The following is a 144179-nucleotide window of genomic DNA, read 5'->3' on the forward strand; positions in this document are numbered from 1 at the left end:
TTTTAGCATTAGTACTTACTGAACTCAATTCATTTTGCAATAATGTCTATTTTATGCCACTTTCAATTAAAAGTTATAAATAAAAAGTTCATATTTATTTGTGCTGAGTTATATTCCAGTATGTTTTCAAACTGCACAATTACAAAGATTCTAATCCTTCTATTGTCAGTGGGAGACTATATTCTGATGCCATTTCTAGGAGGCTGGGAACTAGAATTACTGGCAAAGGGTGGCTGTGCCAGACTCCTCATCTTGTCACGCAGCAGGACATACCTGATTAGATTTTTAGGTGTGCAAGTTACCATTGTTCATATTTTCTTCTCTGTCTCACATAAGAAGAATTTGGTTGACTGATTATGAGCAAAACTGGTATTATTTTCCAGATTTAAGGCAAAAGAAGTATTCTTTTACATTCAGCATGTAAGAGAAAATTAAAGCAGCCACTTTATCTGCAGCAATACCTGGATTATTCTCCTTCAAATCAATATCCCTCACAGGAGGACAAACCTCACAGCAAAGAGAAAAGATGGTATTTTTCTCCAGAAATAGCAGAGACCTACCTGATCAGTTCCAACAGCCCGTCCTGACAGAAAAATATCAAGTAGATCTCTCAGTGGACACAAAATTAAATAAATAATTTTTTTTAAAGTGTGGAATCTTAACATTTTCTTTTCCTTCCCCTACACATACATATTTACACATACTGATTTTAAAAGTACCTCATAAAACTTCCAGTTTCATATATATTTACAAAATTGATACATAGAATTTTATGTGATTTAAAAGAGGGCTTTCTGAGGACCCCTTTTGAAGAAGGAAAGGCTTCTGCAGTCCAAGTAGTGTTGCATGGGAAACAGATACTAGATTTCATAAGCGACTGAAGAAATGCTGCCCTGACATGATAACTGGATGCAGAATCTCTTCTCAGATCTCTCTCCACATTTTCCCAGTCTTTAAAAGGTGGTGATAACTCTTCCTTTGCTAGTATGTGCTTGGAGAGTCAGAGATAAAAACATCATCTAGATAATATCGGTTGTCAGCTAAGTCCCTCATCTTATTTCAGATTAAGTTTAAAAAGCATTGAAAGCTGATTAAAACTACTCAATCTTTAAGAATTTTATGGGGAGAAGGAAAACTTCATTATAAAACAAATTCATACAGCTGTTTATGTGACTCTTCCAATCGATATTGCTATACTAAATACAACAATCCTTTTTTTTATGTGTTTGTCATAAACCTGATAAAAAACATATGCAGAAATATCAGAGCTGTTTCAGTTTACCATGCCAGTTTACATAGCTGACTGCCATCCAGAGGCTGCAACTTTGAAAGGTTCTTATAATGACTATGTAGAGTTCATACATTAATAACACAGGCAGGATTTTAAGATTCCTAGATCAAATTTCATCTGAAATAAAAACCAAAACCAAACCCCAAACCCAAAAACCTACTACTAGAAAAATTTTATACTAGAAAAATATGTGGGTTTAGAATTATGTCTATTGACTCTGAAATGCTGCAAAGTTAAAATTTTCTGATTTGTATTTGAAAGTTAGTTCAGGTTAAACCGAGTTGTCAATCTGAATGGCATCAGATATTTCAAAAATTCTACTTCCATGTGCAGTTTTATTCTGAAATAAAATGTGCTGAAATAACTGTAGACAAAACGTAGACTCTTGTTTTCAGATGTCATCAAAATCGCCTACTCTGATGAGAAACAGTTCGTGCTATGATAACTGAGGTTTCAGCTACATCCAGACCTTGGCATGCATCTCTGCATGAATTTATACACTGAGTAAAATTCCCAACTGATTCAGGAGCAGCAGAAAAAATACCCTGACCTGAAGCATATGTCTGGGCAAAAGCTGAGAAAGTAAGAGTATTATCAGCAATCAGTCTGAACAGGCAGTCTACTGTGACTCGTAGGAGGAGACTGGCATTTGAAGATTATGCCTCTTGATTGATTCACAAGAGGAGGAATATTCATCTCGTAAAAGACACATTTTTTTTCCTGTATTCTGAATCAACACATCTGAATTTCGGTTGTACAATAAGGCAAATGGTGTAAAATTATTGTGTACAGAAGCAAACTTAAGTAGCAAAAGCTATACAAATATACTGGCTGTTAGTGGCATTCTGGTACCCCTTGGGAAAGAACATTTAGAAAAAATATGTTTTATTTTTATTGGGTCTCTTCACCATATCGATATATGTCTATGTTAATCCCTCTTTTATACTGAAAAACTAAGTTAGATATAGAAATTCACATTCTTGTATAAATAAAAAGTAGTGTACCAAACACAACTTGAATGCTTTAATGAAAACCGAAGGTGCTACTTATGATTAAATAACGGTAATATTTTAAACATTTGTACTATTCACTCAAGCTTTTCCTGAAGTCTCAGTAAGATGTCAAAAGTTCCCTAAATTTAAGTTGTGCTATACAACGATTATTTTATTGTTTGGACACTTGGTTTTCCTTAAAAAAATGCTATTTTTTTTAGTTCAGTGCATAACTGCATAATTAAGAAAGCCTGACTAAATAAACAGAACCAAAGAGTATGTTGTTTCACATCAGGCAAATTTATTAATGTGAGTTGATACACAGTCTACACTGAAACACCTAGGCATTTGATAACCAAATTCAGCAAAGAAATGCCCACTGAAAGGAGTATCAGACATATGGCCATACTACACGACATGGGCAGTTCCTCCTTGAACAATGTACCTATTGGCCTTTCTTCTTTGGTAAGAGTGCTGAGTGTGTCAGGTAGCAACATCACATAAGGAAGAACTGGTGATTGTGAAAAATATTATGACAAGTGGGAAAAGCAGTTTGACATGCAGGCAAATACTCTGATACAAACCTTTGAAATGAGCTGTTTTTACTGACAGTGATGCAAACTCATTGTCGTGGTTTAACCCCAGCCAGACAGCTTGTTCACTCACGCCCCCTCCTTCTTGCCCTCCCCCTACTCCTGGAAGGATGGAGAGGAGAATCAGAAAGAATGCAAGTCCCACAGGTTGAGATAAGAACAGTTTAGTAACTAAGGCATAACACAAATCACTACTGCTACCACCAATAATAGTAATGATAAAGGAAATAACAAGGGAAGAGAATACAGCACCTCAGCACCAGGCGACCGATAAGTCGCCCCCCCAGCCTAACCAAGCACCGACTGATACTTCCCCCAACCCTGCAGTCTACCAGCCCTTCCGGGTAAGTCCGTTACATCCTGGGCATGATGTGCTGTGGTATGGAATACCTCTTTGGTCAGTTTGGGTCAGGTGTCCTGTCTCTGCTTACTTCCGGCTTCCCCTCCTCCCTGGCAGAGCATGAAACTCACAAAGTCCTTGGCCAAACCAAAACATCGTTGTTACCAGCTCTGTTCCCAGGCCGAAAGTCAAAACACAGCACTGCACCAGCTACAAAGAAGGAGAAAAATGACTGCTACTGCTGAGCCCAGGACACTTACACTTGTACTTAGATTGGAAATCCTATGCGTGACCTATGTGCTCCTCAGCCAATAGAAAGTATTACTTTCATTATAAGATCTACTGGCCCGTTTAAAAAAATTTCACTTGTAGATAACATGGAATTTTAGTTCTGTGATCTCTGGAAAGGTAATGTATTTCTGTTGTTTTTCAGAATCTAAAACGAAGAGGGGAGGATGCATTTTAAGCGGCAAATTATAAACACAGGAAAATCAGCTGATTAATTAAACAAAAAAGATACATTGTTGTAAGGACAAGCAAATGCTCCACATTCTGAGATTTGCTCTGTACTTCTAAAAATAAAAACCCACTTTTTTATTTTCAGAAGGGATTGCTTATCTGCCCTCATGAACATGCATGTTGTTGATGCATGGATTTATCATCTGCCTCCACACTGTTTGAAAACCGCTCTTCAGTGGACCCCTATGAACTGCCAAATCCTACTCAGCCTTATTTCTGCAGCAACTTTGACAGAAATTGAAAGAATTTTGACTACACAATGGCATACTTTTTTTTTTTTTTTTTTTTTTTGCCTCCTCTCAGTAGCTCTGTTTTTTGTTATAGGAGAGGGAGTAGCTCTGAAATACTTTTAAATTCTGAACAGTTTGGCTAAAACAGAGTCATTGTTTGCTTCTTGTATTTTAATGGCAGCCTGTGTGAACCAAGGCTTTTGGCATTGGGTTTTGGGGGCTAGTTTTGTTCTGTGGCAGGGACTGACAAGCATAAAGTTTAAACTGGTTCTTTCTTACATTCTGTCATTGGGAAGTAGATCAAGAGCTCAGAATTTCGTATGTCCTTCACAAAGCTTTATCTGAAGGAGGGTATCCCAGTCAGTTCTGACATCACAGGACTTTTCCATTTGTGTATTTTAGAACTCATTTTGCTGGTACCCTGCACTGAGAGATGCAAGGAGAAAGGACAAGAATATTCAAGGCAGTAATAGCTTCTACGTCTCTGCCATCTTTGGATCAGACTTATTAGTCCACACTCAGGAAATTTTCACATACTGTTCTCACAGTCAGAATAATCATACCAGAGTTTAATTTTGCACAATATGTAACAAAAGATCTTGAAATCTCCAGTTAAGCTTCTCTAAACTTAGGCTAATTTAAAGCTATCAGGATGGCTGAAAGAAATTATTTAACTTTGATCTTAATTCTTGTACTTTTGGAATACTGAAAAAGAATATGAGTGCACTGATTCATTTTGAAGTAAGTAGTACCTGAAACATATGCATAGGCATTTTAAAATAAAATAAAACTCCAACAATTGCTTGACACTACTTAAAATTCTGTAACATTAAGCCTCAATAAAGGAAGCACTACTGATGTTTATCTATGGAACTTTTGTGACAACTGACCTACTTGCTCAGCAAAGTATTACAAATTTGCAATCTTTTAAGCCCATGTAACTTAAAAAATACTTCAGTCCCTCCTCAGTTCAGGTTTGGGGTACAGAAAGTCTCAAAACCTAAAATAGTCATATCTGAAACGATAAATCTTTCAAATGCACAGCTCTTTACCACCTAGGAAAGACCGCAGTTGGATCCGTAATGGTGATCACCCACACACATAATGCTGTCTCATTTTTCTTCAATTTAATTTTTAAAGAGAGCTTGAACTGTAACTCCAGGTAAAATCAATTTAATTGGGACAGAAGCTCAGCCAACAACGAAACCATTGGCAACTTACTCCATTATAACCCCTTCCTGATTAAATGTAGTTAGGGCTTTGTCAACGGTTTATTCCCTGTGGTAATTTAAACTGCCCCTCCTGGAACCCAACGCTGCCCTGTCACAGGGGTTCTGCACTCAGGTACTCTGGCACTCCGGGTTTAAACGGAGATCATTTCCTCTTGCTACAGCACCCCCGCTGTCGAGGTGCCGGGGCCCTCCCCTGAGGTTACCGGCTGGCAGGTACGTGAGGGCAGGCCCCAGGGGACGCGGCCGTCACCTGTCAGCAGGCGCGCACGGCCCCGCGCCCCTTTCTAGGCGGGGCCGAGGCGCCGCGCCGAACCCGCCCTAGCAACGGCAGCCCATCCGGCACCTTGTGAGCTTCCGCCGGGAGTGCGGTGGCGCCAGCGGCCGTCCTGCGCGGGGCGGGGTTGCTGCTCCCCGGTAGGCCCATCCAGCGGGCGCCGAATGTGGCCCGCCCAGAAACTCCTCCAGGGAGCAGTGGAGTGTGCCGCTAGAGCGCCCGCGCGGCAGGGCGCTTCAGTAGGCGCCGCGTACTCGTCTCTGTGGCCAGGCCTGCCCCTCCGGCTGCGCGTGGCACCGTCGGGAGCGGAGCGGCCGTGACGGGTCCATCATGATGAACAGCGGAGGGATTGGGGTGCCTCTGGGCTTCCCCCTGGGCCCCACGTCCGTCATCCAGGTCACGAACCTGTCCTCGGCAGTGACTAGTGAGCAGATGAGAACTCTCTTCGGCTTCCTAGGAGATATTGAGGAACTGCGCCTCTACCCACCGGAGTAAGTGGGGCGTGTGCCGGCCTCCAGAGAGATAGAGATTTGGAAGGAGGGAGAGGTCCTGAGGGGGGTGGTGTGGATGGATAAGGCGGAATGCCCTGGGCGCCATTTTGAGTGCGGGCAGCGCAGCCTTCTGCGGGAGGATGTAGGTCACGTGGTCCCACCGCTTTGTATGGCAGGAGCGGCAAGGGGACGGGAGGTTTAGCCCGTACCTAAGATGGCGGTGCCGCCAGAGGGAGGGAGCAGCTGCGGCATCCCTGGAGCGGCGGTGTTTGTGTGCAGCAGCCAGCGGCCCGCAGTGAGCCCGGCCTGTGTGGGGAGCCGGCACCGAAGCACAGCCGAAAGCCTGGCGAGAAGTGTGCCCGCGCCGCTTCCCGGCGCAGGTCGTTTTTTCTTAAAAAAAACCCTTTCTGCGGCCCACCGTTCTGTTCCGTCGACCTGAGTGAACGGTGGTGGGCGAGAGAGCCCCAGGCCCGATCCCCGCCCCGCTGGCCCAACCGGTGTGTGCCGGTGGGACAAACCAGTTCTTTTATTATTTATGTCAGTTCTTCTCCACATTCCTTCCCCCTTTCTCCTCTTCTCCCTCGCCCCCCCCCCCCCCCCCGTTTTTTTCTTTTATTTCCTCGGCCTCTTCGGAGGCCTTTCCGGGAAAACGCCGCTCGGAAAACGCCGCTCGAACAGAAGCCAGAATAGCTGTTCACAGGGGGTCGGAACCTGCTTTGCCTTGAAATAACCCTGACAAGGCGTGCAGAAAATTACAGTTAATAACGGACATTACACGTTTCTCCTCACTGTAGTTCTTATGTCAGCTGCGTGCGAGGGATGCACTCTGATGGGGGATTCTGAGGCTCACAAATTAACAATATTATTTCCCCAAGCAGATGATGATCAACAGGGGAGGAAACAAAGAGTTGGGTATCTTTTAATACGTTTGTTGTACTAGGAAGTGAGTGGCAAGCATGTTCTTTCAAAAACATCATCTTACAAAAATTAAATGGGAGTAGCAGAAAGGGGAGGGAGCCATTCACGTCCAGATACTTCAGTTTTAATACAAATAAGACGTGTAGGTGAACAAAATACTGATTTTTTAAAACTGACTTGCAGAAAATGTTGATATTTATCAATTGTAATATGTCACTACATTACATCTGAGTGGATTTGAATGATGACCATCCTGAAAATTTACATATGATTTAATATGTACATATGATTTAATATGTACATATGATTTAATATGTACATATAAAGTATAAGTAACAGGAATGCATTTATGTAAATTTAGGCTTAAAACAGCCTACAGAGTTTTAAACAATCCTTAGTAGGTCTCTGGTGATTTTTCACACAGTTTCTAGGGGTTTACACTGGTTTTATTCTATACTTGCTTCTTAATATGTTTGAGTTTTCTCCTGGCTGAATATATTTTTTGTTATAGATGGTGCTGTTATTTTCCAGTTAAATTGTAAGGCAAATAGATACTTTCTTTACATGCAAATAATTCATATGCAAATAATATTTGTGCCTGTGTATAAAATTTTGCAAGTGCAAAATATTAAAATCCAGTACCATAGTAGGCTTTGACATGGAAATGTCAAGGTTATAATTCTGTAAGCATCAGTTCTAAATTATTAATTTTTCAGAGATAAGATGCAGGTTTGTGATTACTTATTTTGCTCTTGGTTTTATTTATCGCTTTTATGTATAATTTTTATGTATAATTTTTAGAAATATTATTTTCCTTGCCTGATGGCTATGGGCATAGGAACTGACTTTCAAATTGCTACCTTGGAAAAATTATTTACAATAACGGCCTTATTTTGAAAGAGACATGCTTCCTGTTGACCTGCTGAGAACATATTTGAACAGTATTACCATAAATAAAAAGTTTCATTGACAAGTGCACAGGGAACAAAGGTGTCTCAAGCAAAAAGATGGTAAAATAGTTGTCTGGAATTTGTTAAAATTATTTTTTGCCACTGTTTTTTCCTTAGGTATTTAATGACCTAAGACCTAGATTAAAAAAGAAATACAATTATCTATTAATTCAGTTAAAAGGGAAATTTGGTTTTTTTTTACATTAGAATGAAAATCAGCCAGAATATTTTGTCATCTGATCTTAGCTTTAAAATTGATTCTGTAGGACATCCAAACTTTCAACGTATTCTAGGGCATTAATTTTGTTATCTTCATGGAACAACAGCGGAAACTTGCTTTTCAATCCAGTTTCTACATGGAAAACATAATTCAGTAAGTTGAATTAGTGAGCTGCAGGTCTCATGGATACAGACTACGAACTGAAAAACATTAATATGCTTTTTTAAATTTATGCTTAGGAATAAGAGGAAGGTGACTTAGCAGCTTTCAGTAATTTGAGAGTGTGTGTGTTACCTAAGTTGAAGCTTTCACTGAGGTTGGAACTCCCTTTGCTATTCTTTGCATAGAAATACATCGTTAAAAAAAATAAAGCCAACGATTCTTGTTTCAAGAATAATGAAAGATGTAGTATTAAAATGAGTGTTATCCTAACTTTCTGAATATATTAAGCAGTGAGCTGAAGGTGTTACATTACATTGTGTTGAAATGCAACCTGTTTTCTCTCTCTAATTCTGTAATGCAGATACTCAGCTCACACACAAAACAACTTACTTAGTCAAGCATGAGTTCTTGGAGCAGAGTGAAGTTGTGTTCTCTTCTGTATGCATTATTTCATAGAATCATAGAATAGGGTTGGAAAGGACCTTAAGGTCATCTAGTTCCAACCCCCCTGCCATGGGCAGGGACACCTCACACTAAACCATTTCACCCAAGGCTTCGTCCAGCCTGACCTTGAACACTGCTGGGGATGGGGCATTCACAGCTTGCTTGGGCAACCCATTCCAGTGCCTCATGACCCTCACAGTAAAGAATTTCTTATATCTAATCTAAACTTCCCCTGTTAAAGTTTGCACCCATTACCCCTTGTCCTATCACTACAGTCCCTAATGAAGAGTCCCTCCCCAGCATCCCTGTAGGCCCCCTTCAGATACTGGAAGGCTGCTATGAGGTCTCCACACAGCCTTCTCTTCTCCAGGCTGAACAGCCCCGACTTTCTCAGCCTGTCTTCATATGGGAGGTGCTCCAGTCCCCTGATCATCCTCGTGGCCCTCCTCTGGACTTGTTCCAACAGCTCCATGTCCTTTTTATGTTGAGGACACCAGAACTGCACACAATACTCCAAATGAGGTCTCACAAGAGCAGAGTAGAGGGGCAGGATCACCTCCTTCAACCTGCTGGTCATGCTCCTTTTGATCCAGCCCAGGATACGGTTGGCTTTCTGGGCTGCGAGCACACACTGCAGCTGGCTCATGTTAAGTTTCTCATGAACCAACACCCCCAAGTCCTTCTCCGCAGGGCTGCTCTGAATCTCTTCTCCGCCCAGCCTATAGCTGTGCCTGGGATTGCTCCGACCCAGGTGTAGGACCTTGCACATGGCATGGTTAAACTTCATAAGGTTGGCATCAGCCCACCTCACAAGTGTGTCAGGGTCCCTCTGGATGGCATTCCTTCCCTCCAGCGTATCAACCGAACCGCACAGCTTGGTGTCATCAGCAAACTTGCTGAGGGCACACTCAATCCCACTGTCCATGTCAGCGACAAAGATGTTGAACAAGACTGGTCCCAACACCGATCCCTGAGGGACACTACTTGTTACTGGACCCAGCGGGCAGGGTCACTCCAGTCGAGGGCCAGCTTCTCTGCCAGGCAGGAGGGTGGAAGCAGCTGTTCCTCCACCCCACAGGCATGTGTGAGCGTGGTTCGCAGCCTTGACTTGCCGTCCCATGCCTGGCAACTGTGAGCTGGGCTGTGAGGCATCTCAGAGGCACTGGGTGGGTGAGGTGGCTGCATGCACAGGTTGGGCGGTGGGCCCTGGTGGGAGCACGTATGGCCGCGGCAGGGCCTGTCGGCACGAGCCTGCGGTGCCGCCTCAAAATCCATTATTATGGATGGAGACAAGGCGCATGACAGAGTTGTGGTACATGTGGGCAGCCACCTTGAAGATGCTGTAACATTTTGGGTACAGAATATCAGTAGATGTGATGACCTCTTCAAATAAAGTTGTGAGCTGGCAGATGCTTGTCCTAAAGCTAATGCAGGTTTTGGCAAACCTGATTTTGGTAAGATACATGGTGGCTGTTTTTCTGAAGACAGATGTTGGTACAGGTGTATGGTACAGCAAGTGATCAGCAATGAAAAATGTCAGGTATTATACATAGACTATGGAAATTATGAGGTTCTGAATAGATCAGACATAGTGGAAATTCCACTGGATTTGCAGTGTCCGAGCATTGCCAAGAAGTACAGACTCCAGGGACGGCAGATAACGGCTGATCAGAATGTAAACATGTTTGATGAGGGGAAGAAGTTGTTGAGCAGCCTAGTTTTTGAAAAAGAAAGAAAAATACGTCACAAAGCCAAATTCGAAGATGGTGCCATTATTGCCCAGGCAGAACATGAAAAGATTGGAGAAGAGGTGGCCAAGGCAGGGTTTGATCAAAGATGCACATCTCCAGGGTACACTAAAGAGGCAGAAGAGAAAAAAGCAGATGTCATGCAAATGCAGAATCGAAAGATGAAGATTTCGGTTCTGCTGTGGTTAAACAGGTCTGATCACACGATGCACAGTTCCCCAAGAGGGCATGTTCAGCAAGGACCTGCTGGCACCAGGAACTGGAGTTTTCCTGGAGACTGGATGTTTGCCCCAAAGGAAAAGGTACTAGCTTTCACCTCAGTGCCAGACACCAGCTTGGCACATGTAAGACCAGATCAGAAGCTGCCTGAAGAGAAAGAAGTTCTGAGAAGGGAGAATCTGGATCTCTTGCAGAGGCAGAAGGAGCTAGAGTTGAAGGTTCAAAAGCTTAAATGTGAGCTTCAGAAAGAAAAGGAAGTGTCTAGGAAAACTACTGAAAGTTTTGAGAAGACCCTGCATACTTACATAGGAACAAAAATGGGAAGCTTGGCCGCTAAGGTGAAGGCACTGAAAGAAGTTAGGCATACAAATAAGAGCAGTCATTCTGGGGAGCAGCTGTTGGAAGCCATGAAGGTGGTTACAGAAGCATGTCTCACTGAAGAAGATTTGGACAGAGTATGACTTGGCTCAATAAAGGATTCAGTTATGCACAAATGTGGATGAAAGAGATGAATTGATCAGTAAGAGAGATGAGGTGCAGCAGAATTTGTATTCAGCAGTGAAAGAATTAATTTTGGAAATGGATCAGCTGCCTCTCTTGGAGCGCTCAAGAATGTTACAGAACTGTGCTTCTCTGGAGATGTATGATCAAGGTTCTGAAGCAGGTGACTCTGAGGAGGTATTTGAAGAGTTCTTGTAAGTGGAAGAGAAAACAGAAATTGATTTGTGTCAGAAATGATACAGACAGCTCTGCGAATTCTTGCTGACTGGTTCATGTATATAGAAAAGGGGTATTCATGTTACAGAATTTATTGTAGAAGTAATTTGTAATCCTGTTGCCTTTGCTGGGTATGCTTATTTCTAATGGATGTTAATTTCCAGTTCTGTGGATAATGGACTTTGTACAAAGACCTTTTTCTACAGCCTTGTCTGCAGCAGTCTTCTGGTGTTAATATTTTTTTAACATACTTTCCACATAGCTTTTGTGATCGAAATCCAGGAAATGCAGGGGGAGAAATACTATATAAAAAATTCACTTGTCAGAGGTGCCTCTATAGATGCTGAAATTCATAAGGATTATTCGTGGAGCCTGCAACTGCGTGGAATAGAATTATGCTTTTAAGCAAGTAATGAAAACAAAAAAAAACAACACCCAACACCCCCCTCCCCAAAGTTAAAAAAACCCTCCAACTAACACCACAAAACAAATAAATAATTTAAAACCCCCTACAAAACCTCAACCCATCAACCAAAAAATACCACAAACAAACCCAAACAAAGCCTGGGATATACTTTAGTTCTCAACAATCTGGACAACAGAATTTTCAGTGGAGCCTTGAGCCAAACCCTAATCAACAACAACAGTATCAAAACACCCTCTCCTCCCACAAATCCCCCTTCCACGCTCCCATTAACAAGCCAAACCAAACCAAACGCCCTGTGGCCATATAAAGAAGTATCTTCACAGTGAGGGAAGTCTGGCTGTTAAGAATATGTAAGATCAGAAGTTCTATGCAGACATTTTTGCTGAGAAAGTCACAGCTTGCTGCCACTTCTGCTGTTGGAAACTCTCAGAAGCCATTCTAGACAATTATTTCCTTCCTGAATGTGGAAACTTGAAACTGTGAAAATACTGGCCACTACAAGGAAAATAAAAGGGCAGAAGAAATGTAACAATAGAAACACAGAATCATAGAATAGTTAGGGTTGGAAAGGACCGTAAGATCATCTAGTTCCAGCCCCTCTGCCATGGGAAGGGACACCTCACACTGAACAATATGACCCAAGGCTCTGTCCAAGCTGGCCTTGAACAACACCAGCAGGAATGGAGCATTCACAGCTTCCTTGGCCAGCCTATTCCAGTGCCTCACCACCTTACAATAAAGAACTTCCTCCTTATATCCAATCTAAACTTCCCCTGTTTAAGTTTTAACCCATTACCATTGTCCTATCACTGCAGTCCGTAATGAAGAGTCCCTCCCCGGCTTCTTGTACTTCCAGAAAGTTGCCAAGTGTTTCTGTTACCGTTGAGGGAGGGTTAGGTGAACCAGTTTCTACAACTTATTTTTCATGGGTTACTGCTTTCCTAAAAGGCATGCGGTCTTTTCAAATCAAAACTGCTGATATTCCAGCAATATCTTATTTATTGCGTTTTCTCTTTGGAGATTTCACTGGACTTCCTTCATATGAAGAAACAAGCTGCATAGGTAAAGGTTGCAAGCCTTGACAAGGGAGTACATGTTTTAAGGCAAACTTCTTCGGTTTTGATCAAAATGACAGTGCTTATGTCTTCGACATCTCTGTTAGTAAAGCAGATCAGAACTTGTTTTCCAGCTAGATAATGAGCTTCTCTTCACTGTGCTATGTCAGACTAAGGTAGACGCTAAAAAAGAATTTGTAGTAATGGTGAGCACGCTACTTAGTGTTGTTTAGCAAGATTATGAAAGAAAATCAGCCTTGTTTGTTTGGGATTTTGGCTTTTCTGTAATTTGCCATTAAGAAGGAGGAGGTGCTATGCTATGCTTTTGTCAATGCTATAGTAAAGTAGGCAAATCAGTAAATTTCTATACTCTTGCCTTTTAGCCAATTATTGCAGGAGCTCTAAAACCTGTTTTTTTATTAAGGAGTAATAGTTAAAAATACAAACATAGAATTATTGAATGTGACTTAATTTTTTTTTTCTTTTTATCTTGCAGCAACGCACCTCTTGCTTTTTCCTCCAAAGTATGTTATATTAAGTTTCGTGAAGCATCGAGTGTTGGTGTGGCCCAGCATCTAACTAACACGGTTTTTATTGACAGAGCTTTGATAGTTGTGCCCTGCGCAGAAGGTTGGTATTTTAGACGTTTTCTGAAATGTTGTTCTTTGTCAAGTCTGCTAGTTGTTTTACGCTTTCCATGTAAGGAGGTGGTGCTCTATTGGTGTTTTATTTCATTGCTTTTTAAAAAAAAGTCTTGAAGAAGAATTTAAAATGGAACAGAGGTATGGAATTATATAGATTCAATTGCAATTTGGTATTAAAAAAGGTAATTAAGTTAGGATAATTCAATTTATTGCATATTTTGAGGGAAAAGAAGATAAATAATTTGCTTCAATATGGTTTGTGTTGGCAAGCTTATTCTCACACAGAGTTCTCACTGAAGTCAATGGAGCACTGAGAAGATTAGGCAATTTCCTGGCACCAGTAAATTGCAGTTTGGATTTTAATGTATCGCCTTTGATGTGGTGTTTTGTTGTTTGGTTTTTTTTGGGGGGGGTGGGTTTTTTTGTGTGTTTTTGTTTGTTTGTTTTGTTGTGGGTTTTTTTTTTGGTGGTGTGGGGTTTTTTTTTCTGTTTTTTTTATTTGCTTGTTTCTGAGATCCTAATTACTTTTCACTTTTTTTAGACTGAATACTGATTTTGTTTTGTAGACATGTAATATAAGCATTTAGCCATTTTAGATTGCTCTAATTAAAATACTTAGTATTCATATTGACACTTACTGTTTGAATATAAATGTTTACCTGCTCTTTCAATTAAAAAAGAATTTGATTTTCCTATCTTGTTATTGTGGAAAATATTACTTTGTGAGCCACAAAAAGGTTTTCTTGCGTATGCTGGTACTCCTTTTTTAGTTCTAGCGCTCTCTTAAAAAATGCAGTCATCTGTACAGAATGCTTCTACTGTGAAATGTTTTTAAAACTCTTAATAAAATAAAATGCTTGGTGAATACTAGATTTACGGTGTTCCTTTAACTAGCTTTGAGGTCATATCTTTACAGGTATGTTGAGTACAAGGTAATTTGTATTGTTTATATAATGTCCCAGATCAGATATGAAGCATGGTCCTATGGGAGGCATGTTGCTGGAGTTAGGCAGGGCACCATTGACTTCATTGGGATCATTGTGGAACTGAGCACCCTCTGTTTGGTTCTGGACTTTTTGACTCTTCAGAGTAGAAACATTCCAGCTGGTGGAGTGAACCTAACTTCACTTTGAACATGGTAGCTGTTTTGCCATGAACAGCAATATTAAGAATGATTGAACCATAAACCATTTCTGGACCATGGAAGTCCAGAAATACCTCCTATGAACATAACTTTTCTAACTGAAGGAGTCGGGGGTTGGTTCAATAAATACTGTTGACTTCTTGGAGTTTGTTAACAGTGGTCCCAGAGTACCATTTTCTGGCATGCTTGCCACGTCGTCTGGATAGTATGAGATACGGTGTTGCTGTTGTAATGGTCTGGGATGTTCCTAGCAAACTCTGATAAGTTTACAAGTAGTCTGTCTTAAGTACTTTCAGTAAAGGTTATATTAGCCTGCAATATACCGTCTGTTCTGGTAGTCTTCTTAATAGGGGCATATAGCATGTATATTTGTCTTTGTGAAGCTTAGATTATTTAGTTGCTTTCATATTTTATTTTCGGGGGCTTTTTGGTTTTGTTTTTTGAATTTGTTCTTAAACCACAAAGAGGATATTGCTGTATCCACTTGAAGCTCTGTAGAGGCTAATGGGGAACTAGAGTCATTATTACTAAAAAATTTTCCCTAAATAATAGACTACAAATTATTCAGAATCTTAGGTTTACATTTCATCGAAAAGACCTTAATTAACAGTGATTCAGTACTGCCAGAGAGGGATGATTGCCACATAATGAATGAACAACACTTCCTGGTGGTTTTCTTGTGATAAGATCACTGCCTGACATGATATGGCAGCAGGCAGGTAAAGCTATGTTTTCCTGTGTCTCTTGATAGTCGACAATGAATGGAAAGAGAATAAAATCAATGTTCTGGCTAATCTTGTTCCAGCCCCATTTTTAGCTGACTTATTAGACATTCCTGAGAAAATGTGTTATAGAATAATTGACACTGTTCAAAATGATTGTCGACCCCACAGAGATGTATGCATAATTAGGTGAACAAGTGATTGAGAGGTCAATTTTTTTTTTTTAATATCAAAATGGTGTTTCCATGTAACTTTATAACAGAATCACTAATTTTAAAGGTATGAATTTATATAGGTATAACTTTCTGAGGAATATACTGTGAGGAGTAAGTATGGCTTTGGAGAGCACAAAGTAAGATTTTCGATTCACTATGTATCATGTGATGAGTAATAGCCAGTGGAGTGCATCATGGGCTTTGAAAGTAGTGATTGTATTCTGCCAGGTGTTAAAATTATATCCTTGGCCAACGGTGCCAGTAATAAAACATTTAATGTGCCATATTGAGCATAGGGAAGAGGTAAAAGGGAACTCTGAAAACCTGGTTTTAAAACTCAGAATAAAATCTGAAATTTGAAGTGTATTTAAACGGTGAATCGAGGGAGCATTAGGAGGTAATCACTGTACAATGAAAACAATGTTAATTTTGTGATACTTAATAAACAATTTTGCAAAAATGCAGTTGTAAATGAAGTAACATTATTAAGCTGTCAAAATACGACTTATGTATGTGTGAATGGGTAGACTTTTCTTTAAACATTATTCTTTGAGAGCACAAAGGTTGAAAGATAAACAAAGATACCACCCTAATCATTCTAAATTTTATGTCCACATTATCTGGTAGATGGATTTTGACTATTAATTTGGTTTTGTATGTTTTCTCTGTGTGATATTTGTGCATTATTAGATGACTAGACTGGCCAAGGCAGACCTGTTACACTTGCCTGAGTTAGGCATTGTTTGCCATGCCACTAAACCTGCCGCCAAGTGAAATCTTCATGGGGGAAATGAGATCGAAGTCTGGCCTGCTGAAGATGGACGCCCTGTCTCTGTTTTTATTTTATTTTGATTTCTTTCCTTTGTTTCTTTTTATTTTGATTTTGTCCCTTTTTTTTTTCTTCTTTTGTTTTGTTTTGTTCTGTTCTGTTAAATCTCTTTCCCTTGTACTTGTGAACTGGTACTTCAGTTCTGTAAAAATGGTGTTTTGTAAAGGGTTCACAGTGTTTCATTTTGAAGTTGACCTGAAGCTGCTTATGAATGGTGGATGGTATACACAGAATTTAGAGCATGATTTATGTTGTGAATTACAGGTAAATTTGATTTTGAATACATTTAAGCATCTAAATTCAACAGATAAACACATTGTGTCAGGATCCAGGAACAGTGAAAAATAAATCCGTTTTAAAATTCACTCTCATATGTTCTACTTCATGAGTTTATCTTGGAATGGTTAAAACTCATACTTCTGGAGAAATTAACTTTACGAAGTAGAGTCATGATCTTCCTCTGCTGTTTTTCCCCTTAGCAGAGTAGTTTTAGGTTGCACAGTTTGTTTAGAAGAAGGCTTACTATTTGTGACTAATATGAACAGTTTAATTAGTTCTGAAATTGAACTTTCATGAATACTGAATGCAATGAAATACTTGTTTGCTTCTGATGAAACCTTGCTCCAGTGAGGTCAGTGGCAGTAAGATTTCATCCTTTTGTTTTTGTAATTTTCAGAAAAAAACTGTTTACCACTCATAAGTACAAATGCAGCCTGAAGTTTTGGTTGGAATGTGTTATGTGAGGCACATTGTCTTTCAACACTGTTATTTGTGGGAAGATTGAATCAGTTCTCTGTGTGTGTATGTATGTGTATATTGCACTTTAACATGCTACAGTGGTGGTGATTTCAAGAAGAGGTTTTTTTTTTTTTAAAGAAAGAAAGATAGCAAAAGTGTCTTCTTGGTCATCTCACAAACCCTGGCAGTTCATGCTGGAGTGATTGAGAAAGTTCTTGTCTGTAAATGATGTTCTTGTAAAATGGAAGTGGCGGACCAGGTGGTGTGTCTAGTCCTCAGGCATGGCTCTTCCCAGCCTGCTGCATAGGAGTTGGTTGGTTTCACTCTGATAATGCAGCAGGCTGTGCAGTGCAGCTGGAAAGAGCTTTGTTTAGTGATCTCTGTTGGATTTAGCTGTGGCAGTTGAGATAATTGCCAGTAGGTGTAATCTCTTTAATCACTGCTGCTAAATCCGATAAGGGTCATGAAGTGGATCACACAGAAATTACTTGTAAGTCTGCATTTTTCATTGATTAAAAATAGGAGGAAAATATCAATTTCTTTAATTACATTTAGAGTAGATTTGAACTGTAAGTATTTTTAAAACAAACTTATTTTAGAAGCAGTTTGGGGAGGGAGGGCAAAACTAGCCATGTAGTTTCAGTACAAAGAGTAGGAAATTAATTTCCTCTGAGCACTTGGAAGGGAATAAAAATACTATGAATAGTACTTGCTTAACACAGATACTTCAGTATTTAGCAAAATGGATTGCAGTATGGGCAAGGATGACTAGGGCTCTTGAGCACTTTGATACAGAAAAGTAACAATCATAACTAATATTTAGGACAGCTGTACATTTCCTAGGAAGCGTAAGGTGTCTCTAGGCAATGCAGAGCTAATTTGTATCTGCTTCCAGATTTCTATGCAAATGAAGAATCAATAAATAAATTACCATATAAACCGTATTTCCTAAACACGAGAACTTCCAGGAAACCTTTTTAAGGATGTATAGATGTGGCACATTTATTTTTTCTGTTTCCCTTATTAGAAAATAAATATCTTTACCTCATTTTCATTCAGCTTTTAAATACTTTGAGTTTAAAAACAAAACAGTTATTCTTAAACTAAAATGACCCAATTTGCTGTGTCATAACCCACATTTTGTTGTATCTTTGTGGACTTGTATTCCTTTATTATAAGTAAGTTCATGGAGATAAAACTCCAGAGTTTAAACCCTATAACAAGTGAGGTTATTTGGCCTCACATACTAACTTGTGGGTTTGTTTTATTGGTTGTTTTTTTAACTGTGTAGAGAACAGGGAAGTATATTTGCAAGATACTTCAGGTTTTCTTCCCCCCTCTGCCCCCCCCCCCCCGAGTTTAATTTCTACAGAATTTTTTAACAGTTTGACATGGTTTTAACATGTAGAGAAGGATCTTTTGAGAAGGCAATATCTTTGAATATTCAGGCAAATTTTCAGGGTTCTGTCTGTAAATACAGATGCTTTATCATTCTTGAATTAATAAACAAATCCTTAATTTGTGGCATGGAACTGACCACCTAGATTTTGGTACATTATGAAAGGCTGAAGTATTCTGGAAATAATGCTGCTAACTTTACAACTTAGATATGCATGCTGTAATGGTGCACTTAACCAAAAGTGATTACTTGAGCAACATGAGTAATGCCAATTACCTCTGTAAGATGAACAATATACTTAAAGCTTAGGCTTGTATTTAAGTAGCTGTCTGAACTTGGCTCACTGTCTGTTATGTGCCTAACTCAGTTCCTACTTAAAAGGGCTAAATGCCTAAACATCTCTTAAATTTATCTGATTAAGTATATATTGAATTGGCTGTAGGTAAGCACATACTTAAATTAGGCATATACTTATGTACATTACTGGACAAGGATCTAAATTAGAATGCAGACACACCACTTCAGGAGCCATTTCCACCATTGGATTTACTTGATCCATGTCTGTTGATCCTGTAGAAACCTGCATGAGTATCCAGTGAATTGCAAGATGCTAGTTGTTCAGGATAAGGTCTGGTTCATTTATCATTTGAAAGCGTTTAAATACTAAGATTTTCAGAAGAACTAGTATGTAATTCTATGCCTAATTTGCATGCACAGCTGCTGGAACTATATTCAAAAGCCTGTTAGTGAGCTACATAATAGGCAGGATGTACAGCAAAGTACCTAATACTCATGAGCAGTCAGGCAGATCATGTACACCTCTTGTTGCATGTCTAACTTCAAAATGAGATCTATAAAGAGTGCTGAACATTGTGATGATGACTCAGATTCATGCATGGGTTTTGGTTTTTGGGGTTTTTTGTTTGTTTTTTTTAAGCCCTGGAAATCGTTCTTGCACAGTTAATAATTAAGTGCTAATAATTTTCCTGTTTTTCTCCTTTTGATAGCAAAATCAAGTGGTTTGTTACATGTTAAGGAACAAGGTGCCTCAAAATTTAACATAAATGTAAATAGGAAGCATGAGAAAAAATGGGTACTGTTGTTTTTAATTTTCTATTCCACCCATGCTACATACACATTAAGTTTCATTTAGATTTGTTTTGTCTTTTGGTGACACTCAACTGTAACCCAGTCCTTGTTGCAGCTCTGTAGAACAGGTTTCCTTATTTTCATTTTTTTTAAAGTAGATGTTTTCTGTGGGGTCTATGGGAGCTTGTATGGCTAAAGCAGCATAGTATTTTGAAACTTGCCTTGTATTTTGCTTTCTGATAAGAATATTTATGTACTAATTTTTAAACCCTGAAGGTGGGGGTTTTACAGTTTAAATATACAGTTTGAACCAAAGCAGTAAAAGCCACTGGTGCAGTGTTTGTATATACCTTGGCTTTTAAAACAGTGTTTAAATAAAAGCATTGACTTTAATAAAGTACATACCGAAGGGCTTAGTTGGATAGCATATGTACAATTATGCCAGTAATTTTGAATAGATCATAGGTATCTAGTATAATCAGGACTTTCCTGTAGTTTTTAGTGTTTGATGTTTGTGCCAGTTTAAATCCCTTTGCATTTCAAATTTAATATGTACATATAATTGTAGTTGTAATTGTTTAACTATTAAATCTTGATTTTTGAAGATTTGGGGTCATTTAGCAGTCTGATTGTGTCCAGTGTTGAATGAAACTTCTGTTTAATTCAGATTAGCTGTTACGTAAACTTCTAGCATGACAGGGGCAGTATAACCTGGATGAAATAGTGGAAAATTGGTATTTTGGGAAAATACAGCTTGCTTACCTGATCAGTTGCAATTTTTTTCAATCTTAATAAATTTAAATCTTATTTATCAGAGGTTTGGGTAAACTGAGGTGAACTAGAATGTGAGACAGTATCAGCTGAGTTTTTTTCTGCCCTTCCCTCTTCCACCTCCAACTTCACATGTAATACATGTTGAGTGGAGTCACAGTAGTTTAGTAGTATTTTTTTATTGTTATTTTATTTTTACATCCAAAGTAGGTATCACCAGAGGAATTAAAAAATAAAAATCTCAGACAACAAAAACAAACACAAACACAAATTTCAGTTAGCACATACTTTGTTTTTTCTTTTTCTTTTTGTTTTACTGGTTTGGTTATTTGCCATTTCTGGGGATTAAACTTTAAAAAATGTTCTTCTTTTCTGTATCTGATGTTCTGTGTGCTATTAGTGATGCAGCCAACACGAACGGTTGTCATGTGTAAAACAACTTTCGATCACCGCGAAAACACCGCCCTGGGAAAGCGTCCATGCTTGATATCGTTTGGTTCATGAACATTAAGTTTCCAGTACAGGTGACCCATAGCTCAAAGTGTTAACTAATTGTATACATTATTCAGTTTTAAAAATAATCATTAATGAGATTGCTAGTCTTTGAAGTTTTGCTCACTTTTGTTTTTCCTAGTAGAGGCAGGGTAAAAGGAAAAACTTAAGTTCTTATTTGTTTCTTTGTAAGGATCTGGTAGATAGATTCATTGTTATTTATTACGTTTTTAAATACAAGGTTAGTTGTAAAATCATAGAAAGAGTAACATCTGTGTAGTGTTCAAACTCTGTGTAATGCTTTCATTTGCTTCTTCAGGTAAAATCCCAGACGAAGCCAAAGCCCTTTCCCTGTTGGCGCCTGCTCCTACTATGACAAGTCTGATGCCTGGTGCAGGGTTGCTTCCTATACCTACACCAACTCCTTTGACTACAGTAAGCAAAATTCAGCTGCTGTTTGATTTCTGGTTTCCTCTGTGCTCGGTAGCCTTTTCTGTATTCAGAGAACAAGAACTATCTGATCGATGGATCCCTTTTTGTGTCGTTTTTAAATTTTTGTCTTTCCCTAGACCCATTAATTTGGTTCAGTGGCAGTGCTGTCCACTTCCTAAAAATTTGTTAAAGTGTAGTTACATTGACACGGTTCTTTGGAGTATTAAAATGCTGCATTAGGAGCTTTAATTGTTATCTGTACAACAGGGCTTTTGACTCTTTTGCCTCACCATGTTTTCAATACAAAAAGCATAGGAGCTACCTGGTGCTACTTCTGCTTAGTTCCGTTTTGCCTCTGTCTTTCTTGACGTCAGCAGGCTTCTGTGGCCTATTCAGGGAAAAAAACAAGTTAAAATAGAGTAGTTTTCTCTTTCATTGCATTAAAAAAAAGATAAAATTGGTGCCTAGTTGAGAATTTCTCATTTTTATTAGAAAATTTGTTTGCTGGAAAGGCAGTTGCTTTTTGAGTGGAGAAAATAAAATTCAAACCAGGAGCTCGCAGACCAGCTTAGTAGTGGTTTTTAAGTGAAAGGGAGCTGTATTGCCCTTGTTCTCTAGGAAGTGACTGTGTTTGTAGGAAAGGAATTTAGGCTTAATATCCTTCAGATTTCAACTGTAATTTATTTTGCCTTTCATGATGTGTTGGTTGAAAAGGTACCTTATCTGTTCCTTCGATGGACTGATACCTATTCCTGAACAAATTGGTGCTGGGCACTGCAAATCGCCTATTTCCTATGCTGAACAAGGGCTCAGCAGTTCCTCATCTACTTTTACACTTGTTGAGGGGGAAAAAAAAAAAAGTGAAAAAAAAAATGAGCAGTGTCTGGAGGTGTCTCAATCAAATTGATTGACAGTTAGAAATTCAAGCCCGTTTGTTTTCTTACTGATGCAGTGCATTGCTAACCAGACCTCTTTAATAAGATGTTAACTAATAGTGCACAGAAAATTGTAACTATAGGAAACAATTTATGCATTTATTTTTACTCTTTAAAAAAAGTTCTCAGCTGGGACCTTAAAGTATTGCCTGTATTCATTAGATTTATTTTTACAGAAATTCACAAGACAAGCAAGTGTTAAAAGCAAGTGTTAATAAGTGAAGTATCTTCCACCAGTGCCTGGTTGCAAAGCATATTCAATTTTTGTGTTTTCCAGCTTGGTGTTTCACTTGGCACTTTGGGGGCTATACCAGCAGCAGCATTGGACCCTAACATTACGGCTCTGGGAGAAATACCACAGCCACCAATTATGGGGAATGTGGATCCATCCAAAATTGATGAAATCAGGAGAACAGTCTATGTTGGAAACTTGAATTCACAGGTAGCTGTTTTTTGTGTAATGGAAATACTAATGGAAAGTGTAGAATTGCAATTTATGAATTCTAATCTTATGTGTTAAAAAGTTTTTGTTGGTAACAGTAGGAATTAAAAGATAGTAATTTTTTTGGTTACTAGTGGTATTTTGAATTTTGAATGCTCCTGTGCCAATCAGATTAGATCAAACTGTGGAGCATTCTGGCAGGACATGAAAGAAATCACTCTGTAGCTGAATTGCAAAAGCATACTTACAATTCTGTGTGTTGATCAAATGTACAGCTGGGTTGTGTTAGCTGAGCAGTGCCTCTGAAATCGTGAGATCAACACTGTGCAATGGCTCAACTATAGCAAGATGGAATGGTGTGTCCAAGTGGAAGTTGATAAATTAGCATAAATACCTTTTGAGTTTCTATAACACGAAAGTTAGGTCTGTCAGAAATTTGGGGGTTGGTTTGGGCTTTTTTTTTTAGCAGTTGATTGAATTAATTGAAAAACAATTGGCTTTTGACTGATGACAGAGTAAGTATTTTATTTGGAGTTCTTTTTGACTGCTAAATTAGGTACTGGAGTGTGAAAGTACTGTTGATTGCAATAAAATAAAACAAGCTGGAAGCTAGTAGGAAAGCATATAAAAGCTAAGTCTTGTGATATTGTTTGGACTTTTTTTTTAATTGATCAAAATTCACAATCAGTATCTTGGACACAAGTGTGTAAGAAACTTCCTTATCAGTTATTTCAGATCATTTGCCTGAAAAGCACACAACCCTATGCAAATGCTTTTTAAACCTAGATGTAAGACTTCAGAGCTAGTGGTTGCACTATTTTGAATTGTAGTATATTCTTTAGATTAATGGAAGAAAAATACCAAATTCATGTTACCTGCGTAGTGATAGTGAGATATCTTTCCGAAATCTGTAGCTCTTAGATGGCCTGATATACTGGATAAGTGGTTTTCATTGTATATTTCACTTCAGCTGAGCTCTTTTGACTCTTTCTAGACTACAACAGCAGATCAGCTGCTTGAATTCTTTAAGCAAGTTGGAGAAGTCAAATTTGTGCGAATGGCAGGTGATGAGACGCAACCAACAAGATTTGCTTTTGTGGAGTTTGCAGACCAAAATTCTGTACCTCGAGCTCTTGCCTTTAACGGAGTTATGTTTGGAGACAGGCCACTGAAGTAAGAAATTAATCATCCGTATGACTGTTGAATGAGAGATTTCTTTCTTTGCTTCTACATTTATGACTTTGATGTACAGGAAACTGCTGTGATGAATATTTTTTTCAATATAAGGACCTATTAGCAAAATGGAACATTTTTATAAACTCCAAGTTCAAAGTTTTTCTCAGAAGAATATGAATGGCATAATTCTTTAGTACTAATTAAGATTTCTATATGATGTGTATGTAATTAGTAGGCCTTAACATAGAGATTTGATCTGAATTAAAGAAATAGATTCCTAGACTTCTAGTAGAAAATACTTTAACACAGAAATATTGTTCTGCATTTATTTAAACATGTTAAGATTTGAAAGCAATAAAAGACATTTCTGATTCTTAGAACAGACAAGCTTGAGGACACATCTGTAGCTTTGGTGAACTTTGAAGTTTTTAATTGTACTTGGAAGTTGAGGTGTTTTCTTAGTTGTTTTTTCATTTTCAAGTGTTTGAGATTTAAAGCTTTTACTTTTCCTAATTTAGAATAAATCACTCCAATAATGCAATAGTGAAGCCTCCTGAAATGACACCACAAGCTGCTGCCAAGGAACTGGAAGAAGTGATGAAGAGAGTCAGGGAAGCCCAGTCTTTCATATCTGCTGCTATTGAGCCAGGTAGGTATATTATGCTCCTTACCTAGCAGACACGTTTTGTGTGTACCTTGGCAAGTGCTTTTAAGAGCATTTTCAAACATGGGAAAAAAGGTACTTGAAGGTGAACAATTAAGTGTTGGCAAAAATTAAAAACAATCAAAATTGTGTTAGTGCAACAAAGCAGTGGAATGAAGCTATTTCATTGTGTCTTATTTTCAGATACATGCTCACTGAATGTTTTATAAAAATGCAAAGTTAATTCTAAATTAATAAGTAATGTTGTTTCTTCTTAAGTTCAAAGTTCTTACAAACTTGAAAATATTTTACATTTTGTTTTGTACTCCTCTAACATCCTTTAAGAACATAGCTTCATGGTCAGAGGAAGCTAGCAGGGCTCTGAAAGCAGTGACATTGTGCTTTCCTTGTCTGCAGCAAGTTAATTTTGTCCCCATGCTATGCTCTTTCAGGCTGGCTAAAGACTTTGCATCCTCATAGCAAATAACATCAGAGTAGGAATCTGGGATAGAACTTAACGTATTGTAAAGGACATTTTTCATTCAGATTGGTTTCTTAATCCGTGTTAATACTGAGATGCCAGGTCAGGAGGAAGGCATTGGTGGGTTGAGAGGTTAGACATTTTGTTGCTGATTTATGCTGATGTAAACTGATTGCAAAACCACAGCATAAAAAAAAATCTCAATTGTTAAACTTGCAGTTGAAATCCTCCTTTTTCATTAACGATATTTTGCCATTCTTCTTGCCAACAAACCCAGACATTGTCTTAACGTAAGTTAAATACTCTGGAGTCTTGAGGTATATTTTTTAGGGGGGGGTATGGTTGAGTATTAGGGTGTTTTTTTAGGGTTGGAAGAAAAGTGACTCTAATGTTTAATCAGTGTTAAGCAGACGAATAACAATCTTTTAGGAGTATGAGCCAAAATCTGGGGAGGTTACAGTAAAGGTTTCTATTGACTTCCTGTCTTTTGGATCACACATTTCACTCTGTTCTTTCCATTTCTTCGAAACAGTGTCTGAGGAATAAAACTTCAATATTTATTGTACAGTGGTTGAAAGATCCAAAAAAAAAGTACAGGAAGTGCTAATTACTATTTGCATTTTATGCTTGTTTTCAAAATTGTGTCCTCTAAATTCTTCTCAGGTTATTTTTAAAAACGTGTTGTGATCTTGTGCATTGTGGCAGCAACATAAATCCCATTCCTATAGAACTAGCTGTTTATAATTATCTGGTTTATGTGTACTGCTGCAGGATGGCTGCACTCAACGAGTATATGCAATGACTTTCTTGGATGTTTCTGAAGGATATTTGCAAAGAAGGAAGATGTGCAAAGAGTAGGCCCCTTGCACTATATGTGGTACATTCCACTTGTGCCAGATTGTTAACTGGGATCTTTAAATGTTCTGAGCTTACACTGCAAAGTGGTTTTTTCCTCTCAGAGTCTGGAAAGAGCAGTGAAAGAAAAGGCGGCCGATCTCGTTCCCATTCTCGTTCAGAATCCAGGTCTAGCTCAAAATCCCGATCTAGGAGGAAAAGATCACACTCAAAACACAGGTAGGTGTGGGTTTTATTTTGTACTTAAGAGATTTGAAAAATCATGGCAGTTGGGTGAAGTTCCCAATGACCAGAAAAAGGGAAATATAACCCCCATTTTCAAGAAGGGGAAAATGGATGACCCGGGCAATTACAGACCAGTCAGTCTCACCTCTGTGCCTGGCAAAATCTTGGAGCAGATTCTCCTGGAAGGCATGCTAAGGCAAATGACAATCAACAAGGTGCTTGGTGACAGCCAGCATGGCTTCACTAAGGGGAAATCCTGCCTGACCAATTTGGTGGCCTTTTATGATGGGGCTGTGGAATTGATGGACAGGGGTAGAGCAATTGATGTCGTATACCTGGACTTGTGCGAAGTGTCCAACGCTGTCCTGCACGACATCCTTGTCTCTAACTTAGAGAGACATCAGTTTGATAGATGGACCACTCGGTGGATAAAGAACTGGCTGGCTGGCCGCACGCAAAGAGTTGTGGTCAATGGCTCAATGTTCGGCTGGAGACCAGTTACGAGTTGTGTCCCTCAGGGATTGATGTTGGGACCGGTGTTGTTTAACATCTTCGTCGCTAACATGGACAGTGGGATTGAGTTTGCCCTCAGCAAATTTGCTGATGACACCAAGCTGTGTGGTTCAGTTGATATGCTGGAGGGAAGGAATGCCATCCAGAGGGACCTTGACATGCTTGTGAGATGGGCTGATGCAAACCTCATGAAGTTTAACCATGCCAAGTGCAAGGTCCTACACCTGGGTCAGAGCAATCCCAGGCACAGCTACAGGCTGAGCAGAGAAGAGATTCAGAGCAGCCCTGCGGAGAAGGACTTGGGGGTGTTGGTTCATGAGAAACTTAACATGAGCCGGCTGCAGCGTGCACTTGCAACCCAGAAAGCCAACCATATCCTGGGCTGCATCAAGAGGAGCGTGACCAGCAGGTCGAAGGAGGTGATCCTGCCCCTCTACTCTGCTCTTGTGAGACCTCACTTGGAGTATTGTGTGCAGTTCTGGTGTCCTCAGCATAAAAAGGACATGGATCTGTTGGAACAAGTGCAGAGGAGGGCCCCGAGAATGATCAGGGGACTGGAGTACCTCCCGTATGAAGATAGGCTGAGAAAGTTGGGGCTGTTCATCCTGGAGAAGAGAAGGCTGCATGGAGACCTCATAGCAGCCTTCCAGTATCTGAAGGGGGGCTATAGGGATGATGGGGAGGGACTCTTCATTAGGGACTGTAGTGAACAGGACAAGGGGTAATGGGTTAAAACTTAAACAGGGGAAGTTTAGATTGGATATAAGGAGGAAGTTCTTTACTGTGCGAGTGGTGAGGCACTGGAATGGGTTGCTCAAAGAAGTTGTGAACGCTTCATCCCTGGTGGTGCTCAAGGCCAGGTTAGACGAAACCTTGGGTGCAGTGGTTTAGTGTGAGGTGTCCCTGCCCATGGTAGAGGGGTTGTGATTCTATACTGAAGGTTTCTGAGGTGGTGATAGTTACTGATATTTTTTACTGGGTTATAAGAGAAGTACCCTTGCAGAAATTACTTACACTGAGCAGATTAGAGTAACCTGTAACTTTGTCTAAATGTTTTCTAAATGTTTTCAGGATTACTTTCAGTTAAAACATACTAGAAGGCATTTTCTGTGACATGTCTCATAACAACTTCTATGGTTTCGTGGTACATTTTCTGACAGGTAGCATATTACCATCTTGTGACCTGTATTTTAAAAGAAAATAGTAAAATTATTTTGCATATTGTACATTTGTTTTACTGTTAATACCCTGTCATGGTTTAAGCCCAGCTGGTAACTCAGAACCACACACTCACTCGCTCACTCCCCCCTCTTTCTCCACCCACTCATGCAGGGATGGGGAGGAGAATTGAAAAAATATAACTCCCACAGGTTGAGGTAAGAACAGTTCGGTACCTAAGGTATAACACAAACCCACTACTGCTACCAGCCATAATAATAATAAGGGAAGAGCAAGGGAAGAGCATACAACCACTCACCACCCGCCAACCAGTATCCAGCCCAACCTGAGCAGCAGTCTAGCCCTTCCAGGTAATTCCCCCCAGTTTATATACTGGGCATGACGTGCTGTGATGTGGAATACCCCTTTGTCTAGTTTGGGTCAGGTGTCCTGTCTCTGCGTCCTCCCGGCTTCTTCTCCTCCCTGGTAGAGCATGAGACTCAGAAAATCCTTGGTCAGAGTAAACATCACTTAGCAACAACTAAAACTGTCGGGTTTTATCAGTGTTGTTCCCAGGCTGAAAGTCAAAAACACACCCACTGCACCAGCTACAGCCTGAGCAGATAGGTGGCTAATTTTTCTAGTAGAAAGTCCCCGATGTCCTGAATGTCTAAATACTGATATAGTGAATGCAGTATTTTTATTTACTGTACTGTAACATAAAACTGTGGCTTTTTAAAGCAAGAAAAAGGCTTTACAGGTAGCTTTTCATTCTTCAGTTTTGGTTGCTTTGCTAAATTTGTTCAGTTCCAAACAGGCTTTGGAATGTGAGAGGAAATAAAATTCCTAGGTTATCATTAAGACTTGGTTTGGGTTTTTTTTAAATAATTTACCACTGTTACAGTGTGTTTTGAAAATACACTGAAAAAAGTACAGTCTGATACATTGAGGCTACTTAGTCACTAAGAGTAAACTATCCTCACCACAGATCTACTGTTTTATAAAACACTTTTAATCCCTGTGATATAAAATTGATTCACGGTCTTATTTTGGCTCAATCATAATTAATTTGCCATGTTGTTAGTTTGTGCTGATAAGGGAAGCAAAGCCATAGGTAAAAAAATGGGTGCTTCTCCTCGTGGGTTATATGTCTCTGTGTCTTGAGCTCCAGAAGACAGGTTGAACAGATACTTTTTTGTACCTTCATGTTCTTCAAGATTTATTGGCATTTCTGTCTTTGGTAGGTTAAACTTCATAGCACCATAACCTCTCAGGCAAAGCGTCTAATGATGTGGGGTTTTGAAACTTTATGTTTAAATTCAACATTTTATTTTGCTTTCCTAGGGAGTATGATCTTCAAAGAATAGGGAATATTTTGGAAAAAGCAATACAGGACTTCAGAAGTCTTAATTTCTTCATCAAATTTGTGACTGCATATATCAGAAGACTTTTAACTGAATTTTTTGTCAGTATCTGCACCTTATTTGCCTTACGTATTTATCATATAGTAAATGCTCATTCCTTCAGAATTCTTATGATGGAAATCCATGCTAACAAATCTTTTCAACTAAAAAGATAACATGACTAAATGTCTGAATCACAGTGTTTGTTCTTGAGGTTTGGTTTGGGGTTTTTTTTGGTTAGTTTGGGGTTTTTTAAAGTTAATTTAAGTTGAAAGTCTGAAGACCAAGGCAAAAAGAAACTAGTTAAAGTCATCTTTCTTGGGTGACCAAGACTGCAGTAAGTTACTAGGCCTGGAAAAGAAACAAAAGCTAGCTAATTTTTTTTTTTTCAAGCTCCTAGAAATTGTCTAAAGTAGATTTTATGCACTGTAATCTACTAAGGACAGATACTCTAATACAATATGAATTAATATTTTCCAGAATGTTCATAGAGGTTATTAGGAAACATGGGTATTACTTAAATGGTGCACTTGTTTCCAAGGAGTGCTTTTGCAACTGGTGACTCATGAAGTATAAGCAAAAATATTGGTACACAGTATATTACTGAGGTGTAACTGTTTTATAATTTTATGTAGTGAGGCAAGATTTATGGGTTTTTTCCTTTGTTGATTGACCTAATTTTCATGAAGTTTCAATATTAAACTATTTTTCTTCTGGTGTTGTTAATGTAGAAGTAGATCTGGCAACAGATCAGTCTCAAGACACAAGGACAGACGCAGATCCAGAAGTCCTGTGAAAAAACGTTCTAGATCTAGGGAAAGGCGGAAATCAAGAAGTCGCTCTCGTTCTCGGTGAGTTCCATTCCTACGAAATGATACTATTGCTCTTAGTACACAGTACAGAGTACTTGAAAAAAATCTAGCAGACCTTTCAGGTGATGGTAAAGGGTGGAATCTCTAAATGCTTTAGCCTCTCTGTAGGCTTTATCTGTGGGACAATATAATAGTGAATTTTAATGCAGCGTGTACTGGTTTTGGCTGGGATAAAATTGATTTTCTTCATAGTAGCTCATAGTATGCCTGTGGATGTTAAACTACCATACTAAGTTACCTAATCTTTGATAATATAGTCTACAATTACTGTAATATACAAACTGACTGAAAACAGCTAGCTTTAATTGCCAGACTTTAACCAGTGGATTGAGAATTTTCAGTAGCATGTGCAGCCCACAAAAAAGTCTTTATCTGTTGAGAAGGTTGGATTCAGGATGAACTTGATACCACATTCTGAGAACATGTATACATTTTTTGTGCGCAAGCCTTTATTGTTGCCTTTGGCTATCTTATTAGCCATATGGTGCTGTCGACACAAAGTCATGTGTCTGTTACAGCATATTTGCATTTCAGGATCTAATATATCTGTATTTCACCTAGTCTGTTAATTTTGAAGTCTGGTAGGCTAATTATTGAACTGAGAAATTCCAACAAGATAACATAATTTTCTGAGAGATGAAGTAGTGAATATTCACAAAACAAATGTCCCTATGAAAGTAGCTTCATGAATAGAAGACTTGGTACTTTTCTTTCTGTTTCATCTCTGTAATTCCCCTGATTGATTTAAAGGGAGCTTCATGCTTAGGTTATGCAGTTGCCTCTTATTTATTGAGGGAAGAATTTTTGTGGAAAAGAGAACTGCAGATCTTTGGGCATTAGTGGAAACAGGAATAAGTTACCTAACTAGCTGGTCCTTATTGGTGTATCCTTTGATTCTCTGATGCTCTTTGGAGCTTTTTTTGTGATACCTGCTTACTGGAAGGGGAAAGTTCAGTAAAATCTCTGTGATATATTAAGGGAAAGGCACTCCTTAGCTAATTGTGAGACTCTGTTACTGCAGCAATTGTGTGCTGTTTCATCTTTTAGATCTTACATTCTTTTTCTGAGACTTCTAAAGAAGTATTTTCCAAAACTTGGTGGGAAGCAAAATTGTCAGGTCACAGAGCACACAACAGCCTAGTATTTTATTAGCAGTTTTGAAGAAGAGACAGCCAAGCACTTCTTTTGTTGAAGAAAGGTAGGAGCTCTGCTTAGGACCTTTTGTGTGTGGAGGAGTCTCTTTACTAAACTTTAAAAATCCTAGACTAGGTACGAGTACCAGTAGACACAGCAACTTCTGTCAGTCCAGTTCTCTTGGACATGCAAAGGCCTGCTAATCAACTTCTCTTCTTATGCTTTCTCTCTCTGAAAAATTGTTCATTTTCATCTGTCTGAGGGGTAGGTCTAGGAATCATGAATCTGTGCTAAAAAAAAAAAAAAGATGGAGTATTGCACTTCCAAATAATGCTATACAGAAATGCAGTCTTCCAGCCAAAGCTGTGAGCTAATCAGTTTTTGTTTGCCTGGATGACAAGAACATCAGTTGTAATTTTCCTCACTCTTCTTTTTATGAACATGTATCATACTGCCTGTCCCAAAGAAACTGACTTTTTCTGTTGTTCTTGCTTCTGGTTTTAGTATATTACTGTATTAATTTTTCAACAACTTCTGAATTCCTAGTGACATTACAGATGACTGAATTGTCTTGAGTTTTGACCTTAACATTTGCCTTTTGAGGGAATTCGTTTGGTGAAATTTTATTCCTGTTAGTTTATTTCTGTGTATTAACTGGTGTTGGATTTCCAAGCAGTTCCAGGATATCTGTGTGAGAGAACACTGTAGGATAAAGACTTAACGTCGATCAGCTGTCATTAATCATGTGGGGCTTGTTAATCTGCAGTCCATTTTGTGTGGACACACTTTTAGTAAAGAGTGGATTTACAGACTTTAGAGTTTGTCTCCTGACAAAATGCAGAAAGTTTATGTATGTATAACATAACTGTGAGGTGAAGAGACATGTTCTCTCCAGGTGTAGTAACATTGCTCTGAAGATCACAGTTCGATTTGATTTTGGCCTCCCCTTCTCCAATTTGGTGTCCAAATTTTTTTTAGCTATATAACATTTCCCTCATGCTGAACAGGGCTGGAAATGTCAAATACTGAATTATTTTCAGCAGAGACTCATACTTTATCTTGAGCAGTTAATGTACACTAAAGAGTTGTAATTTTAATTGGAAGTTTAAGGATGAATTAATGTATTTGTGTTTGGCTTTTTACAGGGACAAGAAAAGAGACAAAGAAAAGGTCAAGGAAAAAGAAAAAGTCAAAGAGAAAGAGAGGGACAGAGACAAGGAGAAAGACCGAGACAAAGATAGAGAACGCGATAAAGAGAGAAACAGGGAGAGAGATAAAGAGAGAAACAAAGATCGGGAGCGAGTCAAAGACAAGGATAAGGACAAGGATAAGGAGAAAGATAAGGAGAAGGAAAAAGACAGGGAAGAAGTAGACCAGGACAAGGAAAAGGAAGATACTGAGAAAGAAGGAGAGAAGGACAGAGAGAAGATTAAGGACAAGGAGGGAGATAAGGAAAAAGAGAGAGACAGAGAGAAAGAAAAAGATGGGGATAAGGAGAAAGAGCGAGAAAAAGAGAGAGATGATAAAAAGAAGAAAGAGAAGAGATCCAGAACACCCCCAAGAAGCTATAGTTCCTCAAGAAGATCTCGTAGCTCAAGCAGGTTTGTTTAGAATTTTTTTTCATGCCTTTCTTGACTTGTCAGTTCAATAAGGCACCATCCTAGTTTTCATATATTAGTATCACCATGTCTTTTACTAATTTAATTTGTATTATTTGTTTTGTAGATTTTCCTGTAAAGTAAAATCTATGGCAAAGAGCTCTGTATGATGCCTGATAGAGCATAGTTTCTTGTTGGGCTGCTGGTGCTTGCCTTTCACACAACCATTTAGTATTGTCCTTGAGGACAGTAAGTAGAATGATTCTTGTGCCGTTTCTCTGCATTGAAGCCCCCAAAAGTTCTGATAAAGCAAAATCACACATAGTCTTTGTCCTGATGAAAATCTGAGTCACTGTTATGTAGTTCCTTGGTTTCTTACATACTGTACAGTGTTGATCTGTACATCTTGTGAACAGTTAGGTATTTGTCACTCTTCAGCTGGATGGCTGAACCAGCAGGAAGCAAGCATATCACTTGTCTGGCTAGCCATTTGGAATATTGGCATCTCACTTGGAAGATAAGCATATGTTGTTTTGCTGGTAGATGGCCAGGTACAAGTGAAAAGTAACATTCCTTAATGATGCTGATAGCAAACATGAAAACAATGTAGCTGTTGTTTTTGCCTCTGAAGGAGGCTGAAATGGGTGGAAGTCTGGATAAATTCAGTACAGCAAAAGGAGGCTGTGAGTTTGATACTAAGCTCTGTAAGTGGATCAACTCATGCGTAATCTAGAGTGTTGTGGCTAACTTAAGTTCAGAAGCTTTGGTGGAAAAAGTACTTTCTGAATACCTCAGGTATTGGGAGTTCAATAATATCACACATCAAATTTAGATACATTTTATTTGTTAACTTGAGAGAATGAAATGCTGGATGAAAAGTTCTACATACTATAATCATCTTAATGGACAAAAGCAAAATTCCCACAGTCCTCAAAATTCAGGAGTGCATGGCTCATACAAAGCAGTCCATGTTGTTTTTTGAGATTGATGAGCAAAATACTGTGCTGCCTTTGAGCATTTGCAGCTTCCTGTTTTGATGTATTTTTAGCATTATTTCATGGGTTGAAGACGTGCAGAGAGTAGAGGTATTTCTGCCAGCTATGAAAACATAACATTTTCTGTCTGTACATCTCAGAAGTTTTCAGTTAGGTAAGTGTAGAAAAAAGATTTAAGATTTTGACAACATGTAGTGACAATACGTAGCTTATATAAGAAACTCGGTGGAAGACATACTTAATGTCAAACAGCAAGTGTATGTAGCTGGATGCTGCCAAAAATTCATACTCTAGTTTGCAACAATAATGCTCCATTTAAGAATCTTGCTATTTAGGAGAGCAAAGGGTTCTAGTGTAAACCAGTGCATCTCTTCTAGTGGAATCACAGTGCAAAACTCTACTTTGATAAGAAGGTTTTTTTTTGGTTTGGTTTTGGTTTTTTTTAATAAGAGATGTTACTAAGCAAGGACAATGTTCTTTTGAATACAGAGGATGAGAGAAACACTTTTTCTTTTACATGGATTTATTACTCTTTCTTTGGACATAGCATTATCCTTAGAGTATCAGTACTGGATCCAGTACTCTTGAACAGTGGACAGTGCACCCTCAGCAAGTTTTCAGGCAGTACAGAACTGGGGGGAGAGGTTGGTACGCCAGAGGAATGTGTGCCATTCAGAGAAACATTGACAGGAAAAATGGGCTGACGCATCTCAGAGCAAAGAAAAGTCCAAATCCTGCACCTGGGCAGGCAAACTGTCACACCAGTACAGAATGGGGACTGACTGAAAGGCTGGCTAGTGGAAAAGGTCCTGGGGTTCCTGACTAGGTCAGCAGTATCTTCCCCTGCATTAGGCAGAGTGCTGTGAGCAGGGCAAGGAAGGTTAATTCTTCCTCTCAGCACTAGTGAGGCCACATCTGAACCCAGGATCTGAACAGTTCTGGGATCCCCAGTACGAGACACACAGATGTACTAGAGTGAGTCCAGTGGAAGGCCACGAAACTGGTAAAGGACTTGGAACATCTGTCATAGAAGGAGAGGCTGTGGGAGCTGGGATTGTCTAGTCTGGAGAAGAGAAGGCTGAGAGGACATCTTGTCAGTGCATATGGGTACCTGCTGTGGGAGTGTGAAGAAGACAGCCAGTGAGGGCCAGTGACAGGCTAAGAGACAGTAGGCACATGCTGACATGGGAAGTCAAGGCTTTCTTCCAGTGCTTGAATTGTGTGGGGTTTTTTTTGTTTTTTGTTTTTTTTTTCTAGGCAAACTGGACCCAGTCATGGTGAGAGATTGTAGAAGTCTCTTTGGAGATAGTAAAAATCTGACTCAATGTGGCCCTGAGTAACCTGCTGTAGTTGACCCTCTTTAGGTTGGTGGCAGGGAGGTTTGACTAGCTGGTCTCCAGGGCACTCTTCCAACCTCAGTAATTCTGTTGTTCTCTGAGAAGTAATTGTGAATAGGTTGGATTACAGAGTCACAGTTTGCATTTGGGGATATCTGTTTACTTTGGTGATTGATATTGCCTAGTTGAAATAGTAGTTGAAGTAGCTTTTCAGCTGCCTAAATTTATCAGTGCAGCACCGAGATGGGATTGCTAATCCTTTACTGCATGAATGTAAAATACTGGACAAATAGTCACCTTTTTGGAGAAGAGGTGAAAGTAGACTTGGATTTCCAGGGCCTTCTGAGAGCTAGGTGGCAACTGACCTTGCTTTATTGACAGACAGCATGCAGGTACTAGAAACTAGATGGCCGTTTGTGATTCCTAGCTGAAGGAAGTGGCACAGACCAGAGGAAGAGGAAGAGCTGACTCCTTTTCTAACAAATAGTTACAAGGTAGCAGAGAAGATAGTTAGGACTGTTAGGTCTGTTTATGACTAAGAGGCACAGAATCACTGTTACAGTATTCAAACTTGTTTTTTCTTAAGTTTTGCTGTGTTAGTATTTCTTAACATTGTTAAACAGGTGCACACGCATCTTTGTATAGACAAATGTGACAGAGATGGGAACAAATACTGTAAGACAGTTAAAGCTCTTCAACTTGAAATATGAAAAGCAGAAACTGAAAATTAGATTTCATGAATAAATGATTTCTATCATGAACACAAATGCTAAGGCACTTAGTTACTCACAGATATGTATGCTTTAGTTTATTTATCCCCGCTTTATTTAGTAGGGATGTACTCATTGTAGCCCAAGGGGGGAGCACTGTCAATGTAACGCATCAGTTTTCAGTATCCTCGTATTAAAACAGGTGGCGATAAATGTGAAGCTGTTAAGAATGTAATGCGTGTTAGTTGGTGAGGTGATTAGTGATTTTGTTATTTTCTCAATGATTCTGAGGCCAATTTGTATTTTTGTTTACCAAAGATCAAGTCAAACTGGAAGAGCTTGCTGAACAAAATAGTTACGAATTTTTGTCCTGTGCAGCTTGAGGAGGTCACGGTAGATGATATTGTCAGTGTATCAATCCAGATAGTGATACGAGGCATATCTTAATAAATCCTTTTGTGATGTACTTAATAACTGTTGATTTCTTGGACTTTCTAAATGTTGAAGATGTAAATACTCACCCCTAGTGGTGTGAATTGTAAAAGCTGGTATGTGTAAGAATAGCATATCTTGAAGTTAATTTTTAACTTCCCTGTTTTTCTTTGATGGCTCTACACATCTGCTTTTCCTGCTTGAGAAAGAGGTGATAGGAAAAAAATCCCATTACTTTGACAGAGGCAGGATCTATGTTTATGTTGAATGAAGCTTTACTGGATCAGGGTATTGCTTTATTTTAACATGCAAACATGTTAAAATATGTTTGCAACAAGTTATTTAATGTTATGTTCTATTCAGTATTGGACTCTATAATAACTTTGGCAAGCCTCATATATCATACATCTGTAAAACAGCTGATTAGTAAAATACTGTGAGCTCTTCAGTGTCTTGCAGAATGGTAACATTATGTTTGCTGAGCAAGGGCTGCTAGGAAAACAACAGATAGTGACTTCTTATTTTGATTTTGACAACATCTTGAGCTTCATTTTGCACAGTTTACTTCTAAACCAATAGGAATACTAGCTCCTGTATTTAGGAATTAAATTTCAGTCAGGTCAAACTGAAATTACAGTGATCTTCAGGTTGTAATGTTACATGCTGAAGTTTGCCGTGCTGAAGTTAAGCCTTTTGTCTTAATGTGGCTCTTCATTCAGTTTGATTCTTTTCCTGACTGAAGAATCTCTCACTTAATACAGGATTAGTGAATTAAGTGTGTTGTTGTCGTGAGAATAAACAAAAAACTAAAATCTGAAACGTACAACCTGTTTTTCCCACGTCTAGCCTTCCCTTTCCCACCATCTGAAACCAGATATTTTTTTTTCTTTCTACAGTTCACATATTATTGCTAATAATAAAATGTTAAATTCAGGGATATTTACTTATTTTTTTGTCTCGGATTATTTTAAGGGCTTTCTGTTTTTATCTGGTTCCTGGTTTTATTATTTTTATGCTTACTTTTTACTCTTTGATGATCTTGAATTTCTTGGTCCTGTAGAGGAAGGCGTAAAAGGAAGAGTAGAAGTCCCTCCAAGTCTCCTAAATCATCCAAAACAACCAAAAGAAAGTCTTCACGAACTCCTTCTCCAAGAAGGTTGGTTTCTTGTAAACGTAAAGATTAATGAGCAGTAAAGAATCAAGAATTTTTCAGTATTTTCATTGGTTAACTGCTTTTGTACTGACAATCTCAGACTCTTTCATTTGGACAGTATGATGAATTTGAGCTTTGGTATGCTTTCACCTGGAGAATTCCAGATCTGTCAACAATGCAGATTTGCTTCAAATCTGTAAAAGCCCTTCACTGGATACAGGTGGATTTGGTTTTCTCTTCGCAAGTACCGTGCATACCGAACACATGTATTCCTCAGCTTGTATCAGTCAAAAAATGCCCTTGTCTTTACAAAAGGGGTTTTGTTAAAGTTTTGAGGCTTTTTGTGAAAACCCATAGATGAAAATCTAGTTTGCAGGTTGTTGCTGTTTGATCAGATTCTAATACGAGTAAAAATTTTCTTAAACAGAAGCAAGAAAGAAAAAAAGAGAGAGAGGGATACAAATAACGAAAGAAGAGAAAGAGAGCGCTCCACCTCCAAGAAAAAAAGTAGTAAAGAAAAAGAGGGAAAGGAGAAATCTGACAAACGCACCAGTACCTTGAAGGTAAGCTATGTATGACCAAGTAATAAGCAGAATGAAGAGGTGCTAGTGGAGTCAGTATTGAAATTCGCCTTTTTCTTTTTCTTTCTTTTTGTCCTCCCTTTTTTATCCTGTTTTCCTTATCAAATTATTACAATTTCTGTTTGGCTTTTGCCAGTAAAAACCTACAGTTGGTGTGTTAATGGGCCAGTTTCATACGTCTCCATTTTTGAACTTTGCTGGACATAGCAGCTTGTATGAGTAGGTTATGGAACCACTTTTTTTTGTTTCTCTTTCTTGCTCCATATGTTAGGACCCGGCTGACTGCCTATCTGTATGAGCAGGCAGGATCCAGACTGTGTAACTAAGAAGTGTTCAGGAACAGCTTGGTTGTCAAGCTGGAAAGATTACTTTTCCAATAAACTTTAACTGTTCAATTCAGCCTCTTTCTGGTTCCTTTGCCCCAGTGTGCATGTTGGACTCCACAGGAGTACAGTTGAAGAACTGGGGAAGAGTGCTATGGGATTTTTCCTGCAAAACAGAAGATGGTGTGATTAAGGAAAGAAACGTCTTCAGCTTTTTTCAATCTTAGTATTTGAAAAGCAGCATGCCTTTAAGAGTAGTTTGTTGTACTCAGAATTATTCAGCTGTTATAAACAGCTGATTTGGGTGACTTTGCCCACATGCTTAAGTAATTATCCATGAACTTTGTTAAAATGCATTGGGTATCTGCCAAAAACAATGAAAGAAAAAAGCTTAATCCTGTTTTATTTAGGAAATACAGAGAAATCTTCATTTCTGGAGCTGTTTCTAATAGGTTCTGTGATGCTAATTTGTTCTTAATATTGATCATAAAGACAGATTATGGCATTGATTTCTTGAATGACTAGTTGTTATGAGTGCCTAACTTCATCCAGTTGGAGAAGAAGCTGACACCTTTACTATAAAAATTGCTACGACAAGATAGGCGTGTAAAAATTGAACCAAAAATAACAAAAGGTGACTGGAAGTCATGAAAGTCATACCCTGTAATGCTAAGAATATGTTTTTTTTTGTAAAATAATTCTGTTTTTGGTAGGACAAAGATCACACTAAAGAGGATCAGAATTCAGAAACTGACAAGGAAGTAGACCGCAGAGATACAGAAAGGACAGATGAAGTCAAACTACAACAGAATGGGAACTGTCAACCAAATGAAGAAAACCTCTCAATTAAAATGGAAGAGGTTTAAAGCAAAGAGTGGGCATTTGATTCAACTAAGGAATGAAATCCAAAGCATTTTCCCAGAATGAGGAAGAAAATAAAGCAATCAACCTGATCATGTTGATAGTACTAGTAGCTCTTTCAATTGTTGTGATAGCTTTGTTGTCTTCTTGCTGTAAAGCAAGAGAGCATGGACCAGTAGTTATACCATGAAAAGGCAGATGCCATCAAAACTGTTCATCTCTGAAAATCCATGTGTTCTCATGATGGCTGTACTTAATTGTGAAATGATTTATGTTAAGTTTTGCCATAAGCAAACTTTCAGTAGAAACTGAAAGATGTAAACCTGTACTACCCAAAAGAAGCTGAAGATATGCATTGAAGTTTGTTTAAAATTCTGCTTGTTGATGATTTTGTGTTGTTTTACCTTTGTGGGTTAAAAATATCCACAAAAACTTCAGTGTGTACTGTTTGATGTGCTTGGAAATGGTGCATAAATATATGCACTTTTTTCTGTTGTAAATGACCCCAACAGAAAGGTGTTTAAATATAAACACAGTTTTACAGGTCTTCTGTTAAATACCCACTGACCAGTATGTTTTTCAGTTGCTTACTGCTTGAGATTCTTGGGGTTTATTATTTGAAAGAATTTCTTACTAGTATCCCTAAAGTTAGTATTTCTTTTAAAGTGTTTGAACAATGCATGTTACTTTTCTGTTCGTAAAAGGGACACTGTTATGTTATAGATAATAGGTCAGATTACTGAGTTATTTTGGGGTTGCTTTGTTGTTTTCTTTGTCCTTCCAGAAGTGAGCACTTCTGTATCATATTATCTGAATTACAGCTTTTGTTTTTAGCCGTACTGCAGTGTGTACAGCTGCAAATAGTACAGGTGCCATTATGAAAATAAAATTTTCTTATTTGTTTTAAAAAAAGTGGGAGCACAAGCAGACGCTTTAGTGCCTTCTTAAAATGTGGTATTTTCTAGAAACATACGTGTGCTGTTACTCATTTTCAACTAAATCTTACATGATCTCTATTGCTGTTTTGCCACCACTTTCCTGTAGACAAAAATGCAAGTGATTTGTCAGAATGGTTGCTATATTCACTTGTTAAAATACTGAAGTTCCATTTTTCTTCTTTTTTTTTTTTTTTTTTTGAAGAACAGATTTATAGATAAAAGCAAAAATGCAGTTTGGGGACCACCACTGTACAAAAGTAGTAGCTTAATACGAAGCATTTTCTGATCACCTGCATCAAAGACAGCCCTTTATAGACATTTAATCTACATTTGGATGGCCTTAATTAATTAAGAATGACCTGTCCCTCATCTTCTCTTACCTCTGCTGGGTGAAACAGAAGGAATTGCATATAAAGAAGAGGGCAGAATAATTTGGGGAAAAATTCTAATTACACAGGAGTTAAATGGTAGAGATTTTTTTTTTTTCTCTCATTCTTTGGGGAGAAGCAAGTAAGAGAATGACAAAGCAAATATTTTTGTCAAGGTAAAATATGGCTTGCCTTCTCAGAGCTAGCTTAGTTGGTTACATGAGATTTCTTAAGAGTCATTCCTTTAAAACTTACTATTTTTAATACAACTTAACACAATCAAATGACTTAATTGCCTTACCTCTTAGGAAGATTTAGTTGAATACAATACAGTTGGAAAAAAAACGCAATAGCATATTAGCTACTTGGTTTCAGTTTGATTTTTCAATTCTTCCAAAAAGAAAAAAACCCACCCTGTATTACAGGGAGTGAAAAATTTGCCCAATTCCTAAGGCAGTGAAACCCAGTTTGATTGTGAAGCTGCTTAATCACTCTTCATTCTCAGTAAGGTTTAGTGTTCTTGCCAGTGTGTACATTTAAGACTATAGAAAATGCTTTACCATGTAAAGTATAGACAGTCATTTTTGTGCTGTTGGCTGGTGAACAGCTTATTCTGATAAAAGAGTGGCAAATCTGTGTGCTTACAAGAAGACTATGAAGGATTGTGTCTTGCAACAACAGACGTCTTATTTATGATGTGTAAGCATAGAGCAAAGAGATTGTTTGTATACTTGTTATCTTTGGTACCATTTCACTAATAAAATCAAGTATTTTAGAGGGAAGTTTCCGCTAGTAAATACTTATTAAAGGAATATTTTTAGTTGATCTGGGTCTCATTCATGCAGCTTCTTTAATTAGAAATGTCTATACCAGTGAACATACAAATGTATTATAGTATCTTTGAAAAGCTGGGTTTCTTTTTTGGGAGGAATTGTAATTCTTGCAGTGTATCACATTTCAGTTGATACTAGCTTGATTTCTTGAGTTTTGTTATCCTGAAATTGAATAGTCATTAGAAATCAGTTGCAAAATATATAAAGGATTGTGTACAGTTAACTAAGCAACGTTCCTTTGGAAATTAATAGTGAAGGATGGCAGTCTTACTAATTTATCCCGAGTATAAGTCCATGTGCACCACACTGTTACATTGTTTGTGAATTAATAATTCCCTTACAAAAAAGCTTTGTACTTGTTTTGTTTTTAAAGGCAAGAACCCAAAACAACCAACCACCGAACCCAGACATTTCCTCCCCACCTCAAGTCATATTTTCTTAAAAATGCTGTATTTTCTGGGTTTGCTTTGTAAATATTGTGCAGATCTGTAGGGTAAAGTTTTGTCTATTTGTATTCGGTGTTTTGCAGTACCCCTCTTCCTAAAAAAGCCACTAGTAGAAAACCACTATTCTGTAAAATGCCTTTTTCTGCAGAGGATTGATCATTTTCAAACTGGTAGTGTAGCACAGTAATGAAGTCTCTGCTTGCTCCAGCAGGATTGTGTGCATCATCCATTAAACATGTTCATACTCCACTGGAATTGCCTTCATTGTTATCTGGTTTGCATGCTGAGCTGCCATGGTAGATTGCTTGGTTTTGCACTTCATAAATGAGATTACATGGAGTGACGTTTTGAGAACAGTGTAGTTCATGATAGTTTTACTGTTTTAAATGTAATTTCATTTGAGTCAGGCTTTATTTGAAAATACAACAGATAATTGCTTAGAAAAGTGATTAGCCATTTTGCCAAGACCATGTAAAGCATGTATGTGTAAGTTTCTGTTAGTGGCTACAGTTATTTCACAGCAGTGTTTCTGGGTAATGGATAGGCTTTTTCATAGGATTTTGAGGGAAGAGGATACAAGGCAACTGCTGGTGACTGAAACAGGATTCCAAGTTCAAAGTAGAGGTGGCTGTGACTTAGATAAAGTCAATAGGCTTACGCAAATGAGAGGGATGAAATTTTGATTGCAAACATTATTAGTATGATATGAAAATAATATTGTTAGAACTAAGGAGAAAAAAAGGCACTTCACTTAGAATCTAGAAACATGAAGAATACCTGAGATATCATGGAGATGTAGGTTTTACCTACTCATTAGTAACTTGCTCTCTTTTAATAGCAGTTTCAGATAGGTGCATCTGAACTGGCTTTGAATTACCTGGCTAATAGCAGCAACCTGTGCACAGCTTGGATTCTGAAATGAGCTGTGATCACTTGTGTTCCCTCTGCTGTAAAGAAGGTAAATGTCATAGCCTTTAGCATAGCTTGCATTGCTTGCTGGTGTTCCCTGAGCCAGTTACATCTAAGGCAATACCTGAAATAACTTTGAAACTGCAACTGTTTGTTACATGGTAGCTTCTCTGTGTTGCCTTCAGAAGGTACTGGTATTTTTGTAATAGTTACTAGATCTAGAGATTTATGTGATTTTATTTTGATCTGAGGAGGAGATAAGCAAAGGTTGCTTTGTGTGATAAAATTTTATACTTCATACCTGTCCTTATTATTCTGTACTTTTTCCATTTGTGTATGGCTGTTGCAAGCAGTAATGCTATAGTGATTGGTACGTGTTTTCTAGACTCATTTCTGCATCACTGTCTTCTTGTTAGTTTGTAATCAAGGTTAGAGTTCATGTATTTTAATTTTGCTAGCCATTCACTTGGGGGAAAAAAAAAAGACAAAAATAGTCTTAAATTTTGTAAATGTTAGTGTGAAAATTGCATTATGGCAGTAAACCAGCTAATTGTGAATTCTGAGCAATGACTTGCAAACTGGGGGATATTATGGGTACTGCCTGCCACTTGGTGTACTTCTAGTTTTATAGTAATTGATTATTGCCTTTGGTGTTATGGTTTTAAAAGTGAGAATTGGACTTAGTGACACAAATGCTGAGACCTGTAAATGGCTAAAGTAATGTAGGTGCTTAGTTCAGAAAGATGTGGTTTTCTTACCAGAGGCTGGAGCGTAGGCAGTTAAAATTTGTAGATACCATTATTACCTAAAGAGATTCTAAAACTTAATTTTGTTTGCTAATGTATGTAAACAGAAGAAAAGGTTTGAGCCTGTACCTTAGGTTTATTTTTATATGTTGAAAACTGTAATTAAAATAATATTGAAAACTAAGGCACTGTATGAAAAGGTGTTTGTTTTTTCTTTTAATGTAAGAAACTTTCAATGGTGTTTAATTTTAAACTTTAAAAGATGTCTTTGCATGCAGTGTTTATTTTTACTTCAAGAATATTTCATTTGTAGGCAAGTCCTATTGCAGGATCTGAGCACATTTGTCTGGGGATTTCTTCAATATTCTCTTCAATATAAAACAGCTTAATATAGTTGTCTGTGGAGGCAGCTACTTTCCACCTAGTTTGAGACACTCCTCCAGTACTATGATTGTGTATTGTTTAAGTAAATACAACGGTTGAGAAGCTATCCACAAACTTCAGGTTCCACAGTTTCCTGAAACTGTGAACTCTTACTATTCAAGAGGAAAAAAATCCTTTTTATTTAAATTGTCATCGTAGTTTTATCATTGTTGAGCTTAATACAGGAGAACATGGACAGCAAAACTAAGGTTTTAGCTGTTTATTTTCTGGTATGGTTCAACTTAAATTTGTTTCATTTTTTTATGTTAATATAATGCCAAAGACAAGACTTGAGATTTTTGGTGTATGAAGTATGTTCCCCGGTAAACTTGCTGGTGAAATTAATCTTCAGTTGAAAATGTTGCATATGAAATGAAAGACTTACCAGCAGTGGTAAAAGAATGATTTCAGCTTTGTTTCTTACTCCTTCATGTCATTAATGAGGCTGCCAGTAAAGTAGCTCTCTTGTGAGCTGTTGCTCTACTCAATAAAACCTTTCTTAGTGCAAAGGTATGGAACTACTGCTGCACTGATGAGTAAATTATGGGCCACTTAGAAATTACTACTTCATAAATACATCATTTTCATAGTAATCAACAGAATAAGTGATCTGCTCTGGAAACATCAGGAGAGTAACTTGACTTGCACAGTTCATGTAGTCTACCAGTATATTCCTTCTGGTATTTTTCCCAGTGATGCAAGGAGCTATGGTTTGTTACACACAGCACCTATCACAGTCTGAGATCAGGTATACCTCAAGAACCTAAGCAGTACAGCAGCAAAAAATACTGTTCCCCTTAAGTTTGGTATTTCTGGTAATAAAGTAGGTCTTTCAAGTTTAATAAACATTACCAAAATGGAACAAATTTAGTTTATTTTTGCATTAGTGAAGAAACTATGAAGGGGTACAAGTAGAGAACTTTCAAATGCTATTATGTTGTTGCTGTTTTTGTAAATAATGCCCCGAAGTTTTGATGGTGTCATAAAATCACTTTTTTTTTTTTTATGAGATACAGCAAATGACTGTAGGGCATTTCGACTTTCTCGTTTATTTATTTATTAGGCTGCATCTGCCCCAGAAAGTCGAGTGCTTTGTAAGTAGGTCTGTTGGGACTGATACTGACAAGAATATTACATGAAAAGGAGTGAGGGGTTAACTAACTAAACGCATTTGTCACTGTTTAGTTAAATCTCCTGGCCTAACGGGATTTTGTTCTCCAGAGAAAGCTACCATAGTTCCACCAGGGAAGTTCGTCTTTCAAACAGGAAGTTAAGAAGTGTGGCTGCATAAAGTGTTTCTCAATTTATTTTCTTTCTTCTTTTTAAGGTAGGATCAGGAGTTCACGCAGAGCTTCTGACAGTACATGTCGATCTATTGCCATGGATATTTTTCATATTAAAATTCACTTAAGCTTCCCTGTTGCATTGTACAATGTGTAAGAGTCTAAATAACAGGCAATGGTTAAGGAACAAAAGTTTTGAGGTCTGCTTCTCAACATAACTTGTTTGGTAGGGATGTGATCTTTAGATTTTTGGGAGCAGTTGTATCTGTAATGAGACTTGTGGCTGGCTTAACTGCTACTGATCAGGTGATTTAGTCAACACATCTTCAGTCTAGACAGCTGCATTTTACCATGCTGCTCCTCTGAATGTGAAAGGAGGAAAAAAACACATCTGAGAAATACATTGAGATGTCTTGGCAGTGGTTCAAAATCATATATGCTACCTAATCTTGTTAAGTAATTAAAAAAGGTTCTCTTTAGAGGAGGGGACAGAAAATTGACTAGAGAAGTGTCTTCCTTGTGTAAATGGCTTGGTTTGCCTGCTTGTTTTAAAACAGACGTAAGTGTTGGTGCTAGACCTGTCTTAAATGGCGCTGCTTCAGTATGAGATGTGAGGAAGACTGCGACTCCTGGTTTTCTCTCTACAAATTTTACCTTTCATTTTAAAGGTAGAACCTAAAGAAAACCTTTAAATTATACTGAAGTAATATTTTAAAGGGTTGCTTCAGTTTACTGCATTTAGAAGTTCAAAGCAGATGCAGTGGTCTACATGAAATGTGAACATTAAAAGAATGTATAATCATCTGTTTTTGTCAGATTTGTCTTACTGTGATGAGGTAATATTTTCCACAATTGCTCCTCTGTTTTGTTCAATTTTGTAGGACTAGTCATCTTTAGACTTCTTTAATAAATCTTCTGAACTGTTAAAAACTTGTCTTTCTATGAGCATGGCATTTTCCTCACAAATATTCAACTTATGCATCCCAGTTATCCTGTAGGTTCTCATCAAGACTAGGTAAGGACTAGGCTTGTCTGAACTGTACTGTAAATCATACTAACCCATGTTACAGATCAGCCTCAGACAAAATGATCAGTATTTCTGAATGAACCATTAAATGTAATGAACAGAAGGATGTTATGAGGTATTAACAAGGAACAAACACGCAGTGCTTTTTGGTTTGTTTTGGTGTGCCCAGGTATATTTTCCTCTGGCTAAAGGAGATTTGTGGTAGATAGGTTATTAAAGAGTTTATTGAGGTGTTAAGAAGAGGGGATGGCCTTACAGAAGATGCCAACTGGGTGTTCATGATGTTAATTATAAGGTGTGTTACTTGATCTGTCCAAGTTTCATTTGTAACAGCAGGGGGATCCTGATGTAGTAAAGATCCTTATGACTGTGATATGTTTGTGCTGTTGCTTAATCTCTGAAGAGGATGGGAAGATGACAGCTGTGTGTTTATGATGTGAACTGGAGACTGCTTTATAGTGCCGTTTCTCAGATAATGTGGAAAGTGCACTGAAATACTCTGTTCTCCCAATTTAATAACAGGAGTTAGCATTCTTGCTTTATTCAACTGAAGCGTGGCAATGCTGAATTTATCAGTTTAAAGTATACTTAAGAATCTTTTGATGGAAGAAAATGTTAGACCTGGATCATTGTGTTGCACTGAATGCTTTAGAAATGGGCATTTACCTTTATTTACCATAAAAGGCTAGGTAGAAGATGGTAGCCAAGTGTTGCATAAGTTAATTCATTCTAATAAATCAGATTCCCTTTAATCACTTTTACCTGGGGTAATTTATAGTTGCAAGCACTATAAAACATAAAATCCTACTCCCTTTATCTAAGAACTTTCTTCTGTCAGATGTATAACTTTATTTCAATAGTAGCTCGTAATTGCAATTGGAAAGAGTAGCATGTCTCTGTAGACGTGATCATGTTTCATGGCTTCTATGTCATCCTCTGCCTATAAGATAAGAAATTTTTGCCTTTATTCTCTTTGTGGAGAGAAACAGACATCTATAAAGAGCGTAAAGGCAAAACTTTGTGTTTTAAAGGCCATATCGTCCTTCCAGATCATAGTTCTCAGGAGCTTTATAAAAGCAGTCAAGTCTCATTCCTGTTCCCTGCCTTCCTCAGGTTTAGAAGAGCATAAAAGGCTGAGTAACTATCCAAGCCTGCTGGTTCTATCGTTGCTTCATGTTCTGACTTCCAGGCACACACATGAAATGTAAAATGCTTAACATGGGTGATGAAACGTCGCTGGTGGTGATTATACAATTAATTTAAGCCATGTAAACTGTTGCTGCCACGTGGTTCTGGACATCTATAAATCGATGGGTCCGGATGGAATACACCCACGGATGCTGAGGGAGCTGGCGGAGGTCATTGCTGGGCCACTCTCCATCATCTTTGGTAAGTCGTGGGAAACGGGAGAGGTGCCTGAGGATTGGAGGATGGCAAATGTCACACCAGTCTATAAGAAGGGCAAGAAGGAGGACACGGGTAATTATAGACCGGTCAGGCTTACCTCCGTCCCTGGAAAGGTGATGGAACAACTTATTCTTGACTCCATTTCTAGGCATATCAAGGATGAGGGGGTTATTAAGACCAGCCAACATGGTTTTATGAGGGGGAGGTCATGTTTGACCAACCTTATAGCCTTCTATGAGGAACTGACTAGGTGGAGAGGTGATGGTAGAGCAGTAGATGTGGTTTTTCTTGATTTCAGTAAGGCATTTGATACTGTCTCCCACAGCATCCTCATAGATAAGCTAAGGAAGTGTGGGCTTGATGATCAGGTAGTGAGGTGGATCAAGAACTGGTTGGAAGGAAGAAGGCAGAGAGTTGTGGTCAATGGTGCAGAATCTAGCTGGAGGTCTGTGACTAGTGGAGTGCCTCAGGGGTCGGTGCTGGGACCAGTGCTGTTTAATATTTTCATCAACGACCTGGATGAGGGAACCGAGTGTACTCTCAGCAAGTTCTCTGATGACACTAAACTGGGAGGAATGGCTGACACACCAGAAGGCTGTGCTGCCATTCAGCGAGACCTGGACAGGCTGGAGAGTTGGGCGGGGAGAAATTTGATGAAATTCAACAAGGGCAAGTGTAGAGTCTTGCATCTGGGGAAGAACAACCCCATGTACCAGTACAGGTTGGGGACTGACCTGCTGGAAAGTAGCGAAGGGGAAAGGGACCTGGGGGTCCTGGTGGATAGGAGGATGAACATGAGCCAGCAATGTGCCCTTGTGGCCAAGAAGGCCAATGGCATCCTGGGGTGCATTAGAAAGGGTGTGGTTAGTAGGTCAAGAGAGGTTCTCCTCCCCCTCTATTCTGCCTTGGTTAGGCTGCATCTGGATTATTGCATCCAGTTCTGGGCTCCTCAGTTCAAGAAGGACAGGGAACTGCTTGAAAGAGTCCAGCGCAGAGCCACAAAGATGATTAAGGGAGTGGAACATCTCCCTTATGAGGCGAGGCTGAAGGAGCTGGGTCTCTTCAGCTTGGAGGAGACTGAGGAGTGACCTCATCAGTGTTTACAAATATGTAACGGGTGGGTGTCAGGAGGGTGGAGCTAGGCTTTTTTCAGTGATATCCAGTGATAGGACAAGGGGTAATGGGTGTAAACCGGAGCATAGAAGGTTCCACGTTAACATCAGGAAGAACTTCTTTACTGTGAGAGTGACAGAGCACTGGAACAGGTTGCCCAGGGGGGTTGTGGAGTCTCCCACATTGGAGATATTAAAGGCCCGCCTGGACAAGTTCCTATGTGATGTACTCTAGGTTACCCTGCTCTTGCAGGGGGGTTGGACCAGATGATCTCTTGAGGTCCCTTCCAGCCCTTGGGATTCTGTGATTCTGTGGTGCTTAGCTAATTGGAAGCTGTGACCTTTGGGCAGAAGAAGAGGTTTGGGTTTTGGGGTGGAGGGTGAGAGCTCTGTGAGATGCATTCTCTTTTTGTGTTATGAAAGCGTGAACTTGTGAGGTAATTTTGAGATGGAGTGGAAGATGAGATGTGTATATCATGAGCGGTTAATGGCTATACTGGTTGAAGAGGACTGCATATGTGGAAGAGAGTTCGTTGAAACGATGCTGATTTGGGGCTGATACAGAAAATTGACTTTACCACTGTGATTTGATAAACTTTAACATCAGCTTTCCATATCGCCTGTGGTGGTGTTGCTTTTGGATCATTGTGCTGCGGTTGATGATACTCCCTTCCCAACACATCCTTTTTTCTTTTCTTAAAATATGGTCCTGTGTATCACTTGGCAAGGCTTTCTAATTGTAGTCTGGGGTTTGTTGTAGCACTACCTTGTTTTGAAAATGTTGCCCTTTATTGGCTTAGAACACAGACTGGCCGTGTGTCCTGAGAGACAAAGAACTCTCTCAAGAGTCAAGCCCTTTAAGGCTTGTTGAGGGAATTACAGTGGAGAAACGGAAACTTTTCAAGCCAGAATCTGTCCTGGAATTTTAAAAATTACAAGTGTGAAGTGTGGGAAGGGCGTTGTCTTTAAAAATAGCTGCTATGCTGCACTGCAGTACAAAACTCAGTGCTGGAGCACCCCCGTTTGAGCTGTTGCAATAATGCCTCAGATACTGTTTGAAATCCTGCACATTAAGACACAGTGTGTGCTAAAGGCTTTGTTTCAAGCCTACTGCTAGGCACCACTATTTTTAGTACCTGACCACTGCTATTTTAATACCTAATGCAGTAGCAGCTGCTAAAATGCACTGGAATATGGTGTACCTATTCTTACATTAATCGGTGATACTCTGTGTATGGGTTACAGGGCCTTTTTAGTAATATCTGAAACTGGTTCATTTGGACATTGAGGATATGCCCAGATGATTGCCTGGTGCTTTGGACCACCACCAAGAGACTGAGGCTGATGTATGGTGGAGCTTTACTTTTTGATTGTATGCAGCTAATTACCTGATGAAATTTGTTCAAACTGTTTCTTTTTTTTTTTTTTTTTTTTGCAGGGGAAATGTAGTTTAAAATGCTTGGGAGCAGGCACATGCTTTTATTTAATCTAAAGCAGGAGAAAATGAACTATTCTGAACTTAGTCTGTGACTGCAGTGAGAGTTGTGCTGGCGCAGAAAAGAGATAGGAACTGTACATCTGGATTCTGCTGATACAGCATTAGGCAGAGCACCGTGGTGTCAGTTTGCTATACTGAGCCTCTCAGGCAATGCAGTTGGTTTCAGGGCCAAGATGCATTGGGGGTGCTGGAAGGACAGACTATACAAGTGTAAGGGTATAGGATAAAATAAGCAGAGTATCTTCCATTTTGTTCCTGGTGCTTGGAGTTCTGTCAACTTGTTCTCTGCATCCAAACCTTCCCTCCTTTTTCCTTGAAGTTTTCCGGTAATCAACCAGTATTAAAAAAATCCCAAACAATAAACCCAAACAACAAACCAGAATCAAAACACAACTCTTCTTGGAAGTTGAGAAAATAGTATTCTGTTAAGGCTGCAACTGCTTCTCCAGTGTTGCTTCTGTAGTTGCACTTTTCTTGTTTACATTTGCAAAATTCCAAGGATCTTCTCACCAACACTGAATGAACATTGAATAGAGTGAACAGGATCTTGTATCACTGGATTGTGCTTTAACTGTCATTGGAGCTGGGGCTTTTCTCAGCATCCACAAAATCTCTTATGTTAGTAGTGGAAATATTTTTACTTTTTCCTAGTGAGATCTTTACTAACAGTGTTAATTTTCATTGAGCCGATGTATCTCATGTAAATTTTATCTTAACTTTTCCACAAACGTTCTATAGCATTGGAAGAACATTTCCGTGACACAGCATAACCAGACCTAACAAATTAGAACTTCAGAGTGACTACGTGCTATTGCTTTAGTATTTATGAAGCAGTAGCCCATGCAGTTTTGAGAAGCTACAATACAGTGTGTGTCTAGATAAATAGCTTGTCTGTCTATGCTGTATGGGCATTGGCAATTACAGTTAGTTTGAGACAGCTATGATAATTAAAAATTGCAGAAACATGGGTAGCCTCCGTTCCAGAATTGAATGTGTAGTGCTTGAATATGACATACAGAAGTCACAGTGGCTATATTCATTTCAAGATAGATGTAATGCAACAAAGCCATCCAGATAGTGAAAGCAAAGCCACAGCTGTCATACTAAAAATTACTGAGCTTTACAGATTCTAGATCTGATGGCACCTAGCCACCATATGCTTGAAATTAATGCCAGAATGGTTATTTAATTGCAGTTCACAAGAAAGTTGAAGGTTGCTGATAGCTGAGTATCTTGGCTTGAACCATGACCAGCAAAATTTAACAGTAGCAGTCAACTGTTTGGGAAAGGTCAGAGAATACCCATAAGATCTTTATGGTTCTGCTATGCATTTCTGTATAAGCAACATACCAAAACTGACTGCAGCCTACAACATACAGTCAAAATAGCATGTCTGCTACTCTCCAGCCTGAACATGTTTCATCGTGATTTCCCTGGCAGTTTGCTTCTGTCCTGGTCCAGGGAAAGCTGTGTGTGAGAAAATTAGAGAGCACAAGTCTTACAAGGAGCAGCTGAGGGAACTGGGGTTATTCAGTCTATAGAAAAGGAGGCTTGGGGGGAACTTACTGCTCCCTGCAATTAAGCGACTGTCATCTCTTCTCCCAAGTGACAAGCAACAGGAAGAGAGGAAATGGCTCCAAGTTGCACCAGGGGAGGTTTCAATTGGATCTTAGGAAAGATTTCTTCACCGAATGGGTTGACAAGCACTGGAACAGGCTGCCCAGGGCAGTGGTGGAGTCTCTGTCCCTACAGGTGTTTAAAAGACATGCAGGTGTGATGTTTAGGGACATGATTTAGTGGTGGGCTTGGCAGTGTTGGGTTAATAGTTGGACTTAATGATCTTGAAGGTCTTTTCCAACCTAAATGATTCTATCATTCTATTCATGATTCTGTGAAGCACTAAAGGGGTCTCTGAGTATGGGTGATGTGAATGAACTTTTCTAGCATGACAGGTAGCTTTCAGTTTTATTAATGAACCTTGTGTTTCCGCAGTAGAAATAAAATAGATAGGGGGATGAGATTATTCCATGCTCTCTGTCTGCCCCCCCCATCCCCTGTCCCCTCCCTTCTTTCCCCTCCATTGGCATGGATCGATTTGTCTTAGAAACAGTCTTCTGTAAACAGTGCTCAGAAGTGACTGATATAAGCTGTCTCAGGTTTTATTACCCACTTTCATACAGATACCATCAGTGCAGTACCATGACAGTTAACAACACTCAGGCAGTAGACAAACAGTGCCATCAGCAGAGAGAGAAGCAGGTAAAACCAAGAGCTTTCAGACAAGTACCTTCTGTAAATACAGGACTTTAATGAAGTGTTTCACTATTTTACAATTTTTGTGGCAGTAACGGGTTGACTGATATTGACAGGAAGCCCCTGTGCTCTTTGCTTTCAGGTGGAGACTCAAGTGCAGATGCCGTAGTGCCACAAAGGTGTCTTTTAAGGTTGCCAAAGTACCCCAAAGGCTTAGGATTTTAGGGGATTTGTAGCTATTCTGTAATTATTCTATTTAGTTAATACAGAGTGAAAAAAACCCTCTGGAATATTGTGGTTGTGGCAATCTCTTACTCCAGGCTGAGAAACTGTTTATCTTGTCTCTGAAACTCTGTGGTAATTTTCAGTGCTGTCTGAATACTGCACTTTAGTCTGACTTGAAGTGTAAAAAAACCCCCCAAACCCCAGCTCCCCAAGCCCCCAAAACAACAACAACATCAACAAAATCCCCATGTCTGTATTACATTAAAATATGCAAGAAAATCATATACTCTGGGTACCAGAAAAAATAGGTATGTACTAACTTTGCTTTGTGCATGTTTTAGAGGCCATATTAGAGACTGTATATTACATTCCTTTCTTTGTAAATACAAAATGTTTAAACACTGTAACCCTACAGTATAATACCCCATGCTATAAATCACTATGCTATATGCCTCCAGACCCACAGTTAACTGTCTAAACTTTTACAGTGTCCAAGTTCTCACTATTGCTAACACTGGTTCTGAGCTTCCATATTTGCCATTTCACTCCTAACATAACAATAGCAAGGCTAAGAATACTGAAGCTAAGCATCCTACTGAAACCACCTGTACGGTACTACAGCACATGAAATACCTATTTGTAGAGGTAGGCAGGCTTCTGCAGTCTGTATATGCACACATTTCTATAACCTGCCTGAAGAGGTCAGCCAGTTAGACTGCGATTATTGTGGGTTCCTTACAACTGAACTAAAAATTCCCACAGAAGAACTAAACAACAACAAAAAACAAACATCATTCCCCTTTCCCCCTCCCCCCCAGTTGAAGTTAAACACATGAAGAGATTTAAAGGACTGCTCAAACCTTTGAGGTGGTCTGGGGAATGCTCCTGTTACCCCTTCATTTAATGAGCAGAGGTAGCAGGGATAAGTGGTAACAGGTAAATTGCTTTGTGGCAAAACAATGCATTTTAACTGCTAAGAAAACAATGCAAACTCCACAGTGAAATACAGGTTGGTTCCTGCCAGTCCTAACAGACATAGAGAGATACAGATGGAGAGAGAGAATGTAAATAAGGGAAGTGAACAGAACAGGTTTTATTTTGTGGCCTCACTAAATCAGTCAAGTGGGACATACACAATTTCTTTAAGCTTTTTGTGAGCATGGCTATTCTATAATTCATACTGCCTAATATGCATGAAAGTATTTGTGTGAATGTGAGTTGTCCTTCACTTTTAATGAGAGAATTTTGAGAGATGTCTAAGGAGCCTCTGGTGCTTGCAGTACAGTGGATCAGTTTCTCCACAAAATAATTATAATAAAATGCTCTGTAAACTGGAGACAACAACAATAAACTGAGTCATCTACAATAGCTGCAAACCATTAATGCCTACAGAGATCATGGGTGGGAAGCTCTCATAAGCTGGAAAGCCAATTCAGACTCATTGCACCAGAGATACATGATGGAGTCAAATGAAGAGGATATTAGGGAAGACCCTTTTATTCCCTATATCCCAGTAATTTCTCCACAGTGCAAGCTTTGGAGGGTTAAAAAACAACTATCTATTCAGCTCTTGAAGTCTTTTCAACAGATACCATCATTACATACAGTGTGAAATGGTATCAGCAACTACATCTCAGAACACGAATGGATTTCTATGCCTGTGCAGATAAACACTGAAGAAATAGCTTTAATTTAAAGCAAGTAAGAACTCCAGCACTAATACTGATATTTATTATCATCCTCATTTACACAGTGCTATTCATCTATGATAAATAAAGGTGTAAAGTTCTAATATATAAAGCATTTTATAGTGCTTTACACATATAGATAAGCATAATTTTCTATTCCTATATTGAAGGCTTTTCACTCTTTTGGCCATCTTTGAACAACTGGACAGCTTCTTTTGGGGTGGTAGACACTTTTGCTGGAATTTTTACTCAAGGAATAATCAGATCTGAAAATCAGGTCTTAAACTGGTCATAGTGAACTCTCCTGATGACATTGTGCCTTGAAATGGCTTCCTGAGTGCCCTGGGACTAAGCACCTAACAAGAGGTACCTCACTGGAAGGTTTTTCATGCAGTTCCCTGACAGTTTTGCCTGTGTGAAGACAGTAGGGTTTTCCACAGAATTGACTGTGGTGGAATAACTAATATAATTATATAATGAATCTATCTCACCAAGGAATTTTATTGAGGTAGATACTATTGTCACAACTGTCGCACTGTTGGCTTAATTACAGGTTTAAACTAACAACAGTGTGTGTGGCTTTAAACTAACATAGTAAAATACAGTAAATTGTTCTAACTTGCTAACATGTAGAGAGAAAGGTATGTCCGGCTGACAGGGGAAGGAATGTCACAAGATTTATAGTAACTAAGAAGACAGTAAACAAGACCAAGGATGCCAGCTTTCAAGATAGCAGAGTGGCATCCAACATGGAGCAGAACAGAAGCAAAGACATACCAGCTGCTAACTCAGCACTGGGACCTTGCAAACATGTGCAAGAACTGAGGTCACTCAGTAAACACAGTGAGGAAGAGTACTGGTGACCACCAGACACCCCCACTCAGCAAGAAAGAGCATGTGTAATTAGGATGCAAATAGTGTAATTAGTTCCTGGAAATATCATGAATATGTAAATGATTTCATGGAAAATCTGTAAATATGCATGAATACACTAAATATACAGCTGCTGACAGCAAGTAATGGGGGCGCTCACCTTTGCAAAACAATTTGCGTGTGCACCCAGCACTGCAATGAAGAATGCTGCTCTCTAAACTCCAAATTGAGTCTTAGAGAGTTTCTCTGACCAATTTTTACAGTAACACTAAATGGTCCTAATGGCTTGATTCAAGCATTAGAGGTTTTGGAACTGGATTTTACAGTATGGGAAATTATGTTTTGAAATTTGAAAAAATATGAAGAAATTATGGCTTCAGTTTGAATTGACTTGTCCCATGAAATTTGGTCCAGATGTCAAGAGTACCAGCTGGTTTTGTTTGAGGTAGTCTTGGGGAGCAAACAAACGCTGATGCTCAGCTTGTGCTGGCTTACTGCTTAGCTCCATTTTCAGATGAGGATGAGCAGCTCTTGCGGGCAGTTTCATTGTCAGGCTCATCAAGGCTTTTTGGCTGATCTCCATGCTAGTGTAGTCACTCAAGAGTGGTACGGTAATGGAAATGATTCCTTCTTTTTCACTTGTTACTACTTCTTCAGGGATATTTTCCTGCTTTAGGCTTATGTCTAAATTACTGCTAGGTTCTTCTGACTGGCCAGTGTTACATTTGCTGTCTTCTCCACCATCTGTAAAGAGGTCTAATTTCAAAGGAGCCTTTACCTCATGCTCGATGACATAAAGACTGGTGGTAACATTGTCTGACAGGGCCTGAAGCAGTGACCTTGAAACTGGTTTCCAATTAATCTGCAAAACAAAGCAGGGAGAAAGAATAATTTTAGTGTCATAGAATCATAGAATAGTTACGATTGGAAAAGACCTTAAGATCATCTAGTTCCAACCCCCCTGCCATGGGCATGGACACCTCACACTAAACCATGTCACCCAAGGCTCTGACCAACCTGGCCTTGAACACCGCCAGGGATGGAGCATTCACAACCTCCCTGGGCAACCCATTCCAGTGCCTCACCACCCTAACAGGAAAGAATGTCTTCCTTGCATATAATCTAAACTTTCCTTGTTTAAGTTTTAACCCATTACCCCTTGTCCTGTCATTACAGTCCCTGATGAAGAGTCCCTCCCCAGCATCCTTGTAGGCCCCAATACTCATATTATACTTTTGTGAAATGCAATTGTCAATTTACTGAAATAAATAACTAAAACATAAGAGACAGGGAGCCTGATCCTACCTATATAATATGCTAATACATTTAATCTCATCTTCATTGATTTTAGAAAACTGAGTGAAAAGAACTGATTTGACTAACTCAGAGGATCATATTCTCCTCTCCCAAACTAAATAAGCGAAGTTTTTCTTAATTTCATGTGTGATTGGGACGAAATGTAGTGATGATAAAATGTAGGCTTCATGATGTGCTGTTCTGAAAGTTTAACAAATGTGTTACTATAAAAAGGTGGCAGCTTGGATTGTACTGCATCTGAATGAGCTTTATCTACCAGCTGCTGCTACTGGTTTGTTATTCAGCTTAATGCCATCTTGTGATCCAAGGGTTAAATGAGTACCTCGGGTTACAAGTTTTTGCAACTTCTACATTATTAAAAGGAGAACAATTTGTAAGACTTCTTTTCCACTTTGATCATTCTGCTGGGTTTGCCCACTTTTGCCAAAAAGTTCTTTAAATTATTGCCAAGCTGGTAAGTTGGTAAGTTCTCTGGTATTACTATTTGCTTTTTTTTTTTTTTTTTTTAGCTCTTATTTTTTTCCTCCTCAGCTGTTCTAAATTTGTTAAAATTGTTGTGGTTCTTGTGCAAGAAATAAAAGTGTATTGGTTTGGTTTTAATTTTCTTTGTTTTTACAATTTGTTTTCTAACTTGGAAATTAGTATGCTATTCTTTGAATTCTCAGTAATCCCACATAAAATGTCTGTATATTTTTCTTGTAATGGGATAAGTAGACACCTCCGCATGGTCAGATTTTGCCTTGTTTTAAATAAGGACCTGTGTGATATGCACCTCCATTATTGTATTATTATGAACAGCAGCCCAAACTCTACACCTACCAAATCTAAAATAAGCTTTATGTGAGCTTCTGTCTGAAAGAGGCAATCATGGATGAAGAGAAAGCATCATCTTTGAAGAATCTTGTCTAACCATGAAGAACAGGACACTGACAGGGTGGCTGGCTGTCCATCTTGGTCCCTGTAGTTCATTTTCCGGGGCTCTGTGTCTGACTGAATGGAGAGGGTTCCAAATTCTTCCTACTGCTCTGTACTGTGGGATGTTATCATTGCCTTTGGTTGCAATAAAGAATGCTCTGTCTGGATTTAAAGTACAAATTTTCTTGCCACCTATCTGTACTACATGTGTGTGTCTGTCAAGAGCTGCTACATTGCTCAACTAACCTGATGGGGTTCAGTCTTGAAACAACCTGCAAGCAGAATGAATATACAGAATACAATAAGATTTACTCCTTGCCTCCATTTTACAAAGCTCATTCTGGGAATACTTTTCTCCACATTTCATAAAATGTTCATAATATCAGATTACTTCTAGGGAATATATCTGGAATATATCTTTACTGTACAGTCTTCTCACATAGAAATTTTTCTGCTTTCCACCATACTCTTACCTGATACCTGTAATTTCTGCTATGTTATCAACCTTACCATATTAATCTACCAGTCTTGGCTAATACAGACTTCTTTTATAGTTGCTTTGCCTCTGCAGGAGTAGCTTAATGCATTTTAAACAGGTATATTTTGATTTTGGATTATTTGCTTTTGAGCTACAAGTGACAAATAAAGTTCTGGCCTGCCAGAAAAATCAGACATTTAGAAGAGGGAAGCAAAAATATAATGGTTGGTGGTCTGAGACTTGGGAGATAAACTGAGGTGCCTCTTCAGTCCTGAAATTCAGGTACCCTTTCCAAAACACATATGAAAGCCATGAGCAAGATCTGAACAAGCTGCTGAATCCTGGTGTCTGTTGACTAGTAGGTGGTTCTCAGCCAGCTACTAGCTGACCAGGCAAAGCCCCTGGATTGCTCTTTAGGCAGGTAGAGGCTAAGGGGTGAGAAACAGATATCAAGCAAATACCATTTACACGGCCTTCACTGGGAGAGTTCTCTGGAATGAGGCTGCAATGTTAATTTGTATTTTGCGTAACTTGTACTTAATTATCAGTTCTGTCGGTGAAAGCTGACTGGATAGAAAACCTGAATTTCTCTCTTTGGATTCCCTCTCCACCCATTCAACTTGGCTTTGTTCTTCTATCAACCATACCTTTTAATACACTCTAACCTGTTCTAAAAAAAGCCTGAGAAGCTTTACTAACTTAAAAACTGCATACAGCCTCCGGCTAAACAACACTAAACCCTCCCCAGTCCTGTATGTCTAGTATTACCCTAGCTTCCCAACTGTTGATATTAGACATTTGATGGTGTAAAGTGTGAAAAGACCAGTAACTAGCATTACTGATTAATCACTAGATGGATTTCCTTTGTATATTTTTTCACCCTATCAGAAGAGCACTTGCCATATTTTGGAGTGCACTGCTGTTTCTTGGACTTGGTACACTGGGCCAGCATGATATTTTCAGCCTGTAAAGAAATATTTATTTTCAGGTTAATTGACATATCCTGTTCATTTAAATTAACTGCCATTTATAGTTAACATTTTATTGGTATTTTCATGATCATAAAACCAAGATGTTCTATGATTACTATTAAGCATAATGAGAGAAGACCAAGATTGGTAGTCTACACGGAATGCTGAGTTAGTGACAATTAGAATCTTTGTTTGAAAACAAAGGAGCTGTGACAGAAGCTGTTAATATATCTTTCTATACATTTAATCACTGTATTTTCCTAATTTTCTCATTTCCACAAAACCTCCATCTTCCTTGAGGACTTTGGGACACCCAGGAAGATGTTTGTTTTAGTATTTGTTCCTGGGCTTCTACTTAGAAGCTTACTTTCCCTCCAAGAAAGGGCAAGCAAGGTATTGCTGTTCTTTCTTTTGGTGCAGTGACGCTGGTGGCCTTGCAGAAGGTCTCCCTGGTACCTTCAGACCAGAACAGGGGTACATCACAGCTCCTGCTCTTTCCTAATCATTTTGAGTTTGGCTTTTTCTGGTCAGGGGTTTGTAAGGTAGAGATGAATTTTTCAATAGAGGTGCTCAGATGAGTTTCAGCTGGCGGAAAGGTCTTCCAATCAGAACCCTTTTCTTCATGCTTCTTTCTTGCATTGAAGGGCCCAGAAAGAAAACTGGCAACAAGCTGCTATGTTTTCCAGCCACCCTGATCTGCCATCATGGGTACTATCTCAGGCATTACCCTCCGTGTTCCTTCCCAAGCAGACAGGCTGCAATGGTGACCTGACTATTATTCCCACTGCCCTGGGATTCTGGTCCTGGTCCCAGTCTGAGAGGGTCTAGCTGTGATTTCCCTATGGAGGGGCAACAAACGGGTGTGATGAGAATCTCAGAAGGAGTTTTCTGCTGATCTGACTGGTTCCATTGGCACCAGTTCACCCCTGGCTGCTCATGCGTGGCTTCTGTGGGAGAAGATAATCTTCTGGCATTTTTGAGGTGATCTCCCTGTCAGTAGCTGCTCTCAGAGCACCCCTCTTTGAGTTTTGCCCAATGACTCATGTCCACATGCAAAAAACTCAACACAGCTGTTAGAGACTGTGGGAGGCTGTGTAGCCCATCACCTTGCCTTAGTGTTGGCTTCAGTGTTGTCTGGTTTTCAAATCAAACCTAGATTTCATTAGCTGAAATGTACTTTGCCTCTGTTTAGCCTGTGGTTTGAGGTGAAGCCTGAGGTTGTAGAGTTACTGGTTCTCTGATCTAGGTGAAACTTCTGTGTAAGTCTCAGAAGTTGTCAGACACTGGATCAGATGTAAAACAACTTAAAGTAAAATCTGAAAAGGCAGTGCACAGGAGTCTTAATGTGGAATGCTGCCTGTTTCCCAATGGCAAGGGCAGGAGTTTAGCCTGATACATAAGCTGAAATGAGCTATGTCTTGCCATATGGCTTTCAAGCTACAGTTTGTACCATCTGTCTGTTCTGTCCTTCAGCAGCTGTGTTTTCAGCGTCTGAGGCTGGTGCTTTATAAAAGGTAGAAAAAGGGAGTGTAGTATTCTAAGACACCAAAACAATAACATGGATAGCTGTATGAAACTAGGCTTATCAGAAAATGAACATTAGAACCCATTACTATGCAAACCATTTTTCTTATACGCCTAATATTGCACCTCAGATTAATTTGAGGGGTGTGTATGTGTATACTTTATTACTATAGAGAACAATCTTTCCTAAAATAAGAGGACCCCATCCATATCTTACTATGGATGAGGTACCCTAGTTATTCTCTTTTCTTCCTACTCATCCATCTATTACTCCTTCTCATTATGTGGTTATGTGCATAATTCATACAGTCGACATCCATGTGTGTTTGCAGGAAACTGCTATATAGCAACATCAATTTGTGTATGCCACACAATGGAATTTATTTTTGTATTTCAATAGAAGAGATGATTATCAGTTGGGAATGAAAGTACAAAATAATCGAATGCATGATTTTTCCATATATATAACCCTTTTCCCAATGTGAAGAATGGTCCTCGCTCTTTTCAAGGGTGTTTGAGACAGGAGGCAGTCAGATAACTGTATTAAAAGTGAAGGATTATAGATTTTGAGAAACTAATTTAATCAGCTTATAGTGGTTTGCAATTGCTCTTACTTTGTAAATGCATGGTGTGGCTTTTGTGTTGTGTGCTTTCTGACTTGGATTGCTTTTAATGACAAAAAAGGCCCAGTGCTATGAAACTCAGGGTTAAACAAACTGGAAGTGCTGCTAACAACTTCAGTCAATATTCCCTTACCTTTTAAGTACCAGAGAACAAGTGAGAGGTGCAAAAACCAGAATGAATATTGTGCTGAAGCAAAGGCCAGTCACAAAACCTTCGAATTCTCCTTTATCTGATAGGAAACGGAGAGACTGAATCAGTTTTATGGTATCAAGTATAGAAAGACTATTTGCCTACACAAAAGGAATATTTCAAACAGAAGTCAAACCTTACACATGTTCTGGGATGCCTGTAAGTGAAACCTAGTTAAAACAAGACCCAAGTTTTCTGGGGGGTCTGAGGCTTTCAGGTTTGTATTTTTAAATACCTAGACTTATGTGCTGAATTATTAACCCCGCTATTCAAAGACAAACACATCACAAAAACCAAAGTATTCCTAATCCCCATGCTATTAGGTGAGCTCTATGTTGTTTAACATCTCAGGACCCTAACGAAGGTGTGACTTCATGAGAAACTAGTTGAGTGAAAATGTTTTTAAATCTCTTCCAGGTTTTAGTGGCAGGGCTTGGGTGTTTTGGTGAGATCCTACCTGGTCCTGATAATAAGAATATGGTTTGTGTAGTTGGTAGGTGCTACACTTTCCCTGTTGGATACATTAAGACAATTTTATCTGCAGTCAGCTATTTGTCACTCCTTGCTGCAAACCTACATCTCCTATTGCCTATGTTAATACCTGCTTGAGATAACTTTTCATCGCACTCCCAAAGGAGATAAATTGCTTAAAACTTTACTGAAGATTGATAATGCCCTGCTCACTGTGAGCAGGGACAGCAGTGCTGCTCACACAGGAGCTAAAGCAATCTGTTGTCTGAAGAGTAGGCTGGTTTGAGGCATTCTTTACAGATAGCTAGATCAAAAAGTTCAGAATAACTCCAGGGAAGTGTAGTCAGTATGCAATTGTGTTGCAGATACTGACAAGCCATATTTGCAAAAAGGCCACTTGCTTTTTCTTTTCCTTCCCACCTACTAACAAAAGTTCTTTTTTTTGAATGAGCTACTTAATTTTGCTTTAAAAGGTACTTGAAAACCTGTGAATTGCTTTGTTGCTGAAAAAGCTTTTATGACAAAGAAACCTGAGGTTGTTTTAATGGATTAAGTAACACATGACATATTGGGGAGATGGAAAATATTAAATGTAATGTTTAAATTCAGTGTAATTACTTGAATTTTCAAAATGTTGCATTAAGTTAACTATGCATTTTTGTAACTTCCTTGAAAGATTCAATCCTATCCTCTGCATGTTCAATATCCTATTCTATATGTTCAATGGGATACATGGAATAAAGTCCTGCAGAAAAGCTTGTGTTGACGGGAGAAAGGATTGGGGGTGGGGGGCAGAAATCCTTTTGATTCCAAGGAATATTTTAAATTTATTTTACTTTTCTTTCTGCTTCACACTTTTGACTGTTCAGCTGTTTGTATTTACACCTCCATCAATACAAAAAAGCTGTAGCCATTTGCATACTTATGTCTCTGACTTACACAGGTTACTTTTCCAGTGCCTGATACCATCTTAGCTTGCTCTTTTGTTGTCTTTTTTTTGTTTAGAAAGCTCCAATTGAATGAAGCTGTGGTAAAACTGGAAAAAGTCTATTGCAATGTCAGATTTAATTAAACTGATAAGGTGCTAAAAATGTCTGAGAAGCCATGTTTAGGCAACCCTATATGATTGCAAATTATGAGACTTTATAAATGTATTGATCTTAGCCTATCCAGGCACCCTTGAAAAATAACACTTTTGCCAGCAAACTGTAGGACTTGTTTCATAAAATGTACTTGAATTATTAAAACACAGGGTACTTCGATTAGCTGTCACACACAATAGGAGCAATTGAAAAAGACTTCTATTTTTTAATGGTTAATGGCTTAGGGAACTGGAAACCAATTTTACATGATTGCTCAGGGGTTTGCCAAGAGCAAAGACTAGTGAACCTCCTTAGTCACAAGCAGAATATTTAAAATGCTGAAATCTATGACAGGAGTCAGTAATAAATAAAGGTATGTGCATATAGCTAGCATAAAAAAGGTCAGAAAACATTTCAGAGATGAGGAGATCCAGCTAAGTCTTTCCTGCATGTTAGGTAATGAAATACAGGCAGAGTTGCTCTGTGATGCGTAGTTTACCTGTCACAAAGGGAGAACTTTGTGTGTTCGCAATCAATAACAAAGGACTGAATAATAAATCTCCTGCATGAGTACTTTGTTACTCCCTGAAAAGTAGGAAAGCGTAGAGAATATATAGTGCATAATGCAAGGACTGATGCTGGGTAACACAGATGCATAGAGCTTCCACAGTACCATATTTTAGAGTGCTGAAAGGTTGTGAATGAGTCGGAGGTCCTTCACCCGCATTAGTGAATCCTGAAATCTGCACACGGTAGCTGGTTTTTTCCTTCAGTCTGGTAAGATGGTAGCTTGTGGTAGAAGAATTGAGAGTAACAACTGAAAAGCAAGAGGGGATGGGGAAGGTGATTAGATGAACTCTGGTGTCTGGGTCTGTATCAGTGTAGCTGACTGGGGAAAAGGCAAAATTTCTGTGCCCTAATCTGTATCTGTAGGAAGCCACACCTTGCAGATGTTCTTTGGATGGGTACAAGATTTCCCAAAAGTAAAAGGTAAAATGCATAAGCTTTTAAACACACTAAGGATGTTTAGGTGGTGAATGCAGAAGGCTGTGAGGCTGTGTATACTGCATGTCAGGAAAACACACCTAACAACCTAAACAGTGGTTTTCAGGTTGACTGTAACGGTTAACATAAGGACTAAAGCCTATCACATGCTTTACTTTCACTCCAGTAGTCAGTAGTTTTTCACATTAATTAATACCAGTGCTATTATTCAGTACAGAAACAGTACAAGAAACAATTCTGTTTCTGAATAACAGGGCTCAGTGTTTTTCTTCTGATGATGCAGTGATTTTTCCCCTAGCCAGAATAATCAGTCAATGGTGCTGTAGTACACTGTAGGGCAGAATTACTTTTCAATTTTGCCACTGTGAATTAAAGATCTTCATAGAGGTCGAAATGGTACTGCAGCCTTGTAGGCTTCCTTTTCCCAAATTCTCTGATAAAATTATTCTTTCTGCCTGGGAAACATGGAGATCAAGTGTCGTGTCAGAGAATCACAGAACTCTTAGGGCTGGAAAAGACCTCTGGAGATCAGGGCAAAGGAAAAAAAAGCCTCATAATTAAATCCAGTCCTGGATGCTACCCTTCTGTCTCCTCTTACACTTTCTTACAGGTATTCGGGTGGAACAGGGACCCCTGAAGATGGTGCTTACTTGAAGCTTTTGTTACTTTTTGTGCCCTCTAAACGCTTAGGCCAACATGAATTATAGAATGCTTGCTGTTCTTCGCCAGGTCTCTGGTGCTATTTGTCTCCCATAGCATGCCTTTAATTTTATTTGAAAGTCAGTATGTGCAACGTCAATGTATTATTGTTTATGGCAAGAAGACTTTCCACTCAAGATCAGAAGTAAAAAGTTTATCAAAAGGAGTATGGGGATTTTTATTTTTTTATTTAACTCAAGTGGTTTAAGCTCACAATTATTAATTTATTTCAGTGTGTAGAAGTTCTATCATTTGTAGGCAAACACAGAAGCTATCTATTTAAGACAGATTTCCTAAAAATGAAATAAACAATAGTGTCTTTGAAAACAGGTAAGAAATACAAACTATATTCCCTTCTAATTAAGTTCAAAAAAGAAGTGTATAATTTCTTAAGTCCTACAGAAAATCTCAGCTGAGCTTGTCTGAGTTGCAATGAAACATAAAAGTTTTGTGACTGAAGACTTAACAGCTCAGAAATACTGACAGCATGTATCTTCCTTTTGGTGTTACTAAAGAATTCTTCAGTAGAAGAATTAGAACTTAGAACTGTAATTGTTAAAGAAATATTTTCTTATCAATATTTAATACAAGATGATACCTAAAAGACTCTAAGTACTTGGAGGACCATCCTGAACATTAAAACTATAACCAGTAACTGACCTTCCAGAGGGCTCAATTCCCACAGAAATGTAAGGAACTCAGTACTGTGCCACAATAGCACTTAATTGTTTGTATGAATCTTTTCTGTCATGACTGCGCTGCTGCTTTGTTCTGAGCAGCAGGGACTTACCCAGAGACTTTTTCCTAGATGTGTCTGTATAGCTGATCCTGTATCCCTGGAGAAAGCCCAGACAGTCTTCAGCAGCTATTTGGGTCCACTTCACAAGTGCAGAATGCTTTGTGATATTCAGGATTGTCACATTAGCAGGACCTGTCCTAGGAACTTAAAAATCAGTTAAGAATTTAAGCTCTACAACAATACTTATGCAATAGACATACAAGACTAAAACCTAGCTGCTTCCTTGACAGCTCTTCGCCTGATCCTAGTTGTCATAAATCTAACATCAGGGTGAAAGATAAAGGAGAGATCTTAGTGAGTAAAATCCCCTCATCTTAAGTAATACCAAAGTAGGTAGAAACTGTGACTGTCTCACTACTCCGACAGCCACAGCCGTAATAATTTCAACTTGAAATATAAGACACTTCCAAATTGGGATTGGAAAATCTGACTTGGAACACAGTTACAAACTCTGAGACACTCTTTCTGTTATTTTGGTATGTCTTATATAATGATAGTATTTCTGTGGACCTGTCAGTAAGGAACAACATTCAGGTCATTTACTGCCAGCGTATAAGTGCTAGAACCAGAGGCAATGCTAACTGGACAATGCCGTTAAGCCACCTGGAAAAGAAACTTCATAAAAATTCCTGCAGATAGGAAACAAGAAGAAATATGAGAGATGAGGTCATAGAAAGGGGAGGAATACCTCCTTCAACTGAATAAAAATGGGTCACTCCAAAAGTCTTTTCATGTCCTGTGAAACTTTCACACTGACACACATCCGACGCGTGTACCATTATTTTGTACAACTTAAATGGCTGAAAATTGTCTGGAAAACAAATAAAGGTACATAAGAGTTCATTGAAAAGTTAGAAATTACAAAGAAAGGCAGGAGAGAAAACAACTGTGCAGCTTTTCTGTATAGTTCTTACTTTCTGACATTCAAAACATAGTATAGGTTTATGGTGTTTTACACTGACTACCAAATATGTGCATCCTTCTTTATTGTCTCTAGATGGTTACTACAAACATTTCAAAAGCAGAATGAGATATAACATAACTTTTCTTTTAAAAGGTGCCAGACCTATTTGTAGTCTCTCTGAAAGCTTGAGCTCCTAAAGGAGAAGAAGGGAACTAAAATGGCTGTCGATACCTTAGTGCAAGGACTGGTATTTCCCCCTCAGCCATCATAATTAAAAGCAAGCAGAACAACTAGGTGTTAATGTGGCAGTGTGGATGTTGCAGAAGGACCAAGGAAAACAGTGCATTCATTTGTAGGACTCTGAAGCTAAATGATCTTTACTGTACATAAAAGCCAGTCCTGCATGGCTTTTGCAAGTGTCACCTACATGATTTTAACCAAGGTTTCTGGTGATGGTCATGTAAATGATCCTTGGCTGCAGCTCATCATGCCTACCTTGGTCAGCAGAATACGGGAGCTGAGATCTTAGGTTTTCAGAAGGACAGCCATTGGGGTAAAAAAATAATCTAAGAGAGACTAAAGAGCATTTTGTAGTTAAAGTTAAGCTTACCTAGACACAAGAGAAATATTTTATTTTTGCTTTTAAAGCCAGTAGTGTTTAGGTCTCCGTGGGATGTGAGCAAGGAGAGATATCATACCAGCAACAGCAGCTTACGTTTCTTGCCCAGCTGTGACCAGAAGAATCCTACTAAAACCTCCATGTTTTGTCTGACTCAGTGTTACAAAAAATTGGATTATCTCAGTGCTGGACAGAGATAAGAGTTGCACTTATTTGTGTCTTCAGTTTGCTTTTAAAAACAGGGTGGTTGCTGTTACCTAGTGTGAAATTTCCAGTAGCTGTAGTTACTATTTTCATGCGCATATCCTCTTTACCCGTGCCCCAGTCAACCACAAAACATTTTGGATTGTATTCTGGAGTCCAGGTGACAACTGCGTTAGTTCCCTGGTGTTTGACATGGATTTGGCCAGGCATGTCTGTGAACAAATACATCATTAGAGATCAATAAACAAGAAAGCAGGTTTCTCTTATCTTGACTGCTTTCTCTCTTTTGCTCTGTTTCAAAGATTATTCAATACATAGTTATCACTGCAGCTGATGTAGTTAAGTTTTACATGATAATGTTAGTAACGGAAACTCAGCATCCAGTACTTTGCGATGGTGTCTGGGAATCCAGTGTTGCTGTTCATGATCTCTAATTTCCCAGAATTGGAAAAGGAGAAATGGCTGTTCCAAGCCTTAAGAAAAGGAAGCCTGATGTTGCTAAATAACCTCCTGTGAGCCACTATTAACTGCTATACATAGACATAAAGCAACTGTGAGGTAGTCCTTACCTGGGGGAGGGGGAGAAGGGGCTAATTGTGGATTTTAGCCATAAAAATTCATATTCCATATACTTCACATTTTCTGCAAGGATGTTGAACATTTTGACATTTTAAAAGACAGATTATTTAAATAATAGGAAAGGTCTTCTGACTGAAACTAAGGGCACAGAAGAACAACATGTCATTTTGGAGTAAACAGTGGATCTTGTGACAGACAAGATCATCTGTCTGAAAAGTATAATAGCAGTATAGTAAAGTCAAATTAAAGAAAATGGCTGTACTAGCTGAAAAGTTGTGCATGCTGAGGAGGAATGCATTTAATACAAGTATCTTCTGTAACTCATGAAAGATACAGCAAACCTGCATATAAGTACAACCAAGTCTGAAAAGTGTGTCTGAGAACCATGAAGAACAGGCTGAGAGGTTCAGTAAACAAGTAGCTGTCAATTGAAAGATGGCTTGAGGTGGAAGTATATATTTCATCAGAAGGGATTGAAAGCAGTCAAACATAGGGCATAACCAAATTGTTACGTCTTTGCAGAGCAAGGAGAGCAGAATGAGGGGGGTGAGTTAGAAAACCATGGAATCATAGAATGGTTTGTGTTGGAAGGGACCTTGAAGATCATCTTGTTCCAACCTGCTGGCCACAGTTGCTCAAACCAGGTTGCTCAAAGCCCATCCAACCTGGCCTTGTACACTTCCAGAGATGGGGCAGCCACATGTCATCATATCTAGTCTGAATCTCCTCTCTTCTATTTTCAAACCATTATCCCTTGTCCTATTGCAACAGGTCCTACTAAAAAGTCTGTCCCTACCACGAACTAATCTAGAGAAGCTTTTTTGTTGCCCTGATGTTCCTGACCAGGTTATTCTGCCAGGTCTTTAGCTTCACTAACATGATCGCTGACTTCTCAGACAATTCTCCTGTGTTCCTCCCAGGTTACCTGTCCCTGCTTCCAGCCTCTATAGGTTTCCTTTTCGTGTGAGTTTGTCCAGGAACTACTTGTTTCTGGAAAAATCAATGACTTGCAGCTGTCTGGAGACCAACAAAGACACTTGCACACTTACACATGCTATAAGTTCATTTAAGAAAAAAAATAAAATTCTTACTTTGGAAGAAACAGGTTTTCTCTTATTGCAATAGTTGTACATCAAGATTATAACGAATAAAAGTAGCTTATATTATAAGAAAAACAATGTTAAATTATTTTCTTGTTTAAATGAAAAAAAAAACTGTGTCTTTAAGCATCACAACAGCTTACATCTTCATTGGAATATGACACGTACATTCTCCCTGTTGCTCCCACCATGTACCAGCGGGGATAATACTGAAATAAAGGACAATAGCAGGTCTCTTAATAGTTACTTAGCTTAAAAACATTAGATTTGCACATCATTCTGCAAACTTTGTTTAAACTGCTGGCATCTACTTAACTTTGATGACCCTCCTTTTGATCCATAGATCTAGCACATGGCTATTTCTCTAGCTTGAGAAAATGGGAAGTGATGAACAAAATGTTAAATTGCTTAGTCTGTTTGTTAACTTCTATTGAAATTGTTTCTTAAGAAGCAGTACTGACTCTTGCTATGCAAAAATAACAGACTAAAAATATTCAAGAACATACTTAACCCTGTCCCAAAGACTGACAAAGGGTAGATTACAGATTGCTCGTAAAACCTCTCCACTGCTCTAATGAATGAATGATAAAGAAAGTACCTGTTGCACAGAAGTCTGGGACAATGTAGATGGCTTGTGGAGATTCTCCTGCTTGATTATAAGCAGAAATATTAACTCTGTAATAAGCCATAGAAATATTTACAAGAACTGTTCTGTCCTTTAGAAAGATGCGATTTGGTGAATCACTGCAGCTGTTGGGTATTCTTTCCACATTAATGTAATATCCAAGGATATTCTCACTTTGTGTTACCTAGTAAGAGAAAGAAGATTATTATTCTATAAATATTATTATGTTCTGTGCAGAAAAATCAAGAGGAATTAAACTGTAAAACCAAATTGTCACCTTTGATGAGGGGAATAAAATCATACTATTTTAATTAGGTTATTAGGAATCAGTGAAGCAAAGCATTTCCTTAAAATTGGAAGCAGACTTAAATTTAGGGGATTTAAGCATGGCATTAAGTGTTTTGCTTAATTGAGATCTTAGTTATGTGTTTCCAATTAGTAATAACAGCAGTGAAACAGCTGTAACATTCTCTACATTTCAGTGGAAGGTACCCCTCATAATTAGGAACTTGAAAGTTAATGAGAGGTGTTTAATTGCAATTCATGCCTCTGGGAATCTTCATCGACTACACTTTGTTAGGCATCTGGTCTCTTTGAGGATAAATGCTAGTAATTACACTACAACTTTAGAACACGTTGTGTATCCACTGACACATTTTTAGGTGGTGATGGTTCACATGTTATTTTACTGTAGTAATCTTCATGAGAGACTGGAAAATGAATGCATAGAAATGGAAATTGCTGTGATCTAGATAGGAACTGAACTTCATACATGAAGGCCTGTGAATTCTGCAAGGATTATTTCTGATACCGAGATTGTTATTTCTTGGTACAAAATTAATAGTGTGAAGATACTGCAAAGCTAAGAAATTGGGTTATGTTAATGAAATTATTGGATACTTTTGGAGTAACATAAAAAAGATGACAATTTAAAAAGCAGAGACACCTGTGTTGAGAGGAATTTCTGATAAAGTTGGAGGTTCTTTAAAAGGAAACATGTTTTTCCCAGGATAAAGAGGGAAGAATTAGTGCCATTATTTGAAGCTCTGGTAAAGCTACTGGGAGAAGAGTGTTATGGTTCTCTCATCAGGCTTTGAAACTGGGAAATGTTTCTGTGTAGGAGAAATAATTCCCAGGATATGTGAAATTATGAGGTCTATTGCACAAGAAGAAACTAGTAGAATTTAGCTTTCTTGGTTTAGCAAATTGAGACCAGAAAAAGTTAGCATTGCTCTATATTGTGCAGTCCTGTACGAGGTCCCATGTGATATGCAGCCATGAAGGCAACACATGTTGCCTGGTCAGGTGTTTAGAGCTGAAGCCAGCATCCTATGCCTGTTGATCCAAACTATGTAGAGGCCGTTAACTGAACATTAGCAAAAACAGAGGAGCGATGGCTAGCTGAAATATCTCTAAGTTGTTTTATTTGTTTCAGACCAGCTTAAACAAGTATGGCAGCAGAGTTGAAGATTTTCTTTTTCCATCTACATTTAATATGTTAATTATTGCATTCATTCCTTCTTTCTGCTCCTTTGATGATTTTGAAGCCATCTGGATTTGAACCCTACTTTGTATAAGTATTATCCTGAATGAAGATCCTAGCCCTGATTCTATATTTAATACTGCTTTTTTTTTTTTAACTAAAACATTTAAATGGACAAAGATTTATTCTCTTAACTTGACATTTAAATTGGCATGTACAGTCTATTGCTTGGTCACAAAATGAATAATTTAGTATGCAGCTTTGCCTTTTTATCAGTAGATAAGGGGAAAAGGGGATCTCTTACGCTTATCAGAAGATGTCTATTTCCTCTGCTGCCTTTTCTTTCTGCTGACAAAAGTGCATGGGGTAACTACAGAACTTTCCAATTCTGATATTTTAAAACTCTGCCAGAGTCTGTCCTTTCTGTCAGGGATTTTCCCTATGTCAAACTTCCTGAAGTTTGTAGACACTCCTTCTCTCAGAATTTAGATAAAATTAATTAGTTTCCACGCAAACTCCTCTAGTACACCTTGTTCATTGAAATTGCCTGTGTGCCCATTGATTGTATATTCAAGACTGTCAGTTGTTCATTTCTTACCAAGAGAACTTCAGTCAGTAAAGCTGTTGTAGTCAGTCAGCTGATAACAACTCCCACTGCAGAAAAGGGCATGCCTCTGATGTGTAGGTTTGAACTTTAAATGTCATTATTGGAAACATGCAGTTTGAAGCTGCTCTTAAAAGCCAGAGGCTCTTTTTCCATCCCTATTATAATGTATTTGCACTTCTGAATTAGTAAATTAGTAGACATACAAAGCTTTTCTAAAAGGTTTTGGTCTCTTGAGAATATGGATGCTCCTTATGAACATGTGAAACACAAGGTATGTCACTTGTATGTGTTTAAGACTTAGGCTCTTCTTAGGAAAAGTGGCAAACTTGAAGCACATCTATTTTTAATGCAAGCTGGGAAGAATCTTTAGTCTAGTCACAGTATCACAGTATCACAGTAGGTTAGAGATTGGAAGGGACCTCAAAAGATCATCTAGTCCAATCCCCCTGCCGGAGCAGGAACACCTAGATAAGGTTACACAGGAACGTGTCCAGGCGGGTCTTGAATGTCTCCAGAGAAGGAGATTCCACAACCTCCCTGGGCAGCCTGTTCCAGTGTTCCGTCACCCTCACTGAGAAGAAGTTTCTTCTCAGGTTTAAGTGGAACCTCTTGTGCTCCAATTTGTACCCATTACCCCTTGTCCTTTCATTGTTTGCCACTGAGAAGAGCATGGCTCCATCCTCGTGACACTCCCCCTTTATATATTTATATACACTAATAAGGTCACCCCTCAATCTCCTCTTCTCCAAACTATAGAGACCCAGCTCCCTCAGTCTTTCCTCATAAGGGAGATGCTCCACTCCCTTAATCATCTTAGTTGCCCTGCGCTGGACTCTCTCCAGCAGGTCCCTGTCCTTCTTAAACTGAGGGGCCCAGAATCAATGGGCCCAGTCAATGATTTTGAGCACAGAGATTGCTGGTTTAATAATTTTTCAAGTTTATAAGTTAGTGTGGTTTTTTTCCTTGCTAATTTCTAGAACCTAAAACACCACCATAAACATGCAGTGAATCCTGAAGTAAGACTACAGTATTCAATGCCATTTGCTTGTACAGTAGTCTCATTATGATGAGAAAGTCTGTTTTTTTCCTACAAAGTAATAAATTAATAACATGGACATATAGAAGGTACCCAGGCTCAAGGTGAACATTACCTCCCACTTCAGAAGAATACTTCTTCTGCCTGGAGCAATTTCTGTAGTTGCATTATACGATATTCTTGGCTTGTTCATGAGTTCTGGTAAATGTGGAAGAAGTTGGAAAGATGCACCAATATAAATCAATATGATCATCATATTTTCAACAGAATCTGACAATGCTATTTCTATATATACAAGATATTAAGAGGCTTTTACATTCATGCTTATTCCCATTAGGACAAAACTACATTTCACTTACTGTGAGGGACCAAAATCTCTTTACTCCAAATGCAAACACAGTAGAGATCATCCTTCGCTATGCATCTAAGCTGAACAACGTATGAAGACATAGCATTTACATTCGAAATGGTGACATTGACAGCACTGCTTTTGACAGGCACCTAAAAACAAATGATGTTTAATTTATGTGGCAGCAATAAAACATAATCTTGTATTGACTGATTTCTCAGTCAAGAACCAGCCACTTGACTGCAGCCAAAAGTAGGGGTCCCTGTTCATCAATGAAGATTTACTACACATTTTAGCCAATGTCTTTTCACTCTTTCTTTCAAGGCAATACCCTCTGCTTCATGATCTGTGCAGTCACAATATATAAGCAACAGTTTAGGTCTAAATAATGTTTTTAAAGTAAATTAGGCCTTATATATAATGAAAAATAATCTTACCTAATAAACTTGCCTTGCTGGCATTCTGAAGAAAAAGATGGTAAGGTAAATTAAATATTAAAAAAAATACCTTTATTCTCATATGTTAATATAAATAGATCCGTATGGCTGATGTGGTAAGGAGTGAGCATGGCTGAATAGAATGTGTGGCTGCCTATGCCTTAGTACCACAGAAGTGGTGTGCATCTGCAGCTGATGATGGCACTGGAGCTCCAGTAACTGTAAAGGGAATGGAGATAGTCTTCAGAGAAAGACACCACTTGTGTCTGAGGAAATACCCGAGCTGAAAACTATGGGAGAAAATATGATAGAAAACTGTTGCTTTATGCTTGAACTCTTTTACACTTCTTCCTAGATGTCCATTGGTGGCCACCATTGGAGCACAGTATCCTGCATTACATGGACTTTTGGTCCATGTGTTGTAACATTTTTGGTAAAAGTGCTATTGCAGATTGAAATATTTGGTTTAGCATTTGTCTGCCGTAAAGTTTTGTTTTCTTAATGATATGCAATTCCTTAAAAAGCCTATCAAAGAACCAAAACCAACAAACAAAAAAAAACCCCGAACAAAACAACCTAGCTCTTCTCTTTTTTTGCAGTCCTTTGGTTTGTTTTTTTTTTAATTAAAATTAATTAATTAACTCCTGTGTCAGTGTATTTACTGCTCTAACCAGACGTTTATTTCACGTAACCCTCTTCAAGTGATAAACACCAGTGGCAGCTGTAATGCACCTTCAACCAAGTCTGGGACTAAGTCTGGATTCAGCTGCATCTGAGCTCCCCTCAGGAAGGAGTTTAGAATACAATGGGGGCTCTTCCTGAACCTCATGACTCACTGGGAAGGTCTCCCTGACAGTTTTGTCTAACCCTGTCCTCTATGCAGTAAATACTCAAGTGTACCTTGCCATCAAAACTTGTTAAATCACTATCACATTTACTATCAGGCTTTGGTAAATTGCCGTTTTGTATCAATAACATATTGCTACTCTCTTTTGTGGGTGAAGTGACACATTTCACTTGTAACAAATTGATTTATTAGATAGGTTGGCAAGTAGTACCACTGATTGTTTATGGAGGTATGAAGTGAATCTGAGTCCCAGCTTCTCAGAAAAACAGGCTCATGACAATTGGTATAATTGGAAAGCTGTTACCCTAAGCATTCTCAGAGCCATGATTCAAGGTCAGCCTGCTGAAGCCTCCCAGAAATTAGATAACAATGAAAGGAAGGAGCCTATTTCAAATCCTCCAGCACCAGTCCTCAATAAGGGACACAACCTCTTCCTTCCTCTTAGGGAGGAATTGCAGAGCCTGAATCAAAAACCCAGAGTAATGCCAGAAGGCAGTTTGCCTTCCTGTCTGGAAAGTGGGGGCTTATCAGAACGTAAGTGGTGATGGCCCATATGTTTTAATTCCAGTTGGTCCTCAAGGACAATTGGTGGGATTTTTAATAGACAGGGGAGCACAAATTTCAATACTAACACAAGAAGATAGTATTGAAGAATATACTTCATATACTGAGAATATACTGAGAAGCTGGTCACGCAATCCAGATGGTTAAGATCAGTGGCCTGAAGGAAGCAAGTGTTGTATGTTAAACTGCCAAGGTGAATTTATGGCTTCTGGTTAAGAAGTGTATGGCACTCAAAAATTACTAATGTACCATAATAACTGATTTCTGCTGTGGCATGGAATGGAATTTCTGGATATTTGGAGAAGTGACAAATGACATCCAGAACCCATTCCCTGTGTAAGTCACCTGTCCAGCCAGTTGGAAACCAAGCAGGAGGTAGCGCTTAGCAGTTGACTGTTGGCACCTGAATGCTCATACAGCTCTGCTAACAGCTGCTGTACAAAACACTCCAAACTTACAACTACTTTGCAAGCAGCTGAAGCTGCACAACCATGGATGGAGACATTAGATGTAAAAGATATGTTCTTTATGGGTCCCCCAATGTATGAGAGAGAAGTTTTCTGTTTGGAGGGAATAGTACATACTTTTAACAGCTTCCCACAGGCGTATTAACATTCACCAACAATTGCTCATGCCACACTTGCAGAACTTTTACAGTCTCACTCCCCAAGGATGTGAAACTATAACGATATATAGATGATATTCTGATTGGAGGAACTTCCCCTGAGAAGGTGGTGAAAGCAGCAGCAGCAGTATGGCAAGCACTAAATGAAGCAGAAATTGATATTCCATGTGGAAAATATCGGGACCAAGTAAAGAAGTAAAATTTTTAGATACTTGGTGGATAGCAGGCAGTGAAGTGATTGCTTCAGATACCTTGAGAAAAACAAAAAAGCTGCCAATGCCCCAATCAAGGAAGGAGTTACAACATTTAATGGGAACTTTAGAATTTTGGAGGAAGAATGTACTTTGTTTGCTATCAATCACTTCCCATCCATTATACTCACTCTTGTGGACAGGCAAACCCTGGGAGTCAATATTAGAACATAGATAGGAGGTCAAAACTCTATAACGCAATAGGGTTTCACTCAACAAGATACTTACGGTAACCTGTTCCAAAATAGCCCCAGTGGGCCAAAACAATCTTTATTTTTTTTTAAACCACATTTAAATTAAAAAAATAATGATAGTTTGAATGGTAAAAGGGTGACATCCTGTTTTATATTTTATTGTGTAAGACTATTAATAAATACAGGATCTGTTAGAACAAGCCTGAGATCTTTGTGAGATTTGCCTATAGATTATCTGCATGCTGTGCCTCCTTGCTATTCATGCTGTGTGTGCTCTGCAGTAGCATCCTGTCAATGTCCGGCATATGTGATATGTACTGCTGAGCTGATAATAAGGCACCTCACATTCTCAAATGATTTTCATCTCTAAGTACATACCAGCGTCCACTGAGTGGATTCTGTGACTGCCTCTCTGTACCTCAGCTCATACGCTGTAGGAGTTGCAGGCAGGTCCCACTTTACTATCAGTTGGTTTGTGATCTGATGAGAATTTATGTTCGATGGTGTCAAGCACTTCTCTAAAATGAGGAACATACAGCTGTTGTAAATATAAGAGAAGGATGAAGGTTTTTGGTAATTATGTCTGTCAGGTGTGGTTTATAAAAAATAAAAGGCCTGGCACAGAATACTGAACACTGAAACACTTTAAAAAGACTGAAAATTAATAATTACTAAATCATTATGGTATCAACAAAACAGGGTTGATCCTCCTGTCTTTCTTTTGTGAATGCTTCTACTTATTTCAGAAAGACCCTTTTTCTAAACAGGTGCTAACCTGAGTGAGTCTCAAAGGCAAAACAAAAAATACCAAGAGCACCTATATTTGTGGATTGTACAAAAAATTTCCAGGACATCTTTCAATTTCAGCAACTGCTTTATCTATGCAACTTTAAGTGCAAATACATTTTTGGCTGCCTCTCTAATAAACACAAGGTGCCCAAAAGCCTCTGAGGAGGTCATAGGGGTAATTTGGTTTGTACTGGTATTTCTCTGTGGCAGTAAGGAACACTGTTTTTTCTTGGACCGTGATTTTTTGGGAAGTTTTGGAAAGCTCTCAAAGTTATCTCAGTGATCAGATACTGTAGGGAGCCTTGAGATAAACATCTAAAGGGCATAGCTGATAAGATTTGTCTTTTTTTATAACTCCCCTGCAGCACCATGTAATGGGTAACTGGCCTTCAAAAAGAGTTGAACTTTGAAAAGGTTTCTCAAAATATTAATGCTCTATGACAAGGATTCCTTAAGTGCATGGTACCAAGTCAACCTACTCTTCATAAACCAATAAAGATGTTCAGTAAACCATTAGAGCACACGAAACTGGTTAAGTACTGTACACAAGTATCAGTATATCTTTTTCTGGCTATGACTATTTCCTAGTCTAGCAAATGATTTAAAGTAAAACTCTTCTCCCATAAAAGCTGATACACTTCTGCTATTGACTTCAGTAAAGATTTCTTCCAAGGAAGCCAAACTTCAGCTTAGCTCTCTGGACCCATAAAAATAACAAGTGCATATTGGGAGTTACAGTTTTGGAAATAATCTTTATGAAAATGCTGCCAGTGCTTCAGGCTGGGTCTGCAGTGACACAATTCATGAAGCCACTGTACCTGCTTTGCTCGGTGTAACTGAGATCTTCTTTCCTTTCACACAGCTCTCATGGGCATAATTGACTGCTATCCAAATTGATGCAGATCGCTTCATGTAGAGATTCTTTCGTTCTATCGTGATGGAAGATGATGACGTGTTTCGTTGAAAAAGTTTTGGTATTCTGTCCCTTTGGAGAAAAGGAAACAGAATGTAAAACATTTTACTGGACTAAATTTACTCATTCCTGCCTCAGAACACAATTTTACAGCAATTAGTAGTTTTCCAAGTACCTATACACAAAGTTCAGTATCTTGAAATCTTGCAGGTGTGGCCTGAGCAGCTTGAAACAGCAAATGTAACTCCAGTACCCTAGTAAATCTAGCAAATCTGCACCTGCAAATATTCGTTGCATGGTAGAAAGCTGTTAAATTCCTGAAAATTGCAAGGTACAGCATGATGTAAGACAAAATCTGTTTGGCCTTCTTTTGTACTTACAGTGAGATATAAAGGAGGTATAAAATTAGGTTAGAAATTGTTTATGAAGTCTACCTGCCACCTACTATAGGAGCACCTAAAATTCCTCTTGAACAGCAGTTAACTGAATTTAAATTACCACAAATATATGAAAAACTTCTTGCAAGTTATATGCTTGTCTTCTGACTTTGTTCCTTCAAAACATCAGAGTTTGACATATGTATTTAAATGACCTCAGTCCTCAGCATTGTAGACTTCTCCTGGTATAACCAATGCTCACAGCACAGGAAGTGCAAGAGGTTTAAGTCCTCACATAGGAGGTTGTTCCTGTTCTGACTAGGTTTCCTTCCCCATCTCTCTCTCATTTACTCTCTGCCACACAAAGTACAGGGTTTTTCTAAGATTAAAGTTGTGCCAGTTGAATGTTCTTAAAGAAATGGGCCAGTATATGAATCGCCTACCCACACATTTCAAGTATTAAATGTGCTGATCATGATACAATATTTAATAACTGAACAAAATTACTTGAAGGTTTCCCTGTCTTCTGCTTCAGTCTAGCTGTGAATCAGCCATTAATAATTCAAAGCGTGACTTTGAACGCTTGGTTGGAACTTCTCTGTGGGAGTACTTTTCTTTAATCATTTTCTTCCTGAGAACTAAATCATACGGAGCAAGGATAAGGAACAATTTCAATGTCAGACTGATGTTACCTGCAGAAAGGGGTGATGTCCTCTTCTAGGCAAGCAAAAGCCCTTTCAACCTTTTTTTATTATTATTATTTTTCTCTTATCCAAGTAAGGGGGTGAAAGGAAGTTTTTCTTTAAGACAACTGGGTTGAAGTCTTGGAGACTGAGGTTCGAGACCTACCTCCAGGTTGGGAAAATCAACCTCTCTATAAGGCAATCGCCTCCCTGCTCTCCTACCCACCTCCTCTTTCACTCTTTCTTCTGCCTTCTCTGCTCGTAACACCAACCCTGCAGCCTAGGAACAGTACAGTCTGATTTTGGCTGAGGACTCTTAACAGCAACTAGCTTAAAAATACTTAGGCTGATAATATCTCTACAGAAGCAGAGCTGTTTCACAGGTGCTTCTCCCCTTCGAAGAAATCAGGATGCCCGAAAGCCCCAGGAAGCAAGACAGTAAAAGCTGTAGGATTTGGTGCTTATTGCAGCTTGGTCTTGCTGCTATCTCCAGTGGGAAAATATTGAAGGTCATGGAGGGGACTAACCTCAGCCCTGAGGTGATTGCTTTGCTCCTCTGCAATGTGCAGAAGATCACTGTCGTGAATTTCCCAGTGCAGTGACAGTGCTTCTAACCACAGCTCTCATTTAAATGCAGAGTGATGGGTTGTGTGGCAAAATAATCAGCAATGAGTACCAGAATCTGCCAATGTCATACTCTGTGTACCCCACGATATGGTCTCACCATAAAGATCATCTTGTCTGATCTTAGTTCTCTATTTCTAAACATACCTTGGTCTCATGAGAGATCCCAAATACGTAGAAAAAAAAAAAAAGAGGAAAATCTACTTTGTAATGAAGGTACTGAGACAGAAATCTGCTTACTTTTATTTATTTTTAACAAATCAATGGGCAGTTATTGATTCAATCTGCCCATATGTTTTACTTGGCTTTTTTGTTGTAGCTTTCTCAAGAAAGGTAATCAGTTTTAAGATTAAGCCTACAAGTTCATTCCACCCATTAAACCATTACTAGATAACTCAGAAATGCAAGAAAATACTTTAAAATCTATTATTCTTATGTGCCACATCTGACATCTCCTTGAATACATGGCATAACACAACATATATAGTATAATAAAAACCAGCTTAGTTTTGGTTTTTTTTGTGTGTTTTGCATGCATTAGTGTTGAATATTCAATGCAAGTCAATAGATGCAAATAAAAGAAATTGATTAAAGTGCTATTTGGCAATAGTGTTTCAAACAATGTGCGGGAGTAACGGCAAGATGTATAAATGACTCTTTGTACTGCGTTTGCATGTCAAAGTTTTGGTAGTGGGGGAACTACAGGGTGTCTCCTGTGAGAAGCTGCTAGAAGCCTCCCCTGCATCCAACAGAGCCAATACCAGCCAGCTCCAGAATGCTCCCACTGTTGGCCAACGCTGATCCCACCAGCAATGATGGTAGCCAAAGCAGAGATTCCCCTGCCGCTCACATGCAGATCATGATGAGGATGCAGGGGTGTAATCCCATGAGAAGCCTGCACTGGAACAGGCTCCTGGCAGGACCTGTGGCCTCATGGAGAGAGGAGCCAGCACTGGAGCAGGTTTGCTGCAGAAATTGTGACCCCATGGGGGGGCCCACACTGGAGCAGTCTGCTCCTGAAGGCCTGCACCCATGGAAGGGACCCACACTGGAGCAGTTCATGAAGAACTGCAGCCTGTGTGAAGGACTCACAATGAAGTTCATGGAGGATTGTCTCTCATGGGAGGGAACCCACACTGGAGCAGGAGATGAATGTGAGGAGAAAGAACAGAGACAACATGTGATAAACTTACTACAACCAACATTCCCATCCCCGTGTGCCGCTGAGGAGGGGAGAAGATAGAGAAAGAGGGAGTGAAATTGAACCGAGAAGAAAGGAGGGGTGGAGAGAAGGTGTTTTGATGTTTGGTTTTATTTCTTATTATCCTACTCTGATCTGATTGGTAATCAATTAGATCACTTTCTCCAAGTTGAGGCTATTTTGACCAGGAAAATCTTGATCCACAAGCTTTTTGTTATATTTTCTTTCCCTTGCCCAGCTAAGGAGGGTGAGTGATAGACCAGCTTTTGTAGACATCTGGTGTGTAGCCAGGGTCAACCCACCATACTCTTACCAAATCAATATGTACTGATAAAATGTGAATACAGATTTTGACCAGTATTGTGTAACAATCTACAATGTGATTAAATATGTTGGAGCAAAGATCTAGCAGGCAGGAATCATACTGAACAGCAATGTAACAGCTTTTCATTTTCTGAAATGACTTTTTAGTCTTACCATTTTAAGAAGATGGTATAATTAATTGTATTCGGGGCACTGGGTACTGGCAGCCAGGTACAGGTTAGATCCTCACTTAATTCTTTGTAGCATACCAACTCATTGTCCCAGTCTGCAAGATGAAAATATGAAGACTAGAAAAGTCCCATCACAAGCAACTGCTTACCATTAATCAGTGCAAGGTGACTTGAAGCAAACCCAAATACAAAACAGTCACTTCTATGCAACAAAATAAGAACTAGCTGTGTGAGTCCTTATGCCGTGTTTACTGTCAGGCAAGTAGTTCACTAATGTTTAGAACAAGGCACAGAGATGTTTAGGAAGATTAAACCTTATTAGTCCTAATGTTGCCAAGTAAAACCTAGTTTTCCTGCATGAAGGTAGAAAGGGATAATTCTTCATGTGTGTTATGATGCCATTACCAGATGTTATGTAGCCAACAACATAGTGCTGAAATGCTTGTTACGGTGTTTCCTACAGCTTTTCTATGGTTACATATTTGAACTGTGCTTCTCTCCTATGACAGTGACATCTTGCTTGCTGCTTGCCTCTGAACTTGTTTAAAGCTTAATTTATTTTTTTTTCCTTTTTCCAGTTCTTAACAAAATATCCGTTATACTGCTGAAAACACGATTGCATTGTTTGGCGCAAAAAAGCAGAAATAAATTGCATGTATTAAAGGAATCATCAGAGCTTTTGGCATTCTGCTTCAAGGAAAGTTATTGCAAAGTAATCTTGAACAAGATGACAAAATTACTGTGAACATCTGCTGTAAGAGACCTTAGATTTTTATCTCCCATCTTTGCTCTGGTTTCACACTGTTCTCATCTGACACACAGTGCCTATCATGACACTATGTTTCTGGAAGTGCTGAAATGATTGCTGAAATCTGTACAAAGCTTTGGCTTGTGGTGGGTTACTCTGGGTCTGGGGAGCAAGCCCCTTCCCTGGAGGAGTTGCTGTGACCTGGGAACCCTGGAGAACAGAACCAGGAGCATCTGCCTTGCCTGGAAGGCACTGTTCACCTGCAAGGGCACAAACCAGGACTGGCTCTCCTTGAGCAGTTTACTGAATGTTAAACACAAATTTATAGACATTTCTGAAAGTATAGGCCAGAACTGCCCCACTTCTCTTGTGAAGCATTTTAGAAATTAATTCCATGCAACTGAGTTGGGGGAAAAAAGGAGCAAAGGACTGCATTTTAGTAACACCAAAGGCTAATGTGATGTTTCAGAAATTATCAGCTGTCAAGAATTGCTTTGGAATTTCTTGCAAAGCATTATACACTGCAGTGGAGGGCTAATTCTCAACAGTAGAACCAACTGGCTAGGTTCCAAACTCACTCGAAACCCAACAGTCATCTCTATCCGGAGTTCAGAATAATGCACTATTGCTGGAGAAAAACAGTATGTCTCTTACACTACCAGCTTCATAAAGATCACATTATAAAGTAGTAGTAGAATAAGTTTATATACAAAATGATTTGTGCTTATTTTTTTGGAAGAAAAATATGGGAGTTTTATGCAACTGAACATACACATTTTTCAGCTGAAGGAAAGTAAAACACTGATGACATTCTTAAAGGAACTAATTTTTGGTCTTTAGTGGTTAAGCTTATTTCTGTTTCAAAAATCTCTTATCAGTAACAGTAATGATAAAATATGACTGTTATGCTTTTGCTCTACATCTTACTGTCTGAGCTGTTAGTTCAGAAGAATAAGCTATGATGTCTTAAAGTACCACCCACACCTTTACAAAAAAACCCTGGGTTGTTGGTTTTTTTTCTCTTCAGAAAAGTAGATCAGGATCTCAACAGGTACAGGATACGTAAGGTGATAAAAATGACTTTTTCTTGATGAGTAGATTCACATGTCCTTTATTTCTCTTAGTCTTCATGAGTTGCCAATAAGCCTGTCAATTTTGACTAAGAGATGTTTTGCTACTGGGTAAGTAACTATGCATATCTCTGGAGTTGGTGGCACAGCATAGTTATGGCTATGAAATAAAAGGTCAGTCCTCCTCTTTTCCACAGTCAGTATCCCCAGTATTCTTTTCATCATTCAAATGGCAGCTGTATATTTAAAAGTGGATTTGGACAAACAGGAGTATCAGAAGAGTACTGCTCAGACTTTAGTGCTCTCACCCTATGTCACTTCCTCTCTCCTACTAAAAGAAATGTGGTTTTCTAATAAAGCTATGCTGCATCAGTTTAGATGTGTGCAACTTCCTTTCAGGACAGTGGAGATCAGTTTTTCCTTGTTTATACATCAATGTGAATAAGTATTGAATCCTTTGCTTTCCTACTCTGATGACCAGCCACATCTTGGCTGTCTCACCCATAGACATAGTGCTGTAAAAACTGGGGAAAGTGGTAACTTCCTCTCATATTCTTCTCCTGTTTTACCCTGAATTAAGCTTTTCATTTATTTTGTGTTTCTTTTTTTGTTCTTTTTCTTGTTCTTTAAAATAAAAACCTGAAAATAAATGCTTTTTAGAACTGCTGTAATACTTTATGTCAATATATTTGTAACATACTGCTTCCAAAACTACTTGAAATAACAATTTTGGAGAGAATAACAAGAAGGAAATATTTTGACTCTTCCACTAAATTTCTACCAACTTCTTCCTCAAATAATTTCTATTAACTGAGATCCAAATGGTTACCACAGTGTTGCAGACATCTGCTTAACAGAACAAGGGGGGTTGTATTTTGGCTCATGCTCCCAATCTTCCAAAAAAACTCTGTCTTTCTCTATGAGATGATGGTGTTAGAACAGACATAATAGATTCCATGTGTGGAAATAGTGTGTAAGCTCAACTAACACGTTGATGCACTACCCTACTGCCAATATACTAAATTCTGTATTACTTTCTCCAAACGAACATACTGAATGCTACACACTTTACATTTTCACTTGTTCTGTTTGTGGGAATTAGTCCACGTGCATATTCAGTTCTGCCCTAGTGCTTTTTTTGTTTGTTTTATTGTGCTGCTTCCACTTAAAGAACATGTGTATTATTAGTACTTCCCAGACTAAGAACAGTACTAGTCCTGTATCATGACTGTGCTCCAAGAGCTATGCGAAGAAAGAAGAAAATTGTTCTCTGTTCTAAAGACATCTCAATCAGTTTCTTTTTCTTTAGAAAAGTACAACCTCCACTGAAACGCATTGGGATGGCCCTTTTTGCCACTAACAGTAATGTATCAGTTAAATGTAAAACATCAACAATTGTCACACATAAATATTACACATTGCACTGTCTTTTGAAACTGCTGTTGCTTTTGAGACAAACTGTCTCAAGACAGTGTGAGGTGCTCCCAGCTCCATCTCAGCAGGCAGGGTCCCTGGTGGCTGCACACAAGGGTGCTGGTGCCATCCCTTTGCCCCTTGATCAGTCCATCCAGCAGGGTGCCCATTCAACAGTAATGTTCATCTGTGCAATTAAGTAAGATATTATTTGAGAAGTATTTACCCACCTGGGAGCTGCTGGCAGAATGGGAAACCCCAGGTCATACAGTTGCAGGAATCTGGGAAATAAAAATCTATTTTTCAACAAGATAACGGCAATAGAGATAGCAAAATAAATGTTAGTGGCTGTTCTTTCTCACACTTACAGAAATTAATTCAGTCATGATTTTGGCTGTACAGCCTTGTCTTTGAGTCACATTAAGAATTTTTTGCTATTTATAAATATTAGCAAGTTATGTAGCACATGAAAGCTTACCTGTTGCAAATAAAAAGATAGCAGCAAGCAGAGGGTTGTTCATCTTCTCTGTAAAGAAGCATAATGATTACAATCAACATTACAGTCTTCAGTCTGTTTTTCACACTTCCTCTTCAAACTTCCTATTTATTCATCTGCCTATACTGTTACTGGCTGAACACAAGTAATGGGTTTATTAATGACAACGTGAGAGACACTTGACCCCTAAGTTATTAATTATACTTATGAAATCCCAACAACCCCTTGGAGAAACAGAAACTTTCACCCTTGGCGTCTGTAGGAAGTCACGGTGAGATTCTTAATAGTGTCTGAGGTATCAGCGGTGCAATTGAATTACTCATATGGATATTATATATGAATAATATGAGTTAATATGAAATAATATGAATTAAGCTTATACAGATACTTCAAAATCCTTTGAAAATCCTAGCCTAAATGTCAATGCTGTAATCAATTGATATCAGCAAAAAGTAAACTTGGCTAGGGATGTTAAAGATAACAGGAAGGGATTCTTTAGGTACATTGCAAATAAAAGACAGAGTAGGGGAAAACATGGGCCCTCTCTGGAAGCTATCAATCAGGAGAACTGGCTAGCTGGGATTTGGAGAAGGCTGAGGTTCTGAATGCCTTCTTTGCCTTGGTCTTCACTGGCAAATGCTCTGACCACACCACCCAAGTCTTGGAAGGCAGATGCAAGGACTGTGAGAATGAAGACCTTGGGCGCACTGTGGGGGAGGATCTGGTTCGAGACCATCTTAAGAACTTAAATGTGCGCAAGTCCATGGGACCTGATGAAATCCATCCGCAGGTCCTGAAGGAGCTGGCAAATGAAGTTCCTAAGACACTGTCCATCATATTTGAAAAATCATGGCAGTCAGGTCAAGTTCCCAAAGACTGGAAAAAGGGAAATATAACCCCCATTTTCAATAAGGGGAAAATGAATGAACCAGGGTACTACAGATCAGTCAGTCTCACCTCTGTGCCTGGAAAAATCTTGGAGCAGATTCTCCTGGAAGGCATGCTAAGGCACATGAAAAACAACAAGGTGCTTGGTGACAGCCTTAGGGAAATCCTGCCTCACCAATTTGGTGGCCTTCTGTGATGGGGCTATGGAACTGGTGGACAGGGGTAGAGCAGTCAACATCATCTACCTGGACTTGTGTAAAGCATTCGATATTATCCCACATGACGTCCTTGTCTCTAAAATGGAGAGACATCAACTTGATGGATGGACCACTCTGTGGATAAAGAACTGGCTGGATGGCTGCACACAAAGAGTTGTGGTCAATGGCTCAATGTCCAGCTGGAGACCTGTAACGAGTGGTGTCCCTCAGGGATCGCTGTTGAGACTGGTCTTGTTCAACATTGTTGGTGACATGGACAGTGGGATTGAGTGCGCCCTTAGCAAGTTTGCTGATGACACCAAGCTGTGTGGTTCAGTTGATATGCTGGAGGAAAGGAATGCCATCCAGAGGGACCTTGACATGCTTGTGAGGTGGGCTGAAGCCAACCTTAGGAAGTTTAACCATGACAAATGCAAGGTCCTACCCCTGGGTCAGGGCAATCCCAGACACAGCTACAGGTTGGGCAGAGAAGAGATTCAGAGCAGCCCTGCGGAGAAGGACTTGGGGGTGCTCGTTGATAAGAAAATAGAAAATGAACACGAGCCGGCTGCCGTGTGCGCTTGCAGCACAGAAAGCCAACAGTGTCCTGGGCTGCATCAAAAGGAGCATGACCAGCAGGTCAAAGGAGGTGATCCTGCCCTTCTACTCTGCTCTCGTGAGATCTCACTTGGAGTATTGTGTGCAGTTCTGGTGTCCTCAACATAAAAAGGACATGGAACTGTTGGAACAAGTGCAGAGGAGGGCCACGAGGATGATTAGGGGACTGGAGCACCTCCTGTATGAAGACAGGGTGAGAAAGTTGGGGCTGTTCAGCCTGGAGAAGAGAAGACTGCGTGGAGACCTCATAGCAGCCTTCCAGTATCTGAAGGGGTCCTGTAGGGGTGCTGGGGAGGGACTCTTCATCAGGGACTGTAGTGGCAGGACAAGGGGTAATGGGTTAAAACTTAAACAGGGGAAGTTTAGATCAGGTATAAGGAAGAAGTTCTTTACTGTGAGGGTGGTGAGGCACTGGAATGGGTTGCCCAAGTAAACAGTGAACACTTCATCCCTGGTGGTGTTCAAGGCTGGGTTGGACAAAGCCTTGGGTGACATGGTTTAGTGTGAGGTGTCCCTGCCCATGGCAGAGGGGTTGGAGCTAGATGATCTTAAGGTCCTTTCTAATCCTAACTATTCTATGATTCTGATTCTGTAAGTCAAGGTGTTTGGCATACTTCACTATGAATGGTTGGATACTGTAGAAATGATATCAGCAGCAGATCCTGCCAGTCTTTTTGACTTTCTTCCCATTCAGTGTATTTTCAGCACTGGAAAGATGCTGTATATCTACATTGTTGGTACCATCACTGAGAGCCCTAATGTAGACAAAAATAACCATAGCTGTAAATCTGGTGTGATTATGAATTTCACATCCATGAAATCTGGTCAGAGACTATTTAAAATTACTCTGGACACAGAAGCCACCAGAGCCACAAGAGCTGCTGCTGCTGAAATAGTAAAGGGAAATTTTCAGAAAATTTCACTGCTGTGGGAAATTTCCCCCTGGGTTTAGTTAGCTGCAATCAGAGACTGGATTCACACCTACCTGGTGATAGGCAAATTATTAACTTATCTTGGCAACTGTGGTATATGTCAAGTTGAATATTGAATATATGTATATGTAAAAATCTGTTTAAAATGAATCACTTAAGGAGAGTTACGGGCATACTTCTTAGCCTGGTCTACAGTAGGAGTGGGTGACTAATACATCAGCTATATCTTATCAGATTTTCTGAAGAGCACAGTTATGAAATGCAAGTGAAGAAGGAACTTGCGTGGAGACCTCATAGCAGCCTTCCAGTATCTGAAGGGGGCCTATAAGGATGCTGGGGAGCGACTCTTCATCAGGGACTGTAGTGGTAGGACAAGGGGTAACGGTTAAAACTTAAACAGGAGAAGTTTAGATTGGATATAAGGAGGAAGTTCTTTACTGTGAGGGTGGTGAGGCACTGGAATGGCTTGCCCAAGGAAATTGTGAATGCTCCACCCCCGGTGGTGCTCAAGGCCGGGTTGGATAGAGCCTTTGGTAGCATGATTTAGTGTGAGGTGTCCCTGGCCATGGCATGGGGGTTGGAACTAGATGATCTTAAGGTCCTTTCCAACCCAAACCGTTCTATGATTCTGTGTAACTGAGCAACCCAAAAACCAGCTGTGCTAATGCTTCCCACAAAGAACAGCAAAGAGAATAGTGTTAATTTATGAGCAGTAAGGAAAAACTGACAAGAAAAAAAAAAAAGGAAGTCATATGTGAGAGAGATTTTGACTGCGAGGGTTGAAGAGTTAAGAGACTCAGAGTAGCACAAAATTCAAGAGATGGAGAAAACTACATCAACTCTATGTATTGGTTTGATGTGATCAGGATAATCACATTTAAAATAACCTATCCCAAACAAAAAACATCTAAATATCTCAACGCTAGAGCAAAAACTTGATTCAGCCTGCATAGTATTAGGAGAGAGCATACCGGAGAGAAATAAACCTAATAAGGCAAGTCCATATCATCTTTGCTGGAGCTCTAGGTCTCTGTATGAATATTACTGTCATTTAAATTAGAAAGTCAATTGTAACAAATACAGAAAATACACTGCCAATCAACACAGAAGAGGAGATGATAGAATCTTGAAAACTAGAATCTGTCATAGGGGTAAGAAACTTTTTTTAATTGTAGCTCAGCTATCAAGTTGCTGTAGTAACCCTTTAATGTATAACAAAACCGGGAATATTATTTTTGAGGTAACTTTTGAATAAAACACTTTTTTCAAAAGTTTAATATTTCAGGTCTTTCACCTCTATGGACTTGTATCAGAATTGTAAATGCTGTAAATTTCCTGTTATTCAGGTGAGGATAACCTATGCCATCTTCTGTGATATGCTCAAAAGTGCAGAACAACCGGAGGATACCACCAACTTCACTTCATTTTTTATATAAATGGTTTCTCAGTCCTAGGTTTATATGTCACTCCAGATGTAGTTCTCTCTAAATACTTTTCCTTGTCACTTGCTTATTTAAGTTCTGCAGTAAAAAACATGGCAGGCTCTTGGTCTCTCCAGAATGCAGTCTTGAAATGAATGAACTTTTCTATTTAGACTGGATTACACCATGTAAATTAATAGAAAACCTGAAGTGTCCTTCTCTGTTTCCTGCTCCAAGTTTAACTGTTAACTGTTACACTTCAAAGAAAAATAACCTCAGAAGACAGGTGGATGCAGGGATTAACATGCTGTCATCTCCCTTGTTCCATCCCTGTGGAGCTCCACCTCTTGTAGCTTTGCACATCGCAGGAGGACTGGTCAAGCCTTCAGCTTGTGAGTGCACTTATTGCAGGTGACCTTTGAGCCCATCAATGTTAATGAACCAGAAAGAGTCTCAAATCTTGTTTGCTCAGAGTCCTAAATATATCCCAGTAAAGTCTAGATTATGTGCAACCAGCACTCTTGTTAAAGTGCAGTCAGAACTCAGTGGGCAGCAGAAGCAGAATGTAAACTGCAGAGTTATCACATCAGGAGAGGAATACTGCATTTCTGTGTGATGTCTTACCTTGTCTGAAGTGCTAATTAGGTTTTCATTTTCTCTTGGTTGCATTTTTGTTAGCTCACTTTCTCTGGTGAAAAGTCCAGTTCCAGTTGACTACAGCTGATCTGTTTCAGGCATATTGTAAGAAATTCAATATTGTAGCAAATTCAAATTGAATTTTGGCCTATTAGTAGCACATTCTGAAGTCCTGCATCTTTCCTTGTGGATTTACAGTTGAGCTACAGTACTTTTCACAAGTCTCTTCTGCTATAACAGCTTTCGATAAGCAGACCTCCAGCTTTGTAACAGATCTAACAGATACTTGCAAAGTTTTTTTTTGCCAGAGAAGTACATGAGTATCTAATTCAAAAAGCAATTTTCAAATGGCCTTTTGGGAAAATAAAAAAATCCCACTCAGCCCTCAGCCACACCCCTGGCAGAAATTTGCCGTGATAGGGAGAGTCTCCTCTACACACTCTTTCTTCCTTTCCGAGTTCAAGCTACACCGTGAAGCAGTTTATCACTCAAACAGTTCTGTGCTATCTTAATGAAAATCACAATCTTCATCCTAACAAATCGGCTGAGCAGAGACTATCAAAAAGTTGATATAAGACATTTGACCTGGAAGTTTAAAAAATCTGAGTAGAAATGAAGCATAAATGTCACTGAATAAACTAGACAGCCAAAGGAGAATGCAGAAAATCCAGATATTTATATATTTGGGTGAAGATTCTTTGAAAAAAAATAATAGAAGAAACTAAATTGATTTAATTAAGACCAAACAGCCTTAATCAAAACACTAAATTCTGCTTATACTAGAATCAGTCTGGGGTCTCACCACTGACAGCGATGTGACGCTGGATCTAAGTGCAGATGAAGACTTTTCCTAGTACAGCAGCTAGAATATTTGTAAGAGTTGGGGCAGCATGATTAGATGAGACAAGCAACTTCTCTTTACTGCAGCACCACAGTTAGTGCTACAGGCTTGTCTGTGGGATGATGAGAAGAAATTCTCCAGGAGGTAGCTCCGACCAGTGATTTGGAAGCAGAGTTCAACAGACACACGCTGGCTGAGCTGTGTATGGGAACAGTCTTAAGTATTGTGATTTGAATTGGAAACAAGATCCTTACCTCTGCTAGAAAAACTTTGAGCACATCTTACGCAACAGTTTTACTAAGTTGGAATCTCCAACTGTTTTAAAAATGTAATGTGAAAGTCTGCTTAGATTTGCAATCATTATGTCTTTCTCTGCAGCCAAGAGAAGAATCAAGGATGATCCTGAATGTTTTCCATTACATTTAAGACTTCATTAAAGGGAACTTAGTACTTTTGGTACGCAAGCAGATGAGCAAGAAAATAAGCTTTCTTCCTTGCCATCCTGTTTGGCTTGTCTGTGCTTTTCCTATGCACAGATGTGGGAGTAAGTTTTACCTTTTTGAAGTCTACAGGAAAAATTGCCTTTTTTTTTTTTTTTTTGTCTATTTTTTTTCAAGGCCAGCTTTTTTTATCCCTGAGGGAAGTGGGAGGAGATGCAAATGTCTGAGTCACCACTACCCCCCTGTTCTTTTTCCCTGATGTTCTTGGGGTTTTTTTTTGCCTTGGGATTGCTCTTGGACGAAGAAATGCTTCTAGTGAAACACAGCTATTGTAGAAAGTATGTTTAGAGAAAGCCCAAGAAAGCAGTATGAAGACGCTCATTTAATGCAAGGCAGAAGGTGAACTTTATTAACACATTGTTCTGTGCTCATGGCATGTTATCCTGCCCTTCCACTTCCGTAACAGTGCACGCATTTGTGCTGTTCATGTAACTCTTTCACAGAAGCTTTTCTCCATGGTATTTTTTCTTTCAGAATTTCATCCAGTGTGTAACTGGGTTGCCAAGTGATTGCCTTTTCTTAATCCATATCTTTTTAAGCATCTTTCCTGTCTTAGAACAAAGTGATTTAAAAATAGCAATTATGTCTAACTGAGTCATCAGGGTTTGTATACATGCTCATTTGTGGCTTTATTACTGTTGGCCATTTTCTTTTCCCTTCCCCAATAAGTGACCTGGGGGAAGTATTTTCTGAGAGATCCTTTAATTAGCTTTATCAGAAGTTACTTGAGTAACTCACAAACAGCTCTTTTCCATTCCTGTGTAGAACAGAAAGCTGGGGAGGGACAAGATTTGCCAAACAGGAGTAACAGATTTTCATTATCCTGTGTAACAATGACTGGAACAGTTGCTCATTAAGCAAGATCAGTTAAACTTACTTTGACTGTGTGAGGGCTTTGCAAATGGGACTAACCACCATGCTTTAAGACATTTTAGCACTGCTTGTTTTGAATCTCCCTGCTTTATGTAAGCAATAATTCACAAAAATCCCCTAAGCAAGAATTAGTATCTAGTGAGCCATGTCCCATCTAAGTATTTTAACTATTGACCTAGAGCATTGCGTAGCAGCAGGAGTGAGCAGAAAGTGCTCTTACTCAAAATACCTAGCTATCCTAGTAGCTAAGGTATTCTTCTGACAGCTGAGAAACCCAGGTTTCTTGTATGCCAGGGTAAGAAAACAGATATTAACCAAACATTTGTGCAACTTTTGGTTTTTATTTGGCTGCCAATAGGTTAATCACACAGTCCTGATTATAGTAGGAAAAGCCAGTCTGTGCACAAGCTCTGAGAACTTGTGGATTTCTTAGCTTTTTTGCAACACAGTGTGAATGTTCATGCTCACTCTCAGCCTCCAGCTTAGGCTTGCTTCTAGGAACAAAGAAATGCCAGCGGTGTCATGGCTGCCTGAAGTTTCTGCCTTGCTATCACGGGCAACAGGTTCTTGCTGTTTCTGTTGTGAACTCAATAAGTTTAATCTTAAAAAAGTTGTGGTGTTTTTGTCCCCATCCCTCATACTGGAAGCTGTTCCTGAATTTAGCAATTACTGGTGAGGCTTCCTTCTAGCTCCCACCTTTATTTTTATTCCTGGCCAGATTGTATTTCTAAGTTTTTGTGCTTAGTTTAAGTATTTTCTTTCATCTGCCATAGTGATAATCAGCCTGTGTTTGCTAGGGTTAAACAAGCCGTTCTTTTTTCTTTTGGTCTCTTATTTTATGATAATATTCCATTTTCCCAGTTATCTCGTTAGTCTTTCTCTTTTCAGTCTGATTCTCCGAGATTTTGCAGCTAATGAAACAGTACCAAAGAAAAAACACTTGCTTAGGCAGTTGCTGTTCGCAAGTTGCTGTTGGCTGTTGCTGTTGGCAAGTGCTGTTGGCAAGTACTCTTGCCCATATTTCATCTCCCTTTGGCTAGGAGTGATGTCAGAGTGAAGCCATTTACTGCTGACCAGAAAGGCTAATGGCTTTATTTCTGACTTGGTGAAGTGTGGTTCAGTGGGCAGCCAAGGAGTGTGACAGCCTGGGCCCAATCTGGTAGGATTTTTTAATTCTAAAAATTTCATGTCCAAAGGACTGATGGATGCCGGGGAGTGGAAAGGCACCAGGATGTCATAATCTGGGCTTGTCTGTAAGTGCATGGCAAGGGCCTGGGGGCTAGAGAGGGTTTGCATGGGCATGGGCATGGGGCATTTTACAGAGTGAGCACCTTCCACTTGCAAGCAGCACGATGCACCGTAACAGAGCACTGCAGCCATGGCCCTGCTGTTTAACCAATGATTATAAAATGCCCTGGGATTAAAAATATAAGAAACAGAATATTAAAGGTCTTAAGGAATATCTTTGCTAAAACCCAAACATTTAAACAAAAGCTACTGATAAATCCCTATCACACAGTAGTGCTAAACTGCCTGCTGCAAATTTCCCTCTCCTGCTTTGAAGAATGCAAAACCTTCTTAGCTCTTTCCAGTTAAAATAAAGTTTACTTTTAAAATGTTCATAGGATTTTCCTCTGTTTTCTGAGGCAAAAAAAGGGAAATTTAGATGTGTTAAATGGAGGCAAGTTTACTTAACAAGTTCTCAGCAAGAACCTTAAAGAAATCTGATAGCGGACATGATGTGAAAGTGGCTGCATGAGACAGTGAAAGTGCATGATTACCATGATTCAAACTCCTTTTTCTCCTAAAGGGAGAGGAAGGATGTGGAGAGAGCATGACAGGAAAATAAGAATCATATTGAGTTAAATGACATGCCAAAGAATAAAATTGAGCTGAAGAGGGTGTAAGAAACCCTGAAATTGGGGAGGCTTGCATCTAATCTTTGTGGCTTTTTCTTACTTGCGTAACTAATTGACAGTAATGGCTTAGAACTCAGATTCCTCTCCAGGCACTGGTTCTTGGCAACAAAGCTGTATCTGTCTGGTCAATATGTAGCCTCTTGTGCTCAGCTGAAAAGGATATGAGAAAGATGTGAAGGTTAGGCCTTCCATGCTGCAGAACGGGTTCTGCAGGATGAGGTGGGACTGTGCTCAAGAGAAAATGCTCAGCTGTAGTTTTCAATTCCCAGACCTGAACTATTGGCAAAATAAGAGCTAGAGTGAGAGCTGCATACCTGTTGGTTTCTTGCTTGATTTTTCCATTCTTTCTGAATGCTTAGAGGTAGATGGATATGAAACATGAAGTCTAAGCACACAGAAAAGAGATAATTTTTCCCTGTAAAACAATGTAACTGTTGAAGAATCCAATTCTCTGTTGTATATTGCTGTATATGCAGACAAAGCAAGTGCTGCCACTCTGGGATAATAACACTTTGCAGTTGTCCTCTGCAGAGGAAAGTCATACTCAAGATATATTTGTTTGAGGGGTTTGCTTTGGCTGTGTGGGTGTGAGAGGATGTGCATGCAATCTGATATCTTCTGTTTTTCAGAAAAGTGGGGCCTGCACAAACAGGGGAAATGTGCCTGATAGCTGAGAAGAGCAGTCACTGACCAACGGTTATCATCAGGTCATGAAAATACCGTCCTGCCCCACCTACCACGAGCTCACACTGCCATGGGAAGGAAACACATCAACTCTGAATGGCAAAAAGCTAGAGATGGTTTATAAACCTGCCTTGCTTTGCTTCTAAAAAAGAGATGCTGTGGCCTGGCTTACCCCAGCTTGCTGTGAGCACCCCTTCAGTAGTTAACAAAGCCGGAGAACTAATGCCATGCTTAGGCATAAATTCAGCCTTCTAAAAGTGAAACAAAGGGAAAAGAATTCTCTTACAACAACAAGGGAACAAGATCGCAACAAACAGAGAACAATTTTATTTTATTTATCCCTTCTGCCACAGGCTCTTAAATGGACCAGTTCCAGCCCTGTTGGAGGCATTTGCAGTCAGCCTGTTTGTAAATTTGTCAGGCTCCAACTTATAATTAATTCTTTCTGATTCCCGTTACTCCTGATGGAAAGCTGTTCCAGGACTGCGCATCTCTGAGAGCTATTTGGGAGAAGGCATTTGAGTCTCTAGGTTTTTTTACCTTTTGGAATAATTTGGAGGAGAATCATAAAGGAATACTACAAATCACTTTTTGTTTTTACTTTTCAGTATTCATTAGAGGGGAATACAGTCTTGCAAGACACTGCTATGATTAATCCCTTGTCTTTGGAGTCATTGTGGCAATGGCCCTCTATTTCCATGTTTAAGGGCAGCTCAAAGGTTAACAATATTCTTTCCTAACATAACAGATTCTCTATATGATAATAAGAACTTGAAACTTCCTTTGGTGCAATCATTCCGTTGCACAGCTTGATAAAGAAGGTCTGGGTTTCTTTCGTTTTATTACATTACATTACATTACAATGGGCATCATAAATGCATGGCACAAGAAGCATTCACAGCTCGATAACTTTTACTGGGTGTAATGGTCTTTAAAGATCTCTCTTAGTAGGCATGGATAGGTAGAGAAATGCAAAATCATACCAGTTCTTGATGGCTCTCTATCACTGTTTTCCTCAGTCTCTCACACTCTGCATTTATTGATGAATAGATATTTATAGAATTTTCCACTGACTAGGAAATCGTTAGCATTAAAACTAAATATGACTCAAGCAATGCCCATGGTTCTGTGTAAGCCATAGTGAATGGGACATAGTATTGTCAGCTGGGTCTAACAAAGCCACGCTTCAGGCACCGCACACAGGCTAGTTGCAGAGCTGGGCTGCTGATGACAGGCTAAAGGTAGAATTATCATGTGATTGTCAGCCTTCTGCAGTGATTTCCTGTAGGTAGTAAGTAGAAGATCTTGCCCCTTTATCTGCCCCTTCACTGATTTGTTCCCTACAAAACCTAGCTATGAGTTTTGTGCAGACTGCTTAAACTTGGCTGTGACTCACAAAGACATGAATCCAGTAATGCCTTTTTTCTTAAATGAGTTTCTTAAACATGAAGAGCAAGAAAAAAAAAAATAACACACCACAGATCTGAAACTTTGATAAGCTTCTAAGTAGTGTTGTGTAGGCTTTGTACATCTTTGCATATCAGGTTCTCACTCGTGGTACTGGATAAGCTTAGCACAAGAAAAGAAGCATTTAATAAAAGGAAAAATACAATAAGGGTCACATTTCTGTACATTACTTTCTTACAACTTATTTAAAGGAGAGGATTTTTAAAAATTAAAAGTAATACAAAACCTGAAAACTATAATGCAGGCCCCCAAAAAATTAATGTGCATCCTGTACAAGTTAATCTGTTCACCTCAAGGAAGTTTATCTTCAGAGATCAGAAGACATAAATCAAACTCAGATATATGTTCTCTCACATCACCTTCCATGCTTTAAAGAGCAAAACTTAAAGCTGAAGGAGATTCTGATGCTCCTGTTGATATATCTTTTAGGGGCTTTAGGGAATTTGATGGAGCTAACTTTGTGAGTACAGCGTGCAAAAGTTGAAATTCGCTGTAGCTCCCAGTGTGGAAATCACACCAAGAACGTTTTCCTGTTTGTTATTAACCCATGACAAAAGGACAAAGTCTATGGAGCCATTTCTGAGATACTGACAAACCCCAGAAATTTGTTGTTCGGGAACACATTTTCAGAGAGTACTGTACAGTGAAATGTTGCTGCTAATCCCATTGCATGTAACAGGCTATAACTCACAGCAGCAATTACAGCAACCATCAGTGTATTGAATTATCATAATTTAAACACGTTGTGCTCATTTGAAATTGTTTTTTCTGCAGAAGTCTTGTGTGTGTAACCCTTATGTCCACATCATGTTGTCAATCTGGACAGACTGTGTGGGTTGAAGAGCATCTTGACAGTAGTTCTTTCTTGATAGAAAAAATTACATTAATCTTGCTTTTCCATAACATCTACTAGAAAATAACTTCTTGAAATAGAATAAAATCAGCCCTATGACTTTTCTAACACATACTTTCTTAAATAAAAACATATTTGCTCTTTAAGTTCTTATGAAAAGCTTAAAATGAGAGCATGCTTCAAAGCAGAGGAGCTTTTTGGTCCTGGCACTCTAAAAGTGACAGCCAAGAGCCAAGCGTGGTTTGCAGTTGAGAGCAGGTCACACAGAGTCCAGCCTCAATCAGCTTTTGGGTACTCTTATTTTTTGTGCTCCTGGCATCCTTCACTCCCTTCTAAAGGAAGATTAGGCAAAGCCAAAAAAGTTCAAAAAAATTTATTATGTGTTGACATTTTTCAGGGGAAAAGTGCTGTCAAAAATTCCTCATCCATTTCTGTATCTCAGTCTACTTGTGGTTTATATTGTATAGCAGTAACATAATAATTTACATAATTGAATTGCTCATAAAGGCTACTATAACTGCATTTCCCAGACACTTAGATACTGAATTGTTCTAACAGCAAACCCATGAAACCACTACAGAAATTAATAAAGCTGACAAAGCTGAGCTGGATTTCTGCAGCCAACCAAATTTTTCAATTTGGCCACAACAAAACATAATAACATTTATGCTAATATTTTCAAATCTGGCTTCCTGACCCCAAAACACCAAGATTGCAGGTAGACATTATTGGATAGGCAGCTGTACAGCCTTGAATAACTTACTGCTTAGGAAAATCAGTCCTACAGCTGTGTCAAATGAAGGAATTTGTGACACTGCAGAAGCCCAAGCTTGAAAACATAGGCTCTGCTACCAAAGCCTGTAAGAATTCATCCTGCATATGACTTTAGGTATTTCACATTCAAAAATAGCTCCAGTGCTGGTGTATTTTGACTGGCCCCCTCCACCATGTTGCCCATCTCATGTAGCTGCTGGAGGGTGCAGACGTGGCCCAGATAAATCAAACCCTACAAGCCTCTTCCACCAAGTGCTGGACACAGCCTATGACTTCCTCTTCTCACGCACTTTATTGGCAGCCTGTGTTGTGTGTCAGGGTGAAGGTGCTGAGCCACAGGCCCTTCACCCAGCCAGGCTAGGTCTGTCCCACAACCCACCCAGCCCCCTGTACCTCAGTGGGGTGCTTGGAGTTTGTGTTCATTACCTCACAGTGACACCTGCTGGAAAAGGACCTTCATTCAACCAGGGAATATTTATTTTTAGCATGAATTAAACATTAACTGGACATCACGTGTGGCAAGGACCATAGCAAAGACTGCCACAAGTGAAAGATACCAGAAGAGTATTATAAAACTTGCTGATATCCACCACAACCCAGTAAAGCATCCTGTTCCAATTCTCATCCCATTAACGCATATCTCAAAGGTGGGTGTCAGCAGGGTGGTGCCAGGATGTTTTCAGCGGTGCCCAGTGACAGGACAAGGAGCAATGGCCATAAACTAAACCACAAGAAGTTTCACATCAACACAGGGAAGAACTTCTTTACATTGAGGGTGGCAGAGCACTGGAACTGGCTGCCCAGGGAGGTTGTGGAGTCTCCTTCTCTGGGGACATTCAAAACCTGCCTGGATGTGTTCCTGTGTAGCCTGCTCTATGTGGCCCTGTCTTGGCATGGGGGGTTGGACTAGATGACCTCCAGAGGTACCTTCCAACCCTAATGATTACGTGATCCTGTGATATTCCTAAAACCACATAATGGTTGACCACAGTTTTACAACCAAAGCCTGACATCACTTGAGTTCCAGACCAGCCCTCAGAGGAGCATGCTGTGTTCCTCTGCAGTGATCTCTGAGGATATGGAAGTAATTCCTCAGACATCGGGTGTAGTTTTTACCTACAGTCCTTGTGGACTTTCTCCAATTCCTGTGGAATTCAGAAAGTGGAAGGAAAGTAGGGAGGAAATCCGCCACAGGGCATTTCGAGAAGCTGTTCCTCTGGTGTAGGCGTCTAACGCTGAATACTGACAGACTGCATGGGCTGGTCCTTCTCATTGAGAATATACCGCTATATTGAGAAAATACCGCTAGGTGTCACTAAACGCCAGGGATTGTCAGTACTGGTCTCGCAGGACGTGCGTGAAAGCGGTAACGCTGCGTATTCCATGGGTACACCTGGTTTTAACTATGGGTTTTTTTTCCTTGCAATGTCCAAAGTGTGAAGTCATTCTAGCTTTTAGCAAGATTTGTATTTGTTTTAGGAAACATCTCTGGCTTCCAAGCAGTACACATAAACACTCAACTTTCTAATTTTAATGGAAAAAGCTTATTTCACACACAACATGAGTGAAATAACCTCGGTCCGTAGAAGCTATTAAATTATATATGTTAGTATTTGAGAGGAGCTAATTCGGTCTCCGGATTAAATAATGGTGGTGTTTCACATGTGGTTTTCCTGCCATGTGTATTTAGTGAAGTTGCACTCGGTGGAACTCTCCCCATCATCTCATGTAGACAAAGTAAAAGCTGCCACAACCGTATTGCTTTTAGAAAATCTCTTGTGCACCTTCAGTACATAAACAAGTGTTAGAACTGAGGCTGGCAATGAAGCTTCAACACCAGATTTGTCCAGCCTTCTTTCATTTTATACAACAAGCATGACGTAAACCACTTTTTCCCCCAAGTGTGGTATTGTACTGTTCTATGTCTCATACTGAGTCATCTTTTCCTTTGGAGGTGTGGGAGGGCACAGAGAGGAAGAACATTTTGAGTTCAGTGGTGGGAAGTGTATCAGGGGTCTTCCAGCAACCTCATGACTAAAACTCTGCTCCTTTCCCTGCCCCAATGTCTCGTTTCTTCAAAAAGGAAAGATGAAGAGTGAGGATGTAATTGTGAATAGCTAGAGAGCAGGGCTAAGGGTTGTTCTACACTGCAGAATGGATACAGACTCAAAGTCTGTGGCTACCTCTGCCTCTAGCACCTGTAAAGTGTCTAAGTGTCAGATGTCTGTGCTGGAGATACTGATGCTGGGCTCCGACCCATGCCCCCCAGGTGTAGCTCCATAAGGCACAGCTTCCTTAAACTGGCAGTGCTGAGGAACTCCTGGGAAAGCTCCCGAAGATATTTTGTTTTGTCAGTTGCATATTTGGCACCAAAGTCAGGATGGAAGTGTATGCTGGAGAAGGAAATAACAGAGAGGAAACTGAATAACCATTCCTTCTACTGAAGGAATAGAAGTTCTGCAGAATAAAAGTAACATTTGTGCCTACTGGTAATGGCTTCTTCATAATGCATACAGAGAAACTGCGCTGAGACTGCCTGCTCAAGTTTTGTTCTTTGTCATATGATAGAAATATTCTCTGAAATTTTCCTTTGCTGAAATAACACTCAAATTAATAGCTCTGTCAATGTATATTTAGTTCAACCTCTCCATCTGTGAGGGAAAAAACCCAGAGTCTAGCACCCCAGATTTTATAACTACAATTTTCTCTGACAGAGATATATTAACAATAATAAACCTCTTTCTGCTCTGATTATTTAGCTTGTCTGTATTTCTCTTCCCCATTCAGACAAACTGTTGTTAATTTTGATCTTTGATGTAGTCTTCTCATGAGCACAGCAGTAAAATTCTCTGGCACAGTGTTTTTTTCACATAGAAAAAGAAGATGACCTTATCTTAAGTACCTCACAAGAATATTTTAAGGTTTAATACATGCATGTTTGCAGAAAAGATTATATTACATTGAAGATGAAAAGCAATATATGATAAACATAACTTTATACTTCTTTGATCATAAAAGGGGCATTAGTGCTTTTCCTCATCTGTCAAATAAGCAGCATTGCTGTCCATTCCTAGGCATCCATCAAAAATATATCTATAAAACAGGAAGAAAAATAATTATAAGGTAAAGAAGGTAAAGTATTATAAATAAAGAAATACAGAAGTAATTCATTTTAAGATGACAATTGAAATCTCTTTCACTTGGTTCTTTTGATCTCCTTGAGGCTCATTAAATTGTGGATGGCAAATACTGCTTCCGTGTTTGAGAAAGAATCTAGAGTGCTGCTTAAGCTCAAGCAAAAGTTTCAAAGGTAATGAGGCTTGGGACTTATGGACCAGAAAGTATAGGTTGATTTGCATGCATTTTCCACTTCCCCTGCTGCTTATTTGCATTGTGTTCTTCATTTTTCAGCCAGCTCATAAATCCTCAGCTGATTTGTTAATATTTGCACAGTGCCCATAAGCACTACCAATGCTCTTCAGGTAGGCAGGGAGGAAAAGCGCTGGCCCAGTCAGCTTCCAAGCAAATGACTTGAGTTGTGATGCTCTCACTTTCACCTGCTATCTATCCTGGAGGAACATCAAGGATTTTCCATAGCAACTGTGAATGATAAAATCACGAAAATGGGATCTAAATTGAAAGCCTATATTTGAAAGTAAGAGGTGAAAAAAACATTTCCTTGGGTTCCACCTGTAAGGGATATAGGTATTCTCTATTTTTCTGTGTACATCCTGTTTTATTTTTCTTTCTGTTGGTTTTGTTGTTGTGGCTGTTTTTAATTTGTATTCCTTTTCTGGTTAGGTTTGAGGTAACCTGCAAAACAAAGATCTGTGTAAGGAATGATGTGGAATTGCCTCATCAGAGATTCTAAAAACAAAATAGCTCTTTGGCTTCCAGTTGTCTACCTTTGCCCAGGTTGTGCCACATGCTGCACTAACTAGCTCTGTAGACTAATGCTGAAGCTCAGCACAGAGGGAAGTGAGACCCTTTGCACCTGCAATGGACTCCCATGGCAAGGAAGACTTGAAAACTTGCCCTGTGTTACGGACAAGAAGTTGTGTCCTAATAACCTACTAAGAAAATGAAAGTGCAGCATCATAAAAGCGGAAGAAAAGAGTTTCAAACATCTTCTGTAAGGTAAAATAGACAAGCAAATTCTAAACCCACAAACATCTTATATTGTAACCAAGATTATTACCAAAGTGCTCTGTAACAGGTTCTTCCCTTTGTTCTGATGCTCAGCAATTTCCTTTTTCATACCAGTTGACTTCGACAAAGATATCCCTTATTAGTATGCTGAGGTGTCATAAAGGAGTGTTATAAAGTACGTGAAAGAAGAATACAGCTATATAAGCATGCCTGTACACTTACTGATTGCTACTGCATGTCCTTGATGTCTTCAAGCACAGATCATGACAACCTGCTACTGAGGTGAGCAGCCATGCCCATTTCAGCCTGCTCCACTGCCTGGCCCTGGGATGGCTCCACGCTCACAGGTACATGACAAGAACCTGTGCATACTGCAATCTAAAAAGCATTCTCACCATGCTGCTTTTTCTGCTTTGACTTAGTAAAGAGATCAAGAAATGTGGCAATGGAGATAAATTTAGTGCTTGTTTTTATGGTGAGTGATGTTTTATGTTCTGTTGGAAGTCTCCGAAGGAGTTTTAAAGGCAGAGGGAGTTACAACAAGACAGAAAAGGATGAAGAGAACCGTTCGCCCCTATGTGGCAATACTAGTGTGGAAGCTTTTTGTATAAACTGCATCATCTCTTTATATATAAGCTCCTGCTGAGATTGAATCCTAACCAGGACAAAAGCACAGCACAAGGAAGCTACTGTTGCCTAAATATGAGATAGATTACTTTCTCCCTCTTTCCTGTATGGTTTAAGGAGTGAGCAGCAAGCATATCATGTTCCCACTCTGCAGCACTTCTTTTATAATGCAAACAAAATTTCCTTAAAAACTACAAAGGAGCTCCTGAGAATATGTTGCTATCAACAAAGATTTGACAATAGGCAAGAATAAAAATTGAAAATACATTTTTTTGGGTAGCACTCCTACAAATTCATTGAAGGTTGATTGTGAAAGTACAGTACCTCTTATTAAGCCAAATCACAAAGAAACAATGAAATCAAAGACATGGCTATGAAACATACAATCAGCTGTTAAAATAGAAGTAAATCATGCTCAGAGAATAACATTACGCACTATAAAGATACCAACCAGCAGCTACAAAGGGGAAAGCAAAAAGCCGTTCTCTTCAGTTTCCAAACAATACTTGTGCACAGGAGTCTAAGATTTGAAAAGATTTATAGCTTCCCTTTCTATCTCAAAATTACTGCGTTTTGATGCAAAGCACAGATTAAGAATGATATGCGGATAATGGCTGGAAGATTTTAACAGTGAGATGTTGTGACCATTTCCCACTCTCCCTCAACTGTAGCTGTTGTTAGACAGGAGTGTGTGGTTTGCTGAATGACCCTGTGGTATGTCAGTAGGTTTTGTCTTCAGCGTTAGCCCCCTCAGTGAGGAGCCAGGGTAATCAGAAGCCTGTTTGAACAGAGGAAAAGAAGAATATCAAAAGGCAGATTGGAATTGGTATTCAAATGAATAGCGTGAAATCTCAAAGTGAGATTACCAGGGTAATGGTAACACAGTTATCTCAAAAAGAAGACTGTTATTTTTAGAAATGGAATTTCACCAAAAAAGAGAATAAAGGGATCAGCACCAAAGAAACTGTGACTGTCAGATGAAAGGTAAATCTTGAATATGAAACACTTCTTTACGTACTGGCATGGCATTGGCAAATATGTTTATATTGCAGATTTTTATCTTTAACCAAACCATAACATACTAAAATAAACAGAATGAAAATTGTATGTTTTCTCCAGAATCTGAGATAAAAAAAAAGGGATTTTCTGATTAACAATATTAGTTATGATAATGTTAGATTTATGCTTGTGAATAAAGACTACAAGAAGCATGTATTGTAACTAAGCAAGTTGGCTGGTTTACCATCTTCATTATATGGTTATTAAAAGATTGTAGTACTTATTTGTATTTACTTTGAGTAAGATGCTATTTATTATTCTGTGGTTTGTAACAAAGGCTAAATTGCTCTGAAAGGAGAGTGAAAGAGTTCACGTGAGAGGCTCTATTGCCTAAAGGAATGTGTCTGAAGGTTCTTGGATGCTATAGAATCATAGAATCATAGAACAGTTAGCGTTGGAAAGGACCTTAAGATCATCGAGTTCCAACCCCGCTGCCATGGGCAGGGACACCTCACATTAAACCATGTCACCCAAGGCTCTGTCCAACCTGGCCTTGAACACCGCCAGGGATGGGGCATTCACAGCTTCCTTGGGCAACCCATTCCAGTGCCCCACTACCCTCACAGTAAAGAACTTCTTCCTTATATCCAACCTAAACTTCCCCTGCTTAAGTTTTAACCCATTACCCCTTGTTCTATCACTGCAGTTCCTGATGAAGAGTCCCTCCCCAGCATCCCTATAGGCCCCCTTCAGATACTGGAAGGCTGCTATGAGGTCTCCACACAGCCTTCCCTTCTCCAGGCTGAACAGCCCCAACTTTCTCACCCTGTCTTCCTACAGGAGGTGCTCCAGTCCCCTCATCATCCTCGTGGCCCTCCTCTGGACTTGTTCCAAGAGTTCCATGTCCTTTTTACGTTGAGGACACCAGAACTGCACACAATACTCCAAAGTAAGGTCAATGACCAAAATATGACAATGACCAGAACCTAAGGACCTGTATGGAACTAAAGTGTATGGAACTAATGTGCAAAATTTCTTTGTGTGTTGGTACAATGCTTCTTTACAGTCAAAAATGGTGAGCCAACAAAATGGTTACCTTTTGTTCAGGTCTTTGACTTTCACATTTCTTGCACACCATATAAGTGTGCTTTTGGTTGTCTTCAATTATTTATTGATAGATGATTAACTTAGAAAATGCCTTGTCCATCAATTTTAGGTTTTGAAAGAAAATTCAAGGCTGCTTTTGAATATTCAGAGGTGAATGAACCCCAAGGAATTCCTCAAATTCCAGGAGAGAGCTGGGCATTAACTGTACTTGCCAGTAGGCAAAGCCACATGCCAGCTGAATGTACACATATGAGAATATACACATATGAGAATATGTGTAGGTAGTGTTATATTTTATATTTTCCTTAAAAAGCATGCCAAATCTTGTGATGCCTTCTAGGTCTATACTGGTCCAGGGACCACACCTTGAGTAATACTATCACAGAGATTGCTAGGGATCAGAACAGTGGGATATTGAAAAGCTGATGTATTTGTTTGTTTGTCTTAAATGGTGTATATGTCTGTTAGATAACATTCAATAATTTCTTATATGCATTGAAATAAAATCGACCCGAAAAGGAAAAGAGGTAGTGCTGAGTTGCAAGTAGGCTGTGGAGTTTATTCCAGAAGGAATTTCCCTGCTCTCTCTACCACTTCCTGTCCTGCTTTGTTTGAACAGATCAGCACTCCTGCTCTCAGAGCCAGACACACAGTTCCATTTTGCTAAACCACGAGAAACATAATTTTCGAACAGGATTCTTTGTTTTTCTAAGCATCACTTGGTTGTCGGTGTTCTGTCTCCGGTGGAAAACTCGGCCTTTTTTTATGTTCTATCCAGTTTCTTTCACTGAAAGGAAAAAAAAAAAAAAAAAGACCAACATTTCTGTTCCTTTTGAAGTTGCCCTCTGAGCAAAATGCCACCTCCTGCTTCACAAGCAGAACATCTGACAAGCTTCTTCCATTGATGTGAGTAAGAAAAGCACATCCCGGTGACCAGGTAAGCTCAAACAGACATGTGTTTCTTCTTCTGCCTGAAACACTTATTATGTCCTGATTATTCAGAGGAATATCCAATATCAGCATCAATGCCCTTTGTGGCTCACATGGTACCTTCCCTCCCCACAGCAAAGACATCTCTGCTGTGGTATTCCATTCCTGACAGGTGGCACATATGCCCGAAGAACCTGACCCATAAGATTGCTGTGTACCTGAACTGTGCAAATTCCAAGGCTAGATAAGATACAGATAAGATCCTTATTTATTATACAAATAGGAAAGTGCTGTGCAATCCCCTGCTGCAAGTCCCTCTATCTCTTGATGCCTCACATGTTGTTCGTCCTCTTTCCCCTGCATACATCCTACCTTCCTGAACAGCACAGCATATTGCAAACAGAACACAGGACTAGCAGGGTGATTTCTGTGCACCAGTGAAAGAGCTGAATGTATGCCTCTGCCTTGCCCTGCAAGAATGAAATGTTTTCTGTGGAAACGCCACAGTCCTCATAGACTATCTCTTGTGTTGCAGTTAGTAGATGAGAAACAGGTAACAGGTACATAATGTAAAGAGTGGTGAATGAAAGGACAATAGTTATAAACCATAATGATTTCATTAATTTAATTGCAAACATCTTGATGAGGTGATGACAGAATCCAGACATCATATTTTTCACCATGTTTACCAGCAGACTGTTGAAAATCAGCTAACTGCATGGGAACATATATGTTTGGGGCTCTTTTCTAACCAAAGCATGCAGCTGTACATCCCCTGGCCAACTGCAGAAGGAGCTGCAGTTCACAGTCTGCGGGCTGAGCAGAGCAGAGAAGGACAGTTGAGAGCATTGTGATCTTGAGAAAGTGCTAAGTCTGTGTGCACTTCTGTGTTCAATGACTCTTATAAAAATGTGGAATATTTTTAACTTGTAGTCAGGGTGTCTCAGTTTTCATTATCTTGCTCCTGCCTAGGAATTACTGCTGTGGATGTTACTGCTGTCTTTTGTATCTTTGCATATTTGTGTACTAGCAAACACCTGGACCTTTCGCAAATACAGATAAGAAGGTGTTGCAAACAAGCAAAGGAGCCTTCATGTTACTGACAGTTTTGTTCAATGTACAAACTTATTGTGCAAAATCTGAAAAACACTGTCAAGGAAGTACCCAGACACAATTACTTGAATGGATCAGCTCTGCTTGGTCCTGCGAGGTGATCCAGCTGACACAAGCAAATGGACTGAAAAGCCAACTTTGTAATCCTGCCAAGGTATTGACAATTGCTTGAATAAAACAAGAGATGCTGCAGTAGCTAGACTTTCAGAAAGATGCAGCTGGTTAGCGTCACAGTTACTGATGCCTTCTTCATGTAGCATTAAATCAACAGGTTGCTCAGAAATAATAACTGACACAGGGAACGAGTAAGTCCCTTGTGTGCACCCAGTTCTGGTTACCTGAATGATGCTTAGGCTAATTCATATCTCACAGTACAGAACATTTTGCTTTCCTTTGTGGAAGGCAAAAAAGTATCTTCATCTTAATCAGTTGGGGTCATTGTTCTTTTGCCTGACTTTCATCCAGTCAGAGAAGTATGGTTAATAGTCACATTTATTAATTTGAATCAGATTAATCAGATTAATAACTTGTTTTCTAACTCCTTTATATTCTGTTGTTGTTGCAAAACACCACTACATGATAGATTATCCTGATAAACTGCTACACCTGCTTTGGGAATTTTAAAATGTATCTTTGATCTGCTGCTGCTGATTCATGTACCTTTCGCAGGGTACTTGGCAACAGAGCAAAGTAATTTGTAATAAGGAACCACCGAAATATTACTACAGAAACATACTATAAAAACATCATAAAGTATGTAACAGGGTTCAGTAACTAATTCTTAATTGCTACCTAGCGGGGGAAAAAATCACATTTTGTAAAGTTTCAGTAAATCTGCAGTTTAACCTCTGAATTTTAATTAAGTAACTTGAACGAGCAAATGAGTGCACGGGAAATGCTGCTCTACTGCACTCTAGTGAGAGCTGAAATGTAGTGCACTCATCATCTTAGCAAAAATCGAGTCCTGCTGAAACACCCTTCCAGAGAGACATAGTCTGACAGCTCTAATTTCACGGCAGTGTCTCAAAAGTGAGGTTTCCTTAGATAAACAAGTGTCACCATCTGGGGTTTCTGCCATTGCCGTGCCATGCTCTTTGGTGCTGTTGCTGTGCTTTTGGTGGTTTCACACTGCTGACAGCTGTGGTCTACATTCTGCGGACTTAACGTGATCAGACATGGGAAGGTTAGCCACAGCTAAGGGGACACATGAGCACGTGCTCAGGTTTTGAACTCAGCAGAGTCTCAATGTGCATTAAAGTGCTTTGCAGAACAGGTATGGAGTTAGTTCTGCACTTAAAGTTCACTACTGAATTATTAAAAGGCACCTTTGTAAGCAGATGGTTTAAGAGGAAGCTGAGGTAGCCTTGACAACAAAACTTGCATAGGGTTGGTTCTGCTAATGATCCATGTGGCACCAAAGCCGAGCTTCATGAAATCACAGATCAGTTGATTTTGGTACTTGAAGTAGCTGCCATTACATCTTTGACTGCAGAGAAACCAATTCATAGTCATAGAATCACAGAATCACAGAATTACAGAAGGGAACTTTAAAAATCATCTAATCCACTCCCTTCTGCAATGAGCTGGGACATCTTTAACTGGCTCAGGGCTGCTCTCAGTCCCTTCATCCCCTAACCTGTATTGATATGAGTGTTGTCCTGACACAGGTGCAGACCTTTGCACTTGGCCGTGTTGAACCTCCTGAGGGTCACATGGGACTACTTCTCTATTTTGCCCAGGTCCCTCTGATGGCATTCCTTCCCTCAGGTGTGTCAATTGCCCTGGTCAGCTTGGTGTCATCTACAAACTTGCTGAGGGTGCATTTGATTCCACTGTCTATGTTGATGAAGACATCAAACAGTATGGGTCACAAGACCAGTAACAAGACAGGAAATCTCTGTAATGGTAGGTACAACTATATTGAATAATTCTTGTCTGCTTCTAATAAATGAATCTAGAAGATTCTTCTAGTGGCATGTTGTCTAGCTTACATCTCAAAAGATAAAAATATCAGTGGACTATGTCATATTTGCTCTGTGTAACCAGGCTAATATATGACCTTCTGGAGAAGAAGAAGAGGGCACTGAAGAAGTGTCTGCCAGTGTGATGGTATCCAGTTTGATTTCATCAGAGGGATTCTAGGTGAGCAACTTTACACAAAACCCATGCAAGTAAATGCATTGTTGGGCACCTACTGACACTCAAGCCCCAAGCCTGCTGTTCATTGCTACTAGCCTTTCTTTAGCTTTCAAACAATGATTATTCTGTTTAGCAAATTCTCAAGTGTAAATAGTATTTGCTTTATTACTAATTTAAGTGCACATGGCATAATCCAATTTTCTTTCCTTTGAATGGATTTCCCTAACTGACCCTGTGGAGTAGAGGTTACTCCATAGTAAACCTCTCCTTTTGCACCATTGTCATGAATAAATTGAAGAGAATGACTGGCATACTCAGCTGAATATCAGTGAAGAAAGGAGTTTTACTGGCAAATCTGATATTGAAAGCCATGTCTTCTAAGAGAAGAATATTCAACAGGACAGATTTTTGCATAAATAATGTGTTGAATTCATTACATATATTCTTTCAGAGAGCCATAGGGGATTTCCCTCTTAGAATCACAATGCGAGTTATAAGATACTGAGAGCAGCACTATGCTAGTATTGTTATTTGGAAGATCCTATTTTTCAGGGCCCTCCAGGGTGAGCTGGTGAAGATTCTGTATGTATTATTATGTATTAGTCTTCAGCTGCAAAAATAAAACCTTGTGTTCCAGCACTTATCCTAGAGCTTGTTATGTTAGTTAATTCTGAAAATGGATTGAGGTAGAAAATTACATACCAAGAAGAGAGAATAGCTTGTATGTGACTCACAGTGTAGAAAAAACCAAACCCATTCTAACAAGCACATGTACATGTATTTTCACTGGTAGGTTTTGTAACAAGATAGTTTTGATTTGGTTGTTTTTTAAAAAAGAATCCACATGCCTCTCTTAGATCTGTTTAAAAAATGTCCTTTCATTGAAAATGCTATTGCTGTGCACATGCATGAATCAGCATCCCCTTGCTTTCACTGTGATCTTTTCACAAAAGTGGTTTATAAAGTAGTGACTGCTTCTGTTCTTAATCACTACTTCCACAGACCTCCTAGTGGTAGGGTCTAGTCCTTGACTTGGGCTCCTCTGTGCTTCTATCAAACTAGTAATTTCCAGTGTGAAAGAGAAGCAGGAATTGTGGGAGCTTTGTAGGTCTGTGTTGCATATTCAAACTCCCTGACTGCAGTTTTACATTTCTTTTCCAGGCAATAGGATTCTGTGTTCTTGCCAAGACTCATTACAGTTATGATTTCCATGGTCAGGTAAGGATAAAAAGAGTCCATGTCTGATGCACACAAACGCTCTTTAAAAGAGATCAACCACATGACAGTTGGCTAGCTGACTCTTTTCTACTAAGAGAAAAATACCCAATAACTCCAGCCTTCCTGTTCAAAAGCCTTTTTTTCTGTATGAATCCATGCGCAGGCTAAATAACTACATAAAAGTGCTCATGAACTGTGTGGGTTTGTGCATCAGAACCCTGTGAACAGTGTTCTGTGTATATCGGTGTTCAAGTACCCAAATCCTCATGATCCCAGGAGTATGGAATATAAACCCCTTCAAACAAAATAAATGATTGCTAGGTAATATGAAATATTTCCAGGATAAAAGCAGAAGGGACATTACCTCCAGGAAAAAAAAAAAAGAAAAGCTCTTTCACTCGTGAATAGCGTCATGCTGCTTCAGGCTGTGTAGCATAGTCTTAACACTATTTTTTTACCCCAGCAGTCTGCAAGTGTTCTTTACCCATATGTGGTGTGTATTGTAATGTATTGAAGTGACCTGCAATGATTTTCAAGGTAATGACCTGCTTTGCATTAAAGAAAGATGAAAGTGTAGTCTTAAGGGCATTAGGGAAACACCATCAGATGGAGAGGAAACCGTAGTACAGAAGCATGAGGTGAACAAAGGAGTTTAAGCATGGGACAGCAAGAACTGCTAATGCTGACACAAGTTGTATGGGGAGGACTTGGTATGTCTTCTACTAAATCTATCTTTTGTGCTATTAATAACATGGATGGTCTGCAACAAGAGCTGGAGGTGACCGAGAGACTGCAAGATTGATAAGTGACTATATGGTGAATACATTTTATAGTATTTAATATACAGGATACTGTGACAGCCTCAAAAATATTGCAATCCCCAGAGAAATACAGAATATGGTAGGTCTGCAATCTCAGAAAAGCCCTTAGGAAGAGCTAAGGAACAATTTGGGGGCTGATATTGTCAAGTGCTAGGACAAGGGGAAAATCTTATGAAATGAAATTGAATTACATACAGTGTCCTGTTGGCAAGTGCTTAGCAGTGCAGAGCCAGTGCATGATTTTGGAAGCCCTGTTTTGTCACAGTAAGTTAAAACTTGATGCTTAGTAATACTGGATAGAATTCTGTGGTCTTCAGCAGAGGCATGAACATGCATAAAACTGCACAACTGTTGAGGGAACATGTAATCGTGATCTGTTAGTAACATAATAAGACAGAGATGTAGGATTTAACTGCTACATATCCACAACTCACAAGAAAAGACTGGTAGATGCAAGGTCTGTGATTGCATCTGTGACTGCACAGGCATACCCAAGATTTAATGAGCTAGGGAAGTGCCAGCAATATTGCTAATCATCCAAGTACTTTGTTTATTTCATAGGAAGGGTTTATATCCTTTGCTGAGGTCTCTGCTAGAAGAACATGAATTATCTGCTATAAGACTTATTTAGATATAACTATGCTATGTTGTAGTTACTGTGGTGCAGCCTTCTTCAAAACATCACTTCCTAGAGAAGCTTTTTAAGCTGATGAACCTAACAAACTGTTCCTTCTCTCAGGCTGTGTTTGCACAGTGAGGAAGCATCAGTACGTTTGTCTCCTGTAAGAGCAATACTTCTGCTATCATGAGTTGATGTGTACTTCGTATCACTGTTATGCCAGTTTACGGTTAATAATGACATTGGTATAGCTTTGCCCTTGTTTGAAAGCACTGTTCAGCAGCCTGACCACATACCCCAGCAAACAGCCAGCAGCAACTGGCAGAAAAGGGGTACATTCACAGGAATGTGATGGCCAGCAATTGCAGCTAAGCTGTGGGAAGACAGAAGAAATTTTTCCTTAAATCTTCATAGAGCCGCAGTGACGGTCACTGATAAAACAGCTCCCCTTCGCTAGCTACAGCCACCACCTGGGAAAATGCAGCACCCAAGAAAAGTCAGGTAGCACTCAACAGTTTCTGGCTGAGAGGTCAGCTCTTGAGGTTATTTTGATGCTAAAGGCATGCTGCATCTCCACCCACTTCATTCCTGCCTCTCAAGGACAGTGTTCCTTGCTCCTTTCCCTACTCTTTCCCTTGAATCATCACTAGCACAGATGCCCTGCAGCAAAGGCTTTATGTTTGAAGCTGAAATTGCATTTTCTTTTCAGTGTGGAATGGTCAGTGATTTGGAAGGAGTCCAATGTGCTCGTGTTTCACACTACCATTTTATACAACTCAGTGATTAGATACAGACTGGACTAGGGTTAGATACAGCAGCTGCTGTCAAGGCAACAGAATTAAGACTGTGGAACACTAAAGATAGATGAGACTGTGATGAGTCTCTACTTTAGAAGTCAAGATATTAGAAAATGCCATTACATAATGAAGTTCAGGACAGAGAATGAGATATGATAAGAACAAATCTGATCTGGAGTGCTTGGAAGTACTTAGGAGGAAGGAGCAAGAATCTGAAACAACAGCAAATGGTGAAGTGAACAAGCACAGAGCAGCTTCCAACTGCTGGAAGCTGCTTCAGGTACAGAGCAACATGATCAAATATAAACTGGGTTCAGTAGTCAACCCTTGGCTCTTCCCAGCTTGATCAGATGAGGAAACCACTGTTCCCACAGGCTGGCTGACTGCAGGGGCTCCTGCCAACACTGCTCCCTGTGCTGGGCAGCTGGAGGAGGCGAGGGCAGTGCCTGTACACCTGGACAGGTTCTAAATGGCCACCGAGCTGCAGCTTCAAAAAGACAGGGTGAACCAGGGAGATATGCAGTGCTACCATTCAGGGTCTTCCCAAGTAGCATCAGAAGAGAAGGAAATAGCATCCGCCATGGCAGGCCTGAGTATACAAGAGACATACAAGTTCAGGTTAGAATTAAAAGCCTCTTTTTGCTCCAATTTCTTTCATATAATACTTATAAATCAGCAGAGTTAGTTGCATTTGTAGCAATTGTTACAGAGGTGAGTATGCAATCATGCCTTAAAAGAACCATGATTTCTGACATGTCTCCATAGATTGATTTGAGCCATTTATTTCATGAAATCTTAACTTCAGGAAAGGTTGAGTGCACTCTCTAAGCTATAAGTTAAAGTATCTTTTCTATCAGTTTTTTTTAAGCTTTCTGTACCTAAGGCAAAATGCACAATGTGTATCTCTGTGTAGAAGTACTAACATCTGATCGTATTTTGTTTTTTAACCCATCTGGTGCCATCATTTTATAGTTGAATGGAGCCTGCTGAAGTGAGAAAGGAAAGGAAGGAGCTGTTTGGCAAGAGCAGGCAATGCCCACAGGGTTTCACAGTACAGAGAAACTCAGTGAAGAAAATCCTGTAACAGCTGTATTGTACAAAGGAAGGTCAGTGATATTCAGGCAGAGAGAAGGTCTTAGCTTTGCCATGCTTAGATTAGGACAGCCCAGCCCATGCCCTTCCTTCCCTCCCTCCTTCTTTTGTAATACAAGGAGTGACACTGTCCTCCACAGTGGAGCTGGTGTGGTTGTTTCCATAGGGTTTTAGAGCAGGATCCAGATCTCTGGTGTGTAAATTTGTTGGTTCTTCCAATAACTCCCCTCCTGTTGAAATCCCTTGAAACATCTGAAGTGAGAAATTGAGTTCCTTTGTTGAGTGTGATATTTTTGTCCACATCAGTTCTCTCACTAAGGCTGAACGTGAAGTACACAATAAAGGTCTGATCCTCTGTCAGGGAATATGGGAAGCCAAAATGGTCATTACTGAAAAGGGCACTTCTGGCTGCTCACCATGATTAGACAGGTGACATCCAGTCAGGATACATCCATAACCAAGAATCAATCCAATTAGAAACAACCTGAATGTGGGCAAAGCATGCTTTTCAAGTAAATTAACTAATACTGTAGCCTGGTACCAACCTATGCAGACTGGCTTTAATGAACTCACTGGCCCTGGCTGGCAAACAGAATTATAACTGTCCTTCTGTGTCTCAGAAGTGTCTTTTTAAAATAATTGGTCCTGAGTGTTCTGTTGCAACATTCCTGTGTTGTTTTTCCTAAACCTTCTTCAGTACCACATCAGTGAGATTATTTTTGATACCTGAGTATGGAAGCTGTTGAAAAATCTTTCCAAGATGTTACAATATCTGATTTCCAAATACCCTTCAGGTCAGGATGACACCATAGTTTTAACCTAGATGGACAATTCGCCTCAGATAATCTAGTTCCATTAAATACAACTGCTTTTATTCCAACAGGCCTGAATTAAAAGGAAACATCTATCCACGCCTGACATGGGATGTAATATTTTTATCTGGATGAAAACCTACCTGCAAATTGCTAGCTAGAATGAGACTCTAACTCATGCAGGTTTAAATGAAGAAATACCCTGTAGAGTGCATACTGCCTTCAGTCCACGAGATTCTGCTTTCACTGTTTTCAGGAAAAAGCAAGGAAAAATGCACTGCATATAGGAACATTGATTGGTCTGATGATGTTTTATATATTATGCTTAAGAGCTCCTGACAAGTGCAAAAATATTTCACTAGGTGTGATCAGGAAGTAAATTGTCCCTGCCCTCCGGCATGGTCCAGCAATTACCTCCAATAGCAAAACCTCTACGTTAATCACAGTATTTGCAAACTCAGTCTCATTGTTCATAGGCTGAATCTTTTCCAGTAGAGTGTTAGCCATTGAAATTGAGAGTTTACAGGATGTTCATTTGAAGCAGACATTTCTTACTGGTAAGAATACTCTAATTATTATTTTCTAATTAAATTAAGCTTTTTAAAAATGTTAACCATGACATTTTAATAGCTTCAGCTCATATTGGTATTCTGACAACACACTTCAGCTCAGCCACTTGTGACTGAAAAGGATGTTTTTCCAATTAAGAAATCTCTTTTTAAAGGCTTCTCTTAAATGACATCTATTTTACAGAGAGACGTAGACTAGAATATAATTTGTTTCCCTGGCTGCATCATCTCATAGTTCAGCAGGTAGCCCCTTCAAATCTCTTATTAAGAAAATACAGCCTTAATGTCACAATGAATTTATAGTGGCCAACACATGAAAAATAAAGCATTTACATTATTATTAACAGTTGTAGTCAATGCATGGAATTTTTTTTCTAATGCATCAGAACGAATCCCAAAGAAATCCGTATTCTGGGTTCCATTAGCAGTGCATCTGACATGTTGGAGTGGGTCTGGAGGAAGGACAAAAAAAAAAGATCAGAGGGCTGAAGCACCTCTCCTACGAGGAAAGGCTGAGAGTAGAGCTTGATTATGCTGGAGAAGAGAAGACTCCAGCAGGGGGACCTTACTGTGGCCTTCCAGTACTTAAACAGGGCTTTAATATGAAAAAAGGGGACAGACATTTTATTAGGGCCACTTGCAAGAGGACAAGAGGTAATGGTTTTAAACTAAAAGACGTGAGATTTAAGAACATGAACGTACACAAATCCATGGGATCCGATGACATCCATCCGCAGGTCCTGAAGGAGCTGGCAAATGAAGTTGCTAAGCTACTGTCCATCATATTTGAAAAATCATGGCAGTCAGGTCAAGTTCCCAAAGACTGGAAAAAGGGAAATATAACCCCCAATTTCAAAAAGGGGAAAATGGATGACGGATGACCTGGGGAATTACAGACCAGTCAGTCTTACCTCTGTGTCTGGCAAAATCTTGGAGCAGATTCTCCTGGAAGGCATGCTAAGGCACATGAAAAACAACAAGGTGCTTGGTGACAGCCAGCATGGCTTCACTAAGGGGAAATCCTGCCTGACCAATTTGGTGGCCTTCTATGATGGGGCTACAGAACTGATGGACAGCCGTAGAACAGCACTGTCTCACATGACATCCTTGTCTCTAAACTGGAGAGACATCAACATGATAGATGGTTACCACTTGGTGAATAAAGAACTGGCTGATGGCTGCACACAAAGAGTTGTGGTCAGCAGCTCAGTGTCCAACTGGAGACCAGTAACAAGTGGTGTCCCTCAGGGATCAGTGTTGGGACCGGTCTTGCTCAACATCTTCATCACTGAAATGACAGTGGGATTGAGTGCGCCCTCAGCAAGTTTGCCGATGACACCAAGCTGTGTGGTTCGGTTGATACGCTGGAGGGAAGGAATGCCATCCAGAGGGACCTTGACACACTTATGAGGTGGGCTGATGCCAACCTCATGAAGTTTAACCAAATACAAGGTCCTGCACCTGGGTTGGAGCAATCCCAGGCACAGCTACAGGTTGGGCAGAGAAGAGATTCAGAGCAGCCCTGCAGAGAAGGGCTTGGGGGTGTTGGTTCATGAGAAACTGAACATGAGCCAACTTCAGTGTGTGCTCGCAACCCAGAAAGCCAACCGTATCCTGGGCTGCATCGAGAGGAGTGTGACCAGCAGGTCGAAGGAGGTGAACCAGCCCCTTTACTCTACTCTTGTGAGACCTCACTTGCAGTATTGTGTACAGTTCTGGTGTCCTCAACATAAAAAGGACATGGAACTGTTGGAACAAGTCCAGAGGAGGGCCACGAGGATGATCAGGGGACTGGAGCACCTCCCATATGAAGATAGGCTGAGAAAGTTGGGACTGCTCAGCCTGGAGAAGAGAAGGCTGTGTGGAGACCTCATAGCAGCCTTCCAGTATCTGAAGGGGGCTATAGGGATGCTGGGGAGGGACTCTTCATTAGGGACTGTAGTGATAGGACAAGGGGTAATGGGTTAAAACTTAAACAGGGGAAGTTCAGATTGGATATAAGGAAGAAGGTCTGTACTGTGAGGATGGTGAGGCACTCGAATGTGTTGCCTCGGGAGGTTGAGAATGCTCCATCCCTGGTGGTGCTCAAGGCTGGGCTGGACAGAGCTTTGGGTGGCCTGGTGTAGTGTGAGGTGTCCTTGCCCATGGCAGGGGGGTTGGAACTAGATAACCTTAAGGTCCTTTCTAACCCTAACTATTCTATGATTCTATGATAATTTTGTCTTAATTCTAGTTCACAGTAAAAACAAATGTCAGATTATGACTTTGATTCCTTGTACAAGGGAAATACCAACCAGGTGTTATAAGCAAATCAGCGTCCATTATGTTTAGCAAAAACTCTAAGGACAGTGGTTTACCCTAGGACAAAGCAAAAGACTACTTTGTCTAAAATACTACTCCAGAATAGACCTGTGATACACAACTGGACAGTGTGGAGCCCTTGGACCGTAACTACCAAGGTTGTATAACTACTTGTCTTTTGGGAAATTTTCATGAATGGTTCAATTGGTAGGAAAAACAAAATTACTCCAGTCACTTACTTTAAGTACCCTAACTTAATTGTAAGTTACAACATAACATTTAATAATTTTTTTTCTTGTTCAAACCAGAGTTTATCTTACATTTTAAAAGCTTTTAAATGACAAATTGTTCCATATTGGAATAGTCTATGACACTACTGTTCTTCAAAAATAAATGTTTTGAAAGACATTATCTAGTAGCAGGAGCAACAAACCAGCTGAGAATTTTGTCGCATGATATCTGTGTGTGATTTGGTATTGTATCACTGCTTAAACTGTATTTCAGTATAAAGGGAAGTATAAAGAGAAGGGGAACGAGGAACTCTTTGACAGGACACAGGAAAAAGAAGTGCTGTCCAAAAGTCTCCATTAGTCTAAACAGCATAAAATGATCAGTATCTTGAGATAACTGTTAGCTGGCTTCAGAATCAGCAGTGCCTGAAGCTGATTATTTCTGGCTCTGTCAGAAGGTCTAGCTGTAGTGAACTGAATACTGTTTCAAGGGATAAGGAAAGATAAATGAGCCAAACAAAAAAGGCCTGCAGAAAATTAAATAAAATCAGACTATATGTTCTAATACAACATCACTGCTAAAACTGACTGCAAAGGAAATAATTAATTTGTTAGAACAAACACAGGGGCTCTAGGTGTTATTGCATCTAAATAATTTCTACATAGTTTTCTTCTATAGAATAAAAAGAGGTCCTGACACCATGCATACAAACTGTGTTCCTGTTTCAACTTTGAAGGGTATTTAATCTTTTGTTCTGCTGATCAGACAATATTTAAGCAACAGCACATTGTACTGCAAAGGCAGCAATGCAATGATCTCAAAATTATGTAGCTGTTTCTTTTCATAAGAAATGATGCTGATTTGCTTTCCTAGTCTGTTCTAAACTAACAGAAAATCTCTGAGTACATAATCATTTAAAGCATGAAAGTAATTTATTTTTTTTTAAATCCTAGTGATAAATGGCATATATCACAAATCCAAGAGAAAATACTCACGAAAAGAATACTAGGAATAAAAGACCTACAAGCTCAACATAAACTGTTAAATTAGTAAAGAACACTTGAGCCAGGGCATGTCAAACATACTATCTAACCATCTGGTACAAAATCCATATAAAAGAGTTGAGGTTAAAATATCCAGTGTAATGAAACCTTCTGCAGCATAGTGGTATGAGATGAAAAGTGAGAAGAAAGCTTGGTGACACCTTGGTCTCTTAATTTAAAATAATGGTTTTATTCATTTATTTTCATATGTGACACACAGAGTACATTTTAATCTCGTTTTGGAGCTCACTCTTTAGTCTAGCAAGCTAGGCACCCCAAACTTTCTAATGTACTCATTAACCTGCTTGCCGATGGGTCAGATTTTATTGGCAATAAAAGCATATATATACAAATATATGAACTTTGTATTCTTCTTACTCAGTACTCCTGCATTCAGTGCACCCCTGTGACTGAATGGAGAAGGGGGCTTTCACAGGTAGCAACAAGGTGATAGGAATAATCTGCAGAGCTGACCCCTTTTTGCTGTCCCAGCTGGCTGATGCTCAGTTGTCTGCACTGTACATAGGACGCAGAGCAATGACAATTTTAAGTTTCATGAGATTGGAGGGGTGAGGAAACATATCTTCTTTTTCATCATTTTAAGTAATACGTAAAAAAGATCTGTCACCCCAATAATGCACCTTTTTTATATTTTTTTAACAAGAAATGTGAGGATCCAATCCAGGACTTTGAACAAGATGAGCCCCAGATCTTCCCTCCAACCCCAGCCCTTCTGGAAGTTCATGACTTTCTCTATCAGGAGCAACTGCAGTTTTGTGTTACAGTCCCAGGCAGCCAAATATCAGAAAGAGAAAACAGCATGAGTGGGTGTCATGTCTGGTGTGCCAAGAGAGTGCGTTACCACTTCTGGTTATCCAACTCTGGATTAACTCAGGTGCTGGCAGTACACAAGTGTCCTAGGCCTGGGAGCTGCATAGCACTCATCTGCACCTACTCTACGTCTCTTGCCAGCTAGGTATAGCTGAACTAGATTGAGAGTGGTTAATAATAGAATAGTTAGCATTGGAAAGGACCATAAGATCATCTAGTTCTAACCCCCCTGCCATGGGCAGGAGCACCTCACACTAAACCATGTCACCCAAGGCTCTGTCCAACCTGGCCTTGAACACCACCAGGGATGGAGCATTTGCAACCTCCCTGGGCAACCCATTCCGGTGCCTCACCATCCTCACAATAAAGAACTTCTTCCTTATACCCGATCTAAACTTTAAGTTAAGTTTTAACCCATTACCCCTTGTCCTATCACTACAGTACCTAAAGAAAAGTCCTTCTCCAGCATCCTTATAGGCCCCCTTCAGATACTGGAAGGCTGCCATGAGGTTTCCACACAGCCTTCTCTTCTCCAGGCTGAACAGCCCCAACTTTCTCACCCTGTCTTCATGCAAGAGGTGCTCCAGTCCCCTGATCATCCTCGTGGCCCTCCTCTGGACTTGTTCCAACAGATCCATGTCCTTTTTATGTTGAGGACACCAGAACTGTACACAACACTGCAAGTAAGGTCTCACGAGAGCAGAGTAGAGCGGCAGGATCACCTCCTTCGACCTGCTGGTCACACTCCTTTCGGTGCAGCCCAGGATACGGTTGGCTTTCTGGGCTGCGAGTGCACACTGAAGCTGGCTCATGTTCAGTTTCTCATGAACCAACACCCCCAAGCCCTTCTCCACAGGGCTGCTCTGAATCTCTTCTCTGCCCAACCTGTAGCTGTGCCTGGGATTGCTCCGACCCAGGTGTATGGCTTTGCACTTGGCATGGTTAAACTTCATGAGGTTGGCATTAGCCCACCTCACAAGCATGTCAAGGTCCCTCTGGATGGCATCTCTTCCCTCCAGAGTATCAGCTGAACCACACAGCTTGGTGTCATGGGCAAACTTGCTGAGGGCATGCTCAATCCCACTCTCCATGTTACCAACAAAGATGTTGAAGAGGATTGGTCCCAACACTGACCCTTCAGGGACACCACTTGTTACTCGCCTCCAGTGGACACTGAGCCATTGACCACAACTCTCTGCCTGTGGCCATCCAGCCAGTTCTTTATCCGCCGAGTGGTCCACCTATCATATTGATGTCTCTCCACTTTAGAGACAAGAATGTTGTGCGGGACAGTGTCAAATGCTTTGCAAAAGTCCAGGTAGATGACATCAACCACTCTACCCCTCTCCATTGTTTCTATAAGTCTTGTGTAACAAATACATGATGAGAGATATATCCAGTGTTAGAAAAGATGTTAGGATTTGGGAGATGTGGGTGAAGGGAAGGAATAGACTAATACAGAGAACAGATAGACTATTTTCCCTTCAGAGTTTCTGCCCCTGCAGAAGTCCCTTTTCAGTTTCTTTCAAAAACTGTGCCTTTACACTGCTGTGACTTAAAAGGCAAAATGGGCACAATATTCTTTTCTTAGACTAAGCCAAAGGAAATGTAAGATTAGTTGTCCAAATCTGTTACAAGTATCCTATGTCTGCTACCAGGCATAAAGTGGTTCTCCTGTATTCTACACTTCTATACATCACATTTTTTTTTTATTGTGAGTAATTGAAAGAACGAGTGATTAGGATCTCTTGGTGAAATTGTGATGATGATAAATGATGATCACTAATTATGATGGGGTTTTCCATGAACAGATCTATTATTGCTAATATGACTTCACTCTATTTCCAGCAAAGGAAATCCATCTACTTCTATCAAAAAGTCATCTGCTAATTTCCTGTATCAGTAGCTTAACAAGAGCCTCCTGTTCCTCCTCTTAGTGTATGTATGAGGGAGCTATTCTGACCCTTAACATTGCTCAGTTGATTAACTGGAAAATGAAAGAAAGGGATGGACTCCTAAATGTCTAATTAGCTTATCCTCCTCATCAATTTTGAACAAGTCAATTTGCAGCACATTTAGGTTATAGCAGCTGTTGTGCAATGATGCTTATTTAAATGTGTCAAACAAGTCTGTATCTCATTCACTTGTTTTTGTGAGGTGTTTTTTCTTATAAGTGTTATCAGGATCTTTCAGCATTTGCATGATTCCAGTTGTGATGTTGAGGGTTATAGAAATCTCCCAGATAAAGACTTTTTTATTTTTTTGTGGGCTGATTTTCTTGTGTTATTTTCTTTTTTCTCAATCACTTCTTTAAACTGAAGTAGATGAAATAGCTGAAGGTGTTGGAAACAGCTTTAAGCTTGCTACTTGGAAATAAATTTTGAAATAATACAATAGACACCTTTCAACTAGTTAAATTCCACCTGAGATCCTGTTTCTGTAAATTTAGGAATCATATCAGTTGAAGAAAAATTACTGGGGATTTCATTTTTTAAAAAAAGCTGAGCATTTCAAGGTCCAGAAGCAGGGGTAGCACTAAGCAGTTGTGTTGACTTTCCTCTGACAGACTGAAAATGTGGCATTGCTGTGCAGTGACTATCACAAGACATTATGTCTTTGAAACAACTTGATTCTGCATTGCTGTGATGACGAGTGGGGAAGGCACCACTGGCAGGGCTTATTCCAGTTATTTCTTTCTGTCAGGGCTGGTGGCAGACTGGATCTGTAGCTTGCTGTCTCAATCAGAGTCAGATTTGGTCTTAATCATAGAATCATAGAATGATAGTAACATTTAGGTTGGAAAAGACATCTAAGATCATTGAGTCCAGCCATTAAACTAACACTGCAAGTCCGCCACTAAGCCATGTCCCTAAGCATTGTATCTTTTAAGTATCTCCAGGGATGGTGGCTCAACCACTTCCCTGGGCAGCCTGTTCCTGTGCTTGACAGCCCTTTCCGTGAAGAAATGTGTCCTAGTATCCAAACAAAACCCTCCCTGATGCAAGTTGAGGCACCTCTTGTCCTATCACTTGTTAACTGGGAGAAGAGACCAAAACCAACCTTGCTATAACATCCTTTCAGAGCAATAAGGTCTTCCCTGAGCATCCTTTTCTCCAGACTAGGTATTTGAGGTGTGGCCTCACCAGTGCTGGAGTCAGTGCAGACCACTGCTGTGTCAGAGTTCGTGCACCTTCCCCATTTTGAGAAAGTTGATGCAAAGGAAGTTCAAAAGCATTTAATGTGTATGTCACAGGGAAATGGCAGGTGAGCACTCTGGATGTGCTTCCTGGTGGGATTTCAGGGGTATGAGAAGGAAGTGTCAGCAGCTGGGCATGCTTGGGGCTGTAAGGAAGACTCAGTAAGGGAGCTGAATGAAACACTTTGACAGTGGCCTTGGGATTTCCTTCAAAGGTAGTATAGACATATCTTGTCTTCCTGGAGACCTGTATTGAATTCCTGAGGACAAATATCCTCAAAGTCCATTTGATTGATCGTTTCTGCTTTAAAGTGTTGCAGAAAAGTATGTATCTTATCCCCACAATTTAGCAAGGTCATAAAAGTGCTGTACTCTCAGGGGATCTCCAAAAATGAAAGGAATGAAAGCATGCTTATTAGATTTGCTAATGACACTAATCTGCGAGGGACTGTTGGAGGACAGGATTAGAATTTAAAGTGATCTTGACAAATTGAAGGTATGGTCTGAAATAAATAGGATGCTATTCAATGGGGATAGATATAAGGAACTGCATTTAGGCAGGAATAATCAGCTGCACAAATAAAAGGCGAAAAACTATTTAAGTAGCAGATCCTTATTTGTCAGTTTCATGGGTCACGAAACAGACTGCAAGTCAACACCATGTCCTGCCTTTCCCCCTCTCCCAAACAAACTCAAACCCAGATATCCTGCAGTAAATAATGTAAACTTCACCCTGTGGGAGTATGCAAAGTTATACTCCTTCGTTCTCTGGGGCAAGCAATTCCTCAGCTGGACTGCTGTGTCCCCCTGTAGTATTGCCTTAGAGCAATAAAATGTTTGAAGTGAGGGTACAAAAAATTCAAAAGAATTCATATATTGAATGGTCTAGAAAATGTTACTTAAGAGGAAATAGATTAAATTAATCTAGTCTTCGCATATGTCTAAAGTTGCTATGTGGATTGACTTAAAATTATTCATGACAAGTGATTAAGAAGAGCAAGGTGTGGTGTGTGGTTTCGTTTGGCTAGTCCTGCATCTGCAATCAGAAATGTCTAAAAGTATTTTTGCAAGGAAAAGATTTAAAATCACAGAGTTAGAGACTGGAAGCTGCTTGTAATGATTTGGATCAGGCCACCTGGGAATGATGTGCCGTCTCTATCTGGAGACATCTTTAAGGGCAGGTTAGATGAACATCTGCCAGCAATGACACAGACACAGCTGTAGCTGATCTTTGTTCAGGGAGATAGATGATTGGGATCTTTTCCTGAGGTCTCTTCCAGCATGAGCCATGCCTTTGGGAGATGAAAGCAAAAAAAGAACTCCGGGATAGCAAAGAGCAACTGAACTGTTGGTTCTTGACATTGCTTCATAATTCATGATTTCCAGAGGGATTATCTTTCCCACTTTTCTTAGACAGTTCCTTTTGCATCTTCCCTGTTTCCATGCACTTTTTGTCATTTCCACCTATGCCTTCTTTCTTCCTTTTTTCTCTCCTCTCTCAATATACAGGAGCAAATGAGACTGTCCCTCAGCTGAGAATAAATTCAAAATGATAACTTCATTGCTGCTTTAGCAGGTATTGTATCGACCCCCACCTTGACCCTTCTCTAACTACCGGCTTTTCAGTGATGCTCAGTGTGTTCTCATCTCAGTATTTAAGGAGATACGCAAATACTTCGTCTGTACAGACAAATCAATCAGAGATTGATCGTAGATAAACCATTTTGACCTGATGCAGAATTTATCTGAATTTTCAATTACAAAACACTGTCACCATTAATAAAGCACTGTGTACAGTTCAGGAAGACACAGGATGAAGAACAACAGTGTGCAACTGCGCACATGCAGCTTTTTTTGCCAGAGATTGAATTTTGCACAGAAAGAAATCAGTTGAGTTGCACAAAAAATTAGGAGCGCATACAAGAACAAACTCTCATTAGACAAATCCAGGGATTAGCACCTAGTACAAAATCACGCCATTTCTTCAAAAGATACACCTTGCCCTATACTGTCACACAAGTAGAAGGCACGTTATTCAGCTAGGGCAGCGATCTTTGTCACTTTAGAGCTTTAATACGTAATTGATGTATGGCTTTGGGCAGATAGCTTCTTCAGCTTTCCAAAATTCTGTTTCTTTTATTCATGCTGCAAACGCTTTGATTTTGACAAAGCCCTGTATTATATGCTTATACTGCATCTACTGCAATGGGGTCTTATCATTGTCAGCCCTGCTACACTTAATTCTAATTGTACTGATGGGAAGAAAATTTTGATACTTTTTTCCAGCCCACTTATTATGGGGAATAATGGTGTATTTCAAAGGCAATAAATGTTTGTGCAGAACATTTCTCCTATAACATTTTGCCAGTTGCTGGTTTGGTCAGATTTTTAGGAACAAGGAGTTACAGTGAGTTCACTGAAAGACCAAATTGTTCTTTTAGTGATATAACTGATACATAGATTAAATATATACTGGTGGCATGTATACTTATTATTATTTATGCTTTTTTTTTTTTTTTTTTTTTTTGCAAAGAACAATCCCATTTTATGCAGCCTTAATTATGATGATTCAAATCTCTGGGTTTGTTTGCAATACCATTGCAAGCTGTATTAGCAGAAAATGCCACCTATAGCACTGGGGATTGTAGCCAGAAACAATATACTCCATCTTCATTTTATCTTTCAGCACTGAGTCCTTTTTAAATTATTCAGCTGTGCAAACGGTAGGCAAGGAAAGCAAAACTAACACCCACCCTCTTGAGAAATAAATGCCAAACCCTCTAGGTAGGGATATAGCTGACATTTACCCAGATGGTGCACGGTAGCTCATGATACTTCTTTTATTTATCTGCTTATGAAAAAAACAGAGTAAGGGGATTCCAGTAAGGAAGATTCACTTAATACACAAAAATAATTTTAATAAACATTGATTTATACTGAAGTGTATAATTTATATATATATATAGACATATAGGTGCCCTAAGTGCATCCTCCCTTGAATATGAAGGATAGAAAAAATTGCAAGTCAGCAGCCACAGTAGATGAACAAAGAGGGATGCATTATTTAAACATACTAGTTGTGAGTACAAGTTGCATAGTGAGCTAATTAGATTTCAGTGTTAAGCAATACTTTTGAGCTCTTTTTCATAAACTTTCCACTCCACTAATTATGGTGAGGGAAAAAAAATTAGTTGCAATTAAGTATAAAAATTAGCCAAAAAATGTTTTCAATTAACTTAAAAATTGCAAGGTAGCTTAATACTGTGCAGACAACGAAGAAAATCTAAACTTGAAGAGCTGACGAACCTAAATGGTCACTCGGAGAACTCTTCCCTCCAACACACAATTTTCCTGTGTATAGCTGCCTAGGACTATGTTAACTGAGGATGAATAAACAGTTCTTTACTCTAATATTCAGGAATTTATTTCCAATACATCTGTTCTTGGAGTTCAGCCCCAGGTCTTTTTATGTAGTGTCCTTTACTGCTGGCATAGACATCAACATGTTTATACCACTTTAATGATATGTCTGGCAGGTTTTGGTCTGCTGTCTTGCTTATGTCGTTTCAGTAAGTAGAGTAGAAGCATGGCTTGGAAACAGCCTGGAAAAATCAATGCAAAAATAAACCAACACTGTGGGAGGAGAGGGGGTATACAAGAATTCAGCAAGCTACTAAGAGCTTCTTGTGTGCACACCTAAGGCATGAGGATATGGGGCATGATATTCATGTGTCTTCTCTGCACTCCGCTTTTGTTTGCCAAGAAGAATTTTTTTTTTTTGTTTTTGTCTGGTGAAGTACAATTTTCAGGTGTTTGCTGAAATGAACTCTAGTAGTGACCTACATAATAAAGATCTCCTTTCAGTGAGAGCTGACTCAGGTCATCATCAGCACTGCATCTCAACTGATGCATAGCCTTTGATGAAGACAGAGCAGTTTAGTCTGCAACGTTATTAGTGCTACTGCTAACACAGATGATAATGCTACACCTCTTGACATTTACAAGTGAAACAAAGTATTATGTCCTTCATTTATGACTGTGAGGACAACGAGATTTAAAATATGATATGGAATGGAGCCAAAAAAGGTTTAGATTTCAATGCAGAGGAATTAGAGTTGATTTTGTATAGAAAGCTGCAAAATGCATAAACACTGATCCACCTTGACTTCAAAAAGCAATCTTTGCAACTAATAGTCCAGTTTACGCAGGTGTGTAGAGATTCTTGCTATGGTTAGTAAATAAGTACTTAAAGCTTTGGGATGTGGGAAAGCCAATATACTGACACAAACTTCAGACCTTTAAAATAGTAGACTGCTACTGTGAGAAAAGTCTTTGCAAACAGATTTAGAAAACTAATCTGATGCTCATATGTGTGAGGTTGTTACAGAGGGGGAAATGGTGATAATACGAAATCACATAGGGTATTTGTACTTTGTGACATCATAAGTTTTAGACTTTTCTCTCCTGCCTTTAGATAGCCACAAGACACTGACATCTGGTCGGTGACCTATTTCTGGTTATAGAAAAGGGAGAGAAATAGAGGGCTTAAGTCTTGATTCATCTGACCTTGTTTAGCTGACTACTTTAGGACTACATGAACCATGCCCTTGAAATGCCTCTGGGGTGAGATGAACTGTTGTCTCAGTATTCTGTCCCGTTCCTCCAAGGATGCATTTTTATAAAAATGTAAGAACTTAGATGCTTATGACATTGGCTCTGAGGCATGGAACAACAAGCTTCAAGAGACATAATATATGAATTAAAATTCATAACTAAATAAAACTTATGAAAAAAAACCAACCTTGAAATGTCAAAGATAATTGCCACATACTAAATCTACAAAACCTCTCATCTAAGTCCTTTAGGTTGAATGCATAGCAGTTGACTGAGCTCCTGAGTTGTTTGGGTTTGTTTCTGAAAATAATTTGGATTGGGCTTTGCTTTAATTCCTAATGCCTGTTCCTATCCTATTTCCAGCTGAATTCAAAATAGCAACCTGAGTGTCTTAGACTATCAAAGTTGATGGCAAAAGTTTCAGTAATGGTCAGTTTTGATGTCTCTGTTCTTGTTCTGAAACATTTTCAATGAGACTTTTGGAAAGCAATAGCCTTCTCCCTGGCTGCCCATCAGCTTTTGGCATGCAGACTGGTTGGGCATTGGTATGTTCACGCTTTCCTAACAACTACAGGTAAATCTTAAATTTGGATATCTCAGTACAGGTAGAAGGACAAGTCTGATGATAACACAAAATGAATGCTTACCTTGAAATCAGCTGATGAATGATGGTGTTCACAAAAGCATCAACATGAGAATGCAACAGATAGCCAAACACAGATCAGCAGCAAGCACATACATTTTTTCCAATTTGCTAAACTATTGTAACTGCTGCCAGTTATATCCTGATTAATACTGGTCTGCACTTCATATGACTGATGGTGCTGTGACAAGTTGTTTGGTATGAATAATTGTTTACTAGAGAATATGTCAGACAGCTCAATTACTTTTTTTGTTTTACCTTATTTTGAGTCTCCTTCAAAACTTGAAGCTGGTGTCTGGAAACACCACAGTGCCTGCCATCTGTTTTAACTGGGCAAAACCTCAGATTTTTCTATATTTTTAAAGTAATTTTGATAAATCTGTTGCAAATCTGTTACACTATGAAATTTTATCTATTAAAACCATATGTTGCCTCTCTAGTAGACCTTTCTCTTCTGCATTTATACTGCTTGTCCCACTTGCCCCTTGGACACCTGGCATGCCATTATTATTCTTTCAATCTTCTAGAATTTCCTACATAGCCCATGATTTAATAAATGCTAAAATAAGTGAGCCAGAAAGTTTCTCAGATGTTACTTTTAGGAATTAGATACAAGTTTTCCCAACCTGTTCATGCAAAAATTATTAAATGTAGTAGCTGTTTAATGTCCTTTGTCACAAATGGCCTATAAAGTACTTCATCATGCAAGAATCGTCCTTCTGTGATCTCTCATAATTTCAAATGCAGAATGGAAACATTTCATAAACACTTCTGCATTATTGTGAATAAATCTACCACTTCTGCCAAGAAATGAGCCTGGACTGTTGTTGGAATTTCACTTGTTCAAAATCGACTTCAAAGGCAATTTTTTATTGCACTCAGTCCTGCCATCCACAGTCTTCTGTCGTCTTTAGCTTTCTTATCAGATTTTTACATTTTAAACCTTCTGCAATATCTTGTTTGCTATCTACTTTTCTTTCCCAATTTGCAACATTTTTTTTTTTCATTTAACACGTTAAAGCCTTTGCAGCTCAAACAGCTACTCATAGAGCTACTCTGCTACTCATACAGACATGCCAAGTGCTTCAGATTCCCAAGACACTGTGCAGTCTAGAGACAATAAAAATAAATTTTGAAGGTATGCAACTCTTCTGCATGAAGAAATTCACGATTTGGGAATCACAATTCATTGCAAGGATTTTACTCAGGCAGGCTATGCATTTTGCTTTGCACCAATTTTGTGTGAGATTTTCAGTAAGATATTAGGTGAATCTTCTTCAATGGTAGGCAAACAGTTTATGGAACAAAGGCGGGCACATGTATAATACCTTGATTATAGAAAGACTTTAAGCATTCCAGTGACAATGTTTATACTAACTAAAGAAATTCTGTGACTTTTGTGAACCTAAATCCAGAAATGGTTTGAAAACAATACTGAAGGAATATTTGTCAATGGGTCACTGTCAAAATAGAAGGATTCATAGAGGAACATCTGTTTCTAATCTATATGCTGTTCAATAGTTTCATGAATAACTGGGATAATGGAGTATATATATTCATATATATATATAGTCAATTCGCAGGTGGAGCTAAGCTGAAGATGAATATACTGAGAATGCTATAACAATTTAAAGTGATCCTGACAAATTGAAGATATGATCTGAAAATAATCAGATGCAATTCAATGGGGACATATACATTAGGCAGGAGTTGTCTATTTTGTAGACAGGATGGATAAAGATAATTTAAAGAGCAGTTCTGCGGGAAAGGACATAGGGGTTAAAGCTGACCATACAGTGGACTAGCCTAATATGATTCAACAATGTCATATTGATGAAAAAAAAGACAAGAGCTCTTTGGGATCAAATGGAATTTATAACCCCAAGTGTAGCCTGCAAGACATGAAGGAATTCTTCCTATTGATTCAACATTTAAAGGCTTCACTTGGAGCAATTTTCCAATTATATGTGGACCATTTGGATGGAATTCAGTAAAGAAAAATGAGAATGTTCAGGAGTCTAAAAATGTGACCTATGAAAAACGATTTAACAAATTGGGTTATTTAACCTGGGAAGCAGAGGACTGCATGAACAAAACAATCTTCAAATACATAAAAGGTGGTTGAAAAGAGGGGGAATAATCCATTCTTCATGTTCTATGCCTAGAAATAAAGGGTATAAACCTCAGCATAACTGGTAAGACAGTGAAGCACTGGAATAAATTGCCTAGAGAATTGGTGGAATCTCCATCTTTTAAAGTCCTTGAGAACCAAATAGTGAAATATCTGTCAGAAATGACACTGGGATAATTGTTCTTTCTGGAGCAAAGCAATAATAGACTTAATGACATCTTGAGGTTCCCTCTAGTCCTGTGCCTCCAGGGAGTTGCTGGATATAAAATATATCTTGATGGAGGGATGTGAAAATTGCTACAGTTCTGATTTCAGTAATAGAGCTAACTGAAGATACAAAACTAGAAAGTTAAGTCTACAGACTCTAATTATGAGAGGTAAATTTACACTAAATTCCTAGTCCTCATTCTGAAATGTTGATTGACCTTTATGAATCATAGTTTATCCATTCACAATATAAAATAGAAAATGTGGAGGTAGTACTTAATACCGTAACAAAACTCCAGTTGCAAAATTACTAAAAATGAAAGCCTTGTCATTTGTTGCAAAATATTTAAATAGAGAATATGGCCATAATGTTTTAACAGATTTCTAAATAAACCCCCAAAAATATTGTGAATTTGCTTAAATTCAGCAGAATTGAATAGTACACTTTATGTAATTTAGTGATTACAGTGTGGTTTTCCCAAAAAAATAACATGCAGTGAAAACAAAAAAAAAATCAAAAAAGAAATACAACAATCCCTCAATACAATTTACCAGCTTAGCCCAAAGAGGATCCTGCTTTGCATAAGCAGTTGAAGCAGTAACATGAAAAAACATGGTCTTAACTAAAGGAGTAGCAATGGAATTCAGCCCGGTTTTCGTAAGTAAAACGATGGTAAAGTTTGAAGCATTCAGTCACTTGTGCATCAGTGTTTGCAAGAATAAATGGAAATAAAACAGAAAACAATTTGTAAGTGGTATAGATGGTTGTGAAAGAAGTTTGTTCCATACTTGGGCAGTCATGAGATAAACAAGTCAATCAATCTGACTGGGTGAAGAATAGCTAATTCAAAGTGAGCAGAAGCACAAGGACAGGTTTCATTAAAATCAAGGTAGTGGAGCAGAGAAACAAAGCCTGATGGAATGGATACAGCGCAGGGTTGTCCACAACGGACCTGTGTTTTCTGATAAGGAGAAATGACAGTTTTCTTAGATAAGCCTGAGCTATTCTGCAAGAACAGAAACATTTTCATCCAGGAAAAACAAACAAGAAAACAAACAAAACCTCACTGTAAATTTCAAGCCTCTGCAGATCATATTCTCCACCAAGCATTAAGGTGCAGCAGCAGAAACACGGTTACTTTTTAGTGGTGTGTTATAAGATTTGGAATTTGTATTTTCTGCACAGAAAAAGAAGCTTTTTCCTGTTTATGGAGGCTAAAATATGTTCATGTTATAAACCCCCTCAAATTATCAAGCTAGAATGGATCAATCTGTGGTCATTTATCTTGAATTCTACATACAGCACAGGCTGTATGACTAAATAAACAAATTCTTGTTTAACTACTGTGCCTCTCCCATAAAATCAATGAAGCTTTAATTGAAAGTTTTCAGTGATAGGTCATATCACAACAAATTCTTTGCAATCATTCCTTAATTAATAATTCCTCATGAAAACAGTAAAAACATTTTGTCACCAATTTGAACTGCCTCACTTCAGCTGCTAGCTATTTGATCTTTTCATATATTTGATGGAATGACAAGCTCCGTATTATCCTATTGCTGTGGTGCATGCAAGTACTTACACAGTACAATCAAGTAGCCCATCAGCTTCCTCTGTGTTAGTTAAAATTGATTGACACATTGCAGTCTATTAAAAATTGGCCAAGTTTTCAATATCTAATGCTTCTCATTGGCTCTTGGAACTCCTGTTCAAGTATTGGTACCCAAACCATATTTCTCTAGATATTGCACAGCTATGTTCTATGGATTTAGGTGTACTATTACATGATTCCCAGAGGGAGCAAGAATATGCTCTAATACTGTACTGCAAGCAAAGGCTCAATTAATTGGTGAATGTCACCAGAATGTTTTTCTTCTTATACAAATCTTGCAAATTATGAAAATGCATTTCCTTTCATTGCTAACTCTTGAATCAATTCATGAACCTTGACAGAAATGCTGGAACCATGTTTTGTGGTGTTAGGTACTGCAAAATATGTATCAACACAGTCTGAGAAACTGATCTGAGTATTCAGTGAGTATTCAGTAGATACCATGGAAATGCCCTTAGCTTCAGCCATGTTAAGATGAAAGCAAATTCAAGCATTTATTTGTGAAATCCCTGATAGATGATTCAATTACAGGTATTGGAAGCAGGACAGCCATATAACCTCTACTTATTCTAAGGACAAACTCTCTCCTACATTGTCTCTGGCAGACAGTGTGACCTGACCACATAACAACAGACTCCTGATTTGTCCATCAACAGGTTAAAGAAACTAAGACTATAGGGAAACCATACACAATCATTCTTGTTTTGTAAATCAGTCTTGCTTTGTATAAGTGATCATTTCACATCTTAATTGGCCTGACACTGACATCTCCCAGCATGACCATAATGTGACCTGTTAATGACTGTCTCCAAATAAATCACTGCTTGAGCTGCTTCTAGCTCTGGAGCCCTGTATTTCAGTTTAAGATAAAGCCCTTTTGCTCACTGAGTCTGTAGGAATTAGAAAACCTGTTGTCTGTCAGTCACAACTTCCATGATTATGTGAATTCATACGGCTCAATACCGGCTGTTGTTTACAACCCAAAAAGGATAGCAAGTAATCATGCTTAGGTGCTAATGGGCACGGAAGAGATCAGTCATCACTTAGACACTCTGTGACCTTACATTTAGCTTTACTAAGTGCGCTGTCTGTGCCTAGCTTCCAGACATTAAAATTACATGAGTTTAAGGATCTGGTCTCTTTTTTGGCCCTGCACAGTCAATGGTCACAGTCCTTGTGACCACTGGAAATGCTACTTGTAATGACTTCAGGTTTCTTCCAAATCATTGATTAAAAAATCTGACTTGTCCTAAGGCCATAGGTTCCCTGGGAATTCTAACTTGTCTATTTGTGATGGTACTCTTAGCTGCATGCTGAAAGACAGCTCCACATCTGTTGACGAATATGGTCTGTACCTGGACATGGATATGGATAGGCCAGTCCCTCTGTTATACCCAACTATAACTGTTGTTATAGTTTTCTGAGACCAACAGGCTTTGAAACAAATGTGCCTCAGTGGCTCCAAACTCATGGGGAATTGCTGCTCAATCAATAATCCCCACTGATAATAATTTACCAGGCAACAACAATACTTCAGTTACTGATATTGACACACTGCCATGTCAATCCTCTGGTGCCTCACCAGCTATCATGATTTATTTGTGATTGATGAAGCGGTGAAAGAAGAAGCTAGAGCACTACTGTCAAAAGATTGCTGAATGTGATTAATTTCATCATATAATATGTTTATTTTCCTGTGTGATGGCAATGAAAAAAGGTGAAGAAGTCAAGCCTACAACAATATTTCTTTTGACTGAAAATCCATTGAGGTATTTTTGAACCCCAGGATATGGAGATAAGGTAAATACTCATGAAAATGGTGGGAAAATGAAATGTATCTCCATGGTTTTCAAAAGAGCTACAGTATGGGGGGAGGAAATCTGACATGTTTGGGCTGATCCTGAAAAAGGTGAAAATTAAGTAAGGTGAATAATATAATTTATCTGAGGAAGACACTAGATGATGTGAAGAGACTACTGTGAATCAAATTAAGTATTTTTAGGATCAAGCATCTGACATATGCCTAAGCACAAAAGATATTAATATGTTTGGTTTTGTTATATTTCATATTTGATTCTGATTGATTCTGATAAATTATATGAAATTCTGCATTTTTAGGTGGCAGATTTCAGTAGAAATTGTTTCAGTTGTCCTTGGAAGATGAAGACATATTAACATTTTAGAGATGTCAGACTCTATTTATAAATCCAACCATGTATTTAGGTATCTTTTCTGGCAAAAAAAGCTTAAAAAAGGCTTAACACCTCATTTTTGGATGACCAGATTAAATGATTAATGACCCCAAACAGATTTTTCTTAATGGAAAGAATGGAGACTCAAGAAAAACCTTTCCTGTGTTTATTCAGTTGTTTACATGCAGACATGTACATGACATAACCTCAGCAATACTGCAGCTGGAATTATTTGACTAAGGGCTGTGGTGAAAGTCACAAGCCAGGTTTATAAACCCTACCACACTGCCCACCCATGGGATTCTAAATGCAAACAGCCAACAGGTTGTGACAGGGGGGTTGAACTATACGACTTGTAAGGTCACTTCCAACTTAAACCATTTTATGATTCCATGAATTAGAATCTGAAAGTATATTATGTTTTACCTTATTTATTTAACCTGTATTATTTTATGTTCTGCAAAATATTCCTGTGTTTTATACATTTACGTCACAAATCCATTAAGAAATTGTTATCAGTGTTGACAGCTCCATAGACAGAAAAGCCATAATTACAATTGCTAGTGTGGAACACTGTGTGATTGGATAATTAAAGAGTGCATATGCCTTAGGAGATAAAATAACAGCCATAATTGTGGAATTTCCTTGTTTTTTGTGCTACATAACTTCTGTGTTAACTGTATTTGCTTGTTTTTTAGCAGTTTCATCAACAGCTCCTGAAAATGTACTGTTCTGTCTTGAGGATGATTGACTGGGCGTAAAATGCTTATTTTAATGGTAAATGTGTTGTGCAGAACATGTAATTTAGTTCATATATCTGACAGATACATCAAGTGCCTTTTGAAATCATGATGAAAACATCTAATAAAAAAATCTTTGTCAGTCATATTGAATTTTTTTAAATAAACTTTAATGTCAGATTTGACTGAAGCCTGGGGTAGAGAATTAAGAAAAGCATGCCTTATCACCTGTTGCAAGGTTGCTGTCCCCCTCAGCTCACTCAAACTATGCTCTATGCTTGTCTTGAAATTCAGCTGTTGTTCCCAACCTAGGCTTAATTTAATTTCTGGCAAGAGTGGTGGAGTTTTCTGATACAAAGTACTTACTTGTCAATAGTCACAATTAAATTCTACTATCTTCCCACCATATTTTGGGAATTATCTTTGCTTTCCATATACAATATATAATGGTTTAAGCCCAGCCAGTAACTCAGAACCATGCAGCCGCTAGCTCACATGTCCTTCTTCCCCTCTTCCCCCTCCAGATTGGATAGGGAGGAGAACTGAAAGTATGAGAATTGAAACCCCATGGGTTGAGGTAAGAACAGCCTAATAGCGGAAGTATAATATAAAACTATTACTACTAATACTACGAATGGCAAGGGAAATAGCAAGGGGAGAGAATATAAAACTAAAAGGGGAAAGGGAAAAAACAACAATAAACACAAGTGATGCACAATACAATTGCTCACCACCCGTCGACTGATACCCAGCCTGACCCGAGCCGCGATCTGCCCTTCCAGGTGACTGCCCCAGTTTATATACTGGGCATGATGTGCTTTGGTATGGAATACCCCTTTGGCTAGTCTGGGTCAGGTGTCCTGTCTCTGCTTCCTCCCGGCTTCCCATGCCCTTCCTCACTGGCAGAGCATGAGAGACTGAAAAGTCCTTGATCAGGGTAAGTGTGTGTTACTGAGCAACAGCTAAAACATCAGTGTGTTATCAGCAGTGCTCTCAGACTAACGCCAAAGCACAGCACTGCACCACCTGCTAGGAAGAAGAAAAATAACTGTTACAGCTGAAACCGGGACACAATAACACTGAGTTGAAGTAAGAGCTTAGCTCTCACCACCAGAGAATGGTTATATACTTTGAGTTTATGGTATTGCTTGTGGTTGTTAGTTGCTGTGTTTAAAGCAGCCCAAGTGAAACTGTATTGCATGAAAGGATTAATTCCCACCCTGCCCCTAATAAGCTTGGGTAGACAAAAAAAAGAAAAATTTTTCAAAGAAGAAAGTGGTTAGTCTTAGAAATATGTGTCTAGACATCCTGAAATTTGATTCCTCCAGATACGTCTTACAAAAATACTAGAAAGAGTACTACAGCCCTTTACCTATCACATTAGGCATAGTACTTCTGATTTATAGTGCTTGGGGACTTGTTTGCTTTTTAATCTTGTATTTATCCAATCCAGTAAACAGTGAACCCCGGATGGGTTTTTGTGCACTCAGTTTACATGTGCACACTTTAAATCAAATCCTTGTAATTAGCTGTGCATAGTCAGGTCTCAGGCACTTACATTGTTCTGAATGCTACTCTACTCTAAACGGCTTTGTGCATGTTTGAGCCTTTTATTAATGGGGTCTCTTTTAAGTGGGAGAGTTAGCTAAATTTTCAGTGAAGAGTACAAAAAAAAAGGAGCAATATAAGGCTGGGGACAGAAATAAATTAAGGTAAAGTGTCTGTGGACAAGCAGTATGAAGGCTGAGCTGGGGATGCTATTGCTAGCACCACCATTCAATGCAAACAGACAATTGGGAAAAAGAAAAAAAAAACAACAAAAAACCCAAACCCAACAACAACAGAACAACAACAACAAACTTGGTGAAATTTATCACCAGAGAGTTAACTGAGTTTTGCAGTCTGCAAGAGTGAACCTGATTCTAAAACCTAACCAGACTGACTTCTAAGGAAAAAAACCCAGAACTAATCTGCAAACTCAGCAAATCAAACTTTTAGCCAACTTTCCTGTTTGAAGGGAAATCTGAATACTGCAGAACTTGGTCTATAATAAGATTGTGAGTTATATATTGGTGCACAAGTACCTGCAGTATTCAACTACAGTATCACATCAGATCAGTTTAAAAAAGTGGTTTGTACCAGTAGCTCCTTCTGCGGACTAGAAAAATTTCTGCTTGTGTATTCACTTTCAATTAAATTAAACTAAAATGATGTTTGTGCAGTTAAGTGACTTTTATTATCAGTTTTGTTTGCAGTCCAGCCTGTCTCAACTTTCGCAGAGAAATCACAGAGAACCTAGAGGCTCAATGAGAGGACACTTTTGCATTTTTGTGGATCCCAAAATGAGGTCACTGAAACTTTGACTGGTTGTTCCAAATTTTTATGTTAGGAACTTTACACAGTTGGAAGAATAAACTAAGCTTGTGTCCTGGGTTCAGGAGTAGCAGTCATTCTCCTCCTTCTTAGTAGCTGGTGTAGCGCTATGTTTTTGATTTTCAGCCTGGGAACAGTGCTGATAACACCGATGTTTTTAGTTGCTTCTCAGTAATGCTTACTCTGACCAAGGACTTTCTGAGCCTCAGGCTCTGCCAGTGAGAAGGGGAAGCTGGGAGGAAGCAGAGACAGGAGGAAGCAGAGAGAGGACACCTGACTTGAACTAGCCAAAGAGGTATTCCATACCACAGCACATCATACCCAGTATATAAACTGTGGGCAGTTACCTTTAAGGGTTAGAATGCTGCTCGGGTCAGGCTGGGCATCGATCAGCGGGTGGTGAGCATTTGTATTCTCTTCCCTTGTTATTTCCCTTATCATTATTATTATTGGTGGTAGCAGCAGTGGTCTGTGTTGTACCTTAGTTACTGGGCTGCTCTTATCTCAGCCCGTGGGAGTTACATTCTTTGGATTCTCCTTCCCACCCCTCTGGGAGCAGAGGGAGGAAGGGGGGAGTGAGCAGGCATCTGCGTGGTTCTGGTTTGCTGGCTGGGCTTAAACCATTACAGCTTGTAACTAGAGCTCTCCTGTAACACCCTGAATATGAAAGTTTTTATTTACCTGAAAAGAAGAATCCTAAGATGGTCTTATGAGAGATCTTAGGCAGAGGCAGAAAAATCTGGCTGCTAATGAATTAACAAAAGCTTATCAGCATATGGTGCTCATTCATGTTCATGCCTCTGCAATTTCATCTGATTAAAATTACTGAGAATCTTTATTAATCAACCTACTCTTTCTGCAATCAATTACACCTGGGTAAAGTGTGTATAAAATGCTATTATTCAGATTTGACTATGTTTTATCCACGTTTTGCTGCTTTTCAAAAGATTACACAAAGTACAGAACCATATTTAGACCCTGTGTGTTTAAGGGAAGAGGTCTCAGAGGGTCATTTCAGGGTAACCAACAAAACAGGTGAAAGAGAGCTTTCATGATTTCTCATGGTTTCTCCAGGCAGGAATAATATTTAACATCTTCATGACAGTGTATTTTTTTAAGAAGTAGCAGATGTGCATCCATATTTTATCTCTATCCACTACAAAATGATAAATACATCTTACAATCAGAAAGGGAAAGCACGTACCCTCAACATGGTTTTTATTAAAAATTTAAAGACAGCACTGAAGGAGATGCTAGGTGAAAGAGTACAGTGCGTGTCTTCTATATAAGCTACATTCCAGCTGCATCCAAATACCATGCAGCCTGCTTTTCATCCAGCTCTTTCTTGTTCTTAGGAAATGGATGGGACTAGTGAGGAAGAGGGGGAAAGAAGTTTCTTTGAAGTGACATGCTTTATTTTGGATATATATTTCGCATAGCCCTTTGAGTAGCCTGTCATGATGTGGGGCAGCAGTGACAGAGTGCCAAAGCTGGCTGAGCTATGCCACATTTGCCTAACAAGCCTCCCAATCTTTCATTAATGTTACACAGAACAGTGGATATGGATACATGTAGAGTCTGTAAGAGCTGGTACGTGCCTTGGGGAAAATTATGTGCAAAACAAACTTTGTACAAGGGAGTCGCTTTTGGAGTATCTTTCTAAATTCTTCAAACACACCATGAAAAGTGTGTGTGCGTATGATATTAGCCACATCACTGTTAGAGCCTTCATGTGCCAGGGGAAGGAAGTGCAAAGAAGAGGTCATGGTCTGCGTGTATTTATTTATATAAACAAATATATGTCATTTTTTAGATATGGTCTTATGCCTGTGTAGGATATTTGAAATCACAGAATCATAGAATAGGGTTGGAAAGGACCTTAAGATCATCTAGTTCCAACCCCCCTGCCATGGGCAAGGACACATCACACTAAACCATGTCACCCAAGGCTCTGTCCAACCCAGCCTTGAACACCACCAGGGATGGAGCATTTGCAGCCTCCCTGGGCAACCCATTCTGGTGCCTCACCATCCTCACAATAAAGAGCTTCTTCCTTATATCCAATCTAAACTTCCCCTGTTTAAGTTTTAACCCATTACCCCTTGTCCTACCACTACAGTCCCTAATGAAGAGTCCCTCCCCAGCATCCCTATAGCCCCCTTCAGATACTGGAAGGCTGCTATGAGGTCTCCACGCAGCCTTCTCTTCTCCAGGCTGAACAGCCCCAACTTTCTCACCCTGTCTTCATACAGGAGGTGCTCCAGTCCCCTGATCATCCTCGCGTCCCTCCTCTGGACTTGTTACAACAGCTCCATGTCCTTTTTATGTTGAGGACACCAGAACTGCACACAATACTCCAAGTGAGATCTCACGAGAGCAGAGTAGAGGGGCAGGATCACCTCCTCCGACCTGCCGGTCACACTCCTTTTGGTGCAGCCCAGGACACGGTTGGCTTTCTGGGCTGTGAGCGGACACTGCAGGCTCATGTTCAGTTTCTCATGAACCAACACCCCTAAGCCCTTCTCCGCAGGGCTGCTCTGAATCTCTGCTCAAACTGTAGCTGTGCCTGGGATTGCTCTGACCCAGGTGTAGGACCTTGCACTTGGCATGGTTAAACTTCATGAGGTTGGCATCAGCCCACCTCAGAAGCATGTCAAGGTCCCTCTAGATGGCATTCCTTCCCTCCAGCGTATCAGCTGAACCGCATAGCTTAGTGTAATCAACAAACTTGCTGAGGGCGCACTCAATCCCACTGTCCATGTCACTGACAAAGATGTTGAACAAGACCAGTCTCAACACCGATCCCTGAGGGACACCACTCGTTACTGGTCTCCAGTTGGACATTGAGCCACTGACCACAACTCTTTGTGTGCAGCCATCCAGCCAGTGGTCCACCTATCAAATTGATGTCTCTCCAATTTAGAGACAAGGATGTCATGTGGGACAATGTCGAATGCTTTACACAAGTCCAGGTAGATGATGTTGATTGCTCTATCCCTGTCCACGAGTTCCATAGCCCCATCAGAGAAGGCCACCAAATTGGTCAGGCAGGGTTTCCCATGCTGGTTGTCACCAAGCACCTTGTTGTTTTTCATGTGCCTTAGCATGCCTTCCAGGAGAATCTGCTCCAAGATTCTGCAGGCACACAGCTGCAAAAGAAAAGCATTTCAAGGTAGGAATAGGTAAGATTTAATAGACAAGATCCTAGTTACACCAGTGACTTAGTTTAGGAAACTGTCAGCTTAGTCCCCAGCTGTTTGGACTGACCTCCCCTAAATCAGCTACTCCTAAATTCTGTGTATATCTCTCCTCTGTCCCTTTGTTAGCAATGGCTCCCTTTAGAGCTGTTGAGGTTTGCCTGCTCTTTCTCATCCCTCCTGATTAAACCTTACTTCCTGTTTTTACTTGAATTTATATCTCTCTGGCCTAAAACTCCTTTCCCCCCCCAGTTTCGATAAAAAGTGCAAGTGTCTGTAAGCAGCTTTGATTTCTCTCTTCCCTTCCTTCTCATTCCATCTAGCATCTTTTTGTGTCCACTTCCATGGCAATTTTTTTCAGTTAATATTTCTCTTGTATTTCTCATGTTTTATAACAATGAAATATGATGAAACACTTAAGTACATAGAATTCATTTCCTCAGATGTTCTAAACTGTGATATTTGTGTATAGATTAAAGAAGCTCTATTACAAATACAAATGTGAACTCTATTGTGATTTAACCCCAACCAGCAACTAAGCCCCAGCTGTTCATTCACTCCCTGCTGCTGGGATGGGGGAGAGAATCACAAGAAATCTCACAGGCTAAAATAAAGACAGTTTAATAGGTAAAGCAAAAGCCACTTACACAAACAAAGCAAACCAAGGAGCTCATTCACCACTTCCCATGGGCAGGTTCAGCCTCCTCCAGGAGAGCAGGACTCCATCACATGTAATAGTTTCTTGGGAAGACAAACACCATCACTCTGAATGTCTTCCCCTTCCTTCATCTTCTGCCCCAGCCTTATATACTTGGCATGATGACACATGGTGTTGAATATCTCTTTGGTCCATTGGGGTCAGCTGTCCCACCTGTGTCCCCTCACAGCTTCTTGTGCACCCCTAGCCTGCTCACTGGTGGCGTAGTGTCAGAATCAATAAAATCCTTGGCTCTGTGTAAGCACACCTCAACAATAACAATAATTGCATTATCAACACTATTTCCAGCACAAATCCAAAACATAGCCCCATACTAGCTACTTTGAAGAAAATGAACTCTATCCAGCCAAAACTAGCACAGGTTCAAAAGTGCTTTTTCAGATCACTATTTCCTCTATTGCATTCTTCCAGTGCTAGGGAACTGGGTGGCTAAAGGGCTTCCCAACTTCTTTTTTTTTCCTCTCACTGAAGCACAGCAGTTTTCCTGCTGGTCCTATGACACAGATCTTGCAGTAGCAGAGTGAGGAGCCTGGGTATTGCACCACAGAAGAGTGAAATATAGGGCTGCCTGGGAGACAATAATGCTTTAAAAGCCTGTTCTGCTTCTCTTTTTCAATTTGCAAGAACTTGACAAGTTTGCTGTATGGATGAGTAAAAAGACTAGATTCCTATCACAGGGTATAGGCAGTGTATAATTCTGAGTAAGTAAGAGTTATATTTGTGTCAAGAGTACCCTCTATACTGCGTAATACAGCTGGAGCTGAGGGCCCCATATGTTCTCCTTTCCTGCTGAGCCTCAGGGGCATTCTCAGTGCTCTCCAGAGCACAGAAGTTACAGCCCTTGTCACAGGGGTTATTATTTAAAACCAGGTGCACAACAGCACTTAGTAAATTGGCCCTTCCTTTATCTAAAAAATCTCTTGCTATGAGAATTGATCAGTTATCTTGGGTAGTGATGAGTTTCCAACTACCATCAAAGCTAGCAGGGTCCCCCCAGGGCTGGTAAGGCTTTTGGAGTACTGAGTCTTTTTGCTTGGAATGACTTGGCCTGCTCTATATACATGCAAACGTCCCTCTGGCTATTTAAGGATAAGATCAATAGTTCTTAAAAATGCCTCAGCTTCTTTACTCCAAAAAACACATTTTAAAAAGTTACCATTGGCTGGGCTGCATCTCCTTGTTCTTGAGTATTGGCACTTCAGTATTTATTTTATCCCTGCTTTGGAGCTAAATGAGTACTACCAATTCACACTGACAGAAAAACAGAACAAAAAAATCCTCTAACAAAAGAAACCCAATTTATTTTGCTTTTAAATAATTTGATGGTCAATTTCCTAAGTACCAGACCACATGATATTATTACAAGCACTGAAATGAATACCTGTGATCTGAACACAGAGGTAGTGTGTTCTACTTAATAATATCCAGTTACTGGAACCCACAATATTGCCCATCAAACATTTCACAATGCAAAAAGAAAAGCATAATATATTTTTAGTTATGAGTTATGTGAATTAAAATAAAATCAATTTCAGTGCCTCAATGTGTATAATCCATTTCCCTCCTAAGGTTTATCAAATGGCATTTAGCCTGAATAAGGCTAGTAAAGTCAGGTGCTTGCTGTAGCATATGCTAGTAAATGAATTACAGTAGGTGTTCAAAATCCTATTTTGAAGAGAAAACCAGCCTGGCTAAAAGGATAATTTCTGTGCTAAATATTACTTCTTTTACCGCTTTCTGCAAACAAAGCTGGGTAGCAATGTGACTGTTGTATAAAGCGTGCCTGCATATGAGAAGACAGAACTAAAGCATTGGTGATAGGTAAGCTCTGTGTTCAGTCTGTAGCATGAAAAGACATTTAAATATTGTGAATCAAAATCCTCAGTTAAGACACTGTTTTTTACTTTATTAAAAGCCATAGTACATTAGTCAGCTTTGCAAGGAATTATAAACCTGATTTAAAAGTTACATACTTCACACTTCAACCTTAATAAGGTTTAAAAGTCAAAATATAACTTAGTCTTTCCTTCCCATTTTACCATGAACTCCATTCAACTAAATGGCCTGGCTGTGACATACAGCTAAGGTAGGCATCACTCCAGGGGCAATTAATATCTTCATCCTCAGTAAACAGAACAGCTTTGATCCGCGTAAAATACCATTAACTTCAAGATTCTCTAGCCTCACACAGGCATTCAGCAACCAAGTCCTTTATGACACATTATTTATTAGAGTGATAGGTTAATATTTTCATTATTTGTTGAAGTTCGTCTGTATTTAAGCATGTCTACATAATAAACTCGTTCTCCAATACTTTGTTAACAAGCATAAACAAGCCTTTAAATATGTTGTAGCTAACCTTTACTTATAGTGCTTCATGCTGCTGAAAATAACAGCTGGAACACAGATTAAATCATGTCAAAAATGACCCACACATCTTGCAATTATTCATGAGCCATTTAGGATACTGGAGAGAAAATGGTCACTGAATACTAGAGGTCTAGCTTTAGGTAAGTCTAATTACCAGGAGAAAAAGACTGTATGGCTGCTCAGATTTTTCATGCTTATCTGTAACTTTCATGTCATTCTCTCTGCCACGCTTCTTTAAATACTACTTACCAGATTCTGGCTGCTTATGCTCAATAAGGAGACAAAGGTGAGGGAGACAGTTGTATTCCTAATGCTTGTATTGTCCCAGAACACTTCCAAGCAGCAGTCATTTGGGTAAGAAGTAGAGCAGTCACATTTTAGTCTGTTGATTACAGGGTCAAAAGAGCCTTCTGCTTGTCTTTCCTCTGCCATGCTTCCAGCAAAATGCCTTTTTGTGTATTTTCTCCACACAGATGTAGTATAAGAACTACGCCTTCATGCACCTGATCAGTAATCTGATTTCCATAGTTTTGTAGGGGTTGATGACAACTGATCTCTGGTACTTGTGAAATGTGAAAGTTGGGTTACATTCACTAAAAATAAATCTTTCAGCACAGTTGAGTTGGAGAAGCAGCAATGACTGCTCTGTCCTAAATTGTTGTTGGATGAGTCATTTGTCTATAATGATTGAGAGTTCCTGAGATGCCTCCTTCCTTCTTTGCCTAATGCTTCATTTGGGCAATATACTTAATCAATGTTTGATGATGTTTATGGTCTAATATATACTGACAGCAGGTGCAGAGAAAGTAAATCCCCATCTGCTTAAAAATCCTGCTGAAATTCAGAAGCATGCTGTTTCATTGTAATTTTCATAGGCAGGTGATTTTTCATGGTACCTCCAGAAGGTTCCTCCCAACTCCCTGCTGCTACCTCTATTTTCCTAACTGCTGCTATCAAAAGTCACACCTTTGCTTGTAGCTCTACATGAGGAGCCATTTTTAAGTATATCTATTTGTTTTGTTTGATGGAGTTTCCTTCGGATTCACTTCAGGTATGTGCTTACGCTCCATGGTTTGCATCATGACTTTTGAGTGTCCTGATGGACAAATGGCCTCCTTTGAAACAGTCCTGCTCTTCACTGTTACAAGGGGATATCATGATCAATGCTTTAAACCATGGACGGAGATCCTGCTTCCTGGGGACCACACCCTCTGTTTTGTTTGTTTTCTGGAAAAATGCTGTTATTGGTGTTCACTGGTTTGTTTTTGTTATTGTTGTTGTTGTTGTTGTTGTTGTGGTGGTTTTTTTGTTTTGGTTTGGGTTTTGTTTTGTTTTGGTTTTGGTTCGGTTTGTTTTGCTTTTGTTTTTGTTTTCATAGATATTGCATAGCTATATATTAATGAAATAAGGTTAGACAAATTTCTCTACTGTGAAAAGCTATTGTTTTAAAGCTTAGATCAGTGTCTGAAGATTAGGAACAAACAAAAACTGTAACAAATTGTTTCTAAAAATGGGGAAGCCTACCTAGTTGCTTATTTTACCAGGTTTTAAGGATCAGCACTACCTCCTGTCCCTTTTACTATACTCTTAAGAGATGGGATGGCTTCCTTGCTTTGCTTTGCCTTGCTTTTTGTTTGAGGAAACAGCAAAAGACATGGTTTGTATGAATTAATTTATGGTCACAAACTGCTAGAACATGTCTTAATCTTTCTATTAAATTATTTT

At 39.3% G+C, this 144179-nt stretch overlaps 3 protein-coding genes across 7 annotated transcripts; 2 read left to right on the forward strand and 1 right to left on the reverse strand.

Moving 5' to 3' along the window:
- The first annotated feature begins 5535 nt into the window (after positions 1-5535).
- On the forward strand, positions 5536-40331 carry SREK1 (splicing regulatory glutamic acid and lysine rich protein 1). 5 transcript variants are annotated; one of them, XM_061342644.1, is made up of 14 exons: positions 13318-13452; positions 16238-17007; positions 19521-19606; positions 20774-20897; positions 21185-21300; positions 22510-22674; positions 23669-23847; positions 24369-24499; positions 25934-26048; positions 29860-29979; positions 32280-32735; positions 37267-37362; positions 37787-37922; positions 38977-40331. In XM_061342644.1, the coding sequence occupies exons 5-14, from the start codon at positions 21238-21240 to the stop codon at positions 39127-39129; spliced, it is 1614 nt and encodes a 537-aa protein (XP_061198628.1). In that variant the 5' UTR covers positions 13318-13452; positions 16238-17007; positions 19521-19606; positions 20774-20897; positions 21185-21237; the 3' UTR covers positions 39130-40331. The 5 variants fall into 5 exon arrangements, with proteins under 5 accessions (XP_061198626.1, XP_061198628.1, XP_061198630.1 ...); XM_061342646.1 differs by lacking the exon at positions 19521-19606; XM_061342642.1 differs by lacking the exons at positions 16238-17007; positions 19521-19606; positions 20774-20897 and adding an exon at positions 5536-5962 and having other exon boundaries at positions 13319-13452.
- Positions 9859-11322, forward strand: LOC133206566 (serine/threonine-protein kinase 31-like). Its single transcript, XM_061342653.1, is given in 2 exon segments — positions 9859-11059; positions 11061-11322. Coding segments are annotated over 2 exon segments (1161 nt in total). The 5' UTR covers positions 9859-10160.
- Positions 40332-54350: 14019 nt separating the features above from the next.
- Positions 54351-84548, reverse strand: LOC133206564 (interleukin-31 receptor subunit alpha-like). The gene is made up of 15 exons (XM_061342650.1): positions 84442-84548; positions 84194-84244; positions 80716-80827; positions 77259-77425; positions 76030-76169; positions 72744-72885; positions 72500-72582; positions 69232-69442; positions 67008-67166; positions 65916-66038; positions 65219-65371; positions 63398-63541; positions 61115-61211; positions 58764-58827; positions 54351-56015 (listed from the first exon to the last, which is right to left on the reverse strand). The coding sequence occupies exons 1-15, from the start codon at positions 84482-84484 to the stop codon at positions 55530-55532; spliced, it is 2175 nt and encodes a 724-aa protein (XP_061198634.1). The 5' UTR covers positions 84485-84548; the 3' UTR covers positions 54351-55529.
- Positions 84549-144179: the final 59631 nt, after the last annotated feature.

The sequence above is a fragment of the Neopsephotus bourkii genome, unplaced genomic scaffold, assembly GCF_033783945.1.
Source record: "Neopsephotus bourkii isolate Nb327-2 ecotype Australia unplaced genomic scaffold, CSIRO-AGI_Nbou_v1 NB_1810, whole genome shotgun sequence".
NCBI classification, from domain to species: Eukaryota; Metazoa; Chordata; class Aves; order Psittaciformes; family Psittacidae; genus Neopsephotus; species Neopsephotus bourkii.

What these genes read in the sequence shown, in the direction of transcription:
- LOC133206564 (XM_061342650.1), bottom strand. Translation starts at nt 84,484, where the DNA reads ATGAACAACCCTCTGCTTGCTGCTATCTTTTTATTTGCAACAG. An exon ending in ATCTAGGAAAAAGTCTCTGG is followed by an intron (nt 63,542 to 65,218) that starts GTAAGTCCCTGC and finishes CTTGCTTTTCAG; the next exon opens with TTGTTACTCTCAATTCTTCT. An exon ending in TGTTCTCTGGTACTTAAAAG is followed by an intron (nt 58,828 to 61,114) that starts GTAAGGGAATAT and finishes ATTTCTTTACAG; the next exon opens with GCTGAAAATATCATGCTGGC.
- SREK1 (XM_061342642.1), top strand. Translation starts at nt 5,802, where the DNA reads ATGATGAACAGCGGAGGGATTGGGGTGCCTCTGGGCTTCCCCCTGGGC. An exon ending in AGATCACACTCAAAACACAG is followed by an intron (nt 26,049 to 29,859) that starts GTAGGTGTGGGT and finishes TTGTTAATGTAG; the next exon opens with AAGTAGATCTGGCAACAGAT. An exon ending in AACGCACCAGTACCTTGAAG is followed by an intron (nt 37,923 to 38,976) that starts GTAAGCTATGTA and finishes TGTTTTTGGTAG; the next exon opens with GACAAAGATCACACTAAAGA.